This window comes from Cynocephalus volans, chromosome 14, assembly GCF_027409185.1.
Source record: "Cynocephalus volans isolate mCynVol1 chromosome 14, mCynVol1.pri, whole genome shotgun sequence".
NCBI classification, from domain to species: Eukaryota; Metazoa; Chordata; class Mammalia; order Dermoptera; family Cynocephalidae; genus Cynocephalus; species Cynocephalus volans.
The window spans coordinates 26,148,101-26,282,244 of NC_084473.1; the positions used below are offsets into that span (position 1 = coordinate 26,148,101).

General features: G+C 46.2%; 10 protein-coding genes, 1 long non-coding RNA gene and 1 pseudogene across 21 annotated transcripts; 5 read left to right on the forward strand and 7 right to left on the reverse strand.

Moving 5' to 3' along the window:
* Window positions 1-4,159: 4,159 nt before the first annotated feature.
* SLC30A3 (solute carrier family 30 member 3) lies at window positions 4,160-12,045 on the reverse strand. Its single transcript, XM_063078696.1, has 8 exons — window positions 11,935-12,045; window positions 8,318-8,490; window positions 7,668-7,814; window positions 7,418-7,571; window positions 6,641-6,839; window positions 6,277-6,382; window positions 5,881-6,015; window positions 4,160-4,962 (listed from the first exon to the last, which is right to left on the reverse strand). The coding sequence occupies exons 1-8, from the start codon at window positions 12,027-12,029 to the stop codon at window positions 4,814-4,816; spliced, it is 1,158 nt and encodes a 385-aa protein (XP_062934766.1). The 5' UTR covers window positions 12,030-12,045; the 3' UTR covers window positions 4,160-4,813.
* An 11,750-nt stretch (window positions 12,046-23,795) lies between these two features.
* DNAJC5G (DnaJ heat shock protein family (Hsp40) member C5 gamma) lies at window positions 23,796-25,861 on the forward strand. Of its 2 annotated transcripts, XM_063079058.1 has the most exons (4): window positions 23,796-23,907; window positions 24,183-24,445; window positions 25,163-25,307; window positions 25,805-25,854. In XM_063079058.1, the coding sequence occupies exons 1-4, from the start codon at window positions 23,796-23,798 to the stop codon at window positions 25,852-25,854; spliced, it is 570 nt and encodes a 189-aa protein (XP_062935128.1). The 2 variants fall into 2 exon arrangements, with proteins under 2 accessions (XP_062935128.1, XP_062935129.1); XM_063079059.1 differs by lacking the exon at window positions 24,183-24,445 and having other exon boundaries at window positions 23,796-23,908; window positions 25,805-25,861.
* A 2,248-nt stretch (window positions 25,862-28,109) lies between these two features.
* Window positions 28,110-45,182, forward strand: TRIM54 (tripartite motif containing 54). 2 transcript variants are annotated; one of them, XM_063078177.1, is made up of 9 exons: window positions 28,110-28,618; window positions 40,267-40,439; window positions 40,975-41,146; window positions 43,086-43,181; window positions 43,744-43,977; window positions 44,243-44,262; window positions 44,372-44,496; window positions 44,625-44,705; window positions 45,047-45,182. In XM_063078177.1, the coding sequence occupies exons 1-9, from the start codon at window positions 28,451-28,453 to the stop codon at window positions 45,055-45,057; spliced, it is 1,080 nt and encodes a 359-aa protein (XP_062934247.1). In that variant the 5' UTR covers window positions 28,110-28,450; the 3' UTR covers window positions 45,058-45,182. The 2 variants fall into 2 exon arrangements, with proteins under 2 accessions (XP_062934247.1, XP_062934246.1); XM_063078176.1 differs by having other exon boundaries at window positions 28,111-28,618; window positions 44,240-44,262.
* A 404-nt stretch (window positions 45,183-45,586) lies between these two features.
* Window positions 45,587-46,252, reverse strand: UCN (urocortin). Its single transcript, XM_063078182.1, has one exon. The coding sequence runs from the start codon at window positions 46,077-46,079 to the stop codon at window positions 45,687-45,689; it is 393 nt and encodes a 130-aa protein (XP_062934252.1). The 5' UTR covers window positions 46,080-46,252; the 3' UTR covers window positions 45,587-45,686.
* A 1,335-nt stretch (window positions 46,253-47,587) lies between these two features.
* MPV17 (mitochondrial inner membrane protein MPV17) lies at window positions 47,588-57,085 on the reverse strand. 4 transcript variants are annotated; one of them, XM_063078181.1, is made up of 8 exons: window positions 57,029-57,085; window positions 56,464-56,538; window positions 50,260-50,375; window positions 49,936-50,028; window positions 49,749-49,844; window positions 49,483-49,515; window positions 49,171-49,223; window positions 48,008-48,171 (listed from the first exon to the last, which is right to left on the reverse strand). In XM_063078181.1, the coding sequence occupies exons 2-8, from the start codon at window positions 56,531-56,533 to the stop codon at window positions 48,102-48,104; spliced, it is 531 nt and encodes a 176-aa protein (XP_062934251.1). In that variant the 5' UTR covers window positions 56,534-56,538; window positions 57,029-57,085; the 3' UTR covers window positions 48,008-48,101. The 4 variants fall into 4 exon arrangements, with proteins under 4 accessions (XP_062934248.1, XP_062934249.1, XP_062934251.1 ...); XM_063078180.1 differs by lacking the exon at window positions 48,008-48,171 and adding an exon at window positions 48,692-48,950; XM_063078178.1 differs by lacking the exon at window positions 49,171-49,223 and having other exon boundaries at window positions 47,588-48,171.
* Window positions 57,086-57,361: 276 nt separating this feature from the next.
* Window positions 57,362-67,922, forward strand: LOC134362803 (uncharacterized). Its single transcript, XR_010021645.1, has 4 exons — window positions 57,362-57,450; window positions 60,914-61,108; window positions 67,525-67,648; window positions 67,781-67,922. It is a non-coding gene; the product is annotated as an uncharacterized LOC134362803 (long non-coding RNA).
* GTF3C2 (general transcription factor IIIC subunit 2) lies at window positions 59,625-79,958 on the reverse strand. Of its 2 annotated transcripts, none has more exons than XM_063078077.1 (19): window positions 79,924-79,958; window positions 71,724-71,994; window positions 71,244-71,565; window positions 70,375-70,660; window positions 68,244-68,338; window positions 67,807-67,884; window positions 67,566-67,664; window positions 66,822-67,049; window positions 66,537-66,648; window positions 66,240-66,348; window positions 65,114-65,139; window positions 64,794-64,923; window positions 62,768-62,912; window positions 62,509-62,670; window positions 62,240-62,327; window positions 61,858-61,986; window positions 61,411-61,563; window positions 60,969-61,076; window positions 59,625-60,669 (listed from the first exon to the last, which is right to left on the reverse strand). In XM_063078077.1, the coding sequence occupies exons 2-19, from the start codon at window positions 71,968-71,970 to the stop codon at window positions 60,451-60,453; spliced, it is 2,736 nt and encodes a 911-aa protein (XP_062934147.1). In that variant the 5' UTR covers window positions 71,971-71,994; window positions 79,924-79,958; the 3' UTR covers window positions 59,625-60,450. The 2 variants fall into 2 exon arrangements, with proteins under 2 accessions (XP_062934147.1, XP_062934148.1); XM_063078078.1 differs by lacking the exon at window positions 79,924-79,958 and adding an exon at window positions 75,664-75,725.
* Window positions 79,959-84,807: 4,849 nt separating this feature from the next.
* EIF2B4 (eukaryotic translation initiation factor 2B subunit delta) lies at window positions 84,808-89,517 on the reverse strand. 4 transcript variants are annotated; one of them, XM_063077991.1, is made up of 13 exons: window positions 89,406-89,517; window positions 88,978-89,021; window positions 88,519-88,654; window positions 88,117-88,320; window positions 87,759-87,841; window positions 87,489-87,580; window positions 87,138-87,252; window positions 86,855-86,931; window positions 86,459-86,561; window positions 86,081-86,208; window positions 85,766-85,943; window positions 85,169-85,349; window positions 84,808-85,050 (listed from the first exon to the last, which is right to left on the reverse strand). In XM_063077991.1, exons 1-13 carry the CDS (start codon window positions 89,434-89,436, stop codon window positions 84,851-84,853), a joined length of 1,572 nt encoding a protein of 523 aa, XP_062934061.1. In that variant the 5' UTR covers window positions 89,437-89,517; the 3' UTR covers window positions 84,808-84,850. The 4 variants fall into 4 exon arrangements, with proteins under 4 accessions (XP_062934061.1, XP_062934060.1, XP_062934058.1 ...); XM_063077990.1 differs by having other exon boundaries at window positions 88,117-88,323; XM_063077988.1 differs by lacking the exon at window positions 89,406-89,517 and having other exon boundaries at window positions 88,117-88,323; window positions 88,978-89,363.
* Window positions 89,518-89,710: 193 nt separating this feature from the next.
* On the forward strand, window positions 89,711-95,464 carry SNX17 (sorting nexin 17). 2 transcript variants are annotated; one of them, XM_063078523.1, is made up of 15 exons: window positions 89,711-89,882; window positions 90,342-90,416; window positions 91,377-91,494; window positions 92,018-92,082; window positions 92,354-92,464; window positions 92,578-92,668; window positions 92,843-92,930; window positions 93,179-93,248; window positions 93,528-93,620; window positions 93,713-93,916; window positions 94,045-94,170; window positions 94,301-94,378; window positions 94,657-94,731; window positions 94,823-94,864; window positions 94,950-95,464. In XM_063078523.1, the coding sequence occupies exons 1-15, from the start codon at window positions 89,820-89,822 to the stop codon at window positions 95,061-95,063; spliced, it is 1,413 nt and encodes a 470-aa protein (XP_062934593.1). In that variant the 5' UTR covers window positions 89,711-89,819; the 3' UTR covers window positions 95,064-95,464. The 2 variants fall into 2 exon arrangements, with proteins under 2 accessions (XP_062934593.1, XP_062934594.1); XM_063078524.1 differs by lacking the exon at window positions 93,713-93,916.
* Window positions 95,465-95,572: 108 nt separating this feature from the next.
* On the reverse strand, window positions 95,573-98,967 carry ZNF513 (zinc finger protein 513). Its single transcript, XM_063078522.1, has 4 exons — window positions 98,883-98,967; window positions 98,487-98,642; window positions 96,829-97,416; window positions 95,573-96,738 (listed from the first exon to the last, which is right to left on the reverse strand). Exons 1-4 carry the CDS (start codon window positions 98,935-98,937, stop codon window positions 95,912-95,914), a joined length of 1,626 nt encoding a protein of 541 aa, XP_062934592.1. The 5' UTR covers window positions 98,938-98,967; the 3' UTR covers window positions 95,573-95,911.
* Window positions 98,968-99,607: 640 nt separating this feature from the next.
* On the reverse strand, window positions 99,608-120,655 carry PPM1G (protein phosphatase, Mg2+/Mn2+ dependent 1G). The gene is made up of 10 exons (XM_063078366.1): window positions 120,376-120,655; window positions 105,067-105,136; window positions 104,269-104,354; window positions 103,821-103,953; window positions 102,740-103,155; window positions 101,998-102,150; window positions 101,410-101,644; window positions 100,886-101,015; window positions 100,534-100,636; window positions 99,608-100,221 (listed from the first exon to the last, which is right to left on the reverse strand). The coding sequence occupies exons 1-10, from the start codon at window positions 120,493-120,495 to the stop codon at window positions 100,018-100,020; spliced, it is 1,650 nt and encodes a 549-aa protein (XP_062934436.1). The 5' UTR covers window positions 120,496-120,655; the 3' UTR covers window positions 99,608-100,017.
* Window positions 116,808-117,206, forward strand: LOC134363408 (small ribosomal subunit protein uS19-like; annotated as a pseudogene).
* Window positions 120,656-134,144: the final 13,489 nt, after the last annotated feature.

Consider the following 134,144-nt stretch of genomic DNA (forward strand, 5'->3'; position numbering starts at 1 on the left):
CCTTCACCAGCAGTCATCATTGAGCATTTATTTGGTGCCAGGCTGTGGGCTAGGTGCCAGGAGGCAAACGTGAGGAAAGCATGCCTGCTTTCAAGGCATGTGCGATCAGTAGGGTAGTCGCCCCCACCATCTCCAAGCCTCCCAGAAGTCCTGCGTGACCAAGCCCTGGCCCAGCAGGTGGGTGTGGTAGAGGGATGCAGGGAGGTGATAACTGGGCAGACTTCACTGTCAGGGAAAAGCAAGTTTGCTGTTGTACAGTCTGAAAACTGCTTATTTTGGTAAGCTTTATTGTCTTTTTAATTTTCTGGATTTGGTTCCCTTTTGTTCCTCTCCAGGCTTTTGGCCACAGTCCTTTTAAAATTTATAGCCCATCTTTGTTGAGCCAAAGGGAAGAAGAGAATGGAACTGGCTATTAAGGCTGTTTGGGTCATGTCCCCTGAGTGAGCTTCACTCAGGCCCAGGGCTGCTTCTTGTCCTCAGGATACTGTAGCCAGAGAGCAGATAAGGGGGGCTGGAGCACTGCACAGGGGGTGGCAAGAGCAGGGACAAGCTGGGGGGAAAGGGCTGAAGGAGGGAGGCACAGGCTCTGGCAACCCGGGGACCTTCCTTCCAACCAACTCTCCCTACACACTGTCCTCTCCAGTCCTGGCAACAGGGCCCACTTTGTCTGTGGGATCATTTGTGATCACAGCTGCAACTGGGACCTCAGCCTTTGCCCCATTGGGGCCTGGGAACTGCCCAGTACCCTTTAGAAGGTATTGACCAGGTGCTAATGGAATGGCCCTGGGGCTCAGGCCTGGGACAGGGAGGCCTGGGAACTCCCAGAGTTGGGGAAGGGAGATTGGAGAGTTCTCCACAGAGGTGGGAGAATCTGCCAGGGAGAGGGTCAGGGAGTCTTCCCATCATGACTTTAGTCCTAAGATTCCATCCAGAGACTTCTGGCTGCCTCTGCTGCTACCATGGCATGAGCCTCAGGGGGGTGCAGTTCCCCCTCCGACAGTCTGGCTCAAGGCAGCCAGGGTGGGCCACAGCTCCTCTTTTAGACTGGCTACCCTGAAGTCCCAAAGGCGCAGGAGGCAGACACTGCTTTATCGCCCTATGCTTCCTCTTGCCCACAGACACGCCGCTCCTCTGCCCCGCCGGGTCCTCAGCCTTAGCCTCTCAAACACGGTACAGTCCCCAACCCGGGCCACTCCCAGGTGAGCAGCACAGTGAGGACCTGCCCTTCTGCCCAGATGTCCACCCCCGACTCTCCCCCAGTCTCTGTAGCAGGTGGCCTCTCAAATCCACACCCTCCCGTTCTGGCTTTTCTGTAGGGCCCCTTGGCCTCAGGTCTCTCTTAAGAACGTTCCTACAGCTGCAGTCTCAGCATGACAGCCCTGTCTCTCTCCCTCCTCTCCTCATCCTTCCTCTGGCTCTCCCTTCCTCAGGTCCCTCTCTGACTCAGGTCGGCAGCCCTCTCTCCTCCTCTCCATAGTTAATCAGCTGTGTAAAGAGCTGCCAGGGCTGTGCTGATGGATGCCCCCCTGCCTTGCTCTCCCTCTGGCCTCCCCTTTGCCCCTCCTTTGCCCAGCCCTTCCCCTCACCTCTCCCTCCACCTCACATGTTATCCTCAGAGAAGGGCTCTCAGAGGAAAGGGACTCTGGATAAATCAGTGGAAGAGGTATAAGTGGAAGAGGTAGGTGGGAGGGATACTTGTGGGGGGCGGAGTGCGGACAGCTCTGCAGATAAGGATTTCCTGGGCTTCCAGGAGAGGGGGCGACTATGAATGAGGGCAATGGGTTTCCTGATACTCCTGTCCTTCCCTGTCTCTGACAGAGCACTGCCTGAAGGTGGGCAGTGAGGCAGGGTGATATGGAAAAAGGGCTGGGGACTTCCAACATCAGAACCAAGTTTGAATCTCAACTCTTGGCTGCATGACCATAAGCAAGTAAGCCTCAGTTTCTTCATCTGTAAGGTGCAAATAATACCATCTACCTCACAGTGACTTGCACAAAGTGTAAGCTCAATAAATGTTGGTTCCTGTCCCTGCTGACAGGGTGCTGGGCCACCCTGTTCCCTTGAAATCTCTCCCCTACATCCTGGATTCAACCTCAGAGCTAACTCTTGTGCATGCCCTCCATATACCAGGCACGTTGACAGCAATAATGTCATGTATCCTATTTACAATTAAGAAAGCTGAAATGTAGAAAGGTTAACTGTGACCAGAGTATTAGTAGAAGGCAAAGTCAGAACAAAGGAGTCTGACCCAGAGCCCCAGACTTGGGAGTGCCAGCGGCAACAGGATGCTGGGGACAAGCCGAGAAAAGGTTTGCTGAGAAATCAAACCAGGCAAGAGCTTCAAAGGGGCCTGAAGCAAGCCTGGGCTCTGCTCCTGCCCCATCATGTGCTGGGTGACCTTGGGCAAGGCCTTTTCCCTCTCTGAGCCTCAGCTTCCTCTTCCTTGTCTTGCAGTGGTGTGGAGCAGAAGATGGACTGGATGCCTGCTGAGGTCTCCTTCTGCCTGAGCATTCTGTTCCCTCCCTGCAAAGGGACCCGGCATTGTGCACATAGGACAGGGCTGTGACTTAAAGCTGTTCATGGGGTGATAATCTAGTCCTCCTCTTTCCCATCCTTCTTCCTCCCCTCTATTTCCTCACTCTTCCCCACCCCCATCCTGTCACTTGGGACCTGTAATCAATGAGACGTAAAATGAGAAAGTATCAGGAACCAGCAAAGCATGGAGAGCAGCTGGGGCAGCCACCTCCCCCTCAACCCCTGCCTGCTCGAGTGTGAGGATGGCCAGTCCTTCCCGAGACCCATCAGGCTGGCAGCGACTCACCCAGCCTGGGCCGAGGCTCCAGCTAGACTTCCGTGAGGGGGCCTATTTTGAATGAGTCCAAAAACCTCACTTTAAAAAAAGGAAGGAATGAAATCCATGTGTATTGACATGGAAAGATGGGCCCAGGATGTATGGTGAGTCATAAAAGCAGATTCCGTAATCTCACCTATAAAATGATGCCATTGATGTTATTATATAGAAGTATTGGTATGTACATAAAAATATGGGTGGACAGACTCCAAACTGTGATTAGCAGTTATCTCTGGGAGTAAGATATCCCTATAGGGGAAACATTCACTTTCTACTTTATACACTTTTCCTTTGTTGGACTCTTGAAAAAAGTATGTATTGCTTTCATAACAAAAACATAAACATAATTTTATAATAGATATTTCTATTATGGGGGAAAGGGGAAAGCCTCACAGAAATATGCATGGGCTATTGGAAATGCTCAGTGCCTTTGCTTTGGGCTGAAATTATATCATCCTCGGGTGGGAAGGCCAGTTAACTCCTGCTGATCCAAAGCACTAGATCTAAAATCAAAGCACACAGGCTGGTGGGTTAGCTCCCTTAGGAGAATGGTGCTGATAATGCCAAGGTCAAGGGTTCAGATCCCTGTACTGGCCAGCCTTGGGGGGAAAAAAGTAAAATCACCAAGTCTGATTTTTTTAAAACAGAAAATCAACAATCCCTCAATTAAACTGGTTTGTAGAGAGCAAATCTGTCAAAATATGTGATTCTTAACACAGGGAGACTAGCGTAAAAGACGTCCTTGGTGTCCACAGCCCCACCCTGGACATAGGGTGGGCTGCTGTCAGGGGCAGTCAGGTCTGAATTGCCCTCCCCTGAGGCACCTTATGCAGCTTGAGGACCAAGCCCACATCAGCGCTATGCTCCAACCACTCTCCCACAAAGGGACCCAGTGTCTTCCAACCAGCCAAGGGCACCCTGGCCTGCTGGAGCCTTTGGGACTAAATGACTACCCGGGATCCCTCAGCTCCTCGCCTCCCAGCTTTCTCCTGCAGCCAAGCCCAAACTCTCCTTGAGCCAAGGACCCAGGCTCCAGCATGCTGTGATAGAGGAAGGGGAGTAAAGAGACTGCTGGGCTTTAGCCTCCATCTGGATGGATATCTGAGTGGGGAGAGAGTGGAGAGGCAGGGAAGGGACAGGAGGGTTGTGGAAGGTCAGTCCAGCTGAGGGATTCTTTCAGTTCCTAAATGATGGATTCAATTTCCCTCTCCTGAGGAGTCAGCACAGGGGCTGAAAGATGCAGTTAGACACAAGTTTATTGGTGGAGCTGCAGCAGAATCCTCCCTCTCTCTGGGATAGCCAAGGGCACAGCACCAACAGAAGGATGGACACACAGACCCCCAAACGGACACAAGGATGGAGCAGACTCAGAGAGACTGTAGCACAGCCACACGGGCACAGAGATACACAGGCCACAGCACCAAGAAACACACACACGTAGAGACAAAACCACAGGGCTAGGACACACGGACAAAGTGCAGGCTTTGGGGCCCCTGCATAGACAGAGCGAGGGCCACATGGGGAGGGGGCCCCTACTGACCTCCCCCAGGCATAGGCACACCAACAGCACACAGACAGGCAGACGCCCCCAGCCAGCCAGCCAGCCCGCCAGCCTGCCTGCATTGCAGGCAATGGGCTATATGGAAAGGACACTCATGGCTTCCCAGACCAGGGGGAGTGGGGACCACAGGACTTCTACACACCCCCCATTGCACTGAGGCCCAGGAGTCCCCGCTCCTGAACTGGTCACATCTGTGCAGTGTGAACTCCCGCCCCACTCCCCCCACACACTTTGGTCTTGCCCACTGGGGCTGGGGTTCGGGCATTTGGCGGGTGGAGGGAGAGAGAGAGGAAGGGGTATGGGCCCAGCTCAGTCCCTTCTCGGTGATCAGGGAGGCAGATGCTGAAAGTCCAGGGCTGAGCCCGGGCCTGGCAGTGGGGTGGGGGTGAGGGGGTCATGGCTCAGGCTTGGGAGGGCTCCCGGCAGCGCAGGCACTGGGCCATCTCGGGCCGGTACTGCTCGACTTGCAGGGTACAGCTGGAGAACCCAAACCGGGAGTAGAGCCGGGATGAGGCTTCAGCCAGGACAGCTTCAGGGTCAGCCGTGGAGTCTGTAGCAGAGTGATAAGAGGTAGCATCAATCCCTGGGGAGTCAGGAACAGGCAGGGGCTGAGATAAGGATGAGTGAAAGGGGCCCAGGGGCTGCGTGGTGTTCAAGCCAGGCCTCAATGGGGAGCTCGCTTTTCTTTCTGTATTGTATGAACAATGTAAAATCGTCAAAGAAAATGTTGGCAAGATTTACCCTTAATTGACCATGCTAACACACTAAGCTGTTCCTAGTCTTCTGTTCTCTTCTGTCTTTGAGTATCAGTATACAGTCACATGTTTCAGCAGCCATACCACCCAGTTTTTCAGGACAATCCAGCTGTTAAGTATTCTGTTTCATTGTCCCCCTAGAGCTACCATCAAATATCCCACAAGTTATAATATTTTTGGCATCCAAATTGCATGTCTCTGATTGCTTCTTGCATCTGGAAGAAACTCAAAAATCCTTTGTCAGCTCATGAGTCACCATATATATTTTTAATAGCTGAATCATAATGTAGACATAATTTTATATTCAGCTTTTCTCTCTCAGCATTATACCATAAACATTTTTCCTAGTTGCCATACAGTCTTCATAATCATCATTTTTAATAGTTTTGTGGAGGTACCATAATTTACCTAACTGTGGCCCTATCACTAGATATGTAGGTACTAGTGATCTTTTAAACGATTGCTGGTTTCCTGTGCTACTTCAGAGAGGGTGAAACCTCCTCCAGAACACTATGTCCAGGTCTCCTTGTCTCCAACATGCGTGCACGTGTGTGTGTGAGAGACAGAGGCACAGACAGAGACACAGACCGAGATGGACAGACAGGGAGAAATCAAGAAAGACGGAAGCAATCCCCATAATTCAGGCCATTGTCCCATGTTTGGAGGGGGGAATGTTTCCAGGAAGTACAAGGCTGGGGGCAGTGTGGACTCACCGATGGCCAAGTGTGCAGAGGCAACGTGGTAGGTGAGCGTGAGAGCCCACAGGTGCAGCTCATGGGTTGCCCGGACTCCTGGCACCGACAACAGTGTATCTCGCACAGGTTCAAACCCCACACTGCGAGGGGTACCTGCAACCAGCACCCACCATGCCTTACTGTCAAGGCCGTTCCTGCCCAAGGGCAGCCCCCACCAGACTCCACTTCTGCCATCCTGTACTCACTCATCCTGTTGACCCACATGTTCTACCCTATGCCCAAATTCTCCTTCCAGTGGTAGGTCTCACGACCCAGGCCTTCTCCCCACACTCCCTTCAGAGAAAAAGAGGTGCCTGGTGCTGGAGTGAGGTCAGAGAAGGCCCCAGGGGTGGAGAGCAGTGGTGTCTGATTCACCTTCCATGAGGATGCGAAGAACATCTCGGAGGGTGGGAGCCGTGGATCCAAGAGCACAGATGGAGAAGAGAAAGGTGCTGATGGGGTCAGCTGCCTTGTACTGAGGCTGTAGAGAAAGAGTCCTCTAAGCCTGGGAACGAGGGATCTTTCAGAAGACCAAGGGGAGTCTGAACAAACAGGACCTGGGAGGCCCCTGAGAACCCTGTGGAGGGGAAAGGGAATGTAACCCAGGGCTAGGAGAGTCCTGGGGAGTTGGGAGCTGGGAGCAAGAGTAAGGGGGAGGGGGCTGAGGGTCCTGGGAAGGAGCGGGCAGAGGTGTGGAACTGGGGGGAGGAAGGCTGGGGTGGGCCTCCATGGACAGTACCTTGAAGTAGATGAGGATGGAGGCAGCCAGTACCCCAAGGCTCTGCAGAAGGTCCCCCAGCACATGCACAAAGGCCGCCCGGACGCTGGTGTTCCCCAGGGGCAGGGGCTCCCCGGGCCCCTCCTCCAGCGGTGCATACTCTGCCCCCCTAGACCCATGGCTGTGGGGGGGCCCAGCCTGGTGCAGCACAAAGGCCATTCTGAGGGGGAAGTAGAGCAGCTCAGCCAGGCAGCCTGCTCGTGGCCTCCTCTGCCCATTCCATGCCTCCTCCTCTCACCTCCCCAGCAGCCCTTCCTCCACATGTTTTTCCAGCCCCAGCAAGAAAACAGCATTGTCCAAGAGAGACAAATAATGCAGCCTGGGGGAAAGAACACTGGACTTGGTGCCAGAGACATGGATTCAGATCCTGGCCCTGCTACTTAAATAGCTGTGTGACTTGGGTAAGTCACCTGGACTGTTGGGATCTATGTCATTAAAGGAAGACTAGGGGTAATGCTACCTACCTTGTGGGGTGGTTGTGAGGTGTAAATGAGATAATACTAATGAAAGTCCCCATCAGAGTGGCCAGTACACAATAGGCTGTTAGCAAAGATTGTTGACCCTGAATTTTAAGTCTCTCCCATGCCCTACTCAGGCATACCCAGAGCAGACAGCTGAGAACTGTGTGTGTGTGTGTGTCTGTGCATCTGGTGGGAAAGGGAGAGCCAGCTCTCCCGTCCTGGTGGAAGACCCCTTGCCCTGTGCCCCACATGGTGCCTGCTCCACACTGGAACGTACAGCAGATTGGCACAGACTGCGATGCTGGCGGTCAGCAGCATGGCACCCCCCTCGATGTGGTAGTCGCTGTGCAGCAGGCGAATGAAGGCCAGGTACAGGAGGATGCCCGTGACCATCCAGAGGGAGACCACAGAGGCCAAAGCCCCCAGAGTCTCTGCAGGGGGAGACAAGCTGTCAGCGACCTGCTTTGGACCCTGAGTGGTACCCTCTGGCAAGACTGGAGGGTCACTGGGCCATGCAGGGGCCTTACCTGAGCGATGCCAGCCAAAAGTCATGGTGCGGGTGGCTGGACGGGTAGAAAGCCAAAGGGAGAAGAGGCTGCCCATCATGCTGCCCACGTCTGCCAGCAAGTGGGCCGCGTCAGTCATAATGGCCAGGCTGTGTGCCAAATACCCCCCTGCAAGGGTGAAATGATGTTCACTCTGGTTCCAGTTAGAAAATGTGTGTGTGTGTGTGTGTGTGTGTGTGTGTGTGTGTGTGTGTGTGTGTGTGTGTGTAGGCATGAAAAATAAATTGGGGCTATGCAGCAAAATGTGAACTGTGGTTTTCTCGAGTGATGGCATTAAAGGTAGGTTTTTGTTTTCTTCTTATTGGCATCCATATTTCCTAGCTTTTCTACAATGACATATTTTAGTTTAATAACCAGAAAATATTTTTTTAAAAAAACCAGTTAACACCGAGAAGTCAGCGCTGGCTACTGGCTCTGGACCTCTCCCTGAATTCTCCTTGGCTTCTGTCCCTCACCCCCTCCCACTTCCTGAGCCCTGGGCACCCAGCTCCCCCATGCCAGCCACCCCATCTTCTCTGCATTCCCATCCTGGAACATCCCTAAGACTCCAGGTAGAGAGTGGCTGGCAGGTGTTGGGAGGATGGGGTTGGAGGAGCTGCTCTTCAACTTACCGACCACCTCCCCGGCCATGAAGACGAAGCACACAGCACAGGCGGCATACAGCTGCCTCCGTGCATGCAGCCGCTCAGGGGTGAGACCTGGCTGCGGCAGGGGGTCACTGTGGCAGTGATGGAAGGGCATCTCCACAAGTTTGGGCTCCTCGGGGAGGGGCTCTGTGAAGAGACTGAGGCAGCAACATGGTTCAACCTGGGGCCTGGGCACAAGCTGCCCTGCTCACTCCCAGGTCCTCAGTCCTCCATAGTGACTCATCAGACGTGGCCCAGCTCTCGTTCCTTCCCAAGGCCTGGTCAGACCCAGGAGCCTTGTGGAGAGAGGGAGGGTCACATGAGAGAAGGGTGCTAAATGAACTGTTCAGAGACCAGTCTCCCTTCTCCTTCCATACACAGAGCCATAGAAATCCACAGCCAGAAAGCACCTTACAGATGGTCTAGTCTAACATTTTATTAAATAAGTGAGAAGTATGAAGCTCAGAGATGGAGAAGCTTACGGAGGCCACACAGTCAGTGATAGAGCTGAGACTAGACCCCGACCAAATTAATTTATTATGCTGGGAACCACTGGAATACAAAATGAGCAGAAGCCTCTCTGATCCCTGGGAGATTTGGTGAAGAAGACAAATGTGTACCTAAACACTATGGCACAGAGCAGAAGGTGACCATTGCCATTAGAGCAGTTAAAGTGCTATCAGGGCTCCAAGGATAGATTAATTCTAATGAGGAAATCAGGAAAGTAACTGGAAGAGGTAACATAAGAATGGCTTTGAAGATTGGGAAGGATTTTGAGAAAGATGAAGTGAACGTGCCAGAAAAAGGCAACATGAAAGGAAGGTGGTACGAAAATGTGGAACAGGACTCAGCACATGATCCCGGCCTTCATGTGCCTCTCTCCCAGACCCCCACCCCAGAGCCTCCACTCTCAGATCCTCCCCCCACCCCCAGACATGCAGCTGTAGTGTGGCCCTTTAAGAGGAGAGTAGAATGTTGGGACCCAAAAAGTCTGAGATTCTTGGCACGGGGAACTGATTCCAGAGCTGGGGCTGTCATGGGGAGGAAAAGGTGCAGACCTCTTTGGCTGGGGGTGGTAGTGGTAGGAGCACTGGATTTGGAGTCTACCACACATTGACTGGACCTCGGTCTGACCATAAGCACCCAGCAGAGGCCACCTTAACTGCATAGTGCCATAAGCCTCCTTTGACAAATGAATGGGGCAGGGGGGCCTCACCTGGGGATCCAGAGGCTGAGCTCAAGGTGACTAAGTCTTAGGACCATTCTCGTCCAATTCTAACCCCCCCCCCCACAACTATCCAACCTGAACCCCAGCAAGGACAGAACCTTCCACAGAATAAAGGACTTAAACACAAAATACAGTCCTAGAAACACTCATGGAGGTGAGACAAGAATATCCACGAGTATTAATGATGGCTACAGAGAGAAATGTGGTCACAGTGATAAAGTGGGGAGGGGTCCCTGGAGCCCTCCAGCTCAAGAAAGCTCTGCCACATGCGTGAACTGAGGTTTGAAGGAGGTGAGAGAACATTTAGTGCTTGTAGGGAAAATTTAAGTGCTGGTAGGTAGATTAATTTCTTGAATTTCAAAAGCCCCATCCAAGACCTAGAATCTGGGTGAGTATGATTCTGGGTGTGTTTCTAGAGGAGATGGGGACATGAAGATGGCTTTGAAATCCATCCTCGTTCGTTCAGTGAGGTTTGCCAGGCAGCGTACACATAAAGAAGCCCAGTCTAGGGGGAGAGACAGATGTGCAACAAATGACTTACTATGCGAGGAGAGGCTGTTGTGAACAAAGGACTTCGGGGTACAGGGAAAGGAGTGCCAACTCTAATGGAGGTGAGGAGAACTTCACAGAGGAGGACATATTTAAGATGAGGCATAGGTGGAGAAGGATGCTCCAGACACATGGAAGGCTTGCGGCTTGCTCGGAGTTTAAGTGTGAGGCACCAGGGGAAGGAGATATGTTGACTGACTAAACAAATATTTCCTGAGCCCTGAGATAATAATGTAGATGATGGGAGAGAGGAGAGGAAATGGAGGGGTCTAGAACAGGCCAAGCCAGAGGCTCCCTGTGCATGCAGAGTTTTAGAGGAGGGGCAGGTAGGTAGGGAAGAGCCTCTTTCAGAAAATGCTGCAGGATTCGGTGACTAATGGTCATATGAGAATGAAAATGGGCTGGGAGTTGGAGATGCGGGTCTGAAGAACAAGCAGAGCCTGGGTGGCTTTGGGGCAGCGGGCAAGATGCTTTCCCTGGCCTTGTGAGGCACAGCACAACCGGTCATCAAGGCAGACAGCCATCAACAGGCTGCTCCCTTTTGTTCTGCGTAAATTGGGCACTAAAGAAACCTCATTGTTGGTGTGTGCGTGTGTATGTGGGGTGGCTACATTCTGTTAGAGAAAGGGAAAGGCTGTTTCCTCTCCCTGGCCCTCTGAAATCCCCAAGAAACAACAAATAATATTGAAGGGGGAAAGAGGGAGACGCAGGGAGGAGACGAGGGCCGGAAGCAAAGTCAACAGGGTACGGGAAGAGATGCCAGGGCCCCGGCTGGATCCCCCACAGCTGCCCACTCTGCATCCCCTGCAGGAAGGAGTCTTCCCTCCCTCCTGCTCCCCCACTGCCCCACCTACCCAGCCTTAAGACCCCCACCCAAGGAAAGAGCGAGAAACACAGAGCACCATGTCAGAGACAAAGGGAGAGGCTCTGGGAGAGAAACAAAGATTGGGAGAGATGGGGACAGAGAAGAAGCCAGAGACTCTGCCAAATTCCGGAGACAAACGGACAGTCAGCCGACAGACAAAATGGCCAGCGAAGGTGGCCGGGGAGGGCCTGGCGCGACCGCTCCGAGGGGCAGGACGGACGGAGCCGCCGCGCGGGAGACCGGCGGGGCGCGGAGGCGGTTCTCCGGCCGCCCCCGGCCCGCTGTCCCGGCCTCTCCGCGCGCCTCATTTCACACCTCGCCGCCCCCGGCCCCGTCTGTGCGGAGCCGGGAATACCCCCCGCCGCCCAGACCGCACCTGCTCCTTCCTCGCCGCCCCCTCGCTCCCCGGCGGCCGCCGGCGCCCCAGGGGCCCGGGCCCATCCTCCGGCCCTGGTGCCCACAGCTGGCCGCGGCTGGAGGGGGTGCCCCGAGCTGGGGCGCGCGGAGGGAAGGGTCCGGGGCCTGCAGAGCCGGCTCCGAAGCCTGGGCGGCGAGGTGCTCCCGTCGCCAGGGCCCGGGGCAATGCGGACATCGGGGCACCGGGCGCGGGCTCCGGCCCGACGGAGCGGCAGCCGCTCCCAGAGAAGTCAGGCGCGGCGGGGGCGGCGCAGGGGTCCGGAGGCCCGGGACGCCGGCCGGGGGCCGCTTCGCGGGACCGGGAGAAAACGGGGTGGCCGGGAGGAAGCGTACGTAGCAGGCTGTGGAGGGCCGGGCATGGGGCCGGCTGGGGGCCGGGCATCTCTGTGCTGCCAGAGGGGACGGAGCTGGGCGCCGCGAAGCCGAACCCGCCGCGGGACCGTGGGGCGGCCGGCCGGGACCCGAGCCCCGGGAGACAACGAAATGGACCGATGGCAGGAGGCTGGCGCCCCCAGGCCGACGGCCAGCCCAGGTCTGTCCTACCTCTTCAAACGCAGGCTGCCGCTGGGGCCGCCGTGGTCTCGGGGGCTCACCAGGCGAGTGGTCTCCGAGCCCTCCGTGGCGGGGGAGGGCTCCATGTCCCCGCCGCCCCGACCGTCTAGGCCCCACCGAGGGAGGCAGAGGCGGGGCCCGCCCTGCGCCAAGTCCGAGCGGCCCGCCAACCCCCGGACTCTCCTCCGCAGGGCCGCGGGGCCACCAGATTGGAGGGAACTGCGGCGACTGAGGCGCGCGGAGTCCGAACTGCAGATCCCGCGGCCGCCGGAGCCCCGCCTCGCGTGGGGCGAGCTCCCCAAGCTCCGCCTCCGGGCTCCCGGGCCCCGCCCCCGGAGCCCGGCCCCCATAGCTAAAGCCCGTCTCCCAGCGCCGGAGCCCGGTGGGGGCGGCGGGGGCGCCCCTCCCCCCGGCCAACGAGCCCCGCCCGCACCCAGGTCCCGCCTGTCGGTTCCGAGCCCAGCTCCTCGGGCCCGGGGACCTCCCGACCAATCTTCGCCCGATGAACACCGCCCTTTGCATGCCTGTGCGGGGACAGCGCCCCGACACCCTGTCACCTTGTGGCCCTGGTCTCCACGCGAGACAGAAACAGGTGCGCACCTATTATCTACCTCGAGAGAACCAGAAAGAATGTGGGGTGAGCCGTGACACATCCGGGAGAACTCCAGGGACTCCAGCCAGAAACCCCCGCGTGGAGGCTCTGAGGTCGGAATTCCCGAGCAAAATGTGCTGCCGAGCACTGTAGCACTAATGATCATTTATTTTCACACACTGGATGACAAAAGGCTTGCTGCTGCTCTCCAATCCGTTATTACCCCTGTTTTTCAGATGAGCAAACTGAGTCTCAGAGACAGAGTGTCCCACGTCATGCAGCCCGCGAGTCCAGGCCGCGGCTGCAACCCCACCCTCTTTCCTTCCCTGGGTCAGGGCACCGCACTGGCAACTGAAGAGGGTTAGGTCAGGTCCTCTCACAGGCTGGGCAGCCGGTGGAGCCGTGCCACCTCTCTGGGGTCACAAGCCGCTGTTCACGGGGGAAGCTGAGGGTCAGCTTGCCGGCTGGTGATCCCCTGTCTCCATCTGTAGCACTGTACCGGGCATTCGCTCATTTTGTCTCAATCTGGGGAAACGAAAACCCAGGGCAAGGAGTGACTTACAGCGAAGTCGGTGGCAGAGCCTGGAGTCGAAGCTACAAATGCTCAATGCTCTCTGTCCCTCGCACCTGCCGCCACTGTAGAATGACAAGGAGGTGGGAATTGGATTGCGCACCCCGAGCTGTGACAGTCTGTGAAGAGGAGAGTCCGTAGGAGGAGGGGAGAGAGAGCAGGGAAGGGGAAGCGTGGAGGCCGGGGATGGCTAGTGAGCCCGGGCAAGAAACCCATCAAGCGCATCCTTGAGAACACGATGGGCGTCCAGACCTTTGGGTTCTTGGGGTAGACCACTAGCCTCGACAGTTATTCCCAACAATGAGACTGCGTGTGCACTTACCCAAACCCTCCCGTCCCCGCCCCCAAAAAAGCTGGAGCACGTGCCAGACAGAGTGGTTGGAAGTGACGGAGTTAACCCGGGAGAGCTTCGCGGAGGAGGTGAGCCTTAAATGGATTAGGCAAGCTGGGTGGCGGGCTGGCTGTTCCGGCGGGGGAGAGTGCGGCTCTGCTGGTGCCAAGGACTGCGGGCGGGCGGCTTGTGTGCAGAGATGTCACTGCGCGGTGGAGCGGCGCGGAAAGAGAGCGAGGGGTCCGCGCGCCGCACACCCTCGCCTCCGCCCACGCCGCGCTCCGGGCCTCAGCCAGCCTGTCCTCGGCGCCCCCACCCAACTCCCAGCCGAAGGCCCAGCCCGAAGCCCGCGCGGGGCGAAGGAGCGGGCAAGGAGGGGCTTTCTCCTTCCAACCTCCCCTATGGGCCTGGGTCTGGAGGGGCCTTCGCTCCTTCTTGGGTCACGGGGTCAAACTGAGGCGGCGAGAGGGGAAGCCACCTGCCAAGGTCACCTTGTTGGCCCATGTCAGGGCCATCGTGGAATTCGCGTCCCTGCCCGGCTATGCCAGGGCCCCGGGCTCGTCCTGCCCCGCGCCGTCGGTTTTCTAAGGCTGGCATCGGACCTGAGGCGTCCCCAATTCTAAGAGCCGTGGAGCTGGGAAGCGTAGGGGCCACCGCGCACTCCAAGGCTCGGGTGTTGTCGCTCGCCCAAAGCGACCGGGACTGGTGAGCTGGAGATCAGAGAGAAACCTCGGGGCCCTACTCGGGGAATGGGCTTCTTGGCACGCCTCAGCCATGACAACAGGGGACGTAACAACAATGGCTTCCTCCGGGATTTCCCTTGCCGGGCAGCCCGAGGCGCGCCAACAGCAGCCCCGAGTGCCCGGGAGGGGGCGCAGACGCTGGCACATGTCTGCCCCGCCACCCGGCTGGGAGCGAGCAGGTGGGGAAGAGAAAGGGGTGTCAGAGCGGATGGGTGAGAGGCTCCGCGGCTGTCCCGCAGCGGAACGTGCCGCCTCCGGAAGCCGAGGACGCCGGAGTGGGAATACCAACCGTTGCCTTTGCTTGCAAATTTATGTAAGAAAAGCTTGGCAGCAAAACTGGGCACTTGCACCTGTTTCTCAAAGAGCCAGCAAGTGGCCCTATGAAAATCTGCAAAGAGTCCTCTCGAATGCCAGGCCTGAGGAAGTCCTGCTGCACCTGGATGGGAAACAGGAAAATTACCAGGGAGGTGGAGGGTCAGTTTAGGGCTAGGGCCCTGTACAGAGCTGTAATCTTGTAAGAACTATTCATTCAACATTTACTCAACATTCATTCCCTGCCATGCATCCTGCTTGCCTAGCTGAGCACTGGTGAACAAGATGGACGCACTTCCTCCACTCCCGACTCTAACTTGATTGCAAGAGATTTCTACTTTGCTGTCCTTTGTTATTGATCTGTCCACATTGTCTTACCGCCTGTCCTGCCCTGCCTCAAGTATCAATCTTCCCTAAGGTGAGTCATTAGACTGTTGTTAGTCTCAAAGGCAATACAGGCAGGAAGATCTGGGTGTTCTCATCTGGTCACTGCCATCTTCAAGAGGGCCTCCAGCAGAACAGGCCAGAGGAGGGCTGCAGAAGAACCCACACCAGAAGTCCATGCTTGACCAGTTCATAATGGGAGAGGAGGAGAACGAAGCCCAGCGCTGAGGTCAGGATTTAAGCTAGGCTAGAGATCTCAGGAAAAATTTGGGATCTAAGTATGTGGGCAAGAGTTAACACTTGAGAGATCCAAGTGAAGCTGAAGGGTATGGGCAGAGGCATCCTGGAGGTCCAACTTCTCCATTGTCTGCTCAGATGTCACCCCCAGGACACCTTTACTGACTTCCCCCAGGCTATGTGCCCCTCCCTTGTTCTCTCAAGGCTCACAGCGCTTATCTGGTCATAGCACTCACTACGTTATAAGGAAATCACTTGCTCGTCTGTCTCCTCACTAGAGTGCAAGCTCCCTGAAGGCAGGAATTGTGTCTTTCTCATACTGTGTCACCAGCATCCCACTAGTGGCTGGCACATAGTCTTCAATCAGGCCATCCCAGAAAGAAGGAGCTGGTTGTCAGAGTGGAAGCAGGATGGAGGAGATAGGATATTAGTTGGCCATAGAGAAAATGAGGTAGGGCTGCAGCTTAAATGTCACCGTCTCAGGGAGGCCCTTCCTGGCCCACAAACTAGGTTAGTTCTCATGTTACACACTCTCAGTGAATACTACTTTTTCCTTCTTAGCACTTAACTAAGTTATTAAGTTGTTACTTGGGGATTACTTGTTTCTTCATTTGGCTTCCAGGATGCCATAATCTATTACTTCATTGACTGCTTATTTTCAGTCTCCTTTGCTGGTTTCTCCTCATTTCCTCAATCTTTTAATGCTGAATTAGTCCAAGATGTGGTCACCCTCTTCTCTTACCTTTCCATACTCACTCCCATGGAGCTGTCATCCAGTCTCAAGTCTAAATACTACTGAGTAACAGCAGAAAGCAATGGTTGTTAAAGCTGGATGTTGGGTACATGGGGAATCATGATACGATTCTATTTTTGTATGTGCTTGAAATTTTCTATTAAAAAAAGGATTAAAAACGAATGGTATCTATGTTATGATGGTTCCCGGATCTCTAACTTCAACTCCAAATTCATACACCCAAATGTTAGCTTGGTATCTCCTCTTTAAGTCTAATAGACAGGCATCTCAAGCTTCAGAAGTTCAAAAATGAGCTCCTGATCGTAACATCCCAAAGCTCCTCTTTCTGCAGTCCTCCCATGTTAGAACATGCTAATTCCATCTTCCCATTTGCTCAGGCCAGAAACCTTAGGATCATCCTTTACTCCTCTCTTTTCGTCCCACACCCAATCCGTCAGTAAATCCTGCTCCCACCCTTGTCCAAACCATTATCATCTGTCTTCTGGATTATTGCAGTAACCTTCTAGGTGGTTTCCCTGTTTCTACCCTTATTGCCCTATAGCCTATTCTCAATCCAGTACCTAGGCATCATAGGTCAGATTTTGTCACTCCTCTTTTCACTCAGAGTAACAGCCAAATTCCTTCTAATGGCCTGCAAGACCCTACACAATTTGGCTCCCTCTGATCTCATTTCACACTCCTCCCACCTCACTTTCCAGCCACTCTGGCCTTCCTGTGAGTCCTGCAACACACCAGGCATGCTCCTACCCCAGGGCCTTTGCATTTGCTCATCTCTGCACCTACCATGCACTCTGCCAGATGTGCTCACAACCTACCTCCTCAACTGCTTCAGGTCTTGGCTCAGATATCACCTTCTCAGACTCTCTCTGCTTGTCCTTTTAAAAACTGTAACCTCCCTCCAAACATTCTCTATCTCCATTCTCTGCTTTACTTTTCTCCACAGCCATTATTACCATCTAAAACACTACATATTTCACTGATTTTGTTTACTGTCTATCCCCTCCCACCAGAGTAAGCTCCATGATGGCAGAGATTTTTGTCTGTTTTGTATCCGCAGCACCTAGAACAATGTCTGGCATATAATAGCACCCAATAAATATTTGTTGAAGGTTTTAATGAATATCTGTCTCCCACACTAGGCTATAATTCATAAGAGCGAAAGAAGAGTTTGACTGCTTATTGTTGTATACAAGGTCTTTAGCAGTGGTTAATAGATATTTGTTGAGTAAGTGAATTGATTAAGGAAAAAGGCATTTCATGGGGGAAATGGTATGAGAACAATGGTACAGAGGTAAAAAGAAAGGAATATTTGGGGACGGGAGAAAGACCAGTTTGACCGTTGTGGAAGGTTCACTTTGGGTAATAGTGGACAATGAGTTTGGACGGGTAACTCCAAGACAATGAGTTTGGACGGGTATCAAGTTGTAGAGTTCATTGAGAGATTTAAAAGGTTGTTTCGCACCCTGTAGGCTATGAGAAAAGGAGTGGTAGCGATGGGGGCATTGCTTTAAGAACACTGATCTAGTAGCAGTACCCAGGATGAGATTGGCAACAGCGAGGATAGTGAGGCAGCTAGGACACAATCAGTGTGATATGGAAACCCCTTAACTGGGGTGCTTCAAGGCTGGGGGAGCTGAAGAGAAGAGACAAATGAAAGAGCCATTTTGAAAAAAAAAAGTCAGACTTTTTAACCTACGTTTGGGGAAAATAATGAGTCCACAGCCCCAGTAATGCTTGGGTTTTGAGCTTTATCATCTGTCATAACATTAACAGAAATATGGAAACCAAGAGGGACAACTGGTTTGGGGGCAAGATGATGAGTTCAGACGTTAGAGTGTGGCTTTGAGGCAATGGGAGACTGGCATGTGGGTGACACTAAGGTATAGTTGTGACAGCTGACGTCATGGGCATAGACTGGATCTCTGAAGAAGAAAAGAAAGAGCACAAGCAGCAGCTTAAAGACAAAGCCATACAGAATATCCAAAGCCATAAGTTGAGAGAAGGAAGAGGAGCCAGCGAGGGAGACAGGAAACTCATGAGAGATGTCGGAGGAGAGCCAGCAGAATGCAGGGCCCAAGAAACGAGAAGACATGAAATGGGTGGGGTTGAACAGAAAGGAGAGAAGTTATTTTTTTTTTTTTTTTTTTTTTTTTTTCACAGTAAGATTTAATTCAACAGACATTTACGAAGCATTACATATGTGTAAGATACTGTTAAGGAGAGAAGTTATTTTAAAGCCCAAAGTCTCTTCCCAAAACATGGCCTGATGTTTTTCACTTCATTTAGTCATATTGCTTGACATTCTACCAACCATTCCTTTTGCATTAGTAAGAATTAAGGGGGTGAAGTATTCACTGTCTTTCTCACTATAATCTGAATTACAGTCTTTCATTCAGATTGCTTTCCACCTTACCCTTAGGGAAGAGATCATTCTATGGAGGCAATAGTTTTTATTAGAAGTGTTAAAAGGAGAGGAAGTGAGAGAGGTAATTTTGGAGTTCTGGCTGCTTGGGGAGGACTGTGAGGGATGTTTTGGATAGCCAGAGGGCAGCATTAGGGCACTGGGTAGAGGAACAAGAAAATGGGGCTCTAAGAGGCAGGGGAGTACAAGGAGGATGGAAAGACATCAAAGACAATTCACAGATCTTCTTAGAGGAAGGACCTTGATTTTTCCCTTCTTCCCAGAGACAAAATGAAAAGCAACTTCTCTCCTTATAAAATAGGGAGGAGACAGGATAGAAAAAATAACAACAACAACAATAATAATAATAATAAAGCACTCACCATGTTCCAGACACGGTTCAAATTAAATATTTAATCCTCATAACAACCTTAAGAGGTAGACACTATTATCTCCATTTTACTGATGAGGCAGGTGTGCTGTTAGCCTGGCCTTGGGTCTGCAGAGTCTGCGGTTGTGGGTCAGAGGAGACGGGATGGGAAGCAGCCTCTCTTGCCAGAACCCTTCTGCCTCTCACCTGAGATGTCTGCACTGGGAAGAATAGGCAAACCAAAGTGGGCTGGTGGTGTTTTTGATCACATGTAGTCTACACACCTTCTGTTGGGAAGGGGGAAAAGGCACATTACTTGACACCACCCATGAGAGGACATGAATATCACCCACACAGCTTTGGTCTCTCTTTAGACCTAGATTTTAAAATAGGGTGTATAAGGAGCAGTCATGGTGTAGACAGTGAATGTGGAGTCAGAGAGCTTAGGCCTGGATCTCACTGGGTGACCTTGAGCAGGTCAATCCTTCTCTCTGGGCTGCACTTTCCTCGATTATAAAATGAAGGTGTTGGATTAGAGTTAAATCTCTGAGGACCCTTTCAGCTCAGAAACTGTACAATTCTAGAACCTGGTGGTTGGGTGTGACAAATTATGATCTCTCTCTCCCACTGCATATGTTCCAGAGCGTGGTATTTTGGGTATAAATATGCCAATGTCTGCTGTCTGTATGTGTGTGTATTCAAGCTATATGACTAAAACCTTACTTGTTTGTGGGTAAATAAGGGATGCTTCTTGGTTTTCTCTGGGAGAGAACAAATGTCTCTGGGAGGTAGTAAATTCTAAGATCACTGACTCAAGGTATGGTGGGAGGGCAAATGATTCGAGAAAAGATTTTAGCCTGTAATCATTCCATGTCATAGTTATTTGTGAGTTATTTTTGTTTTTTCCATTCCTTTTTTTTTATGGAGGGCGGGGGGGGGGGGGGTGTTGACTGGCCAGTATAGGAATTTGAATTTTCCATTCGTTTTTACAACCAAATCTAATGAAGCAACCTGTGAAATGGTACAGGTTTTTACAGAAGAGAAAAAAGAGACTCAGAAATTAACTGACTTGTCCAAGATCACATAGCTTGTCAGATGCAGAGCCAGATCTAAGGTCAGGGCTTCTGACTCCTGGCTTGTGTGTTCTTAGTACAGGTTGAGCATCCCTAATCCGAAAATCCAAAGTCCCAAAATGCTCCAATATCTAAAACTTTTTGAGGACTGACATGAAATTCAAAGGAAATGGTCACTGGAACATTTTGGATTTTGGATTTTGGATTAAGGTGTTCAACCACTATGTATTCTGTGAATATTCCAATATCTGAAAAAATCTGAAACCCAAAACACGTTGGTCCTAAGCATTTTGGATAAGAAATACTCAACCTGTACTGTGCTGGGTGTTAGAAGAGACCCTATGCGTAGAAAATAGTCAAAGGGACTCTGGTTTCCAGATGAAATCTAAGTGGAGAGCCTCTGGCCAGAGGATGCCAGGATGACTCTCCTGGTCTGTTCTCATCTCTGCAGCTTCCTGGCTACAGGGACATTTCATTCAGGGCAGAGCCTCACAACACTTAAAGATAATGGCTATTTCAAGAGCCATGAACTGTGATTAATTAGAATGTCAGAGGGCAGTGATAAGAAGTAATCACATTCTAGAGCCTCTGGCAAGATGTGAAAGATGTTTGCTAACTCTTCTCAAACCCGAATTTGCCCTGTTTCTCAGGACTCACTTAAAGCAGGGATGTGACCAACCCACCTCCCAGGGTTGTTGTGAGGGCCAAAGGAGATGATTAGGTAAAAGTGCCTCTGAAAAGCCACACATGTGTCTGCTCATACAGTCAACCAACCAGCATTTACTGAGCACCTACAATATCCCAGGAACTGTATTAGGAATGTATTAGGAACTGGAGGAATACTGAGACAAACAAGAAACAAAGCTCTGTGTCACATTATTATCTCCCCTCTCGCCTTCTTTCTCTATCTGTGTCTCTTCTTGCCTAGGACTATACGAGAGAAGTTGGACCTGTAGTCCTGTCCAATTTCCCAGCTAAGTGCTTCTGTCCCAAGGAACCCTTGCTGTGGCCCAAACTCCATGCTTACACTGGATCAGCAGAGGGCTCCCTCAAATGTAGCTCATTCAACAAATTATTAATTCACTAACCGTGTGGCAGGCATGGTTCTAGGTGCTGGGGACACAAATGGTGAACAAACAAACAAGGTCCCTGCCCTCATGCAGCTCACTGTCAACAGGGGAAGGCAGACCTTAAATATGTATTTACAAATCATGGTAAGGGAGTTAGGAGACAGGGAGAGAGAAGTAGAACCCAGTTTTGAAGGCCTCTCCGAGGAGGCACAAGTTGAGATCCCTGAAGGATAAATCAGCATCACAAATAGCCTGGGGAGGGGCCCTCCAGGCAGAGGGAACAACATGGTCAATGGCCCTTCAAGTGGAAGGGAACACAGTGTCTTCAAAGAACTGACAGGAGAGCAGTGGGGCAGAGCCCAGAGCAAGCAGGACAGTGGCTCAAGATGAGATTGGAGTGACAGGCAGGGGCAGGACCATGCTGGGCCTTGGAGATGAGGTAAGGAATTCACTGAGTGCGCTGTGCTTCTAATGCCGTGTGCTCTCTCTTCCCAGTACTAGTGAAGAAATGAGCTGGCTTGTTCTGCCAGTTCTATCATCCCGTGATGGTGATGAAAGATAGGAGGTTAGAGAAATTTGGCATAGTACAAACCACCAATAATAATAATAATAATAACTGTCAGCTTTGGCTCCTCTTTAGGCAAGTAACCTCTAAACTCATCTGACTCAGAGCCTATCGACTGCATGGGTGATGCCAAAGGTTTTTATTCCTCCCTGCACTGATCACAGATCTACAGAAGTAAATTCATTAATGCAGTGGTCATTGTGCCTGATGCATATGTTCTCCTTAGTTAGCCTAGATGGCTTACATCTCTTGGGGTGGAGTATTGATTTACCACTTAAAACCTAGAAGAGAAGGTAAACGTGCACAAGTAACTGTAATAAAGAGAAGACAGTGATAAAAGCCAGAAGAGGGGTAACAGACAGGTATAATCAAAGTAATAAAGCTTTTTCAATTACATGTTATAAGACCTATTGAGTGCTCCTCTGTAAAGAAAACTAACATCACAAAGTGGTAAATTATAAGTGATGCAAACGCTGGCTCAGACAGGAGTTCACAGGAAGTGAGGTCAGGTAGACAGGTGCTCCCATGCCCTGCAGGAAGGGATGCAAATTGGTACTTTTGGTACCTTTCTGGGAATAAAGTTAACAATATGGATCAAGAGCTTCAAAAAAGTTCACTTTATGGGCCGGCCTGTGGCTCACTCAGGAGAGGGTGGTGCTGACAACACCAAGTCAAAGGTTAAGATCCTCTTACCGGTTATCTTTTTTTTAAAAAAAATTCACTTTAACCCAATAATTCAATTTCCAGGAATCTGTCCTTACGAAAAATAATCAGAGATTTCTTCAAGGATTTATGTATAAGAATTTTTGCTATAAGGTTATTATACGATCAACTAGTTAGAAACAACTTAAATATCCAACCTGGATTATATAATTACGTTATGGTACATCCTCATGATAGATAGCATTTAAATGAAGTTTTTAAAGCACAGTATTGACTTTTGGAAAAACTCAAGATCTCATTGAAAAAAGATGTGCAGGGGGAAGGCCGGTTAGCTCAGTTCATCAGAGCATGTAGCTGAAAACACCAAGGTTCAGGGTTCGATCTCTGTACCAGCCAGCTTCCAAACAGAAAAGTGCAAACTAATCGTTACAACATGATAGGATAAATGCTTTGACAGACAAGATGGGAACAACTGGGAGAGTGGAGGAAGGAGTCTCAGGAACACTGACATTTGAGGTGGGCCTTAAAGGTTGTGGAAACTCTTCAAAAAGAAAGGACCAAGTGGAGACCTCTAAGTTCTGAATTAGACTGGGAAGGCAATACACCTCTTGAGAAGGGCTTTCAGCAGCCGCACCTTCCATCCGCCAAGGTCGGCAAGCCCATCGTCCTTAAGTGTGTTGGTGAGCCATGACCGTGATCTGGACACGTGATACCCTCCCACCGAGAAGGGGGCTGCGCCCGCCCGGAAGCAACGCTCAGCCAGCCCAGGCCGAGTCGCAGCCAATGCCTACGTTCAGGCTTCCCGCGAGCGAAATAAGTCCCAGAGCCAACATAACCACTCCACCCAGCCCTTCCGGTAGCGCCAAAAATGACCCGCAGTGACGACACACGCGCGCAAGCGCAGTGGCCGCTGGCCGCTGGGCCCGGCGGTGTGAAGTTTCACGCCCACGAGCATGAGACTGAGTGGAGGTAAAAGGCCAGGCCCAGGCGGGCAGTCCCGCACTGAGCGCACGTCCTCTGCGCTCGTAGCCTAGGTTCTCCCCGGCTGCAGGTCTCCCAAGCCTCTACCCCGCTCTCTGGGGTCGTCCTCCCCGCTCCCTCGCCGGGCCTGCCCCACATCAACCCCTTTCCCTTCCTTCTTCAGCCCTGCGTCATCCTTCTGTTCTTCCCGCCGCCCAGTCCCTGAGGGGCAGAGGTGGGATGGTTTGACAGCCATGGGGCTGTGGGGAAGAAGCTGGCTGCGAGCACCGCCCTCTGGCCTGGCTTTTGGACACCTGACTTCTCTTAGGCAGCGAACGGTTTGATCTGAATTCTTTCTCCCTTGGTAATTGCGGATCTTCCCCATTGATTCCTGACCCACCTGTTCAGGGGCTGGGGCCGGCCTGGTCTTTCAAACCCAGCAGTGAGCTTGGACAGGCCCAGGACTGCTTGCTTAAGGTAACAGGAATTCTGGACCAAGTCAAGCTCTTCCCATGGCCTACACTTGTTGCTTGTGCCTCTCTAGGATGTGGGGTGACTGTAGGTCTGTCTAGCTGGAGAATGCTGGCAAGTGTGAGGAGAAGATGTTTTCTCTTAAAAATTTGAATCCGAATGCCTTTCTGGTCATTTGTACTCTCCTGCTAGTCACAGATCCCACTCTCTGTTGTCTTATTTTTGTCCCTTTGTCCTCATTTACGTGCCTAGCCCCTGGAAGCAATGAGTTTCCTGTCACTCACTGGAAGTTCACTTCTCCCTGCCCTCACCTGTGGGAGTTCTCACAAATGCCTCTTCTCCTCTGGCTTAGATCATGACTAATGTGGAGGAAGCAGCCCGCCGGCTGTCCAAAAGTGGGACAAACCTCTATGCAGTGCTGGAGCTTAAGAAGGGTGCCTCACCTGAAGACATCAAAAAATCCTACAGGTTCAGACCTCAGCCCTTTATTGAACCCTGGAACCCCTACCCCCACCCCTGAACCCTTTTCTTTCTACCTTTCTACCTTGCTTTCTGACCCATTTTAAAATCCCAGCAAGTTTTCATTTGGGGACCAGATGAGGCCATCTCCATCTTCAGTGTGGTGTGGGAAGGAATTTAGACCTCGGGCTGCTTGCCTCCATGCTTTGTACCACATCTCATACATTCTTTCTGCACTCTCTAGAGATTTAACCCTGTGGTTTAGCCTAAACTTCCCTCCCCGGCCATTCCCCATCCCCTCCCCACCCTCCTTTTGGGTATTGTCTGGGTAGGAAACTGGCCTTGAAGTATCATCCAGACAAGAATCCAGGGGACCCTCAAGCAGCAGAAATATTCAAAGAAATCAACACAGCCCATGCTGTACTGACTGATCCTAAGAAGAGGAAAATCTACGACCGGCATGGCTCATTGGGAATATATCTATATGATCATTTTGGTGAAGAAGGCGTCAGATATTATTTTATGCTGAATAGCTGTTGGTTCAAGGTACAGAATTCTTCCTAGTCCCTTATGAATAAGGAAAGATTAACAACAAAGTTGAGGAAAGTATAACTGTTAAACAGTTTTAGTTTTTAAAACTAAAACATTTCAGCTTTTCTTGAGTTAATTATATTGTAGGATGTACTTAGCAGTAAGCATATTTAGGCCAAAGCAGTTGAATTATGTTAAATGTTGCTCTTATACCACATTACATTGAACACCGTTTGGATGAGTGTTGGAAGACATGCTTTTTTGTAAAACTCAATATAGGAACGGTGTGTACAATTAAAAGTGAAACATTTGGCGCATTTGTTAATTCTAGTTTTATTTAGTAATGTATAAGGAATGTAAGTTTAAGCTTTTTTTTTTTTTTTTTTTAAGTTAATGGGGAAAAGTTGAGACACAATACCAATACTTTCGGATTTTATTCTTGGTGTTTGTATGAAATTCTGAGGCCTTGGTTTAAATCTTTCATTGTATTGTGATTTCCTTTTAGGTGTGTTTAGGTGTATTGCACTGAGTGAAACTTGTCAAATAAATCTTCTTTTTAAAAACTGCAAAAAAAAAAAAAAAGAAAAGAAAAGAATAAGGAAGGAGAGGTGTCCCTCCTCTCCTAGGACAAATGTTTCTGTTGTCTCGTTTTCTGGGAGAGTTGAGGCAGGGGAGCTCGGATGGTAATATAGAAAAAGTGCTGGACTGAGGCCATTCTCTCCTGCCTTTTAGACACTCGTCATCCTATGTGCACTGCTCACTTGTTGCTGCTGCTGTTGCTGCTGCTGTTTTTGCTGTGGAGCACTTAAACCACCACCAGAGGACGTTAATAGGAGAAAATATCAAGAGAATGTCCAGACTCAGCCTTCGAGGTCAGGTGAGAGCCATAGGCAGGGACTGAGGTAAGATCTGGATTAGGAATGAAAGAAATGATTGGGGGTGAGAAAGACCTGTGAAAATGATAGGATAAGCCCTATGTATGGCAGTTTAAAGTCTGGCATTGGGACAAAGTAAAGAAAAAAAGGGGATCCATATGTCTCTGAGCACCTTATGCCACAAACAGTTTGAATGTAGTAGTAACCTGTCCTGACTGTTAAACTAGGGAATGGGATGGGAGAATATGTCTAGAAAAGGCGGTAGTTGAAGACAGGTTCAAGGATGCAGTTTATTGCATCTTCTCAAAAGGAAGATGAAGTATCTGAGATTACTCCCACCCCAAAACTGTTAAACTTTAAAATTGTACGTTGGCTAAACTTCACACCAGTGCCATCTAGTGACGCTTTTGAGTAACTGCATGGTATCGGTTTTCTCACCAATGGACTAAAAAAATTGTTACTGTTTATATATGTAAACATATATATAATTCCATCATAGGAGCCAGAAGTGATTTTAGAAGACAGGAAGATAGTGAAGATAGTTATTAAAAGATGAAGAACAGTAAGGTATGTAAACTGAAAGGCTACAGATAAGAAGCTGGCCTGTTAGCTGAGTTTATTAGGGTGTGGTGCTGATAACACCAAGGTCCAGGATTCGATCCCTGTACCGGCCATTGCGAAAAAAATAATAAAGGATAAGAAATTCATATAAGCTAACTTCAGGTGAGTTATCAGTGGAAATTTTGTATTCTTATAGTATGGACAACAGGTATTTGGATCCTTACATATAGGGGGTTTGCTTTAAATTCTAAGTGATCATTCTTTCTGGTTAATAAGGTGCCAACTTTTTCTGCCATTAGGTCCTGACCCAGTGAGGGAGGCTTTTGCTGCCCAGTCCACTGGACACGTTGAAGAGAGGAGCAAGTAGCCCTGTCCTGACATTGATTCTGATTTGATCTCTTTTTTTTTTTTTTTATAAGAACTCCAAATACAGAAGCATTCATGACATCCAACCCAGTAAGGACACCATCTCTGCCCTTGGTACCACTGACCCTGGCCATACAGGTCACTTGGCTACTCTTCTTTTTAGTCCCAGTCCCATTTTTAATCTATCAGATAGCAGCCCTCCCATCCCTACCTTTATGAGATCTCAGGCAGTGGTGGCAGACTTTTCCCAAGGATTCTTCCTCCTGTGCCTGCATTGGTATTTTAGCCAATGTCAGCTGGTAGGGTCCCTGAGCCACTTGCAATGTCTCCACCAAGATCCTGATAACTGAGCAGGTTGGATCCTGTCCCTGGAGCTGCTGCACCAGTTAACCCTCCTTTGCTGCAACTCTGTGTACCAAGAACTCCTAGCATCGGTGTCATTCCTAAGACAGTATACCTTCTGGGGCTGGTCTCACCACCTTCTGGTTCCCATGCCCTTGCATTGCCAGGCTCATTCCATGCCACCACAAGTCAACTCAGGAAAAGTATGAGTGCATTTGAGACTTAGGGGTAGTCATTCTGTCTTCAGATTCTTTCTGGGCTTCAGCTACAAGCACAGCACCCATCAGCCTTGGTCCTGTGGGCTGACTGAAGTTCACACATCAGTGCCTGCTTGCCTTCACCCGCTTTACCACATTTATGCAGGCTGATTGCCATAAATTTTGTTCTTAAAACAAGAGCATGAAATGTGACAAGGAAAAGATACTACTTTGCAGACTCTTTTCCCACTCTTACCTCTACATGCTGCCCATTTGGTATACTCTCCACACCACTTATTGCCCATCTATCCTGGGTCAAAGCCTAGTAACTCCTCACACTTCTCTCCCCTGACTGGGGGAAGAGCTAAAGAATGTCAATAAATAAAAGAGCTTTTGTCCAATCCCAGTGCATATATTGGGCCTAAAAAAGACACATAGTGCCTGGGACAGAGAAAAAGGCCCATAGGAGAACATGATAGAAGACCAACTGGGATGAGCCTGGCTTGGAGAGTAGGAGTCCCAGACAACTGTGGAGTTAGGGCAGAGCTTCCCAGAGCCTTGTGATTATGATTTTGTTAGTGCTCTAAAATTTCCCTGGAGACCGATTCCCTGTGTGCCCAAAATAGGTTGCTGGCATTCAGGTCATATCTGCCCAGCTCAGCTTCTCCCAGTTTCCTAACAAATTTAAAGCCCTTGGAGTGGCTCCAGTGATGTGTTCATGGGCCAGAATCCCACACTTTCTCAGGGGCATGCTCATAAGGTAGCTCCAAGCCCTGGCACAATGGTCACTTCTGGCCTCTTGAGCGTCTTTTCCTAGGGTGATGTAAGAAAGGGCTAGGCAAGAACAAAAATGGACCCAGGAGTGTTGGACAAGAGGCTCTCTCTAGTCTCTGATGCCCTTGTTCTGAATCACACAGCCTTGAGGAGGTGGGTCAGGGTCACTGGCTAAGCCTGTGGAGGAGGAAACTGTCACTGACTGTAGGTCTGGCAAGATCTTTCCTGCCACCTGAGCCATGTATGGGGCCTCTCACATGGGCTGTTTTAGATTCTGTGTCACTGTCCAGGAAGAAGGGCCCAAGCCAGAGGATGGGGGTTCGGGGCTCATAGGAGTCTCCCGAGTGAGAGCAAGCAGAGACCAACACCTTCGCTGGCCCACCTTTCACCATAAACAGTGATGCCCTTCACCCCTGCTCTTGCTCAAGGGAGTCACTCATTCCCGAGTGAGTCAGGGTCACTCACTCGGTGACAGCTGAGGCTCGCCTTACATGAGCTAAATCGGGAGTAGGAATGTCATGCAGATGCCCCTTGTCTCCCCACCCCCATGGTAAAATTAATCTCCTTCCTGGGGAGTAAGGGACAAACAGTGCTGCCCACAGAGTGAACAAGAGAGAGTCATTTGAGGAACAAAAGGAGCATTTTACAGGGAGGGAGGGATAGATAAAGCTACATGTGCCTGGCCAGGGTACAGAGCAAAGAATAGAGACTCAGAAGTGTCTGGAGACAGCTAAGGACGAGACAAGTTGTTGAAGGGACAGGAGAGATAGCAGAGCTATTTCAAGAGTGAGCAACAGAAGGAGACGTAAGAATTCACAGACTAAGGTAAACGAGGAAGGGTCCAGAGGCGGTAAGAGAAGGCCAGGACCAGGGCCAAGGCCAGGGCAGGCACGATCGCTGAGGGGATGAACTTCACAGTGGGTTTCAAGCCGCTGCTAGGGGATGCACACAGCATGGACAACCTGGAGAAGCAGCTCATCTGCCCCATCTGCCTGGAAATGTTCTCCAAACCGGTGGTGATCCTGCCTTGCCAGCACAACCTGTGCCGCAAGTGTGCCAACGACGTCTTCCAGGTGGGCTTCAGGGACGGTGCAGGGCCAGGTAAACTGCCACAGATTTGGGGAAGACTTAGTAGGTCAGAGCTGAGACTCCAGCAGGCAAGGGATGGGGTGCTCTGTGAGGTGGGTGGTGGCTATTGTGGCTGAAGAGCCGAAGAGCTGGGGTCCTAGCAGATTCCAAAGTAAGCATGAGTCAGCAGCCGCTCTGCGGCTGGTGGGTACAGCCTGTACGCAGACAGTAGCTAGAACGTTGGGATCCACAGAGTGGAGAAGATCCCATAGAATCAGAGAAGGAAGGGAGTCTGTGCTAGACTCTGCATTCCAGTTTGGAGTTTCAGACTTTGTGGAAATCTGGTGAAAAGATCAGTGAGATAATCAAACAAACAAAAACAACCCCGTGAGAAAACTACATAATGACAGTAGAACTATTTGTATTTAAGACAAAGCTCACCACATCCATTTTGGGGGACAGAGTTACATAGTAGGCAGGAAACTGGACATTCTCCCCAACTCTAGTTCATAACTGTACCCTCCTCCAGATTCTTCCATAAAGAGTCCTGCTGGTTAAAAGGTATCGAGGTCACTTGACAAGCTGAGAAGGCAGAGAGGAAATTTTACTTCCCAGAAGTGCAGCTAGTTTTGGTTTATTTGTTGTCATGGGGAACAACATAGCTAACCAAATTCACAGGTATCATTTTAGCCTCTGGTTTCAAAAATAAAAGCAGCACGTACCAGAATGGTTTATGAATGGGCTTTCTTTCTTGCCCTGTGCCACTGGTGGAGGTTCTTGTAGGCTACCAACAGAGATCAGGGAGAGTGAGAGGAAAAGGCACACATAAAAGCCCTTGCAAATGAAGTAAAAACTCTCAATAGACCAGAGCTGGCAGGCTTAGTGTGATTGTCAGTGATAAGAAGTATCATGAACAAGTATTCTTCATCTATGTCAGAAATTATAAGGAAATGTGTTGAACACAAGTGATTTTTTTTTTTTTTTTTTTAAAGATGACCAGTAAGGGGATCTCAACCCTTGGCTTGGTGTTGTCAGCACCACGCTCAGCCAGTGAGCTAACCGGCCATCCCTATATAGGATCCAAACCCGTGGCCTTGGTGTTATCAGCACCGCACTCTACTGAGTGAGCCATGGGCCAGCCTGAACACAAGTGATTTTTAACTTAACCAAGAAAATACTTCCCTCTTAAGTTCCGTGGGGCAGCATGTTTGCGGGGAGAGAGTGAGCTGGCTGAGTCAGGCCATCCCATGCTGGGCCCTGTGGCCCACTCCTTGACTGTCTGCTGTCTGCCATCTTCCCTGAGTGCCTAGCACCCTTTGATCTCTCCTGCCATTTCCCCATCAAGGTCCATTCCCATCTCCTATTCTTCTAAGTGTCCAAACCTGCCAGTATGTGGCTGTCTTGAGTCAGTGGATTTTCCCTCTCTGGGGGCCTAGACTGAAGGCTATGCCTGCTCAAGTCCTGTATGAGAAGCTACGCCTTGCCCACCATTTTGGTCTAATTAACTCTCTGAACCTCCTTCAGGCTGAGATGCCCAGGAGGGAAGGGCAGGAAGATTTTGCCATCCTTTCTGGTGAATTTATAGTGAGACAGCCTCTCGTTAGAACCTGAAATATAGGAGAGCAGAGAGAAGTTTTGAAAGCTAATGTAATGTGTCCTGTAGAAAAGTGGTCAGAATGTGAAAGTGCAAGGCACATGCATCATTTGGCAAAGGGGCCCAGGAATATGCCCCATAAAGGGAGGCTAGAAGATGTGTGTTTCCTCCCCTGTTTAAGTCAGTCTTCTGTATCCAGGCACACTGTTCTGGTTCCAAGAAGCTCTAGAATATTGATCTGGTCCCAGAGAGACCTGCGAATGGTTTGGGTCAAATTTTGTGCAGAATATTTGAGAGATAGCATGATTCCCAGGGCTTTAGGGTGGTTCTGTGGATTTGGAGTGATGTGCATCTTTTAAAGTACTGAGCACTCTTAGGACCTGCAAGGAGAGAAGAGTAAACAGTTCCTTTTCTTGCTACTTTATTTGGGAGGGCCTGGTGGGAGGCTGACCTAGTTCTTCAGCTGTACTTATGTATATACATCTCAGTGTATCTCAGTAGCTCTCCCTCCGAAAGATGAGCATATTTAGTTTTTTCACACATTGCCTCCACATTTTGGCAACTCTAGGCATAATCAGATTGTCTGTTTTCTAAGTATGGGGACAAGAATAGGACTTTTGGTTCCTCTGTCTTCAGACCACTTAGGAAGAATACCTTTACAACATTGCCTAGAAAGTTAACAGTTATAAAAGTGACACCAGTATGTCATATTTAAACTTTTTAATATATATATATATATTTTTTTTTTCAAACAGTATAGAAGTTTATATCATGAAAGGTGATTCTGCCACTCACTTTGGACCTTCAATTCCCTAGATAAATGTAACCATTACCGACTTTCTTGGAAGTCCTTCCAGAAATTTTTATGAATAGATACATGTTTGCATGTTTGTACATACTTAAACTGGACTCACTGCCCTACACTGCCTCTGTTCATTTATTCTGTCTCGGTGACCATTCCATATGTACACACTCAGGTCTCTGTCTTCCTTTTTATATACTATATAGTGGTTCTACTGGACCACAGTCTATTTAGTCTGTCCTCTAAAACATTTAGATAGTTTCTAGTGTTTTGAGATCCTAAAAACTGCTGTAATGGACAACAAACAAGAATTTTGGGGTGCTGTGATTTTATAAATCAGGTTAACTAGACAGCCAGTAATCAAAATTTGAAATGCTAAAACATTTCACTAAAAACGTTGAACAGTATTTAGGGTTTGGGAGGTAATCATTAATAATCCCCCCCCCCACACACACAATTATTTTCATTTTTTCTTATTACTTTCAAGACCTTGCCCCCATGCATATTTTTACATAATCGCCATCATAATTTAACTAGTTCTCTTTAGAGCTGTAGCACATCTCTTTTTCTGAAGTGAAACAGAATGAAACACCAAGACACTATATTAACCCTCTCTAATTTTTCCCTGTCTCTTTCCCACACTTGCTCCCACTCAGCTACCAAGAATTTTGACTAGAGGAAAGCTGTTGGTGTGGGAATTTGACACAAACATCTTCGCATGTGTTTCTGTATTTGTAAACTCTGTTCACTCCTAAACTACTTTAAAGCAAGCCTTCCGTTTATTTTTATACCTGCCCCCACGTCTCTGTGGGCACTTGTTTATGAGCTGCAACCTGTTCTAATTTAACAGGCATCCAGAAGTCCTTGTAAGAAGATTGTTCGGGAACAGCTTTTCTGGAGGATTTCTGTCTAGGGAGGGACCTTCAGAGGGGGGATATCAAGAAAGAGGCCTCCTTCTCTAACAAAGGGCAGTTTGGGAAAGAGATGACCTCTGTTCCATTCCTCCCGAATTCCACTTCTTTACTACTTCATTGTTAGGACCCAGTGGCAACAGGTACAGGCCTCAGTGACAATCCAACCCAGCCTACCTCTTCAACCACTGCCACCTGCTGCTGCTTCATGAGAAATTGGTTCACTGAAATTTTGTGAATTGCGTTAACCTCATAGCAGGATTAGGAAGCTTACTTCTGTAAGGAAGAATCTTAAGTTTAGTGGGAACAAAAACCTACACTGAGACTTAGCACTCCTGGGTTCTCCTCCCACAAGTTTCTTAGTTAATTTGCCATGTGATGTGAATCAGCCTATTTCACCTCTTCAAGTCTGTTTACATATCTGTTGATTAAAAGGGAATTTTAAACTGTTCTTTAATATCACTTGTAATTATAACAATATGATTTCACAGATGCGAGCAATACTATTATGGATTTCCATTTTTTAAGGGCTTTCCATTCCGTTAAGAGTGTCCTAACTTGGCCCACTCTTCTGATTATCCATCTTTCAGCAGTAGGGCTTAGTTTACCAACCCCTTGTGCCAGGCTCTTTCCTAGATTCTGTCAGCCATAGCTAGCCCTCCACTCAAAATTCCTCCTACACCCACAGCTCAGCTTTTACTGAAATTTATTCTTTTGAGGCTCTTCAACTTTACTCCAAATGTCTGGTCTTCGCCAATTATTTCACCATGGTCTCTTCAGTGTATTCCAAGGATCTGGCTCACAGAACCTGTGTGATCCACCATTCATTACTGGCAGTCTATCAGGTTGAGGAAGATAGCCTTCAACAACCTCCTTTGCACCCTGGAATTGTGTCCCAAATTAGTGTCTCCCTGGATATCCAGGGAAGAGGGAAACATTCTGAGATAAGTATGAATTTGGTAGAGTCACAGCATTTACAAAGCATCCTTCTAGATGGGCCATTTCCATTCGATGCTATGGAACATTACAAAGGAAATAGAAGGCAGCATGCAGCCTAAAAGAGAGATAGCTCATGGTGTGTATGCCATACAAAAGCCTTGAACATAGCCTAAAATTAAATTCCATTTATTTATTCCATTCCATTTTATCCTTCACAGTGAAGAACAGTTATTTCATGCCTTGTGGTTCTATGTGGTCATTTATTTTCAAGGTCTAGATTAGGATTGTTATCGATCCTTTGTGTTTGTGCAGTGCTTTATGATTTATAGGGTACCTTCACTAACATGATTCCATTTGAATTAGATGGAATGGACGTTGTCTCCATTTTACAGGACAGAACACAGGAAACAAGTTACAATCACACAAACAAAAGGACAGTGTAGGGACATAAATCTAGGTGTTCTGTTTCCTAGAGTGATGGAATTTCCTCTACACATCACATCATTGGAATTTTACTTTATAGGCCTGGCTCCTTTGTGTAAATATAAGATTTAAGTTAAGAACAAGACATTTATGTGTACAATAGAGCCGATCAGTTATTTGTCTTGAAATAGAAAGACAAACAGAAGCAGAAGAAAAGATTTTACTAGCTAGATAGTAGTCAGCTGAGAGATCTTTAGCCCAATGTAGAGACCATCAGCTGTGAAGATATATTAAGGAAATTGCCATCTAATTCCTTAGAATATAAAATTATCATTTGTGATCACAAAATTTAGGGACTTACAGTCAGGGAAGAGAGCAAATTCTTTTTTTGTGCCATGGACTCATTTGTCAGTCTGTGAAATTTGTGGATCCCTTCTAAGAACAATATTTTAAGATGCATAAAGTATAATACATATGATTATAAAAGAAACTATTGCATTAGAAGACAGCATGCATTCTCAAATGGGGTGATATCACCCCCAAGGGAAAAAATGGATTTTTGGAAGGGGGCAAAAAATGTATTCTTTTATGTATAAAGCATAGATATGCATACCTTACATAAACAGATATATAGTATAACTGTGGGGGGTCACTTAGTGGGGGAGAGGGGAGCAATTAGGGGGGAAATATCTAAAAAGGTTCCTGGAGAGGGTAATAATGAAAAACAGCTTGGGAAACACTGGGATATAATTACCAAAAATATTTAATGCACATTTGATTAAGTAATATATGTACTTTTTGATTAACACATTAAATAATGAGATCTAGCAATGGGCCTAATAACTACTATAATTTAGAAGTAGTGATAAGCATAATTGTTTTTTGAGATTTCAGCAACAACTGTAATGTGATTTGAAAACAGCTATGGGCACTGCTAAAACTATTGTGATTTGTGCTATTTCCCCTATATCGTGCTGCATTAAATACCCTCTGTTAAATAAACTACAGAGATTTTACTGAGAAGGAGGTAACCATTTTTTTGGTGGGTGGGGGTCGGCTGGCCAGTACTGGGATCCAAGCCTTTGGCCTTGGTGTTATTAGCACCACTCTCTAACCAGGGGGTAAGAATTTTATCCACATATCTAGTATAGATGACTTTCTCAAAATAGCCACCCAACATTTGCAAAAGGTTTGGGACAAAAGTCAGATAAGTTTTGATAGGGGGAGGGTGTCAGGGAAGGGTTAGTGCAAACTTCCCAAATTTCATTTTCATTTCACCTTCCTGATTTTTGCTATAGCTGTGTACCACCTATACGACAATTTAATAGTTCAATTTTAAAAGACTCACTTTTAGGGCTGGCCGGTTGATCACTTGGGAAGAGTGTGGTGCTGATAACACCAAGGTCAAGGGTTCAGATCCCCTTACCAGCCAGGTACCAAAACAAACAAAAAATAAGATAAAAAGACTCACTTTTAGAGCTTAAATATTTACTTTATCCTCAGCCTAAACAGCTGTTTTTTCCTAATATGCATTAGAAGAAACATGTACAAATCTTAATTGTTCATCCTCATAGGACCTAAACTCTTCATGCTTCTCATCAGTATATACACCATTTTGGGGGAAACACAGTGAGGGGCCTCTGAGCAACACAAGTATTCTGCCATGAGCCAGAGGGACCTGGAAATTCCAAAAGATAAACTTTGCTATTTTGTTACTAGTCAAATTTGATCCTAGTACCAAAGGACACATGTGTATAGTATATTGACCAGAGACTAGGAAAGAAGTGGGGTTGGGAGTTGGGTGGGGGAAAGCATTGCTGAAGTAATCACAGAAAGGAAGGAGGTTAAGAGGAAAGCCAGAGTCAGGCCAGATATCGGTTGGATATGGCAGAGGAATTAGGCTCTAGAAGCAGGAGGGGACTATGGGAGCAGGGAATGAAAGGCTACATGCAAAATACTGGACTGTGGTGTCTGCTCCAGGGAGAGCACCAGTCCTGAGCCAGATTGTGAAGAAGGCAAAGATACAGTCCCTCCCTCTGTGCCAAGAAAGGCACTCTTCAAACAAAGGATTTAGCTGCCTGAGTATTGATGCCTCAGCCCTCTGAGTTCCAGGAGAAAGGCAGTAATTAACCAATGGGATCAGCTGCTAAAGAAATTTCATTGGCAGGTGGGGGAGTGGTAGAGAAGCAGTGTGCCCTCAGCCCGCCTCAGGTCAAGCTGCGAAGGCAGTCCTGACTGTGGGGAGTTTGAAGTAAGGCTGTTTGCCAAGATATTCCAAGTCCTGATTCCTTTTCCTTTTTTTTTTTTTTTTTTTTTTTTTTGCGGCTGGACGGCATGGAGATCCAAACCCGTGACCTTGGTGTTATAAGGCACTCTAACCAACTGAGCTAAGTGTACAACCCCCCTCCCCCCACTTTTCTCCTTTTAAGAAAATTGTGATAAATACACATAACAAGAATTTACCATCGTAACCATTTTTTAATGTAGAGTTCAGTGGCATTAATTATGTTCACATTGTTGGCAACCATCACTACCAACTCCAGAACTTTTTGATCATCCAAAACTGAAACTCTGTACCCATTAAACAATAACTCCGCATTCTCCCTCCCACCAGTCCTTGGCAACCAGCATTCTACTTTCTGTGTCTATGGATTTGACTATTCTGAGTACCTCATATAAGGGGAATTATGCAATATTTGTCCTTTCGTGTCTGGCTTATTTCGCTTAGCATAATGTCTTCAAGGTCGATCCATATTGTAGTCTGTAGTCCTGATAACTTTTATCTGTTATTTTCTACTACAATCTACGTGACTTTTGTTAGCGTCATCCATTCCACTATCAAATGTGGGTATGTTTACAATATATTTTACATGATTTCTTTCCTTTTTCTGCCAGCTCTCTTCTCCACCTTTTTTGAGGGGGGAGCAGGGGTGCAGCTGGCTGGTACAGTCTTCTCCAGCTTTGATCATTTATATCTCTTCCTTAATCAAGAAATTGTTTTATTTCTTTTTAAAAAATGTTAGATTGAAATTGTATTGGTTCTTGGAACATTTCTTCTTCCAAAGGGTATTCTTCATGTGTCTTTTGCTTGTCATGCTTTCTTTTTCTTTCTTTTTTTTTCTTGGCGGCTGGCCTGTACATGTCATGCTTTCTTTTTCTTTTCATGTTATCTTGGCTTGCATCTTCTGTCGGATCCCTTCTGCTTATCACTTCTCTTCGAATGCAGTAGTTTTATCTGGGACTGTGTTTACCTTGGCTTGCTTTCACTGTTCTCTTAATTGTAAGCTGGCTGGCTGGATTTTGTCGTTTGTTTGGAATCTCTGTTTAGTCCTTTGGCTTTTTTGGTGAATAGAGGGGTATGACCTGAATTAAGAGGTAGTTGAGTGTCTCGATTTGCTTATGTTGTCTCAAGAGTATTTTTCACACAGAGTCCAATGAATTACCTACCCTGGAGGCATGTGCAGATCCAAGGGAGGAGTCTCCCCTAAGATTTGAGCTATTTCCACTCCGTTTCACAGACAAGCAGGTCATTCTGGTTGAAAGTGGGGCCTTTATAGCACTCCACGGCACACAGGGTTTTGATTTGATGGGTCATCTTTTGTTTGTCTTTGCTTAAATAACTTTAGTCCATAATTGCATAGTTGATTTTCAGGCTATAGTTTCTTTCTTCTGTGAAGAGTTGCTGTTTGGTTCTCCATGACCTCTTTACTTAAAAAAAAAAAAAAAATTCTATCTCTGCCTGAGACTCAGAGAGATGAGTGTCAGCTCTGGGCATCATCCTTCAGTTGGCTTAATTTTATTGTATCTGACAATGTAGTATAATGCTTATTAGGACAGACTCTGGAATCAGAGTGCCTGAGTTCAAATTTGGCCTCTGCCACCTATTAGCTGATGACCATGAGCAATTTATTTAACTTCTCTGGACCACAATTTCCTCATCTTTGAAATGGGGCTATTAATAGTAACACCTCAGAGGGCTGATATGAGGATTAAGTGAGTTCATACAAATAAAAGACTTAGAACAAATGCAGGAATACAGTATGTGCCTAATAGATGTTAGCCACTGTCACTGTATTTCTTGTAGTCTAAATTAGGGGTGAATGTCCAGTTCTTCCACCATCTTTATCAGAAGCTCTTGAGGATTAAATTCAGCAACATCAGGAAAACCCATGGCACAATAATTGACACGTAATAGGCCTTCAAAACATTTGTTGAATGCAAAATAATGAATATATCTGCATTTGTTCCTCAGGAAGAGGAAGGATGCAGTGAGTGGTGGAGGCAGGGAGAGAGGCTACCCAAGAGTTTGTCTTTGCTCTGGGCTATTGGTTCCCTTTCCTCCCATGTAAACATTTACTGAACACTTCTACATGCTTGCCACCAGCAAGTCAAAGATAATCAAGATCCCTCCAGGAGCTTGCAGGCTTAGAGTTCTCTCAACACCTGCTTACTCACTTGGATTCTAAATATTAAAAGGTAGTTGTAGAGTTAGCTCAGTTGGTTAGAGAATGGTGCTGATAACATCAAGGTCCAGGGGTTGATCCCTCTACCAGCTAGCAGCCAAAAAACAAACAAACCTTAATTTTCTTTCTTTTCTTTTTCTTTTCTTTTTTTTTCTTTTTGTGGCTGGCCGGTACAGGGATAGAACCCTGGACCTTGGTGTTGTCAGAACCATTCTCTAACCAACTGAGCTAACAGGCCAGCCTAAAAAGTAATTGTATTAACACATTCCGTAAATTAAACTCAACAATATTCATGCAATTCTAGCTATTGAGGACAGATGCACAAACACAGCCTCGGATAATCTCAAACTAATCTGTTCCAGGTTTATGATGGGCTAAAGTGTTAACTTCTTATGATTTTTAAGAAATCCCAAGAAAAATGTGGTATTGGTGGCACATGCCAGTTACTCTCCCCAAGATGAGCTGTCCGCTTCACACAGGGGCCACGTTTCCTGCCTTGCCTACATCTCTTGCTACCAAAGGATCAAACCAGACTCTTGACTTTAATGCCCTCTGTGCATGATGGGGTGCTGCTGCGCACACATAAGTGTCCTTCCAAACTGGTCTTCCAGTTGGTGTATAATATAGGGATTTGAAGAATTTCATGGAACCCAATTGTTGGAAATACATCTAAATATGCAAAGTCATAGGGACTACTGTCTCCATTACTCCCTAGGAGTGCATGGTTTTCCAGCTGGTTAAGATTAGGTTCTGCTGTAAGTAAACCCAAAATAACAGCGGCTTGAAGGAGGTAAAAATTTCCTTTTCTTGAAGTGAAAATATGGATAGGCAGTCCAGGACTGCCTCAGCAGAGACCCATCCTTCAATCTTGTTGCCATTCTCAACATGTGGCTTTCACCTCATGGTTCAAGATGGCTCTTTCTTTCTTTCTTTCTTTTTTTTTTTTTTTTTTCCCAAAAGATGACTGGTAAAAGGATCTTAACCCTTGGCTTGGTATTGTCAGCAGCACGCTCAGCCAGTGAGCTAACCGGCCATCCCTATATAGGATCCGAACCCATGGCCCTGGTGTTATCAGCACTGCACTCTCCCAAGTGAGCCATGTGCTAGCCCTCAAGATGGCTCTTTCAACTTGAGATGTCTCATTTTCATTCCAGCCAGCAGGAAGGAGAAAAGGGAAAGAGTAGGACATGCCCCTCCCATTAAAGATTACTTCCTAGAAATTGCACAAAAATTAAAGATACTTCCGAGAAATTGCATTTCTATTCCCTTCCCAGAACTGTCACCTGGCCACATCCAGCTGGAGGGAGGCTGGGATAAATGGTCCTTATATGACGCCTTGCTAAAACTCAGGGGCTCTATTACTGGAGAAGAGGGGTGAGCATGAGGGAACAACAGCAGTTTCTGCAGGTCTTACTTCTCTGCTTCTCTCCACAAACTGATTCTTTTCTGCAGACCAGCCATCTCTGTTCATAGTTTATGACCCCTCACACTTTCCAGGATGGCCATAATGTCAGCTCTTACCCCAGCTCCACAGGTCTTTCCAGTTCCAAAGCAGCACCTGACATAGCCAGCTCAGCTTCTGTTTCTCAATTCCAAATTCCTGGGAGAGAACACTTGATTCATCCTGTTTGGGTCAGGTGATCACCTCCTCAGCTCTGAAGCAATCATCTGTGGCAAGGGGCATGCTGGGGTTCTCCCTTTTAGGACGATTCTTTAAGGAAGGGATGTAGTGGAAGGAAGTGCTGAGCATCTCTGGTAAGTCCTCCTGAGCTTACCCCTATCACCACAGCCGTCCCGTTGGATGCAGTTGTCTGCTCGTCCTTAGGGCAGGGATGCATCTTGGTCCCATCTTTAACTCGGAGCCTAGCAATTATCTGGCACACTCAATATCTGATGTAAAACAAATAATCCAGTTCAGTCCTCAGTTTCACAGAGGTTGAATGCTTGCCCAAATTTATATAGTAAAAAAAAGCGACAGGGGCAGCACAAGAACTCAGGACTCAAGACTCCTAGTCCCTGGAACGATTTCTCAGAATTAGCCAGCTAGCTATGGTTTGTCTTCCCCCTTGTTCATCACTTGTCTCTGCTTGCACCCCTGCCCAGGACTGCAAAGAATTCCCCCCAGATGTGGCCCATGCGGGCCCCAGCCTGGAGGACATTGGCTGCCCCACTCAGAGTCTATTTCTTATGCCAGCTTTCCTGCCAAGGCCAGTGTCTCCCTATAGGTCCAAGCTCGATCCCTTTGGAGAAATCCCATCCTGACTAGGCCTTGGCCAAAGCTAGGCTCTGGATGCAGGGACACTCAAGGAGGTGGGCTGAGCAAAGACAGAAGTGGGAAGCAAGACCTATCTCCATGGCCACCTACCCCAAGCTGCTCTCAGAGGAGGGTCTAGCCTTAGAAAAGAGCTAATGCCTCTTCTTCCACCATTCTCCTCTTGAGCCCCCACAACCTTTTCCCTGCCTCCTCCCAGTTTCCCCATGCCTCACTGTGTCTGTTCTCTCACACCAACTGTCCCCACAGGCCTCAAACCCTCTGTGGCAATCTCGGGGCTCTACCACTGTGTCTTCGGGAGGCCGTTTCCGCTGCCCATCTTGCAGACATGAGGTTGTCCTGGACCGACATGGTGTCTATGGCCTGCAGCGAAACCTGCTAGTGGAGAACATTATTGACATTTACAAGCAGGAGTCATCCCGGTGAGCTGGTCAGCGCCTCTTACCTCTTTAAAGGGCAGAGCCTGGGACAAAGCCAAAAAACCCATCAGGGCCACAGGGAGGGACTGAAACAATCAAACTGCCTCTTCAGTTTAGAGATGAGAGAACTAGACCCTGAAAGGGGGAGGGACTTGCCCCAGGTCACCCAGAGAGGAAGAGTCTCTAATTCCCTAGCCAATAATTCACCTTTACCCTCTCCTCCTGAGGAGGGTCTGGCAGCCCACCAACAAAGTCCTTGTCAACCGCCCATGACTTCCTGTCCTATGGGGTTTCCCTGCTTCCTGGAATACACACTATTCTTGAATCCAGTCCTCCTCTACCTCTTAGCTCCTTCTATACCCCAAGTAAGAGCACTGCGGAAGTCACTCACCTGCTGAGCCACAGCACCACCTGCAGGGGCAGAGAAGGTGGTGGCGGAGGCTGAAGAGAAGGTGCTCATGGGGCCCCACCCGCTCGGGGCCACCTCCTCTGGGTCTGGCCTCTGACCCACCTTGCCACTCTGCCCACTCCCCTCCAGGCCACTGCACTCCAAGGCTGAGCAGCACCTCATGTGCGAGGAGCATGAAGATGAGAAGATCAATATCTACTGCCTGAGCTGTGAAGTGCCCACCTGCTCTCTCTGCAAGGTCTTCGGTGCCCACAAGGACTGTGAGGTGGCCCCGCTGCCCACCATTTACAAGCGCCAGAAGGTATCAAGCAGGGGAGGAAGCAGGCATGTGGGGAGTGGGGGCTTAGGACAGGGTCTCAAATTTCAGCTTCTTACTCCATCTTGCTTTAAAGTCCATGGGCCGGCCAGTTAGCTCAGTTGGTTAGAGCACAGCTTTATAACACCAAGATCGTGGGTTTGGATCCCTGTACCGGCCAGCTGCCAAAAACAAAATAAATAAATAAAATTCAGCAGATCAGGGCTAAAGTTCCAGCTCTTTGCTGGACTCAGTATGTGACCTTGGCTAAGTTACTTGACTTCTCTGGCCTTCTCTATCCTCACTTGTAAAATGGGAATGAAAATACCTACATCGGAGAGCTGTTGTAAGGATAAAATTAAATAATGGATAAAAGGAGAGACTTCAGTATGATGGGCTAGATAGATACTTTCAAGGTCCTCTCATTAGCAAGCAACTAGATTTTGCGTAAAACATAATTTTGAAAATTATGTTGGTTGGCAAATAGGAAGTAAAGGGAATCTCCAGGTGGGGGTGGGGTGGGGCAAGGAGGGGAGAGTGAGGTGAAAACAGAACCCTAACTGGCAAGCACAGAAAAGGCAGCATTTCCCAGAGGCCCAGTGCTGGCAATATTACTGGGCTAGAGGGAAGAGACTCTTGCCTCCAAACCCCTCAAAGATGGGGGACCTGCATCTAAGACTTCGAAGACGTCAGGTTAAACGGGAATCCGAAGCTCTAAAGTGGTCAATTGTGCCACCTAGCTTTTGACAGAAGCATATGCAAATTCTGCCTGGAGGAAAATATCCTCAATTTAGGCCCTTAGGTGTTCCTTAGATTAAGCTCAATAGTGGGGCTGGCCGGTTAGCTCAGTTGGTTAGAGTGCAGACTTATAACACCAAGGTCATGGGTTCAGATCCCCATACCAGCCAACCACCAAAAAAAAAAAAAAAAATCAATAAAATATTAGGTGACAATTGAAAATACACAAAGAAATGTACTCCATGAATGAAGTCAAAAGAAACAAAAACTGTAGGTTTAGATCCCCAAGGAATTGAGGCGTTAGAATTACTAAAGAATAGAAAGTCATTATGAATAAAATGCTCTTTAAAAGATGGACTTTTAAAACCAACCAATAATAGAATATAAAAAGTGATCAAGGCTGGCCAGTTAGCTCAATTGGATAGAGCACAACCTTGTAACACTAAGGTCAAGGGTTCAGATCCCTGTACCAGCCAGCCTCAAAAAAAGTAAGAAATGGCTATGCAGATTTAACAAAGAACCAAATAGAGCTTTTAGATGTGAAAATACAGTTGGGCAAGCCAATTAGCTCAGCTGTTTAGAGCACAGTGTTATAACACCAAGGTCAAGGATTTGGATGTCCATACTGGCCTGCTGCCAAAAAAAGAAAAAGAAAAAAGAAATGAAAGTATAATTGTTAAAATAAAACATTCAATGGATAAATTAAATGACTGATTTCTCTGAAGAGAGAATTAGTGAATGAGACAAGAGGACTGAAACAGAATGCAGCACTCAGAGATGAAAAGGTTGAGAATGAGAAGGTCTAACAAGTCTAATCAAAATCCCAGAATGAGAAAATAAGGAGAATGGAGAAGAGGCAATATTATCCAAACAGATAATCATGAAGAATTTTTCAGAACTGATGGAAGACATGAATCTACAGATAAAGCATCTAGTCTAGTACCTGGCATTTGGTGGATGATTTGAGAATGTCTATTCCTTTCCCATTTGGTGGTGGAGGGCTTCTTCTCTCCACCTCCTTCCAGAATCCACAGAACATGTTTTCATACTTCTTGGGTGGTTCTGTGCCTTCTAGATCTCTGTAGAAGCCCTGATTTGGGGAGGAAGGGAGGAGCAGCCCTCTCCTAGGCAGCCTTGGCTGGGGTGAGACTGGTGCAGCTCTAAGCCAGGTCCTCCACCTCTAAGTTCTGACCTGTGTATGTGGCAGAGTGAGCTCAGCGATGGTATCGCGATGCTGGTGGCAGGCAATGACCGTGTGCAAGCAGTGATCACACAGATGGAGGAGGTGTGCCAGACCATCGAGGTGAGCCTGGACTGAGAGGGAGTGGGGAACAGAGACTGGCTGGCCTGGAGACCTCTAGATCCCAAGAGAACTGCTCCTCTCTGACCTCTGGCCAAAGTGGCCAAAAAGTTTCTGAGCTCCTGGAAGTGGTGGGATACACTTAGCCAGGCTGCTGGGTCTGAATACCAACTTTGCAGCCCACTAGCTCTGTAACTTTGGTCCAGTTATTTAACTTCTCTGTGCTTTGGTTTTGGTAGTTTTCAACTACATAAAATAGTGATGATTAGAATGATATAGTCTTTTTGAGAATTAAGTGGAATAATGCAAGTAAAAACTAGGACCAGGGATATAGATGGCACTCAGTGAAGCTACTTTAAAATATCAGGTTGTTGTTATTATTGCCAAAGAGACCTGGACTGGATTCTGGCTCTGCCTCTAACGCACAGTGTAACCAGGACAGATCATTTTCCTTCTTGGCTCTAAGTCCCATTAAGTGGGGAGGGGGTCAAGTAATTATCCGGTGCTCTCCCAGCTATGGGGGCCTCAGACCTGCCCTCGCTCATCTGTGCTCCTGGTCTTTCAGGATAACAGCCGGAGGCAGAAGCAGTTGTTAAACCAGAAATTCGAGACCCTGTGTGCAGTGCTGGAGGAGCGCAAGGGTGAGCTGCTGCAAGCGCTGGCCCGGGAGCAGGAGGAGAAGCTGCAGCGCATCCGCGGCCTCATCCGTCAGTACGGAGACCACCTGGAGGCCTCCTCTAAACTGGTGGAGTCTGCCATCCAGTCTATGGAGGAGCCACAGATGGCGCTCTACCTCCAGGTGGGTCCTGGGGGAGGCCGGCAGAGCCACACAGTGGCTGATGTCCAGGCCTTGGCACCTGGAGACCCAGGTTCAAGTCTTGCCTCTTGCACCTACTTTTCCCCATGACCTCAGGCAAGTCACCCTCTCTGAGTTCGTTTTCTACTTAGTGAATTGGGATATGCATCCCCACCTATCCCACAGGTCTGTGGTGAGAATCAGAACTGGGACTTTGCCAGGGCTGGCCCAGTGCTGATTCTCATCCTCTTTTTCTTCCCTGCAGCAGGCCAAGGAGCTGATCAATAAGTGAGTAGGCAGAGTGGAAAGGGAGAGGAAGGGTCCACACATGCTCCACTGGCTGGGGAGGGGCGAGGGTGCCAGGGCATTGCCAACTGAGTCTCTGTGGCCACCGCAGGGTCGGGATGATGTCGAAGGTGGAGCTGTCAGGACGGCCGGAGCCAGGCTATGAAAGCATGGAGAAGTTCACCCTGAGCGTGGAGCATGTGGCTGAAATGCTGAGGACCATTGACTTCCAGCCAGGTGAGGGAGCAAGGGAGCAAGAGGCCGGCCCCTGGGGTTGGGCGTTCAGACCCTTCGTGTGGGGGTGAGGTGGGTCTGATGGCCAGAAAAGCAGGGATGTCACCTCATGGGACCTTCCTTTGGTTCAGGTGCTTCCGGGGAAGAAGAGGATGAGGAGCTGGAAGAGGGCAGTGCAGGGCCCGAGGAAGAGCGGCTAGCTGGGCCGGAAGGTGAGATGGCCCGCGGGGCTTTGGGGCGGGATCTGGCTGGCACACTCCTGTCCCCACCTCTGTGATTGCCCTCCCTGTGGCACAAGGAGTTGCTTGCAGCACCCAATCCTAAGTGGCACCCAAACCTGCTGCCACAAGGGAGCATCCCCTAGCCCGTGGAAAAGTACATTTTCTTTGCCCCCAGCCATTCCTCTGGGGCTTTTGGGAGACAGGATTGGTCTGCAAGTAGAGGAGAAACCCATGTGGGGTTCTGCGTGGCTGGGCAAAGGGAGTGAGCTGGAGTTCGGGCTGCCTTGTTCCTTTGGACCTCCCACCCACTGAGCTTTCTTTCCTGGGCACAGGCCTGCACTGACCCTGAGCCCTGCACACCCTGGGCCTGGCACTAGGTTGGTGGAAGATCTGCACTGGGACCCCGCACCACTCAGCTCACGCCCCAACCCGGGGAAGGGGCTCAATAAAGGACTCAGGCGTCCCAGACCAATATCTCCTTTCGCTGCCCACTCCCTCAGCCTCGGCTTGGGAGGCAATCTGCCACCATCCCGCCCTTCCCCGAACCTGAGGCCATTTGGAGGGGGCAAAAGTTAAGTGGACCGCCATTGGGCACCTCGTTGAAGTCAGGGGTGGACTCACGAGCCCAGTGCCCTGGGAAGAGGGTCGAGGGTGGTGCAATGGTGCGTGAACCTCTGAATTCCTGGGGATTTGGGTAGCGGTGGGGCCCACAGGAGACCCCCAACCCTGGCAGCATCTCGTTCCCTCCCGCTGGCCTGGGAGCCCCCACTTCCCCACGGTTCCCACCTTGCTGTGGTTGCCCACGCCCCCACGACAGAAGCCAGAAGCTCTTCAGCACGTTTATTACAAAATAGCTACTCAGAGAGTGCTTGAGGTGTCCCTGGGCCACTCTGCCCCAGGAGACTGGGTCAGTTCCGGTTGCTCCCGTCCCAGGCCCGGGCTGGGGGAAGGGGTCAAAGTTTTCGTGGCCGATCACTTGCCCACCGAGTCGAATATGATGCGGTTCTGCTCGGCGCGCTCCCGCTGGCTCTGCGTCCGCGCCAGCTCCAGCAGGGTCCGCAGCAGGTGGAAGGTGAGGTCAATGGACAGTGGAGGGTTGTCCCGTCGCGGCCGCTTGCCTGCCGTCCCGGATCCCCATCGGCCCGGCCCCGCGCTGCGCGGGAAGCGCTCCGACAGCAGCAAGAGGAGCGCGCGGGCCCCGCCGCCCTGGTTCCGCTCCCCTGGGCTCCATCGCAGACTCGGGTCCTGGACCTCGGCCGCCGCCGCCGCCGTCGCCGCCTCTGCGCTCCACTGGCTGTTCCCGGGGCGCAGCTGTGCCAGGAGCAGGAGCGCCGCCAGCAGCGCCGCGCCTCCCGACTGCCTCATGGTGCCGCCGGCCCTGAGCACAGGGGCAGCGCAGGGTGAGGTGCGCCCGGGGCAGCCGCAGGTGGCAGTCCCCTCCGGCGGCCGCCCGGCGCCCACAGCCTGCCCTCCCGCCCCAGGCGCCGCGCCGTCCTCTTCCACCCCTTCCTCGCTCCCTCCCTCCCGGCGGCCGCGGTGGGTGGGCTGAGCGGAGTCCTGGGGCTGATAGTCTGGGCGGACGCTCCGAGCCACTCACAGGTTGTCCGAGAGCGTTTGCACGGTGCGAGACGGAGCTCCAGTCTCTGTCCCTCGGGGCGGGCCGAATGCTCCTTGGGGAACACGGGGTCTGTCCCGGGACCGCCGCCAGCCTTATATAGCGCCAAGACAGCTCCGACTGACGTCAGCGAAGAACATGCACTGGTCGTGGATGCAGTGACAGCCGCAACTTCGAGGCTGGCGGGTTGCGAGCCCCCAGAGGGACGCACCTCCAGACAGCAGACTTCGCGTCCCTGGGGCTAGCGCTGGAAGTAGAACTGGACTCAGGAGAGCCAGAAGCCGGTGGGGCGTAAAGAATGCTCTGGGACCCACAAGAGTCGTTCGCCCCGCTTAGAATAGCCAGCAGTGACTAGGGGCCGGTCGCCAGACCAGACTAGTCCGGGGTCTCATCTCCTCTGGCACACGAAAGGGAGGCGGAGTCGCGGAGCTGTCCGTGGTGCTAGCCCTGTCCCCAGCCGTTAGAAGTGGCCAGAGGCACTGGGAGAACCCTCTGCTGCTCCGACCCACTCCCTAGCCCCGGCTATCAATTCCACAAACTGAGGCAATCAGGAGCGCACTGCTGGCACTCGGCTAACACTATGGGACCCGCCGAGAGGCAGTCTGCCACTAAAGTCTCCCAGGATTCTTGACTTTACTCCAGCCCCAGTACCTAAATTCTAGGGCTGTCTCTAACTGAGGGTCATATAAAACATATAAAAGAGAGTCTCTTGACACAGGGTGCTTTCGGACCACAAAAGGCTGGTCCATCTGTTTCCAAGTTTGCCCAAAGTAGTAGTTGAGCAAAGTTCAATTTTTCTCCTGGGAGTCACAGCAGGAGTATTACTATGCCTCTGACCTTTAGGTTAAGATCACTGGGTAGGAAGTAAGGAAATTTGGGCTTAAGTTTCTACTCTGCCACTAAATCCTGCTGTGGACAGGTCACCTCACCTCACTTCCATGGACCTCAGTGTCCTCATTTGTAAAAGAAGTTTGAGTTTGGTGGTCCTAGCTTTCTTTCCAGCTGTTGAAATTTTGACTTCCCAATAGTTTTCTGCTGGGTTTTACTCATTAACTCTGCAAGTTCCAGATTACAAATTTAATAACATACAAGGGTATTCAGAAAGTTCATGGAAACATTTATATATATTTTAATTCTATTTTCCACGAACTTTTTGAAATACCCTTGTATTTACTGAGGCACCATATAGAGTTTGAGGGGTCCCCAAAGAGCTGCAGCTACACAAGCCTGGGAAGGGTCAGAGTAACAGATATGTCTGTAAAGAGTGGGGAAGTGGCATTTATTTGCTGGGGTGTGGGTGTAAAGTTGACAAGGTCATATGGTTCAACAAATATTTATGGAATGCCTAGTATGTGATGGGAATAATACCATTATAAAGGCTTTAGTAGGGGGCCGGCCCGTGCCTCACTCGGGAGAGTGCGGTGCTGATAACACCAAGGCCCCGGGTTCGGATCCCATATACGGATGGCCGGTTCGCTCACTGGCTGAGCGTGACATAGGAATCCCTGACAACACCAAGTCAAGGGTTAAGATCCCCTTACCAGTCATCTTTAAAAAAAAAAAATAATAAAATAAAGGCTTTAGTAGTTTCAAAAGTGGTCATTTCACATTTCAGAGTAGTGAAATGGCGCATTTCAAAGCGAGAATCCCATTAAGTTCTGATCGACAATGCAGCCCCATGGAAGCTGATGTGTCCACTCTGAGTAGGTTGTCTGACCATTCCAAGGTCACGCTGCACCACTGCAAGGTGGAAACAGTGGAGTGAGGCAGGTTTACAGATGATGTGCCTTCCAGGACAGGTAGGCGTTCCAGATAACAGCAACACACTGGACAACAGCCAACCTAAGGAACAGCAATAGCATTGTGAAGAAGAGGAAGAATGAGCAGTAAGCGAGGCGGGAGGGATGGGAACGTGCAATGGGAAGGAGGGATTATCTCTGAGAGCTTTCAGAGATAATCCTTCAGCCCCTTGTGAAGAGACTGTGTTTCTCAGACCAGAGGACAACCAGCTCAAGTTCTGGTGCTATCCCAGAGCTCTGTCTCCTGGATGAGAACTCCCTCAGCAGCTCTCTTGCCATGCACAGCTCTGTTATTCACACCCTGTCCAGGCCCCTTCTAAATACATGTATCTGTGTTGTACCAGGGGAGGAGATTTCATCTTCCAAAAATGTACTGCCTGCTGTGTAAAGTAGCACCTCCTTTTCTTTATTTTAAATTAACTTGCTCTAGTTTCAAAGAGTGTTACAAAGAATCCTAATGTTTAGGGTTTGGTTCATAAATCTGTATTCCTTTTATATATATTATTCATGTAAATCTTGACCACGTCCCTTCTGAAGAATTTCATATTTTTCCCTGTTCCCAAGACCCCTCACCTCCAGGCATTTTAACTATTCACCTTGAGTTCCATTATTTTTTTTATTGTGGTTCAGCAACTACCATTACTGTTAGGGTAAGATAGTACTTTGCAGTGAACTAACCTGACCAGCTTCCTACTTGGATTTTTGGTCTACCTTTCTGTCTAACCTAGGCTGCAGCACCCCAGGCACTGTCCTGCAGATATGCCATCAGAGGTGGAGAGCTCAGGTGGGGTGGAGACAAGGGTTGTGGAAGCAGGATCCTCCCTAGGGAGATGCAAGAAGGTCAGTAGGTGGACACTCGGGGACAATTTCATAAAGAGTAAGAGGTTCTGGATAAAATGCTTGGGCGTCTAGGGAGCTCTGATCAGGGAAGAGTGTTCAGTTGGGGGTGTAAAGTAGCTCAAGGCTGAAATGAGAATCATTTTGTCTACAACTGTTGGTAACCTGGATCTTCCTTGAAGGGTGGAGTAGGGATCTGCCATACCTGTAATGAAGGGGGACCAGGTAGAAGTTGGCTAACTGCACAGGAGGCCAGAGCTACGAGAGAGAGAAGGTGAAAGTTGGTGGTTGCCTCCATCACCCGTCCCCCAGACTCACTACCTTGCCTGGCCCTATCCCAACTTCTGCACCCAAGAAAAAAATGAACAACTGGGTGAGTGCTTCCCTGAGTATGGTGCCCACACTGGGAATGAGAGAGTAATCCCAACAGAGGGATTCCTATGTCAGGAGGACCCCAATCCCAGGGTATTTCTGGACTCAGGAAAGCAGAACAGGCAGTTGACGTGTCAGTTCTTACATAGTAGTTGGTGATGAGGGCATCAGGATAATCCTGAGGAGACAGAGAAGGAACAAATTAACATTTGCATCTGCAAGCCACCCACCTCCCAGTGTGAATATCACACAGACTTCTGCACACTCCTGCACCACACTCTCCTGAGCTCCTCTCCATGGCCTGGGACTCTGCCTGCACTTCCACCTTTCTCATCCCCATGAAGCCTGCTTCCATCCCCTGGAACTGCCAACCTGCCAGCCAGAGACGCTGCCCACATTTGCCCAGCTCACCTGCTGTAGTTTGGCCCAATTGTCCTCGGCTGAAAGTCCATTGAGTGTCCCTACCAGTGGGAGGAAGCAGCCTAGAAAACATGGTGCGAAGCCCCCCTAGGGAAGAAAAATTAAAGCTCTGTGAATGCCTAAATCCCCATCTTCCCCCAACACAGCTCACCCTTCCCATCTTTTTCCTTCTGCTCACCTGATCCAACAACATCTTTTTCAGTGCATCCATCTTGGTGGTGCCAGGAATGAACCGGTCCAAAACTCTATACCAGCCTCCTAGTACAGGGCCCTGAAAGTAAACCCCACATAGGGGAGCAGGATGTGGTGAGCAGAACACTTGGCTTTTATATCACAAAGCTCCTCCCCCAAGTATCAGAAAACAAATCCCAGGGGAAGCAGACCCTAAACACAACGAGGGTGGCAGGTTGGCTTAGGTGTGAGAATCCATGGGAACTAAAGGACTGCAGAGAACTAAGACCACTATCCAATCCACTGAAGCTCTGCTGTGGACAGAACTTACCACAAAGCCACAGCCCAGGGATACCATGGTCAGGGTCCGGCCCATTCGGTGTTCCTGCAGACCCCTCCTCTCCACCAGCTGCTGTGAGATAATGTCACCCAGGCCCATCAGGGACCCTGTGCAAGGGACACAGGTGCTGTCAGATGTCTCCTGGGGGTGAGCTGCCATTCCAAGGAGGGAGGTAAGTCTACTGACCAAATGAGGCTCTGGCACTCTGAGCACCAGGGCTTCACTCTGGGGGCAAATGATTAGCTCCTTCCTGCTGCCTTAAAGTCCTCCTTTCCCTAAGGATGTCAGAAACTGGGATGAGCAGGCCAGGGCCCAAGAACTCTACATTGAGCAGTAAAGGGAACTCAGAGTCAGAAGATGCAGACAAAAGAAGGAAAATCATATATCCTGGGGCTGAGAGCCATAGACTGTCAGAATTGAAAGGGCCTTCCTTTTGGTAATGGGCCACAAAAATCAACCACATTGTATATTGATAAAATAAAATTTAATTAAAAAAAAAAAAGAAAGGGCTTTCCAGACAATTTCATCCAAACCCCCTTTTTCAGAGTTCTGGAAATAAAGATCCAGAATCTCACACAACCAGTAAGTCCAGCACCAAGGCAAGAACCAGGTAGCTTGATTCCTAGACTCTCTTCTTTCCAGGACACCGTGCTCTGAGTAGAGCATATGTGGAACGATAAGGAACCCTGTTTCTTTTCCCTCCAGTCCAATGCAAGGCCTTAGCCAATGTCCTTTATCATGGTCTTGGGGTCTCTATTTGTGGAGAACAGCAAGAATAACTTTTTCTAAAACATGAATGCTCAAATGGTCCAAGGCAGGAAGATGACTGCTTGAGCTGGTAAGAGTCCCCACAAGGAAGAGTCCTGGCCACCCTGTAGAACACTAAGCTAAACCCAGGCTGCCCATTCACAAGCTCAGATTGCGTTGGCAATAGGTATTATAGTCATTTACCCCCAGGCCTCTGCACCTACTTCTCCTCCCCCAATTGCACAGACACCCAGCTCTAAGCAGCTCCAGTCGGACACCCACACCCAGAAACCAAGACAGAAATCATCACTATTTTCACAGCCCCCAGTCAGTCATGGTGGCATAATGGTTTCTAGCAAACACACACTTATAGGGCCACTTGGGAGTGACCATATGATCTCCAGCTCGCCTGTCTATCTCACTGAGTAAAGATAGCCCCCTCCAGCCCTGGAGCCACCACCGTCCTTATGCCCTCAATTAGCACTGGGCAAACACATCTTTCACCCCATTCCTTGGCCTGGAGCTGGCTCTGACGTCCGTTCCGGCTGCACACTCACTGCTCTGCTCTTCCTCCATGCCCTAGTCAGAGGCAGTGGGGGAAGGCAGGGAGCTAGGGCAGTGGCTGAGCACCCATAGGTCACCTGGGCTACTCACCATGGAGCAGATCTGGACACCACCAGCACACCCATCAAGGGAACCCTGCCTTGCCTCTCCCTCAAACTCCCAAAGTGGTGGGGCTCTTCCCAGAGAACTGCTAGACATGATGTCCCAAAGGCAAGGATAGAATACTTTGTTATTCTATGCCCCACCAGACCTAATCAAGCCCCTGGCAGGTGCTCAGAAATAAAGGAAAAAGGTCAAATGTACCATCCCAAGCAATAGGCCTGTTCTGGAAAAGGGCATGAAAATTCTAAGTCTAGCCCAGAGGACCAAGCATCAGGCTCAAGGTGTTAGGACCTGGGGAACTGAAGGCTTGCTCCCCTAGCCTGAAGCAGTTAGCAGTTACTTTCCTATCCCCTTCCTTCACAATGTGGGGTTACCAGCTGCACCTCCATGGAGGACAGGGAGGAGCTGCAGCCATGCATAAAGGGAAGAGTGACCCTGAGAAGGCCAGGGGATGGTGGAACAGAAAAGGCAGTCACTTAAATGAGGGATTAACAGTCTGACAGTCTACTTTAGTAAGATCTTTCCAGTTTACAAAGGGCTCTCCCACATTTAATCCTCACAAAAGGTCTAGGTCTGGGTGGTTGCATGTCCATCTAATGATAAGGAAGGAGGCTTTGAGAGATGAGGTGACTTGGTAAGGAGTGGAGTTGGGACAGAAACTCTTCTCCTTAAGAGGAAGAACAAAGAGGCCAAGGTATTTCTGGCATAGGCTGAGACTTGGGCTCACAGGTCAGTGGGCACCAAGGGGCTGCTGTGGCTGCCCCTCTGCAGGGGTTCCTGCCCAAGCAAGGCCCCAAAGGGCCCACATATCAAAGACACTTCCTGGACTAACGCACTTCCTATGTTTGACCCAAACATAGAGCAAGGACTGCATTTCTGGCCCAAGTGATCTTTGAGCAGGAAGGGTTTAGACATTCAGATTCCTCATCCCACCTTCACCAACCCATAGCCCGAACAGAACCAAACCACCTCAGCCTGGGAGATCTCCTAGACATATCTGGTTGGTCTGGATCTTCCAGTGCTCTGGCTCCCCTCTCCTTGGACTTGTTTCCAGGGAGTTGGGTCTGGAGGCCTGTGGACAGATAATACCCAGAGCCCTGATGGGGCAGGGCAAGGGGCTGCTGGGTAATGATGCCCCAATGCCAGGCTGGGCGCAGAGCCCAGCAAGCAGATGCTGGCGCAGGTATGACATCATGCCCCTGGGTAGGTGCCAGTTCTTATGCCGTCACTCCCCACCAGATCCAGGGCTTAGGGGTAAGGGAGACTGCCTCTGAGCACAGATCTATTTGGGGCCACCCCTTGCCAACTAGTGGAAAAGCCCCAACTTCCACAACCTCTTCCCAGGCATGGGTGGGGGTAAATTCCCTACTTCCCCTATTTTGTTTCTCTACTGGCTTTTGTGTGGAATCTTATGTGCAAGAAAATAAAGTGTTAATGGAAGATGAGGAGGGAGATGGGCAGGAATTGGCTTCTTGGAATGAGGAATAGGAAGCATATCCTTGAGTACAGGAGGCCTGGGTCAGCAGGTATAGCTACTGGCATGGGGCCAGCAGTGCTGTTGACGCGTTCCTCCCCCAGAAGTCTCCAACTAGCCATCTGGGCTAAAGGGGCTTGGTCTAACACGGAGCCCAGAAGGAGCTGAAGCCCAGCAGTGAGAGGGGAGAATGCATCCTCTGGGACTGGCTTGAATACTCTCCCCATTCCTGGCCTGAACCCATCCTACTGCTAGGCAATGAGACAAAAGGATGGGCTCTCCAAGCCCAGGTCAGCTGGGGCTGTGCTCAGCATTCTGAAGCCCCAATAGTTTCTAGTATAGGGCATGCAGTGGGCAGTGTCCTAGGTTTTAACACCAGTTCTACCATTGACTATGTGAGACCTCAGTATATGTCACTCTCCCCTCTTGCCTCAGTTTCCTCCTCTGTAGTATCAGGGGCTAGACTTGATGGTCACTACAGCCTGTTGAGCTCTCATATCCTGGTTTAATTCTGACTTCAGGGAAACCAGTGTCTGTAAGAGCTCAGTTGCTCCCACACCAGGACCAGGGTGGCCTAAGATAGAGCTGGGCCCTGGACCCACTGGAGACTGGAAGGGGCCTCCAGAAAGGAAGGGACAAGGCTGACTCACACTCTGTGCAGAACACACAGCAAATCTTTCCCCAGGCTGCCCTGTTCCCAACTCTGGCTTGGCCAAAACTGGTGTATTAGATACTTCTTTTGAACCATTTCAGATTATCTTGATTCACTCATCTCTCTCTCCAGCCATTACTGCAGTTCAACCTGATAGATTCTAGCTTCAGGCCTATGCCATACCTGGGGTTTCACTGTCAATGCCTTCAGTGACTCTGCATGTGCAACCTGATGGCGGAGGGGAGTTAACTTCCCACAGGGTGAACTTCTGACCAATATGGGATGGGAGCTAGTAGATAAAGGTCTCTTCTTTTCTCCAGAAATGACTATTCATCCAGACAGTCTTAAGAAGCATTTCAAAGAGCTTCTCAAGTCAGTTCCAAGGGATTGAGCAACCAATTTCCCTTAGCAGTGGCCAACTTGATAATGCACCCTTATGCTGGCTCTCCCTCTTTCACTCCATTGGATCACCTCCCACTCCCTAACAAAGTACCTGCACATAAGCTTCCAGCTCTGCTTTTCAGAGAACCAAGGCTAAGATAGTTATCCATGTTCAGATTTAAGTGAAACAAACCCAACCCAAACACCACTATAAAAAGAATAGCTTGTTATGCCTGAGATGCCAACAATCACAGAAAAGGCTGGCCCCTTGAGCCTTTAAGCTTATTGAACATTTCTGATTTCCAAAGCCTTTTCACAGAGATAATCCCTATACTGACCCTGTGAGGTCATATAACTAAACTCAATTTCTAAATGAGGAAACTGAGGCCCAAAGAGGTTTACTGACTTGTCCTGATTGATGCAGCTACTAAGTGCTATGGCTCTGAGATTCAAATCTTGGTCTTCTAACTCCAAGTCTGAAATCTCTGTTCTGTCTTCCAGTGTGATGAGCTATCCCATGGGACCTTAGGAACTACTGTATTGGGGTCCAGAAATGGCTCAGTGAGCTAAATCCATTTCCTCCCTTCCTCCCTTTACTTGGAATTTGATCCAAATACACTGAGCAGCAGGGAACGAAAAGTCTGAAAGAATTCAAAAAATCTGAGAAAAGTGCTATGGGTATACAGGTTGCTTCAGGGCTAAGCTGCAATGTCAGCACAGCCTCAGGATGACTGAGGGTGTGCAGCCAAAGGGCTCTAGCACTGACAGACCAGAACCCCCAGTTCAGCCATGTATCTGCACTTGGATCTCCTTGGAACTCTAGCTTCTGTCTTTGTCAGCTGCAGATCCCTTGGGTAGGGAAACTTGAGGACTATCCTTCCTTCCCTATTCTTGATGGCCATGAGGGGGAACCTTCCATCTGGCAATTATGGCCCCATGGGAATCTGAGACTGGGCAAAGGGCCCAGCGTGTCAGTTCCCATCACAGCCACACAGTCCAGCATGAGTCACCACACACGCAGTCAGGTGAGTCATGCAGGCTGACGGACACTTTGAGGACAGGACAAGAGGTGGTTGGGCAAAGGAGGCTGAAGAGGGGCTCAGGGAGGGGCAAAAGAATCCATCTCCTGGCCGGTCATGCAGTGCAGTTCTAGTCCTGATGTAGGGTTATTCCAATAACAGGAATATTCCATTCTGGCTTTCAGTAGCCTTCCACCCCTCCAACAGTCTTCTCGGAAGGCCACAGTCTTTATTAGAATCCTGTTCCCTTCCTCTAAACGTAAAGACCCCATCTTACCCTGATCACCCTTTGTACTGCCCGAATGATCAGAGGCTTTCTGATCCTTCCTCCTATAAAACATACTCATCTCCGTGCTATCACCTTACATTAGCTAACCTGAAAAATGAAGATGGTAACAAATGCAGGTAAGTCACTCAATTACCTTTGCAAGGTTGCTACTCAATTACTGGATTTGGAATAAAAAAAAAACCTTGGTCAACATGTTGTTTGGGGATACATACGTAGGTAGTAAACTATAAGAAAAGCAAAAGAATAATAAACAAAATCAGGAAAGCTGTAATCTCTTGGGGCTTGTGAATTAGGGAGGGTGCTCAAGGTGTCTCAAAGTTAGGTACTGATACAACAGTGTTTGGTTTTAATACTATTTAAACTGTACATACGTGTCAATCATTTTTTTGTATATTTTACAATAAAAATACTACAAAAAATAAACTGGGGTAAGAGTCTTGATTTCAGTATTTAGATGTGTGATCTAATGTGGACTCAAGTAATCCTTGCTCGCAGACCTTTGTGGAGCCCCTACAACATAATGCATATGAAAGTGCTTTGCATACTGTAAAACGTTAGAGTAGTGTTTGTTATTCGTTAATTTTCCAAGTTGGGGACTTCTTTATCCTTAAGGGATGACTGCTCAGCATTTTTTTTTGTTTTGGCAGCTGGCACGTACAGGGATCAAACCCTGTACCTTGGGATTATCACCACCACGCTCTAACAAACTGAGATAACTGGCCAGCCCAGCTCAGCTTTTTGAGGACTTTCAAATCCTACTTCACAGCTAGTCTAACTATGCGCACCCCTTAAGAACAGCCTTGGGGACCCACCCTCCAAAACAGACTGGGGACAGCTTTGGATGAGAGACAGCCAACCCTTCAAGGGGGCTGAATAGAAGTAGGAAATGAGGAAGGTGCAGTGGGTGAGCCTCTGCCTTCCAAATCAGCCTGCTCTAGTCCTACTCAGGTCCCGGAGGGACACTCACCAGCCGTCAGGACCTGTACTTTCCACGGGTGAGCAGCCAGGGCCCGTTGGTATGCCCGCCAGAGTGCCATACTTCCTGTCAAGCCAAGAGGAGAGGGTGGTCACCCCGTTGCCCATCCCACAATTAAAGAGACAGACCCCTGACATGCCCTTGTGTCCACTCCCTCATCCCTCTTCCAATATGTCGTAAAGGGGCAGAGGCCCCAGGAGGGATGCTTCCTGTCACGGGGGTCGCCTTAGACAACTAGGGAAGAAAGAAAGGCTGTAAGTAGCTACGGACTCCCCGTGGCAGCCACCCGCCACCCCACCCAAGTCCTTGAAGCAGGGCCACCTGGGGGGCCTCCTGTCCCAACCAGACAACACTCATGAGGACAGGCTTGTTCTGGCCTCCACCCACAGCCTGGTCCCCGGAGAGTGAGCCTGGTCTTTCTCCAAATTCAGACTATGTGAAACAGTCTGCATCCTTCCTGAGTCCAACCCCACACCGGAAACGGCCCAACACGCCCTGAGGGCGTTCGCCGCGCGCGGCGTCTTCAGCCAGTGACCGCCGATCACCTGGCGCTCACCTGAGCTCGAGCTCCGAGCGGTGCAGCCGCTCCCACGTGACCCGAGCTGGCCCAGGAACTTCCGCCGCAAGTCCCGCCCCGTCCGCCCGGCTGCCCGCGGTCCTTGGAAACGTTGCGGCGAGGGCAGGAGTGGTAGGCGACAGTCCCTTATTCCCGTGGAGAGCGGCTCAGCCCAGTCACCCACTGTGAGCAGCCCCTTTTCCAAGTGGACTGCGCCGGGCCTGGGCGTGGGACCTGCCAGCCGTTTCCACCTGAGCCCGACCTCTGCCTCCGTCCGCTTCTTCTCTCCCCGAGGCCCAGGCCTCTCAAGCCGGACAGACCTGCACTGTTCCCGCCCACCCAGCCCTCTTCAGAACCGTCAAGGTCCTGTCGTCCTTCTCGGGCTCGAGAATCATAGTTGGGAAACTAAAAGAGATAGTTAAGTGCGTGCGTGCTGGGAGCTTCTGAGTGGGTGGGACTGGATCTTGTTCTTCTCTGTCTCCTCATAACTAGTGCGGTGCTTTGCCCACAAAGCCCCTGCACAAACGCTGCATAAAGACTCCTCCACAGAAAGCAGTCGAATTACAGAAGCTCAGAAGAGTTTAGGTACTGACTCCGTCACTAAAGGGCTGTGCAGCTCTGGTCAAACTAGACTTGAACTTAAGTTTTCTCGTCTGTAAAACGAGGGGTTTACAGTTTTTGAAACTGGGCTCCTCGGTTTTAGAGGTTTATGAGGTGTTTGTGTGGGAAGCAGAGTTATCACTACAGGTTCTTCTCTCTTCAACTGTTTTTTAAAAAATATATACTTCTAGAAAGAATTATTTTTTAACAAAGGAGCCCGCAACTAAGTGTTTGAAACCAAGTAAAGTAGGTGATTTCTTAATCTCCTTCCAGCTCTAACATTCTAAGATTCTGAGAACATAGTTCAATATCTTTTCTAGGGTGGTGGACATATCTACAATATCCCTGGTGGTGCATCTGTCGGGCTGGCAGCCTTTGCGTATCTCCAGGGAGCACAAACTTCAGGAGACAGACTTTTTCTGGCTCTCCACCTACCTAGCTCCAGCCCGTTTATTCAGTTCCTCTATGATTAAGGCAGGGAGAATCCTGTCACAAATACTGGAGAAACAGAGTAAGGATGCAAGAGAATTCAGTATCACACATTTAACTAAAAAGCTTCTATACGCAAAACATTATACTAGAGGAGTGAATTCACACTACTAAATGTAATGGACTGAATGTGGTAGGTTGGAAAGTTGTATTCTAAAGTCAGACTGCATAAGTTCAAATCCCAGCACCGCCACTTAGTAGTTTATGTGACCTTGTTCAGACTGCTTAACCTCTCAAAATCCTTATCTTTATCAATAAGTAAAACAGAAATACCTACCTCATAGGATTAAGTAATATACGCAAAGTACCTGAAATAGATCAAGTGTTTTAATACTTGTTATCTTCTTTTTCCTCCTTGGGAACACATGGGAGGGAGAATATTTTTCATTGGACAAACCTGGAAAGCTCCTTGGTGAGGGTGGAATTTGTGCCGGGATCTTGAAGGATGAATAGGATTTAGGTGGAGATGGTGGAAAAAGATATTCCTGGAGAAGGGAACAGTGTGAGAAAGGCACAAAAGTAGAAAAGTGCAAGAACTAATGGAAAGTATAAAGTGGAGGGTTGGAAGGGGAGTGACAGGAGAAAAAGTTTTCTGGTGGAGAAAAAGATTTCTGGTAGAGAAAAAGAGCAAGAGCTGATGAAAGCATCATCCTGATTTTGTTTTGGAAGTTGAGACTAGGGATGAGTCTAGGGATGGCAGCAAGAGCAGGGCTGCTAGCACCAACCTACAGCTTCAGCAGTTAAAGAGTCCCCAGGTCCCTTCTTTTCTACGACTGAAAGTAGAAAGGGGGCTCCTGTGCAGTATCAAGGGGCTGCTGTGTAGAATGAGCAAAGCTTTTCTGCAATGGAAGGCACAGTTAGTTTAAAAACTGGCATAACCTGAGCTGGATCACAATAGGGTGGCACAACATTTGGCTCCTTTGTATCGATGTACGTCATGGTCCCTCTGTCACTAATGAACTTGGGTTTTCTCCAGGTTTCTTTCCTCTTCTGTATGGGAAGGGGATTGAACTACTTGTTTCCCTTCTTCTTAAAGGAGATTTTCTGATATATGATAAATTCCCTATACTAGAAAGACAGAAAGCTGTTCCCAGATATTTGGCCCATCAGCCTAGGGTGCCAGACGGTTTTGTTGCAGGTAGACACTAAATCTCCACTTCTTCCAATAGGAGATGGCTGCCTATTTTTTTTTTTTCTTCTTCCTGGGGTCATCTGACTACTTCCCTCCAAACCCCAGCCTGTACTGCTATGCGTTCCAAGACTACGGTTTGCCTGTTTCTCATTGCTGGGGTCTGTCCTTGCTTAGGAGGCAGAGTTGTAGCCATTGTGAAGTCTGCAGCATCCCACAAGAGGACTCTAAGAAGATGAGATATAACAATATATTTACAGTATTTGGGTTCTAAACACCTCCTATACATAGTTTAAATAGAGTAGCTAAACATGTTTTATAAGTCAACAATGTGACAGTATCATGAAGGATCAAAAATCATAACATGTAAAAGAATGGTTGAAGTAACTGAAGATATTTAATCTAGAGAACAAAAGACTAGGGAAATACATGATAGCTATTGTTAAATACTTAAAAGGGCAATCATAGGGAAGAATGAGTAGATTTCCTATCACCCATGAGTAAAATTTATGGAGATACACTCTTTGACTTGATATAAAGGAAGAATTTTTAAAACAGCTGTCTAGGAGGGTTCAAGTAGGGTCAAATGACCAATGATTGGGAATATTTCATAAGCAGGAGCAAGTAAGATCTGAGTCACTGTTCTATTGGTAGGGTGTTTGTGGTGTTCCTCAGCTAAAGAAGTACTATAAGCAGCTTCAGTCCAACAAATTACTATCACTCCTCTTGGGCCTGTGTGTTGGTTACTCTAAAGAGGAAGTTTGGGAAGGCAGTAACATTGGATCCTGGAATATAGTCAGAGAGGAGCGTTCATGCAGATACCCTTCCCAGTTCTCCAAACACCCACTCACAAGTGGTCTCAAAAACACCCAGTACCTTTACTTAGCTTTACCCACTTCACAATATGCTCAATATGAGCAAATTGACTCCCAAGCCTAGGTCAGGCCTGAGTGTTTCTTGTGAGCCATAGTTTTAGGCTGAGGAGCCTTGAGAGTTTGTGGAGGGAGAGCCCCCCCGCCCGCAGGGGGCTATGATCAAAAAAGTCTGTGGAAGGAGAGGGATCTAAGGAGTCCTGGGGAGGCAGGCCTAAAGGTCAATGCCTGGCAGCATCACTGTCCAGAAAGCCCCAGTTCCTATGGCTCTGTGCATTGACGGCCATGTGTTCTTGGCAGACTTCATTCCAAGGGTCCTGTGTGGACAAAGGCTAGGGACTGGGCAGAAGGCGATGGCTGGTGGGAGGGAAACCAGGCCCTCTAGAGGGGGAGGATGATTGGAACATAGCACTGAAGTGGGCTCGGCTTTCAAGCTGCATACGGTGGCCCAGTGGGGAGGTGAGTCCACGAACAAAATGGATCCGAACGAGCCCTGACTGCCCCCCAGATACCAGCCATCCATAGGAGTCCAGGTTTGGGCTGAAACGTACCTATGAAGAGAACAGAAAACAAAAGAGAGATGCTCATGGGTGGTGCTTTAGGGCAACTCCTAGCTGTATGAGCAAAAACATGGGTCACAATCTGAAAGGATAGGACCATGATGGGGTGAAAGAAATAGGAATGAGAAGCCAGTGAATGAGGCATGTCTGTCATGCTCTGGAGGAGCATACCAGAGCTGCTTTCCCTTCTTAGCCATCTGTGTTACCTTTTCATCTTCTAATTCATTGGTCACAGGCCCAGAGTTGGAAGAAAATGAGAATGGAAGGTGAAGAAGAGAGAAGATTCTTGCCTTATGAATAGCCTCGAGCTGCAGCCTGTCCAGACAGAGCTGGGAGTGCCCCTCTCCCTCCTGCATGCGTAGCATTGGTTCTCTATGGAGCAGATCGTGGAATGAACCCTGGGGAAAGGAAGTGGAATAGGAGAGAGAAAGTGAGTGGTCCCTTAGTTTTGCATCTTTGTTCTGGAACTCCTCAGAATGCCTTACTAGGGGCCGGCCCGTGGCTCACTCGGTAGAGTGCGGTGCTGATAACACCAAGGCCACGGGTTCAGATCCTATATAGGGATGGCCGGTTTGCTCACTGGCTGAGCGTGGTGCTGACAACACCAAGCCAAGGGTTGAGATCCCCTTACCGGTCATCTTTTTTTTAAAAAAAAAAAAAAAAAAGAATGCCTTACTAAGCAAGGACTCAAATTTTCTACCTTTTCTAACACCATGCCTGGCTTCAACTTACCAAATCTGTGTCTTGAAAGAGCAAGTAGTGATGGCTGACAGTTTCAGCATAAGTTCGAGCCTTGGGAGGGTTGGGGGCCCCAGATGAAGCAGAAGAGTGGTCTTGACCTTCAGGACTATCCTGATATGGCATCAGATCTGCTTTATATATAGGCTACAAAGGAGACCATGAAATTAAGCTCTATACTACTGAAGACAGAATAAAAGCAAAGAGAGAGGAAACTGATTTGGGACAGGAAACACTTAAAGATGGAAGAAAGTACTATGTTTAAATATATGCTCAGATGCAATAGGGAAAGGAAGATTAAATACAACTCTGTGCTAAGATTTTCAGGGATAATATCAGGGGTGGGAGACCTAGCACTAATTTGTACTCTACCAGGAGCTGGAAGGGCATGTGGATTAGGATCCAACAGATGGTGCTGCTGTTAGACGTTCATATACGTACGAATCTTCGCTCTACAGGTCGCTTGACGTTTATTGGGTTCAGTGCCATATCAGGCAATATAGCTGCAATGAGCTCCCCAGATATATCTCCTGCGGCTATTGTCCCAAGCCAGTCAGATCCTGAAAGACTCTAATAGGAAGAGACAGATTTCATTCATTCACTCTTATATTCATTCAGTTCTGTGAACTGGTAAGGACTGCACAGTCTGAGGGGGGAAAGAGACACAAACAAAAATGAGTTTATCATCTTCCATTTCCCTGATACAGCTACCACATACTTATCTTCTCCTTCCACCCAAAACTACTACCTCTCCCTGAGCACCTCTAGTGAAAAATGAACCATCTTCCTGTGTAATGAAGACTGCAGAAGAGAGGGAGCTCACCCAGACAGTGCCTTTTCGAGGAGCAGTGAAGTAGGCCTTAAAACCAAGGTAACCAGCATCAATATAATGAATTCCACAGAGTCCATAACTGTAAGAGAAAGAGAAATAAAACTTTCCTTTTTCTAGGATTAGATTCATTTCTTCTCCCCAGTTCAAGCTATCTCAGTAAACCAACTCAGCCCTCCTCTCCCCATAACAATCTGGTACTCTTTGCACCCCAACCCTTAGGGACCACCCCCAGAGTTTCTCCTATCTCCATCTTGCCGTACGAGGCATAGCAGTTGTCCTGAGCCACAGTGACACCATTGTAGGGGAGCAGCCAGGCCAGTTCTGTACTCAAGAAGCGCTTGATAGAATTTATTGGTTCGTAAGGCCGTCGAAGGTCCCAGAATTTGATTTTGCGGTCGCTACCCGCAGAGACTAGAAAATGACTGTGAAAAGATGGGAGAAGATCAAATCTGAACAAATCTGGAAGAGTCAGTCTGTCCCAGTCTTCACCTTCCCCCTCCACACATCTCTATACTATACCTGTTAGCTTTGCACCATTGAAGGGTACGCACAGCCTGGTCATGGGCTAGGAAACACTGGAAGGGGTAGAGCTTTAAAGAGCCATCAGAGAGCCGTATTCGCTGCAGGGGTGAGTTAGTGGGAAGATTCCAGAAAACCACCATGCCTGAAGTAGTAGGGACAGAATGTGTAGGCATTAAAGGCAGATTATCTCTTCTTGCTCTAATTTCTTTCTCTGAGCTCCTAGGACCTTTGTCTTCTAACCTTAGGTCTGAACCACTGTAAATATGTGGGGATCATGACTATCTACCTAAGACTCCCTCCATGGTTTAAAGACTCAACCTAATATTTTAGCCCCAGTTCTCATCAGCAAAAATGTAAAAGCTTAGTCTTAGATCTAAAGTTGAAAGACAACAGGTTGAATGCATCTCATAGCCTCTATTCCCTACTAAATAAAACTAAAGGGATTTTTTCAAAGCATAAATCCTCTAGGACAAGGGTTGGCAAACTACGGCCTATGGGCCAAATACAGCCTACCACCCGTTTTGGTAAATAAAATTTTATTGGAACATAGCCACACCCATTTGTTTACCTAATGTCTAAGGCTACTTCTACATTATAATGGCAGGATTAAGTAGTTCCAACAATGGCCAAACAGCCCACAAAGCCTAAAATTACTTACTATCTGGACCTTTACATAAAACACTGGCTAACTCTCCTCTAAGACAAAGAGAATAGGCAAGAAGCCAAATGCAACAAAATGCAGAGGAACAGAAAACAAATGGACAAATAGAAACTAACTAAGCCTGACCCCAGACAAGGCTTGCAAAGAAAGTACTCAAAAGTATAACTGTGATAAAAATAAAAGACAAATTAAAGAATAATAAAAAATTTAAAAAACAATAGTTGAGAAAAATCTTTGTAGCTAAAACCCCTTTTATACATAAACTCAGGAAATGTAGCACCTATGAACCTTTCTTGAAAAAACTTATTGACAGTGAATTATAGCTAAGCAATATAAATAATTCAGCAATGGAGAGGGTGACTGAGATCTGAAGACTCATAGAGATACTCAATCATCAAAAAAATTTAGGAATTAAGGAAGCAGAACAGCATCAAGTATCATGAACCTTTACAATGTAAGAAAAATATCACCAAAAGAAAAACAGAAGATGGAGAGAAGTATAATATGGGAAGAAGTATAAGAGTGCTAATTTCCTCATCTTCCTTGCAAAAAGGCTACTGATGATGTCTAAAATGAAACAATCATTTAAAAACAACAACAGGGCCAGCCCCTGGCTCACTTGGGAGAGTGTGGTGCTGATAACACCAAGGCCATGGGTTTGGATCCTATATAGGGATGGCCGGTTCGCTCACTGGCTGAACGTGGTGCTGACAACACCAAGCCAAGGGTTAAGATCCTCTTACCGGTCATCTTTTAAAAAATAAATAAATAAATAAATAAATAAATAAATAAAAACAACAACCTAATAACTCTAGCTCCTTCATGTTTTTTATAATCTTTTTTTTCTTTTTAATATTAAACTATCTTTGAGGAGCTAATGCCTCTTGGGGTGAAAGAACATTTATTGGGAGCTTAGCTGATCTTTCGGTTTGACTTCATTGTCTTTTTCTTCCATAAAAATAAAGTATAATTGGAACTGGCCTATGGCTCACTTGGGAGGGTGTGGTGCTGATAACACCAAGGCCACGGATGCGGATCCCTATATAGGGATGGCTGGTTAGCTCACTTGGGAGAGTGCGGTGCTGACAACACCAAGTCAAGGGTTAAGAACCCCTTACCACTTAATCTTTTTATCTTTATATATGCATGCAAAACTGCATGAAATGATGTTCATCCACTCTTTTTTCTTAGCAGAAAAATTCTAGTGATTTCTTTCTTTCTTTGTATTTTTTTTTTACATTGCTTGAATAGTTATAGCTATAATACCCAGCACTGAACCAAACTAGAAATAACCATCAAAAAACAAGCACATATAAAAAGTTTACAGAACAATAGCTCCTTATGTTTTATTTGTTTTTTTACCATTATAGTATCCAGCAGCCAGGTGGTGGTGGGGCCTGGTAGGCATCCAGGCCAGGCTAAGGCACTGACCACACTCAGAGGGGTCTGTAGCTTGCATAGACCCCACCTGCAGGGTTCCCACACATTGTACCTGCAGAGATAGAAGAGATGGGACTGGGGTTAGGGATACCTACTGTTTGGGAACAAAGGCTCAAATCAGTGTTTAATCCAGCAGGATGGGGCACTTTTCAGAAGTAGAAGGAGACTCACAACTGTGGAATCCATAAGAGGAGGCTCAAAGAAGACGGAACCTCAGCTAAGGTAGCAGGTTCCTCACTCACCTTATAGATGGCGGGCTTCACTGCATCTGTAAGGGAAGAAGAGCAGTAACTGATACTGTGGATCCAGGGGACTGAGCTCCTAATCAGGCCTTGCTTTTAGATCAGCACCTGCCCTTTGGATAATGACCTTCCCTTATCTTTTCACCATCAAATTTATGAACCTACCTCTATCTGCCCCCATCTTCTTTCCTTCTGTTATACCTAATGGTATCTTTCTTCCTGTCAGAATGGCCAATCCCTCCACTCTGCTCTCTTCTCATCCTCCTCACCTTTTCCAGAATTTTGCTCATTTGTTATCCTTCCTTTCTCCTGCATTATCCACTTGCTCTCTCCCTACTGGGTCATTCCCATATTCCCATGTAAACATGCCCTGCTGTCTCCTATCTGAATAAACATACAAAAACCTTCCTTTACTCCTTATTTACCCCAGCCATCACCCTCATTTATTTGTTCTCCTTCACAGCCAAACTTCTTGAAAGACTCATCTATACTTACTGTCTTCACTTCCTTACTTCCTATTCCCTCCTCAACCCACTCCTCCACAGACCACCAAATACAGGACTTCCCAGGGCCTGAACTTGGGTGCCCTCTTCTTCAGATACTCAGTACTGTTGAAAAGCAAACAAATTCAACATTTATCTGCCTTCCCCTGTCCCCTTTCTCTTGCTCATCTTCAGCTCTATATTCTCTCCCTCTCTTCACAATAAAGAGATTGTGTGTGTCTGTGTAGTGGTGAGGAGAGGAGAAGCTGAGAACAGGCTTGGGGGAACAAGAGAGTATGGCAGGAGAGGTGAGCCCCTTCTGTCAGCCTCAGCCTTTAGTAGTAGCTCTTTACACAGCCATTAACTGTGGCAGCAAGAGGGGGAAGGCCTGAGAGCACAGAAAGAGAACAGAGAAGAGGGTGGAGATAAAAGGTAATATGCTGAAAGAGTGCAGTTATAAGACTGAAGAAGAGAGAGAGTTCAAGAACAAACGTGTAAAGTCACAATGTGGGTGCTGGGGGGTGATTGAGTAAGGCTTTGAACTAGACAGATTGAGCCCAGAGGAGTCTCAGGGGAGATGGACAAGCCCTGCTAAGCTCTGGCTACTGCTACAGCAAATCTATTCTCCCCGCTGTGCTACTCACCTGGGGGCTGCTGAGCCAGCAGGGCCTCCGGATGGGGTAGACTGAACAGCAGCACCTTCCCATCTGAGCAGGCAAGAGCCAGGAGACCCAACCGGGGCAGGAGAGGAGCCTAGAGAGTGAGATCAGATCTGTGCTGAGGCTTGCTGCCTTCAGTCACCTCTAAGAAAACCTTTGATGTTATGGTCCCTAAAAATACGATATGGAGTTGCTGGGAAAAGGCCATCCACTACAAGCTAAACCTTCTTTCCTCTGACTCTGAGAATTCCCAGGGCCACCCCACAGTCAACTGGGAAGTACCTTTCGAGGGGTGCCTGGAAGTTCCCATGCTCCACTGGGGCAGAACTTGAGGTCCCAGATGCAGCCATGGTCACAAGCAATCCCGTAGACAAAGTGAGCCCTGTTGCCAGGACTGGGGAGAGAAAGCATGCGGGGACAGTGGGTAGGAAGGAGGGACCAAGGGCTTCCAAAGCTATGTTCCCCTTGTCTCAGCCCAATCCAAGCCCTTCCTCCTATCCTGCCCAGCCCCCATGCCTCTCTCTCCCTCAGCCACCCTCCCATGGCAGTGTCCCAGCCCCACCTCACCAGCTTTCATGCTGCAAGGTCCCAAGGCCCCAAAGCTGGAGCAGCCCAGGGCCCGAATGAAGCTGGCTCAGTGAGTGGGTCTCATTCATGTCAGGGCTGGAGAAAAGGGCCACATACTGTGAGGCTCCTGCCCCCTCTGGCACTGGGCACCAGTCCAGAGCCCAGACTGGTCCCCCAGTGAAGAAGGACACATCCCAGCGCTCTGGATGTGCTGTGATTGAGCTAAATCTAGAGAGAAGTCAAAGATGAGAAGAAAGGAGTTAATAAAAGGTTACAAGAACAGAATGGGAGCTCCACCTGGAGCTAGTAGGAACTGGCTTAAGCAAGGGCCTGAATGTTAAGAACAGTTTACAGGTAAGAATAGTCCTTGGCCACTACTTGTATCTTTCTCCTTTACTTCCCAATGTCTGTCTAGCTCCAGTTCATCTTCAAAGATGATAAGCTGTTCATTCTGGTTTACTATAGTGATCTTTCTAGGGCTAGTTTGTACAGGTCTACCCAAGTATATGTGACCTTTTAAACTGGTTTGACCCTAAACCCCCCTAGCTTCCTGTAGTCCGGCTGGCAGTGATTAGCACTGCAAATTAGAGAATGGTGACCAGCTCTGGCCAGGATTCCTATCCTTGGAACCAACTGGACCAGCATCAGGGGAAGGACAGAGCTAATCTGTCTTCCTTTTCAACATTCATTTTTCCTGTTTTAGTCTCCCAGAATCAGAAAAAAGGGCAGAGATGCAATCTTCACCTGTTTATTCGGTAGAGTGTGCCATCTTCAGGAAGCCCTTCACGCTGTACAGAAAACAGTGGAGACTTCTCTTCTTGGGGCAGGTAGGGAGCTGCCTCACTGCGGGAAGGAAGAGGGGGCAGCCTGAATTTTGAAAAGTTTCATCCATCTCAGGATTCCCACATACATCTAGAGGCTTCTGTCACCCTTTTATCTCCATTGTCACCCCCTCCTAGGTTTCAGAAATGTTGCTTCAACTTACAGTTCGGATAACAAGTGCCACTTCCAGGCTAAAGGAATCCATTCAGCAAACTCCCAGTATGAATGTTTCTGTTCTCGGCTGGAGAAACAAAGGAAGCATCAATGAAGGAGAGAGATTCTAGAGCAGCACTGTCCAATAAAACTTTCTACAAGAATGGAAACGATCTCTTATCAATGCTGTCCAATATGCTAGTCACCAGCTACAAGTAGTAACTGGGCACTTGAAACACGGCTAGTGCAGCTGAGAAACTGAACTCTTCATTTTATTTAATTTTGGAGAGCTCTAGAGCTCATGCCTTTGGAACAGTCCTGTTAGTAATAAATGTCATCATGGTGTTGTCTGTGAGCACTTCTCTCTTTCCCATGGCCCCACTTCTAGATCATCCTTGCACTCCTCCACTGCCCCTTCATCCCCTGCCCCCAGTCCCCAAGTCTCACAGGTCCTTGGTGAGATGGAGGCACTTCCAAACAGGAGTCATGATGTGATTTGATAAGCCATTGGGAGCCACTCCCCGGCAGTGTGGCTTCTGCTTCTGAGGATCAAATTGAAGAAAATATAAGGGAGAGAACTTTATAGGCTGGAGAAACTTCCAGGAGATGGCTTTCCTTCCCAGCTTTTACTTTCCTTGGGATTACTTCCCCTCCAATTATTGCCCTATCATCATCTTAAAAGACTTGTGTTTCAAACACAATGACTTCTCCTCCTGCTCCTACTCCTGCATCAAAAGTGTAAAATCCGTATCTATTTTCTGTTCATCTTCCTCAACAGCTCCATAGCATTTGATTCAGAGGACTCCTGTAAGTATCTTGAAACTCTTGCCCTCTGGGATAGTCTCTCCATATTCCTCCCACCTCCATAAAACTCTACCGCAGGCTCTCTCTTCTCTGATAGGTCTGGTTGATGATGGTATTTCCCCAGAGTCCCTCTGTTGTCATCTTGTCCCTGAATACACATACTCCTGGTAATTTCATCCCAGGTCCCAGGGCTTGGACTACCATCTTTATGACTGATTATCAAGTTCACATCTGAGTACACACAAAATTGACTCAGACTCAACTTTTCTACAAGTTGTAGATACATACAGTATCATGTCAAGCCATACTAGAGCCTGAAGCAAAAGGAAACATCAGTAATCAGTTTTTTTAAAAAATCCATAAAGTTTGTCTTTATTTAAAATTTTGATATTTTGTTCATTATGAATGTGTTGCTTTAATTTTGATTTTTTAAAATGTTGCATCAAAATATCATTTATCTTGATTACTGAGGGTTTCAGCCCTCCTTTAAATGTTACAGCCAAGGCAAAAAAGGCACTAGTTCCATATATGCAACTGGCAACTAGATGTCTCCAGCAGGATGGCATGTGCCCCACAGGCACCTCCAACTCAACATGTCAGAAAGTAAACTCATCCTCTCCCCTGCCTACCTTCACCCCCTCCCACATCCCCTGCTCTTCCCATGTTCTCCAGTTCAATGCATGATGCCACCATCTAAGTTGGAAACTTCCATTCAACTTCTTCCTTTCCTTCAACTCTCACATCCTGGTTTTTTGTTTTGTTATTTGTTTTTTGGCAGCTGGCCAGTACCATGTCCTGTTAATTCTCTCATATATCTCTTGACCCTGTCCCCCCACCTTCTTTTCCTTTATTTCTTGATTTCAGGGCCTCATTATCTCTCACCTGGACAACTGAAGCTGTCTTATAACTGTCAATTGCAGGTAACCTATTTTCTTAACTTATCATGTTTATTTTTCTACTTAAAAATCTTTGTTATGCAGAGTTTTGTTTGGAATGATGAAAAAAGTTCTGGAAATGGATAATGGTGATGGTTGCACTGTGGATGCACTTAATGCCACTGAATTGTACATTTTTAAATGGTTAAAATGGAAATTTTATGTTATGTATATTTTACCACAACTAAAATACAAACAAATAAAAACAACCTTTGTTAGCTCCTACCAATTTTATTCCTATCAGCCTCTCTAGTCTAATCTCCCCTACAATTTTACCCCAGGCCCTTTGCTCCAGCCATAATCAATTTCTGGGGGGCTGGCCAGTTAGCTCACTTGGGAGAGTGTGGTGCTGGTAACACCAAGGTCATGGGTTCAGATTCCTGTACCAGCCAGCTGCAAAAAAAGAAAAAAAAAATTCTGGGAAAACCTTCCTCTCTGGCAAACTTCTATTCACCCTTCAAGACCCAACTCATCTATCACTTCTCTGTGAAGCCTAAACAGTTAATCACCCTTCCTCTATATGCCTAAAGCATTTTTTTCAGTCCTGGTGTAGCACTTATTACACTGTGAACTTTGTGAGGCAGGACTCTCTCTTATTCACATTTGTATTTCCTAGAAGAGAATAGATGGTCGATATATGAATGAATAATCTTGTTTACTACACCACCACCCCCACCTGCAACCTGCCTACTATCTCAACTGTTTTTGAAGATGTTCCTTTCTTCTTCTACCTGTCTTGGCCATCACAGTTACCAGGCCAAAGCTATCCTTCTGGTATCTTGCTGACGCCCTAAAAATCCCACTATTTCCCCATTCACTTTCTTATCCATTCAGGTTACCCCTGAAGTAGATCCTCGTGGGGTGCTTCGGGGCACTGCAGGCTCGGGGTCAGACGAACTCTCACTTGGGGCCTCGCTTTCTTCCCCATCTTCAGCTTCAACTTGGAGAACAAAGTCTTCATCCTGTGCAGTATCATTCTTTTCTTCTCCACCTTGACAGGCTGCCTGCTGCCGGCTCTTCTTCGGTTTGGTGGGGCTGCTCACCTTGGGGCTCTCAGGACAGGACACTGGAGCAGGCAGGGCTGTTGAGAGCTCTTCAGCCAGTTCCTGAAGATACAGAAGTGCCCTGTGGGATAGGGCAGAGTCAGAGCCATACTCACAAATACTGAACTGAGAGCTCTTTTTTCCAGACTTGGTTGAGTCTTATTAGATTCTCCCAGCAACCCTGTGAAGTAGCTATTAATTTCCCCTTCCCCTTTGATAGATGAAGAAACAGAAATCCAGAAAAGTTAAGTGATTTGGCCAAGATGATTCAGATAACAAATGTGGAATGTGAACCCAGGTCTTCCAACTCCAAGTCCAATGCACTTTTTATTCTACCACAGTCAAAGAACACAGAGGGCAAGGTGGAAAGAATGGAAGAGCACATATATACTGCACAGCAAAACAGCAATGAAGACCTGGGAGAAGCTTGTGGAAAATGTGATAGGGCACAAAGTACAGAAAGAAACTTAGATAAACAAAGTTAGCAATACATACCATAAAAGTTGGTGTGGTAAAAGCTAAAGGATCACTCAAGTCCCCAGAATCCAGACACCACCCCTGCTTACCTGATACCTCATCAGAATCTTCTCATCTCTCCAACATCTGCCCCACCTCAATCCCTTCACCCCAACCCCCTCCACCAAGCTGTGCCCCAAAATCCTTACACTTGGGCAGCCCTTCGGCGAGGTCGTTCCCCAGGAGGGGTCTCAAAGTCCTCAGAGGGCCTCTTTGGAAGTGGAGACTCTGGCTGATCTAGGTCTTTTGACAACTTCAGCAGTAGCAGGTCTGTCTTGGACTTTCGACCTCGTTTCTTAGGCAGGGGGGTGGACAGAGGGTTGGATTGATCTAAGAGACCAGGAACCAGAGGGGCTGATGCAGGATTAGGCTGTTGGGGCCTTTTAGGGCCTGTTCGTGTCCTACCACCTCTCTTCCGGCCAGGCTTTGAGGCCCTAGTCTTTGAGATCTTTGACATCTCTGAAGAAAGATCTGTAGAGAAGAATATGGGTCTGTGAGATGGGACCAGAGCACAAACCTCTTTGGAGTTACACTGTACCCAGGTATGTAAGATCCTATTAGCTCAACCTGCTCTCTTTCATCTTAAGCTATGCATGGGAGATAAAAACATAAAAGGACAAGGTACATACCCTGCTGTTCCAGTCTGGAGAAGCTTTCTTGCTCTGGATGGAGCTTCCTCTTATCAGGAGAATTCTCATATCCAGGCAAAGGGGTAGGTAATGATGTTTCTATGGAAGCTTCTGCACTGGTTGTTTCTGAAGATGCCTCGATATCGAGCTGGTTTAGCACCTCTTGTCCGGGAGAGTCTACCACAGTCATGTTCCCCACGGGGCCGGCCTCCCCCAGGGCAACATAGCCGACCCCGCAGGTATCCATCAGCACCCCCCAAAATGGCTGCCCCTGCATACAGAGACATACAAATGAGGAGAAGGCAGAAGCTATTCATACCGGCTCAGATTTTTCTACTTTCCTGTCTTTTCTCTCCTCATTTCCACAACCAGAAACCCACGCTCCCTGATCATTCATTCATTCAACAGTAATTACTAAGTATCTTCTATATATCAGGCACTGTTCTAGAAACTGTTAATATGACAAAAAGTAAGACAGACAAGGTCTCTACCTCATGGGACTACATTCTGGTGGAGCAGACAAGAACAAGTAAATAAATAATAAAGCTACCATTTATTAAATGCTTACTATGTGCCAAGTACTATACTAAGTGCTTTATACACATTATTTATCTTTTTTTTTTAAAGATTACCTGTACAGGGATCTTAACCCTTGACTTGGTGTTGTCAGCACCACGCTCTCCCAAGTGAGCTAACCGGCCATCCCTATATAGGGATCCGAACCCGTGGCCTTGGTGTTATCAGCACCACACTCTCCCAAGTGAGCCACGGGCCGGCCCCACATTATTTAATTTAAAGCTCATATGTTTTCTTGTAAGGATATTACAGTAAATGCATAATTATTAAACTCCTCTCCCTAAAACCCAATGAAACACACACACACACAAAGGAGAGAAAGAAAAAATTGCCTATTATGAATCTAGGGAAGGGCCACAGCTTCCTAAAAGTCTATAAAGAACAGCTGCCAGATACCATAAAATTTAGACCAAACTGAAGGGGATGCATAGAGCTAACATCATATCTATGAATATTAATCAAGGAACAGATTTACTTAAGAATAAGTAAAAGAGTTGTTCTCTGGTACCCTGCCATCAGTGCTTCACCTGAAGGGGGGAAGAAGGTAGACTATGAGACAATTAAGAAACATCCTATTACATTAAGAGACCTTTTCCACATTGAAGAATGGACTAAATTGCCATGAATCTTCATTTTTTTCAAACCCAGGAAACCAGCTGTGCAACCGTGGACCAAAGGAAACAGATAAAACACTGACCACCAAACCAGAAAACTAAGCAACACAGAGCTCGGCAATAGTCCAGTTTTTGGCCAGAATAACCTGCTCATATGTGAACAAAGGGAGAAATAGTTCAAATCCCAGGAAGGAACTCCCCATAGGTCTGTATATGCCTTAAGGATAAAGAATTCATCAGCCTCAGTGGAAAAGTGTTCTAATACAAATATCATAAGAAATATACAAATAAAAGCTCCCAACTGTCTCCCTTGAAGAAACTACAGTCTAAACAGACTATAGGGCTGGACAGTTAGCTCAGTTGGTTAGAATGCGCTGTGATAACGCCAAGGCCAAGGGTTCAGATCCCTGTACCAGCTGCAAACAAAACAAAACAAAACAAAAAAAACATTATCAACTAACAATAGCTAACTCCCTAACTCAGGTTCTGAGGATACAATATAACATCATGTCCTCAAGCTGCAATATATCAGTGCCAATGTAAACAGAGGGGAGTCAGCAAATGAACAGTTGATATTCCTAAAGAGAGGAGAAAAATGGGAACAAGGAAAAAAAAAAACTTCAAAAATTTAACAGAATGGGCTGCATGATTAGCTCAGTTGGTTAGAGTGTGGTGTCATAACACCAAGGTCAAGGGTTCAAATCTCTGTACTGGCCAGCCACCAAAAAGAGAAAAATTAATAGAAGAAAATCTACTGAAATAAAAAAATATATAAAATCTTTCCTGAAATAAAGGAAGCCCTCAGTCCATAGATCAAAAAGGCTTACTGTGTAAAAGGGAAACAAAATCAATAGAATTATCAAGACCAAAAAATATCTCAGTGAAGATACTGAATTTCAAAAGATAATAACATCCTCAAGCATCTCAGCAGAAGAAACATGTCTCTTACAAAGGGGAAAAAATCAGGCTATCGTGAATTCTCAGCAACACTTGATGCCAGAAGACAAAGGAACATTTAGAGAGAGAATGAAGAGAATTCTTTACTTTTAGGCCGGCCCTAGAGTTTTTCTTCTAAAGGCCACACTATATAAGATTGAAAATAAACAGAAGAAAAAAAAAAAAAAGACAGAAGCAAGATAAAGAAAACCACACACGTATCCAAACAGTAAACATACCAGATAAATTCATCCATTAAAAATAAAGAATGAGGGGGGCCGGCCCGTGGCTCACTTGGTAGAGTGCGGTGCTGATAACACCAAGGCCACGGGTTCGGATCCCATATAGGGATGGCTGGTTGGCTCACTGGGTGAGCGTGGTGCTGATAACACCAACTCAAGGGTTAAGATCCCCTTACCAGTCATCTTTAAAAAATAAAATAAAATAAAATAAAAAAATAAAGAATGAGGGCTGGCCCGAGGCTCACTTGGGAGAGTGCGGTGCTGATAACACCAAGGCCATGGGTTCGGATCCTATATAGGGATGGCCAGTTAGCTCACTTGGGAGAGCGTGGTGCTGACAACACCAAGTCAAGGATTAAGATCTCCTTACTGGTCATCTTTAAAAAAAAAGAATGAATGAAAATTCAGATTGATTTAAAAAGCCAAATAACTATATGCTTTTTAAGAGACAACTAAAACAAAGGAACTCAAAAAGCTGAAAGTAAAAAGATGAGTTAAAATAATACAAGGCAGTACTGGCCAGTTATTTGGTTAGTGGGTGGTATTAAAAAACCAAGGTCAAGGGTTCAGATACCCACACTGGCCAGCCACCAAAAAAATACATATATACAGAGCAAATGGTAATAGCATTTGTTGGTAATAGCAAAGCTAAATTTAGGGGAAAAACATTAAATGGGACAAAAAAGGAGTACTTTATAATGAATAAAACTTCAAATCATATAAAAATATAAATGTCATGAACCTTTAGCATCAAATAACATAGTATCAAAATATATAAGCAAAATCTTCAAGAAATACAAGAACAACAACTTCTTTAAATCATTGACAAATCAAGTAGACAAGAACAGAAAAGATGTGACTAAAATAATGATTGACTTCTATGTTGGCCAAGATTCAGTTGCATAGAACAGGATCCTCTCTATTCATTACAGGGTATTAAATGGTTCACATCAGTGGTTCTCAAAGTATTATCCCAGAAACAGCAATATCAGGATCACCTGCAAATTTTTTAAAATGGAAATTTCCAGTCATACTCCAGACCTACTGAATCAGAAACTCTGGATGGGGCCGGCACTATGTTTTAAGAAGCCTTCAAGGGATTCTGAAGCACACTCAAGTTTGAAAACCACTTGCATACAGGATTATTGGGAGGGTTGGGGGGAAAAAACAGTTTAGGAACAAGTGCTTGTCAAATTAGGAAGTTGCTGGTTCAAGAACCACATGGCCTCTTCTAGGCCATGATAGGAACCCACTTGCTGAATCAAGAAGCCCCTACTACAGCTGATAGCTCCATAAACAAGTTGCCTCTGTAATGGTCAGAAAGTGACCTAACTAAACGGCCAGGCCTTGAACCATACTGCTGCCATAATCTGCACCAACAAAATGCAGGCCTTCTGGCATGACTCTCTCCTCTCTAAACTCAGGTCCAAATTTGAATTCTCTGATGGCACATTTGATTTGCAAAACCTAAACCATATTCAGAATCTTGGATGCAAAAAATTCCAGGATATTAAATTTCTAACTTTTTAGGCTCTCAAGTGGAGGTTGCTCATTCTCTCACATCTCACTTACCTCAGTGTAGAAAGTGGGATCAGTCTCTTCTCAATTCCTCTCCAATGCCACTTCTAGACCGCTATTGATCATAATCTCCCATTATTACAGTGAGATTGCTCAACTACTACAATTACTATATCTACTCTTCAACCATATCCATTATCCCTTGATCTCTCCACTTTCTCCCTATGTGAGCCACATCCTATCTAGTGGTTTTTGTTTTTTAACTTTTCATATCTAGTTTAGATTTCTTCCTGTCAATCAGATTCTTGTTGATATTCTGACTTCCTGTTTTTTCCTCCCATAGGCCTGGCAAAATTCCAACCCTGGATAAGTACAACCATCCATCTTCTCCATATGTGCACCTAAACTGCCAAGCACTGGCAATCCCAATTTCTCTCTAGTCAACTCCCACACGCTCTCTCCTTCAATCACTGATCCCCTCATTCCCTGTAAATGACTTTGCTTCTGATTTCCAAAACAAACTCCAAAGTCATTAGATGGGAAATACTTCAATTTCTTGTCAAGTAAGCTAACACTCACTGTGTCTGAACCCTTCAACCCCTTCTAAGACCAAACCTTCTACTTGTGTTCCAGACCCATTCCCCCACCTCCTAAGGAAACTTGAGTTATTGATTATCCTTTTCCTTTCCACTGGCTCCTTCCAAAGAGCATTTAAATATGTTTATGATTCTCATCTTAACACATGCAACTATCCTTCAACCATATACCTCCTCCAACTAATATCCTCCTCCTCCCTCTCATAGTCAAACTTTTGAAAGAGTTGTCTGCCCTTGATATTTTAATTTTCCTCCTTCATCCTAACTAGTATATTGTCCGCCAACTCACTACAGGGCTAAAATAATCCATGATCACTGATTTCATTAATCCAGTGGGCACTTCTCTACTTCATTTAACTTGACTGCTCAGTGGCACTGATACTACTTACCACGCCTTTCCTGAAACACTCTTTTAAGAAGCAACTCAAATGCATTAACGTTCCAGAGTTTTACACATTTTTCTTAATCTTTTACAGTTTTCTCACTCAGACATACTTGGCAGTTTTGTGTGCAAACTCACCTCTTTTGTCTTTCCAAAGCATTCAATTAGTTTGCTTTCTTTTTTAGAGATGTTTTTACAAAACTTTTAGTTGATACAAAATACATACAAATGTGTAGAATATAAAGAATAGCGACCAAATACCTATGTATCCATCATGTTTCAACCTAGTTTTAATAGAAACAATACCTCTTTCATACTAAAATTTCTTTAAAATTTAAATATATAACATTTATATAAAGAAATTGACATTAAAAGAAAGTGGGAACATATAAATGACTCTTGGTAAGCACTCAACTCAACTGGATGACCACTCTGCTCAGACTGTCAGGACTATAGGAGAAAAGTCTACAGGCTTCAAGCATTTATAGAGGAAACAGGGAATGTCAGTTAGCATAGGGAGCTAGTTAAATGGAGATCTGTTAAAAGAACTTCTATATGTCTTTTTTTTTTTTTTTTTTGGTGGCTGGCCGGTATGGAGATCTGAACCCTTGACCTTGGTGTCACCAGTACCACGCTCTCCCATGTGAGCTAACCAGCCAGCCCCTCTCTATATGTCTTAAAGATTTTCTATATCAGTACACATACATTTATCTCGTTCTTTTTTTTTTTTCTTTTTGGTGGCTGGCTGGTTAGAATCAAACCCTGGCCCTTGGTGTTATCAACACCATGCTCTAATCAACTGAGCTAACTGGCCAACCCAATCTCATGCTTCTTAATTGCTGTATGGTGTTCCATAGAATTACAGTTTATTTAGATATTCCCCATTTAGTGGACAATTGGGTTACAATACTATTGCAAACAATACTGCAATAAATACTCTGGGACAGATCTCTTCATTAACAAGAAACTATTTTTCTAGAAAAATGACCTGGAAGTTGTATTATTTACAGGGTTGAAGAGTATGCACATTTCAAAATTGATTTATTTTTATTTAATTTCATTTTACAGCTGGCCAGCATGGGAGTCAGAACCCTTGACCTAGATGTTGTCAGTCAAAATTTGATAGATACTGCCAAATACCTCACCAAAAATCCAAACCTATTTATACTCCCACTACCTGTACCCATTTTACCACACCCTTGCCAATGTTTTTAATTTTTACCAAGCTGATGGGTGAAGGAATTCTGAGCCAGTTAGCTCAAGTTGGTTAGAGTGTGGTGCTGATAACACCAAGGTTCTGGGTTCAATCCCTGTACCAGCCAGCAGAAAAAAAAATTCTTCCCTATCGTATGTATTTGCATTGTCTTGATAACTGAGGCTAGCAACTTCTTTCTATATGTTGGACATCAATATGTCTTTTATGGATTGCCTGTATATATAGTTTGCCTGTATTTCTATAGGGTTGTCTTTTCCTTATTGATTTGTGGGAGTTGTGTTATTTACAGGAATACTTCAAAAAGTTCATGGAAAAATAGAATTGAAAGATAACATGAATCTTTCCATGAACTTTTTGAAGACCCCTCATATGTTGCAAATATTTTCTTTCTGCATCTACTTTAACTTTGTTTATAATGTTTCTCACTAAAGTTTCATGTTTTCTGTCTTTAAAAAAAGTCATTCCTATCCCACTGATATAAACATAGTCTCTCTTACTTTCTCCTAATCATTTTTCTAGTTTTAGATATTACATACATGTAGCCCTCTAGTTCATCTGGAATTTTCACGTATAGGAGATTTGGATATTTACTTGTTTAGTATTTCTCTTCCCTGAAAGTTTCATAAGATAGGGATCTTGCCTGATTCACTATTGTATCCAGACCTGGTACATGGTAAATGCAATAATTAACCTTTAAGCTCTGTTAAACTAACCTTTAACCTCTGTTTAACCTCAAGGGACAAAAATCCCTTTAAGGATTCACTTTTCATGGAAGGCAGCAGCAGAGTGTGGTGGTTAATTTCCATTTATGACTTTATAATACAAAGTTTGGACACACAGTAAAGGAAGGAACGTTTAGTAAAGTCAAACTAGTGTTTATAAAATTTTAAATTTGCACCCCAACCTTTCTGGTTCCCTTGCTGCTCCAGGCTGCCAGCCTGACCTTCCAGCCAAGGGGAAAAAATGAGACAACTGCACCTCATATATGGAATTAAAAACACTACTTGGTTTAATACATTGTTTCCTCAAGTGTTTCTGTGGTAAAACTGGTGGTCTGGAAGATGATTTTGTTGGTACAAAAGTTAACATTTTTATTTGACTGTGTTTTTATTTCAACTTGCATAAAAACTATAGCCCATAAAACCCATGGTTTTATCCATATTGCTTAAATCGAGACTAACGCATTTAAACTTTGGACATAATCAATAAAGAAAACTATTGAGAAAATAACAATACAGTTGATAAAAAGAGATAGGAGGGCTGGCCGGTTAGCTCAGCTGATTAGAGCACCGTGTTGGTAACACCAAGGTCAAGGGTTCGGATCCCCGAACCTGCCAGCCGCGGAGGGAGGAAAAAAAAAGAATAAGGCTGGCCGGTTGACTCAGTTGATTAGAGCATGGTGCTGATAACACCAAGGTCAAGGGTTCGGCCAGTCACCTATAAAAAAAAACAGTGTGTTTGACGATATACAGGGCGAAGAGGTTTGGCCATACCCTACATCTCTCCAACAAAGTGAGTTACCTCCACCTCCCGTGGGGCTGAAGTCGCCACCTCTGTCTTACCCAACTTGCCGCGGAATAAAAGGACGAGACAGGAAAAAATAACTGGCCCTGGGCTGCGCCAATGGGGTTGCAGCGCGCGCGGGGCACAACCTCTAGGGTTAGAAGAGCCATCTCGGGGAAGAGGTCGGGACACAGCTGAAAGAGATTGACCTGCAGCCACTGTAGGGGCCACCGCCTGCCCTTCCTCAGCCCTGGCCGTGGGGGCTGCCCTCGCCACTAGTCCGTGCGGGGGGCGAGCCTAACAGTGAAGACGAGCCCGAGGAGCCCAACGTAAGCAGCACCGAGGCCAGGACACAGGCTGCCGCGTTACGGACACCGCGTGAGGGAAGAGGGCAAGGCCGGCGGCTCGCAGAGTTGGGGGATGCACGGTGGCCGCAGTGGGAAGGAGGTGGAGAGCATAACGGTTCTGTGTCGGAGCGCAGAGGCTGGAGGGCGCGCTGCTGTGCGCGCGGGGAAGAGCGGAGCCGGGAGCTGGTTCCCGAGATCTTAGTGCTACGGCAAAAGAAGGGGGAGGAGTGACCGTGGGGCCCCCCGCACTCCCCGCTACGGTACACTCACCCTCGCCAAAGTCCTTCCGGAAGTCCAAGTTCGAAGATGGCGCGGCCCGTCTGGTCGCGGTTTTATGACGAAATCTTGTAGCCGCTCTTCGGGGACAGCCCCCACCCCACCCCCACTGTTCCCCAGTGCACAAAGTGAACACGTGAGCTTGGTCGGGAGTTAGTGCCCGACTAGGTTTTCAATGAGACTCTGCGTTCCACAATGCAGCGCGGCCAGTGCCGCAGCGCTTAGGGCCCGGCGCAGCGCTAGGGCGTCTTCCGCGGCGCAAGGGACGCTGCGGGGCCTTATGGGAATCGCAGTGTGGAGAAGGGAGATTGACGCCCACGCGGCCTCCACCGGATCCGCGGGTGTGCGGGTGCCCCGGCCTGGCTCTCGCTCCCGAGCGCTGGATCCTGCCTTTTCGGCCAGACTGCCGGGTCTTGCGGCGCGCAGGGCCAGGCTGGACCTGAGAGTCTGTAATTGCAACCCCGGCACCCACCGAGCCCAGGACAGACTAAGAGACAAAGAAATCCTCGCCGCCGTCCGCTTGAGGACGACTGCAGCCTCTGCCACTAGTGAAGTCGGGGGTGGACCCGAGACAGGAAGAAAATGTATGGGGGGTTGGAAAAAGAAGAAGGAAGGGAAGGAGCAGGAGTAGAAAAGCCTGACCTGGGGTGGGAACGCTGCACTCCTAGAGTGACCCTTGACCTTGGTCCCTGGCCTTGGTCGGAGGCCTTGCTGCATTCCCTCAGTGGAAGGTGGGAAGAGGTGGAGAAGGATCGAATGCAACAAGTCCTGTCCTAAGGCATTTAGAGCCATATAAATTTCTCCGGTTTTCACATACTCGGTAGGAGTGCGGGATGTGTAAATATGGACAAGAAAGGGTGAAGTAACCAACCTTTCTCTTCCAGATAATCTTACCCATTAAATTCCCCTGGGTTGCACAAACAATTTAAGAAAAGTATGGGAGGAGCTAGTTAAGGCCTGAAATAGGAAGGGTTGATAACCAATTCGACTCCCATCCCACCCCCTTAACTTGTCTTTTGGCTACTAAGCGGGTGGGATGGGAATGGAATTGGGTGTCCCCTTGCTCCTTTTAGGTCTTAGCTAGCTCCTGCATGCTTATGTGATGGACAGCTCTCAGTCTCAAACATTTACGCTTTCATAATGAACAGATCTGTCTCATTCCTGCTGCCTCACATTAGGCTTTGACTTAAATTATTGCAAAATCTCTTTTTAAATGAGTAATTTATTTATTTTTGAAATAAAACATTCAAGTAGCTCTAAAAGGGTATAAAGTGAAGACTCCTTTCCACCTCTATCTCCAGCCAACCAGTTTCTTGTTATCAGCCCAAGACATTGTATGTATTTATACACATCTGCAAATACATGTATATCTTTTCCCCTTTTTAATTCAGATTTTTTTTTTCTTCTGTCTGCTGGCCAGTAGGGGGATCTGTACCCTTAACCTTGGCGTTATAACACCGTCTGTAACCAACTAACCAGCTAACCTGCCAACCTTCCCCTTTTTAATTCAAACAGCAACTTACTTACAGTCCTATACCTTACTTCTTCTGAGTGTACCTTGCAGATTGTTCCATTTCTGTCCATAAAAACCTTCCTCGTTGTTTGTTATGACTATTTAATTGTATGGGTGTAGTAAAATTTAATTAGTCTTATTATTAGTGAGTATTTAGTTGGTTTCCAGTCTTTTGCTGTTATAAATAGTGCTGCTATAAATAACTTTGTATCTAAGTTACTTTAAACATGTGCAACTATATGGGTAGGATAATTTCCTAGAAGTGGAATTGCTGAACCAAAGTTTAGGTGCATTTGTAATTTTGATTGACAAGCAATGTTGTAACTGATTTCTCTACCTCCATTCTCTACCACTTATCTTTCTAAAATATAAAGCTGACCCTTGTTTATCCTCTGCTTAATTTTGATGATTGAGTGGTATGCTCAATATATAAAATTCCATGAGCGCATAATCTAAGAAAAAAAGAAAGCCAAAAAATCAACTACTTATTGTACACCACGGGAAGTAATAGTGACTGATTACTGAAAAGTGGCAAATAAAAGGAAAGAATTAAGCATTTATCCTGCCTTTCCAGTATGAATTGTAGTTCAGAATACCTAACTGGTGAAGAGTTATTTATGGAAGGTTATTGGCTAGTAAATGTGGAAAGAACGATAGAATTAGAAAAATCATCATTTTGCTTCTCCCAGTGAAATAATATTGGCAACAATCACCAGTGGATGAAACCACTAAATGAAAGGTTTGGGGGAAGCTTTAAAACGCCTGGACTCACTCATCACTGAAAATGAAACAACCAGTCCTTGTTTGCCTCCTGATGTAAGGCAACATGAAGCACCTAGAACCACTTATTAAGTGCAGTCATCTGTCACTTAATGATGGGAATATGTTCTGAGAAATGCATTGTTAGGCGATTTCATCGTTGTACGAACATCATAGAATGTACTTACACAAACCGAGATTGTATAGCATTTGCCCACCTAGGCTATATGGTATAACCTCTATTGCTCCAATCACCATCATGTATGGGGCACATGACTGTATGAGAGTACTTCAAAAAGTTAGTTGAAAATAGAATTAAAATATGAATATGCGAGAGTACTTTTTGAAGTACTCTCCTATTCTTGCCCAAAAAGTTAAGTAGAAATACAGGGCTTAGAGGAATGAGTTAAATGACACCACAACAAAGCAAAAGGTTTCTATAAGTTGATGTCATGAGAAAAGAAGGGGGGAGGGAAGACTGCTTGTTAAGAGAAAGCAACCGAATGCAGTGTGTGGATCTGTTTAGATCCTGACTCAAACCAATTATAAAAAAAGCTATTTTTGAGACAATCAAAGAAATTTGATATGGATTGGATAATTATAAGAAAGTATTATTTAATAAGTGTCATAATGACATTATGGTATATTTCCATATTCTTAAAGAGATACATATTGAAGTTTATACGACTGAAATTATATAATGTCTGGGATTGGTCTAAAGTAACTTAAGCAAGGAAAACAAAAGGAACAAAAAGAGAAAGCAAATGTAGTAAATCTTGGTAATTGTTGCATCTGGTGATGGGGATTCTTTGTATAGTTCACTCTCCTTTTGTGCTCCTTGAAAATTTTCAGTAAAACGCACAAACACGTTGGTTAGAGTGTGGTGCTGATAACACAAAGGTCAAGGGTTCAGATCCCCTTACTGGTCAGCTGCCAAATAAAAACAAAATACATACACACACAAAATGGATGACTCTCCCTTTTTAAACTAACTGGTGTTAAGACTCTCACAATCTGGCCCCAACCTATCTCTGTTGCTTTATCACTCTCAACATTAAGCCTCAGTTCTAGCCTCCCCACATTTTATGGTTTGAAAGTACCCCAGAACTCACTGGAGTTTGATCCCCTTTGTAACAGGATTAAGAGGATGGGAAATCAGACTATTTGAAAGGAGGAGCCTAGGCTGGCCAGTTAGTTGGTTAGAGTGCAGCCTTATAACACCAAGGTCATAGGTTTGGATTCCCATACCGCCCAGCCACCCCAAAGAGAAATAAATAAAAACAAAATGAAAGGGAGGGCCCTTGGGAGGTGATTTGATTAATCTGTTCATGGGTTAATGGGTTATCAGGGAGTAGACTGTGGGCTTTAAAAGGAGAGGAAGAAAGCATGTGGGTGCACTCTTGCTCAGTCCTCTCTCCCTGTGATATCCTCCACTGCCTCCTGCCTCAGGACTCTGCTGATGGGCCCCACCACGAAGGCCCTCACCAGATGCACCCTCTGGACTTTGGACTTCCCAGCCTCCAAAACTGTAAAGATAAGTTTTGTTTCTTTATAAGTTACTCAGTTTTAGGTATTCTGTTATAAGTGATTAAATAATAATAGACCACACTACTTGACACTTTCAAATTGGCCTCTCATCTTAAGCTTATTCTTTCTGTGTTCCAGCTATTTCCTCTGCTGATCTGCCTTCCCATTCTTTTACAACTGGGAAATTATTTATCTTTCAAGGACTAGGTCAGATGCTGCTTGTGAAGTCTTCACCAACCTTACTAGACCCAGTGGCATCATCCTTGGTCCTTCCAAGGAATTTTATTCATACTAGTAGAGTTTATCTCGTAGTGCACATATTATCTGTCTTCCTACACCGTAAGTGCTCCTTAAAGGCATATACTATAAAAGTTAAGGGCACAGTCTCTGGATCCAGACTGCCTGAGATTATGTCCTGAGATCTTGAGTCAAGTTTAGTTACTGAGTAGTTGTGTTACTTTGGGCAAGTAACTTAACCTCTCTGTGCCTTAGCTGTGTTAACCTTTCTGTGCCTCCATTTTCTCATCTGTAAAAGCTAATTGACTTCATAGGGTTATATTAATCGTCCTAAATGGGTAAAAAATGGCTCAGAACAGTTTCTGATACACAGTAAGTACTCAATAAATACTAACTTTTTACTAAGGTAAGAACTTATTTGTCCTTATTCCTCTTCATACCAAGCTCAGTGTCTGGCATGTAGATGCTCGATAAATGATTGATAACTTGTATACTTTTTGGTCTCCATAGTTTTTTTTTTTTTTTTTTTTTTTTGTCTTTTTCGTGACCGGCACTCAGCCAGTGAGTGCACCGGCCATCCCTATATAGGATCCGAACCCACGGCGGGAGCGTCGCCGCACTCCCAGCGCCGCACTCTCCCGAGTGCGCCACGGGCTCGGCCCTTGGCTCCATAGTTTTTGACCTTCACCTTGGTCCCATAGCACTGGCATGGATTCAGTTTACCTGAGAGGTCCCACAAAGGTCTGAGGTTAGTTAGCAGGTGATAAAGAGGGGTTGGGGACTCTGGACTCCTAACTAAAGTGGCAGAGGTGCTAAAAGAGATGCAAAGGCAGCAGAGTTGCTGACGGTAGGGAGTATATCATTTATTGACCCTCTGCTTTCCCATCACTGGTCAGTGCTCTTGACTCGTAGGACAACTGGTACAGAACTGCAAGGGATCATTCCCAGCTCCGTGATCACCAGATCTACGAGCTCTGGGGGAGTTACATCATAGACCAAATTCAACAACCGTAAGGATGGGTGGTTCTGCCAGTTAGCCAGGGCCACATGTTCTCCCCGCTCACACTGCAGATCATCAGGGTCATCTGCAATAAGAGGTATACCCATTATATCCTTTTAGAAAAAAAGTTGTACTTTAACCTCCCCCTCTCCCTCTCAGATCTTCTCAGGTCCCTCTGGAAGCTTGTCTCCTATCCCCCTTACCTAGCTCATTAGAGACGAAGGCATCAGTCTGCACGCGCTCACAAAACTTGTATGTTTCACAGCAGACTAGCACTGGTACATTATGGGCTCTAGCAACCAGGGCCAGCTGTGCTGTCCCTACCCGTGACATCACAGACCCATTGGCCAGGAGTGCATGAGCTCCCAATAGTACCTTAGAAACCTGTTTGTTTTGAAGAGTGAGGAAGGGGAAGAAAAAAAAAAAAGCCATATGTTGGACAGATGCAGAATAAGGTCCCCCACTTCTGTCCAGGACAGCATTAAGACAAGTAACAAATCTTAATGATGGCTCCTCTTCTTAGAAAATGCCAGACCACTGACCCACCAAACCTCCCACAGGAAAACTAAACTTTGAAATTACTTTTGTCCTGATCCCTTTTGGTGGATGCTGGTTTAACATAATGTTCTTGTAATAGCTAGACTGTGCTATAGGAGGCTATAGGTGTTTTTCCTATTAAATGTAAACAGGGCTATATAATTCCAGTGTTTCTAAATAATTATAACTTTGGGAAGATGGGATTATGTCTCTTACTACGCCCTTCTACATCCAATTTTGGAGTCCGTTTCCTCTACCCTCACCTCTGGGAGCACATAAGAGGCTGCAGGAATCAGCACGTAGGAGGCAGGGACCCCAGCACGGACCAGGGAACGTAGCATGTGCTTTCCCTCCAGCCGTGGCCGGCTGTCCACCACTACCACCCGAAACCGCCGACCCTCAGTCCAAGCCTCCTGAAGAATTCGTGATACCAAAGATGAGCTAGAGTGAATGGAGAGGAGGACTCAGTTATAGATATCACTACATGATGACCAGCTCATTCATAAAGGTAAGGGTGTAGTTCATTTTTCAGATCACTCCATTCCCCAATTGTTTCAGTCACAGGATCTGGACCATACCATCCATATACCAGGATCACATCTCCATTACTGATCTTCTTGTAAGCAAAGCGTGATATTGCCTGAGCTGCAAGTACAATCTTCTCTTGTACATATCGATCAATGGCTGCTCCAAGTTCTGACTTGGCCTAAATAGAGTGAGATGCTTAGGGAACAAGAAATGGACACATTTCTTTCTCTGATTATCATGCCAAATTTTTGAATATATGTATTACAATGGGCCCAAAGGGAGCCCAAGCATAGCACAAGTCAGACTACCCCAATCACTTCCTTAACCCTTGACTAGGAAAGAATGGCTGTGTTGGCCTTCCTGGGCTTTCTGAACATGTTTCTTGACTCTACCCACAGACGCACGCTTTTCCCATTCCTCATACTCACCTCCTCTTCCCGCTTGGAGCTGCTCACAGCGGTGATTTCCTTGTTAAGGAACTTGATGGCATTGCACATGCTCGCTGACAGGGGACGGCACTGAGTCAGGAAGCTACAACGACAACACCTTACATTCATGCAACTTATTACAACTTCAAAGCTTTCATTTTAAAAAATATCTTTAAAAAGAAAACAGGGAACCGGGGCTGGACAGTTAGCTCAGTTGGGTAGAGCATGACCTTATATAACACCAAGGTCACGAGTTTGGATCCCCATACAGGCCAGCTGCCAAAATAAAAAAGAAAATAGGAAAATACAAAAATATAGTGAAAGAGGAAGAGAAAGAGTACAAGAAAGGAAAAGGACTAGATAAGGTGGCAGTGGACTTGCAGTTGTTGTCCTTACCTAATGTAGGGTTTCAATTTATTTACTAGATCCCTTGAGAGTTCCTCATTGGGAGGCGTTGTATAATCCTGAATCACCTATAGAGTACACAAGTTGATCAGCAAAATGTCCTTTAATAAAGGTTTCTGAAAGGGAGATATGGATGGGTAGGCTTCACTGAGGAAAGGGTTCTGTGGGTGGGGGTCATTCCCTCTTTCCCTCAGAAATTGCTTTGGGTGGGAGAAGCTGGGGTAGTGTTGGGGAATGTGGGGTTGGGTCATAAACAAAACAGGACAGGGCATACCTGCTGTAAGGCATGAAGTAGGGCAATACACCGGGCATTGGAGCCGCTGACCAGGCCCTGGGAGTATTGCAGGCCAAGTCGCACCATGGCTGGGTGGATCACAGAGGATGGGATGCTGATGGGATGGCAGTATCACATACTTTGCAACGGAGCTTGAGCAGCTACTGCCCACCTGCCCCTGATGAAAAGGACCTTCCTTCACTAGCACAGACTCCCCCATTTCCTCTAGAGTTTTGCCTTGAGTTCATACTTCTTCCCACAGATCCCATCTCAAACATCCACCTACTTTCATTACCAATTTACTTAAACTCCTCAGAGTTAAAAAGCTATGACAATGTCATAGGATCCTACCTCATATACTGGGTCAGAGAATTTTGTCTGCTGTATTGGGGTAGATGGGAGAAGAGACTGACTTTGGATCCATAATCCTTTCGGGTAGGAACCTTGACAAAACAAGGGAATAGGACCAATGGCCCCAAGTTAAAACTTATTGGATGAAGCTGGAAAGCAAGTGAACAGTGAGACTACTCTGATCCAAATACTCATTCTTCCCCGGGGTCTCATTTCACCCCAAGTACCTTTCCTCCCTCTCTCTAGCCATGCACCAAAACCACTTCCTACCTGTTGTCGCTCTGGTTTTTTAACAAGCTTTCTCAGAAGTGCGGGGTCATCAGCCTGAGTGTACTCAGGGAGGCGCTTCACTCCTAAAAGATAATGGTCATGTTTTCAAGATGCTGTAGGTCCCCACATGGGTAATTTGTTCTTAAGGGCATAAGAGACATGAAGAAAAATAGGATGGGGGAAAAAAACAAGGGAGAATAGAGTAGAACAAGAAATAGAGGTAGGAGGGGATTGAGAAAAGAATTTTGAACTATAGGCACCAAGGTAAGAGGGGGAGGACAGAGCTGTTTTACTATGGGAAGCTTGAGCTGGCACAAGAATTAGGAGTAACAGAGATCTTGAAATGAAAAGAAGATACCTGAGGGGGTCTCTCCAGCTGTGCTGGGGCAGGCCTGAGGAGGTGGCCCCCCTCGCTCTCCTTTGTTTGCCTGTTTCAGGGCCCGCTCAGCCTCCTGCTTGGCTCGCCGCTCAGCACGAAGTTCTGCCTTACTCCGACCAGCTGGAACTTTCTCCCCAGGAGTGCCCAACTGACTGCCAGGTCCTGGTCGTTCTCTGGTTGGGTCTACTAAGAGTATATGGAAGAGATGTCCAAGCCCCAGACAGGTGATATCTAGTGCCCCAGCAAAGTTTCTCTCCCTGTTTATCTAAACTTCTTCACTTTTCACTTGCTCAAACCAACTTTGTCCTGACTCCCCCTCCTCTCTCCTAGCACATCCCTCTACCAGCTCCACACCCCAGCCCTTCAAAAAGCACCCCGCACCTTGACATTGGGCTGCAGATACAGCAGAGCCAGTTTCTGGTTCTGTCCCCTTTTCTTCCTTCCGTTTCTTCTTCTGTTGTTTCTTTTCCTTGCGAAGCTGAAGCTTCTCTTCTTGGGTCATATCCCTTCCCCCTGCCTGAGACACAGACATAAGATACGTCTCTCCCACAACAACCCAAAGGTTAGTAAACACCACTGGATGCTTACAAGACCCCCACAAGGTTAAGACCTTAATGCTCCTCACTTTCACGAGCTACCTGTTACAAGCTTACATCCCACAGGGGTCGAAGCTTTTCCTCCAGGGTCACAGTGACATGCCCTTAGGGTTGAAAAAACCCTGTAAAATCTCCTGGCTTTACTAAGAAATAAACTGAAAGGATGGGAGTTGGGGCGGAATGCAGCTGACACAGCCTCCTGCCTAGCTCTCGGCAGGCGGCTTGGGAGGTCACCCTCACTTACCCCAGGACGAGGAGATAGCTCCGGCTTCATCCCGGATCCCGAGTCTATATCAGAAAACAGGGCACAAAGTGAGCCAGAGAGGCTCCGGGAGGGCTTGGGAGGACTCGTCCTCGGCGCAGCTGGCTGCTGGGTTGGCATGAACACGGCTCCACCGCCAGGCGCGAGGCGAGCCAAGCAGGGATCCGCGTGGGGACGCGCTGCGCTGCACGATCAAAGGGAAGGCGGGGAAGGGAGAAAGGAGGGGCCGCCCAGCCTTCTCACGGGAACCAGCCGGTACGCGGCACGGGGCTGCGTCCAAACTATGTGTACCAGAGGCCGGAGTGGCGCCGGAACGGAACGACAGGGCCCAAAGCAGCTCAGGACCCAGCACTAGCCGTCCGGAGCTCGTCGGCTCGCGTACCTGTTGGAGCGCCCGGCCCGTCACTCACCCTTGCGAAGAGCCACAGCCACAGCAGCCATCACCCTCCGCCCTAAGCTGTGCCCGCCGCAGTCACTGGGCCGTCCCAGGGCTCTAATCCGCCAGCCGCCTCACGCAGCCGCAAGCGGACTACAATCTCCGGCGTGCACTGGGGCCCCGCCCCGGGCTACGGATCGCGATGAGGACCATTTCAACTTTGCGCTCCTAGTCCCGACAGTCTCCTCTTGCCCTCTAGACTACGATTCCCAGCATGCTGGGAGAGCTGCGCTCCAGAGCCGACGTCCTACCCCCTTCCCTCCTCCCATCTCAGGCCCCCCAAAATGGCGAGTGAGGCTGCGGGGACGCGCTGAGCAGTGGAGGCGAGCGTGCAGAGGTGCTGCGGCCTTCACAGTCTGGATCCTGGCCTGGCCCTGTCGTAGGGAACATGCACTTTTCCATTCCTGAAACCGAGTCCCGCAGCGGGGACAGCGGCGGCTCCGCCTACGTGGTGAGGAGCGGCCGGAGCCGGGCCGGCCAGGGGCGGGGATAACGGGCCAGCGCCCTCTCGGAGCGGCCTCCGAGGCCTGGCTGCCACCCTTGCGGCCTGGGCTTGGGCCGCCGACTCCCGTTGCCCTTACTGGGAGCGCATCTCATGTCTCAGATCGTCCAGAGGACGTCCCAGCTCTTCTAGGTCCTTTGTTCGGCTGGGTCGCCTACCCCGGCTAGGCCGCGGCTGCTCTGGTGGGCGTCACTAGCCTTTTAGGGAGAGAGACTGCAGCACAAGCTCCCGAGTTGCCCACGGACTGGCTCTTTGGCTTTGGGACCTGGTCCTGGGGAAAACAGACTAACCCTCGGGAGGTCTCGGCGCGTTACTCAGATTGAGTTGACAGACGATTTCCGGCCAGGGTTCTCAAAGGGGTAGCCCAGACCGCGACCCTAAAATGTTTGCCTGCTTTTGTGTCCTCAGGCCTATAACATTCACGTGAATGGAGTCCTCCACTGTCGGGTGCGCTACAGCCAACTCTTGGGGCTGCACGAACAGGTGGGACTGACACCCGTCCCTTGAGGCAGCTTGAAGCCCTTTTCTACACGTGGGCATCAATATCTCCATTTTCCTTCTGTTTGGGTTCTCGAAAGCTGTAGTTACCTTTTGATCACTGCCACAGGGAAGGGGTCTCAGGGGAGGGTCCGGTGTTTGACTTTATCTGACATTTCGGGGGAACTCCCTGAAATGCTTAATGTCTGTAATAACTGCTCCTCCCTATACTCTCACACCTCCTTCCTGATTCTTTGTCCCGTCTTACTGCTCTTCAGCCTTTGTCCCCGCATGGAAAAACCGAACCCCAAAGTACATTCCTTCTGTCATCTGAGCTGCAACTTGAAATTTTTTTCCTTGTTTAGACAAACCGCCGATTTCCTTGTGTGCTCTTTGGCTCATTTCACTGTGTGTAACCGTCCCAGTTATCGTTACATATGTGTGATGCAGTGTTTCTTTGCCTTCCTCACCAGATTGTGAACTCTAAACTCAGTAGAGGGTCCTGGTTCTACTGATAATTAGTCGTACAACCCTTAGCAAGTTACCTAATTCTGTGGGCCTCAGTTTCTACAGCTGAAAAATGCATTCCTTGATCTTCAGCTTCCTGTTAAGCTCTAAGATGCTTGTGAAATACTTAGCTTTTTTACCTATTTATGCACATGAATTTTCCTTATAAAGCCCTTTCCTTCCTGTGAGAGTTCAATGAACAGTCTTGCCACATAATCAAAGGTCTCCCTATGGGTCCTGTCCCCATACAACCCCTCCCCACACTGGGAAGAGGCTGACTTGTACACAGTAAGATAGAACTTATATCTGGAAAAGCTCACTTGAGATGCTATCTCTACCAAAGGAATTGTTTCCCAGATGACCAGGGTAGATAGGGGAGCCCAAGAGAACATTATGAGTCTAAATTGCTTCGTCTCATTTTCTGTTTACATGAAAGGTTGTATTTCTTTCTCTAAATAGCTTCGGAAGGAGTATGGGGCCAATGTGCTTCCTGCATTCCCCCCAAAGAAGCTGTTCTCTCTGACACCTGCTGAGGTAGAACAGAGGAGAGAGCAGTTAGAGAAGTACATGCAAGCTGGTGAGTGGTTGGAGGGAGCTTTAGGCTGATTGTGTTGAGGACTGTGGGTAGAGACTAAAAACAACTGGTTCTGTAGAAGGTCCTCAAAATAAATTTCTAGATCTGGGAAGGCTCTTGTTTGACCTGTTAATTAATTAGCTGAGTAAATAGGCTGCAAGGATGTGTAACTCTATATACTAGCAAAGCAATTTGGACACTAACATCTATGAAAAATACTAGTAGAACACTAAATAGTCTTAAAGCAATTTAGATTGGTGGGGAGAACTTAATTTGTATCTGATGTGCTTTAGATTAACATCCTTGTTATTTCCCTAGTTCTATAGACTGGACTCAACTAGATGGCAGCCAAGGGTGGGGCAGGTGAAGAATATATGCAAACAGTGAGTGAGGTGAGGCCAGCTGGGGGACGTGGCAGGCCACCATCAGCCCAGGAAATGGGGTCGGGGGGACCTACTAAGAGGAGGACTGGGGGAGCCAAGAGTAAGTCCTAAGTTACTAGAACATTGTTCTCTTCTCCCCACAGTTCGGCAAGACCCATTGCTTGGGAGCAGTGAGACCTTCAATAGTTTCCTGCGTCGGGCACAACAGGTAAGGCTTTGGGTAGGACTAAGGGAAGGACCTTGCTGGAGGGCCGCGTCATTTTAATGACATGGCTACAGAGGAGTCATTCTGGCACCTTTTTTCATGGAATGGAGCTTCTGCTGTACCAATGAAATTAAGGAAACCCATGCCTGTATTTAGCAGCTGAGAATAGACACTAGAGAGACCTAGAAACAGAAAGTTGGGGATGGGTCAGAGGTGGGCCCTGGGCAGGGGTTAACAAGGCAGTGCCTCCCATCCCCATGTATGCTCACAACAGGAGACACAACAGGTCCCCACAGAGGAGGTCTCCTTGGAAGTGCTGCTCAGCAACGGGCAGAAAGTTCTGGTCAATGTGCTAACTTCAGATCAGACTGAGGATGTCCTGGAGGTGAGGTGCTTGTTCAGCATTGCCCCTCCTCCCTCTGCACCCCTGGGTCCCTGGCTTGGGGGTGACTGGAACCAGCCAGTATGAAGAGTTGTACTTCTTATCCCTATCCCCAGGCTGTGGCCACAAAGCTGGATCTTCCAGATGACTTGATCGGATACTTTAGTCTCTTCCTAGTTCGAGAAAAAGAGGATGGAGCCTTTTCTTGTGAGTTTCTCTGGACTTTACCACTTCATTGTGCTTCCAGTAGTGAGTTTGCCACCCCTTCCTCCTCCCCAGCATCCCCCCCAGAATGGAGCATTTCCTCAGGACACTCCTTTCTTGATTTTCCTTTGAGTCTCATGACATTTTCCTTTTTTTTTTTTTTTTTTAAACCCATAGTTGTACGGAAGTTGCAAGAGTTTGAGCTGCCTTATGTGTCTGTTACCAGCCTTCGGAGTCAAGAGTATAAGATTGTTCTAAGGAAGAGGTCAGAGCTGGGCCTAGAGGAGGGGGAGGGTGCTAGATTGGGTTATTGGTCCACATATTGAGACAGAATAATCTGGACAATGGGGTAGCACTGGATATTTCTACCAGGCCTCCCAAGCTTCCTCCCACTATATCACCTTTAGCCCCTGATAGTTCCAGATTGCTCCTGTTTTGTCCCTATTTTCCATTCTACCTCTTGCCTTACCCTGGCTTAGCCCCATTACCCCTTTCCACCCCTTGGCCTCACAGTTATTGGGACTCTGCCTATGATGACGATGTCATGGAGAACCGGGTTGGCCTGAACCTGCTTTATGCTCAGGTGAGCTTGGAGCTGCCTCAGAACCCTTCCCCTGAAAATGCTTTCCCAAGCACACTTTCATGTCTTTGTTCCCAGTTCATGGGGAAGTTCCTAGAATACTGTCAGGGCTCCTGGCACAACATGTACTGTCCCTACTTTATAAGCTGCTGTCAAGGACTCACTGTAAAGAGGTCACTCAGTTGTGGGGCTAGGGGTCAGGATGGACAGAGGTAACTGTGGACACTTTTCTGGGATTGCTGACTGGGAGCCCCCAACCCGCATTCCTTGTCTCCACTGTAGACGGTGTCAGATATTGAGCATGGGTGGATCTTGGTCACCAAGGAGCAGCACCGGCAGCTCAAATCTCTGCAAGAGAAGGTCTCCAAAAAGGAGGTGAGTCCTGCCTCTCTGCCTCCTACCAAGGGGTTGCATTGTCTGATCTGTTCTGCTTCCCCTCCTAACCCCACATGGTAACCATTTTTCAGTTCTTGCGGTTGGCCCAGACACTGCGGCACTACGGCTACTTGCGCTTCGATGCTTGTGTGGCTGACTTCCCAGAGAAGGACTGTCCTGTGGTGGTGAGCGCAGGGAACAGTGAGCTCAGCCTGCAGCTCCGCCTGCCTGGCCAGCAACTCCGTGAAGGCTCTTTCCGGGTCACCCGCATGCGATGCTGGCGGGTCACCTCCTCTGTGAGTTGGGGTAGGAGGGGGATGCCTTTTGGGTTGGGGGCCTGGCAAGCCTTGAGCTTTAGGAATGGGCTGCAATGCGAGGCAGGCTGGAGAGGATGAACTCAGCCTAATTCCCCTTCTTCTCCCAGGTGCCGTTGCCCAGTGGAGGCACGAGCAGCCCGGGCCGGGGCCGGGGTGAGGTGCGCCTAGAACTGGCTTTTGAATACCTCATGAGCAAGGACCGGCTACAGTGGGTCACCATCACCAGTCCCCAGGTGTGAGTCCACCCTCAGGCTTCCTCTGGGCCATTTACATACCCAAGTCTAGGGCTTGCAGGATTCCACATGAGGGGAGGCCTTGTCTTAGGGGTGCTCTAGTGAGCCTGAGCTCTCTTCTTGCCCTCAGGCTATCATGATGAGCATCTGCTTGCAGTCCATGGTAGATGAACTGATGGTGAAGAAATCTGGTGGCAGTATGAGGAAGGTAAGCAGCAAGTGTGAACTAAGCAGCTGAATGGTTGTGCTCTCTGCCTTTTCTCCTAGATGCAAGACTTCTCTTGAGGAGGAGAAGTAATTGAGATTCTAAAAGGGGAATGAGTAGCAAGTCTCTTTCTTCTTTTTTTTGGTGGCTGGCCAGTACAGGGATATGAACCTATGACCTTGGTATTATAAGGCTGTGCTCTAACCAACTGAGCTAACCAGCCAGCCCTCTAAAGGGGGAATGATTCCCACCATCATCAGTGCTTGTGTCTCTGTCCCCAGATGCTGCGCCGGCGGGTGGGGGGCACCCTGAGACGCTCAGACAGCCAGCAAGCAGTGAAGTCCCCACCGCTGCTTGTAAGTATCACCCCCTGGTCCACACCCTGGCTCCCAGCCTTCCCTCACCTCCCCCAGTGAGTCTCTAACACCTCTGCCTCCTCTTCCCCAGGAGTCACCTGATACCAGCCGGGAGTCCATGGTCAAACTCTCAGTGAGTTACAGGGTTGGTGAGGTTGGTGTTTGTAGGGGATCTTGTAGACTCAAGCCCTCTGATCCCTACCCTGCCTTTGTTACAGAGTAAACTGAGTGCTGTGAGCTTGCGGGGGATTGGCAGTCCCAGCACAGATGCCAGTGCCAGTGATGTCCATGGCAATTTCGCCTTCGAGGGCATTGGAGATGAGGATCTATAATCTCCATTGCTTGGATGTCTGCCCTCTCTATCCCTGAGGAATTTACAGAAATTTGCCCTGTGCCTGTGTCCCCCAAGCTGGGGGGGTCTTTTCCTTTCCCCATCCTCCTTTCCCCTTTTCTCCTCTTGGCCAGGGGCCTCCTAACCCACCTTCCCTTCCCCACTGGGCTGGCTGCACAAAGGATTGCCCCCTGTCTTTTCAGAGCTGGCCCTTGATGCCAAATTAGCATTTAGTATTTTGCACAAAGTCCAAGGGACCATGGCTACCTGCCTTGGGGAGGAACCACAGCTCCCCATGGGCTGCTTCTGGCCTCTCAGGGCCGTGGGCCAAGGGGATGGGCAGAGGTCTGTGTATGGTCTGGCCCAGCTCCCCATCATTAAACTCAGCCTGATTGCTGCTTACCTCTGGTTCCCTCAGTGCCCCTGCTTCCCCCATCACAGCATGGACTACTATGCGAAGGCTGAGGCCAAACTGTGCTTGCCACTGCCAATTCAGCATAGACATGGCTTTGTTAGTGTTTCCTTTATTATAAAGCACTGAAATAAGTTAAATAAACAGGTGGGAGGCTGGGCAGTCCCCCAGCCAGTTTGTCCACAGCCCCTGGAAGCAGTGGAGGTGAATACAGAGCCCTTCTCACTGTGCTCATGAAGTGCATCAGTCAAGGCAAGGCCCCTGGTCCATATGGGCCCCTGCCCATGAGGTTTGGGCTGATCCATATGGTACCTAGATTAGTCTGTGTGGAGCCCCTGGCCAGCGGGGGAGGAAGAAGGTGGCTTCTAGTCCGTCTGTATAAAATATACAGGAGGGTTGGGGCTAATCCATAGGGCCCTGGGGAAGAAGAACCTAGTTCAGGGTGAGTCTGTATGGAGAGCCCGACTACCAGCAGCACCCAAGGCTGTCGGACCCCGAGAGCTCAAAACAGAGGGTGGACTATGAGGTGGGGCCCAGCCCTCAGAGGCAGAGAGGCCAGTCCCTCCTGCCCCACCGTGGCCATGCACCTTCTGGTGGCGCTTGTAGTTGTCCCAGTGGCCTGTGGTGTAGGCGCAGGTAGCACAACGGAAAGGCTTCTCGCCTGTGTGCCGCAGCATGTGGCGTTTGAGGTTCATGCTCTGGTTGCAGCTGTAGTTGCAAAGGCTGCACCGAAAAGGTTTGTCACCAGAATGGATGCGACCGTGACGCTTGAGGTTAGCCAAGTTGCCACAGGCATAGGGGCAGAGGGGGCACTTGTAGGGCTTCTCTCCTGTGTGGACGCGCTGGTGCCGTTTCAGGTTATCCAGATGAGCAGAGGCATAAGGACAGCGGGCACAGCGGAAGGGCTTCTCACCACTGTGTGTCTTCATGTGCCGGGCCAGGTGGTTGGGATAGTGAGTGGCAAAAGGGCAGAGGCTACAGGCAAAGCCTTTGTCACTGGGACCCTGGGGCCCCCCACTGGCACCCCCTCCAGCCTCTCCTTGCATGCAGCGCCCACACATGGCAGGTCCCAGCCGGCTGCCCTCACCCTCCTCCAGCTCTTGTCCACAGCCCCGGCAAGTCCAAGGGAACAGCAGCTCTGGCAGTGGTTCTGATCCAGTCCCACACAGGCCCTCCCCTTCACCCCGCAGCTGCCCACAGTCTGGCAGGAAACTGGCACCACCTGGTGGCACATGGAGGCTCAAATCTGGAAGGAGCAGAGCATCTGTGGGGACAAGAAGACCTGGGCTGTGAATCTAAGTATCCCCAGAGCCAACCACCCATGTCCCAGGATCTTTGGTCCCTGGCTTTTTACCTTCAGATCGCTGAGGCACTGCCCCCTCCTGCTCTGTGGGACTGGGAGGCCGGGTTGGTCGTGGAGCACAGCAGCGGAAGCCACAGGTCGGGCATGGAGGAGTGGGGGGCCCCGTGTGGGTACGCTGATGCCGCCTCAGGTTGCCCAGGCTGCTGCAGGCAAAGGGGCAGTGGGGACAGCGGTAGGGCTTCTCGCCAGTGTGGGTGCGAGTATGTCGTGTCAGGTTGACGAGCTGGGCTGAGGCGTAGGGGCAGCGGCCACAGCGGAACGGCTTCTCCCCGCTGTGTGTCTGCATGTGCCGCTTCAGGTGGCTCGAGTAGTGGGACACGAAGGCGCAGAGGCGGCATGAGTACAGTAGCCGTGGGGGCAGCGGGGGCCCCCCACCCGGCCCTCCTGCCCCACAGCATGGCCCCTCACCTGTCAGCCCCCCACACAGCTGGCAGGCTGGGCCTGGCCTCTCACCCCTGGCCTCCCCTGGCCCCCTTGCTGGCTCTTCAACTTCACTCTCAGCACTTAGTGCCCGGCCGCCCCCAGACTCATCGTCGCTCAGTCCGTAGGGAAGCCCAGGCCTGGCCCCTAGAGAGTCTCCTGGTGAGGCAGACATGAGAAGAGACATCAGCATGAGGTAGGACCAGGCTCCAAACTATCCCTTTTTCACTTAACGGTCTCCCTACTTGCTTGGCCATGCCTTTCTCTTAGCTTTGGTGATCCCTGTAATTCCCTCCTAGGGATCGAGGCCTCCCCTCCAGTGACTCCAGAAAACTCAACATGAATTGTCTACCTCAAAGCCTGGACTAATCCAGTGATGGTAGAGTTGAGCTGTACCTAGTTCCACTGAATGGAAAAGGATCAAAGGCTCACAATGGACCACAGATTGAAATGAATCAATAATGTTATTAATTCTTGGGATAAGAAAGTAAAAATACAAAAGGCAGAGAGGCCTGAGACTTTTTTCTCTGGTTTGTATTAGTAAGACCCCTTTTAGTATGGAGCTGATTATAAAATAAAACCTATCTCAAGAGTGAGACAGAATTTGGAGAGAAGTGGAAACAATGAGAGTAATACGTGTAGTACCATTTGGATGCCTAAAGGATGGATCCTTTTACATGGATTCCCTCAATGACTTTCAAAAACATCCTTCATAAGTGCCATAAGTGGGCAAGTAGTGCAGCAAATTAGTGCAGGGTGATGTTAAGAGCACAAGGAAGAGGAATGTGGAAGGATACTTAAGGGCAAAGACTAAAACCTCTCAATACAAAAGGAGCTTGTGCTGCAGGTGAAAGGGAGTTAGATTAGACATAAGTACTAGCTTGAATGATTTACAGAGATGTTGCTTCCCTGAACATCTTAAACACACATAAGGAATAGGCTAGGGAAGGGGGGCATGGGCACCTACTTTTAACCAGTTGCTCCATGTGATTCACTCACCCTCCCATTCATACCACCTTTGGACCAGGCCCCAAAACTTCACCTAAAAGGGATGAAGCTAACTAGACCATTAAGCAAATGAAGTAATCTAGCTCAAATTTAAACTAAACCAGCCCCTACGTTGTGACAGGAAACGGTGCTTTGCTCACTGACACTAAACCTTAAGCTGCTTCCTGAAGGACTGGGGTCCCCATTGGTCACTAATCCTTAACCAAGTCCCCAAGACCCACCTTCAGAGTCTCTCTCGAAGCCCATGAGCTGATCACTGTTGCCGTCACCTTCCTCCTCTTCCTCTTCCTCCTCAAACTCCAGATCTTGGCCTAGTAGCAAATCACTCTCCAATACCAGGGCTCCCGGTCCTTCGTCGAGAGAGTCCTCAGTATCCACTGAAGAGGGGAGGAGGCTTGTGGATTCTCCCTCCGGAGCTGTGCCCATCATCCGCACCCAGCCCTCGTGGACCGCACTTCCCGTACTCATTGACCCTCTCGGGTTTCCTTAGTACCTCGGTGGGAAGCTGAGTCCAAATCGTCCAGCCCATCCCTCAGGAGTCCCCCTCCACCCTGACCTGAACCCACTCCACTGACCCCACCCTCTCTCCTCTCCCCTCAAGGCCCCTGACCCCTGACCTTTGACCCCCTCGCATTTCACGGGCTGCGGGTGGCTTTGCTTCCTTCGGGGCATCGTGACCGGCTCCAGCCCGACGCGCCTCCGGCCTCTGGCCGCCCGGCCCCGCCCCTCCCGACTCGGCCCACCCGCCCGTCCTTCCTCTCAGGGCCCGCGGGCCGCCCCCATGCAGCGGCGCGGGCCCTGGGCTGCCCCCGGCCCTGGCCCTGGCGCCCAGCTCAGGTCGCTCCCGCCGCCGCCGCCGCTTCCATTCATGGAGCCCCCTACCCCCCTGCGGAGACCAGCTGGTACCTCCGTACTCGCTTCCGCTTCCGCCGCCGCGGAGCCGCACGGGACGCGTAGTCCGGAGCAGCAGCAGCGGCGTGAGCGCCAGCAGCGTGACCAGGAAGTGATTGTGACGGAGGCCGCGGGCAAGCAAATCAGCGGCCAGACCGAGACCGGGCCGGCGAGCCGGCGAAGAGAAGCCCTGCCCGGGGCCCGCCCGCCCGGTTCTGGCCCCTCCCTGGAGGAACTAGGAACTCGTTCGACTCCAGGTGGGGCGAGGATGGGCCGCGACATCAGACTGGCCTGCCAGCAGCAGGATACAATGAGCTGGTCGCTGTTATCGTCACACACGCACAGGACACACGGACGGACACACACACACGTGGAGGGGCTGGCTAGATGCTACCGCTGGGATTAAGTCGGGGGCCACAGCAGCAGAGAAAAAAGGACACCATGGGCACGATCAGGTTTTGGCCTTTAGTCTGAAAAAGTGTTGATTGAAAGTGTACAACAGAGAGCGGGTGCAAGCGGCTGGGGGCCATGGAGCCGCCAATAAAAAAGAATGTCCTTAAATAAAGTGTTCACAGAGTAAAAACCAGAACCGCCAGTCCTTCCCTCCAACAGAACAGAGCACAGGCACAGAACCGGTGATGAGCCCAAAGGAGCAAGGAGGAGGCTAGGGAGGACAGCAGAGGCTCCCAGGCTGCTGTATGTAGGGAGAGCCCTCTTTGGAATGGGCTGAGTAAAGACACCCAGTTCCCCCTGCACACCTCATACCCACTGCTAAGGCTAAAGAAAAAAAAAAAAAAAAACTCAATCTCAGGTCCGGAGGGCTCAGAAAACAGTCTAGGTGGGCAGGGGTGTGGATGACTGCTAGTCCCGCTTGGGCTTCTTCTTGTCACTGTTGCCATTTTCTTCAGCCCCCTCAGTAGAAAGCACCTCCTCCAGTTTCCGCTTGCCACTCTCTGGCTGGGGTTCTCCTGTGTTTCGGGGCTTGAAGCAAATGATGATGCAGGTCATGTTGTCACACCCTGTACCATCCCCAGAAGTGTCTGGTGCCAGGCACTGATCCAGCAACTACAAAAGGGATGGGGTAGCTCAGCAACACCTTCCTGGGAACCTAGAGTCCCGCAAGAGGGTTGGCCCTTCCAAGAGGTCAAAGAAGTGGAATGGGCAACATGTATCACAAAACAGCCCACTTGCTAGACCATGAGGCATAAGGTTAAGTCAGGGAAATGAGGGAAGATGGACGCTTTTAGTCATGGTTTGGCCTCTGTCAGTAATTAACAGTATTCTCAGGCTCTGGTCTTAGCTCGGGTGAAAAGTGAAAAGAGAAATCCTTGGCTGTGCACACACCAGACACCCTCTCTTCTCCACCCTGGGACTCACCTCTTCCACGATGGATGATAATAACCGAAGCTCCCCATTTTCATCACGCTGGCTGATCTTTGATTGAATAAAGTCTACAACTTCCTGACTGCTCATCACATTCCTGGGGTCAGAAACAACAGTCAGAATCTTTAGTCTCACACAAAGGCAGAGTAGAGGAGCGTGAATAGAGGTGGTGGGCTAGGCCAATGTAAGCACCTACAGAAATTCTCCTCAGTTCTGCCTTAGGCTTAGTGGTCTTGACTCATCAAGAAGCCTGCTTAGGCTCTAATCCTAGAGCAGCTCTAAGCCCTACAAGAGAAGTAATGCTGCAGAAAGAGGACTTTAGGGTGTTCTGCCAGTGCTTGCTTACCAAATGCCATCACAGGCAATGACCATGAATTCGTGGTCATCAGTGAGAGTCAGCACCTTGATGTCAGGAAGGGCTGAAATCATCTGTTCCTCAGGTGGCAGGTTCCTGTTTCTCTTGTAGAAGTGGTCTCCTAAAGTAAAGGAATAGTTGGTTGACAAGTGGTTTGAAACTTCCCACAGATTAATGTTTGAGGCAATTCAAACCTTGCCATTCATTCCCCTTCTCTACAAAGTTCCATAATCTAGTGGAATGGAGAACTGAGTTCTAGTTTTTCTAGTTTCAGCGCTGTCAACAGGTTGCTGAACCTTACGAAAGTCACTCACCTGTCTTTTTCATCATCGAAAAGGTACTGAAGATAATGATAACTATCTTAGCTATTTTACAGAGATGTTAAGGACTTAGATAGTAGATATAAAAGTACATTGAATGGTACAAGGGCTATGAAGATTCAAGTTTGCTATCAGGTAGTCTGGGACAGAGAGCAAGACCCCAGAAGTCCTTCCCTTAAATTTCTTGGCCCTTACCAATGGCTCTGGAAAGGTTGAGGCCCCCGTTGACTCGCCCATCCATGGTGACCTTGCCACCAGCATTCTTGATGCGTGTTAGCTCCACTTCATCCTCTGGTTTGTGGTCATAGGACATGTCTAAAGCTTTGCCAGCCTCAGACACCACACAACGAGAGTCTCCTGCATTGGCTACAATCAACTGCTTTCCTCGTATCAGAGCCACCACTGCTGTTGTACCACTGTCAGAGCCAGGCTTAAAAAGAAGAAAGGTAGCATTCATGGGAGCTTCTGAACATGAGTTCCCTGTTGGTGCACCCCTCACCATTCACTTATGCTTTCCCTTCTCATTGGGACCCCCAAGAGAGCTTTAACAAACAGGAGGAGCACAAATGTTATCTTTCCAGACAAAAGCATGCTCCCTCCCTTTTCTTTTTTAGATAATTCTAATCAAAAGACTTACCACCTAGTTCCCCTCACAAAATAAATCCCCCATGACCACAGCTTTAGTACTAAAATATTAAGAGGATCCCGTCTCAGAATCAAAATCAGGGGATCCACACCTGCCTCCTGGCTTTTCCAGATTCACTGCTTCCCTTCCCCACACACCTCTTCTTTTCCTTCCATCCCAGGCACCATCATCTCTTCTTCTTCTTCTTCTTCATCATCATCATCATCCTCTTCAGCCTCCTCAGTGTCATCCTCATCTTCCTCATTCTCTGCCTCCTCACTGCTGTAGCCATCCTCTTCCTCACTGCATTCCTGCCAGAGGGAGGATCCCAGGCTGCTGAGACTAGGATGCCCCCTTCCCCGCCTCCCCCCAACTCATACTCAGAACCCAGAGGCCCTGACTGAACATAGGTCCTTATAACACTGAAAGATAACAACTATATGATCATGAAAATCTCGGGGAGAGGAGAGGGCCAGGATGAGTATAACTGACATCCTAAACTGGATTCAGCAGTCACTAGCCAGAAGCCCTGGGGAAGGCCAGGGCTGCCAGCCAAAAGTTCTTTCCAGGAAATGTGGCCAGAAAATAGTGTCCAGAGAACGAAACACCCACATATCTAAGGTAACATCAACTCCCTTCTTGTTCTCCCTCTAGGAGACAGACTCTGAAAGGCCAGAACTAGACCTATTTGTTATAGTACTGACAAAGGAAGAGGTAAGAGGGCTAATGGTACCTGTGATGATGGAGATAAAGAATTCAAGAAGGCTAAGGCATAGAATACAGTGGGTCTTGGGGGATGATGTCAAAATTGGAGAAGGAAAAGAAAGCTGAAAGCTATTGATGGCAACCACACAGCCCTTCTCTGCAACTTCAGCATCTGCCTGCCTCACAGGCCCTTACCTCACTGTCTTCCTCTTCCTCCTCCGCCTCATCTGACTCATCCTCACTGTCCTCAAAGAACTTGGACTTAGCAACTCGAGGCAGCTTGTCGGAGGCTGAAGAGCAGGAAGGCCCAGCCTCACCTGTGGGAGTGCCAGGCTCACCAACTTGGCCTGCCTCAGTCCCACATTCTGAGTTGGAGGAAAGGCCTGTGTGGGCCTTGGCTGTAGGGCCATTTTCCTGTGAAGGAGTTTCCCTAGATGGGTCCTCAGGTCCTGCCTCCCCATTGAGGCCCTGGGACCCTGGTTCCTCGCCTGTCCCAGCTCCGGATTTGCTGTGGGGAGGGCCCTTGTGACAGTTCTGCCCATAGCGTGTCAGCAGCTCTTCAATAGTCATGGTAGCCTCTTCATGCAGCAGTGCAGCCTCCTCATTGTCCACTGCAGGGAAAGGACTAAATCAGAGCCCCCAGCCAGACTCCTCATGGGATCAGTCCCACTCACTACCTCTATAGCCCTTGCAGCCTGAGTTCCAATTCCCCCACAGCCTCCCACTCCTAAGGCTCGTCTCACTTGTCAAGTCTCAGAAGAACATCCCTTAGCTTCTTTCTCCTCCACAGACTTCTGATCTTTGTCTTTCAGCCCTTTTTAGTCAAAGGAACACTAGTCATTGTATTTCCCCTCTCACCTCTTATTTGTTATTGTTAAGTTGGAAACCCTATTCTGGCTGAGGAACCAGAAAGCCCACAATGCTAGTCTAGGCCTAGAGTTCAGGCCTAATGACTGGCTGATGGGACTAATGACTGCTCCAGTCTTGGGGAAAAAAAAAAGTCACATAAATGCCAACAGAAATCAGAAAGACCCCATCACAATGCCAAAGATAATGTATATAAAAATGCTTACAACTACAACACTAGGCACTCAACAAAGATTGATTCTCTCCCTCTTTTTCATAACCTCGTGTAGTAGAACACCATAAAGTTCCTTAATGTGAGGACTTTCCAGGTCTCTGGGAAGCCATCCTCTCATATAATTGATAAATAAATTATATTAAAGAATAGTTCTTAAAAATTGATTTCCTCTTGAACAGGGGATGCTGCACGCACCATCATCTTCATCAGCTACTTTTTCTTTTTCATCCTCATCCTCAGTGGGTCGCCCTGCAATCTGTGCCAGCTCCTTAATGACTTCCTCAGTGGTCAGTTTGGCATCAATAGCCAAGAAGGCATCTTCTAAAGCCTGAATATAAGCAAAGAGTATAAGGCAAGTACAGGAAAAAGTACCACAGGTACAAAATGAATTCCCTATATACAATTCTGGACACAAGGATGGGACACATCAGAGTGTGATCTGCCACACTAGGAGGAACTCATAGATTAATAAGGCAGATCTAAAAAACCAAGTGGGAATAAGCTAGTTCTAGGTACAGGATTCTTTATGAAGAAATGCAGTTAATAAACAACAGCTAGGGGGCAAAGAGAAGGGAAAAGCCAAGAGTTAGAAAACAAAGGAACGCCTACACAAGTGGACAATGAATAGTGTGAGAAGACAGACCTTCTGTAGCTTGCCTTCCTTGTAGGCCTTCTGATCTTTGATGATATCAGGAAGATATTTGGCACAGTACAAGGCAACTTCCTCCCCTAGAAGAAAGGTAGGGTTACGTGGAACACTGCTTCCCACACACAGAAAGTGATATAATATTTACATGCCATACTGGAGTTAACCCCAAGGGTTGAGGGAATAAGTACCTTAGTACACCTGAAACCTATCTGAAGGACAATGTTTCGGAGGTTCTGACCCAAAAAATGAATTTCACCATCACCTCTCCCAAGTGTATATTAATATATCCCTTGTCGGGCCGGCCTGTGGCTCACTTGGGAGAGTGTGGTGCTGATAACACCAAGGCCACGGGTTTGGATCCCTATATGGGGATGGCCGGATGGCTCACTTGGGAGAGCGTGGTGCTGACAACACCAAGTCAAGGGTTAAGATCCCCTTACCGGTCATCTTTAAAAAAACAAAAAACAAACAAACAAAAAATATATCCCTTGTCTTTTCTCACCTGCATACTCAGTTCTTACATACCTGCATACTTAGTACTTACAGTGAGAAAAAGATAAATGCTGATGTAGGATGAGAATTTTTGGATTAAAACAAGGCCTGGTGAGATTATAATCCAATACAATACCCTAATGGGAAAAAGGAATCACATAATAGAGAAAAATGGCGCCAGGCATGAAATGATATCTGAGGACCAGAACCCGGTAAAGTAAAAGAACAAAGGACCTATTCTTGCCCTGTAAAGTCTGGAATTTGGGTCCTAAAATGTTACATATGATATGCTAAAATTACCTCCATGTCCATCGTAGACAGAAAACATGGCTGTCTCACTGTCCAGCTCAGGAATACAGTTGTGAGCATCCTAAAAAAAGAAGAGTATAATCAGTATGTCTCAAGGTCAAAGAGTATTCCTCCTTGTGCAACTCAGGTCATAAGAATTGCCTGCACACCTTAAGCTCCCTGACTGGCCTATATGGCCTAGAAATAAGGAAGATGGGATGAGATGAAAAGAAGTACAGGGGAGGCAGAAAGAGTGGGAAGCAAAGGAGAAAAGGGAAAGGGAAATGAAAGGAAGGAGAGAAGAAGAAAGAATCAGGTCACTACCTCTGTAATCCAGCAGCTTTAGCCTAGGAGATCTGTCTAGATGGCACAATATTTAGCTGTTGGAACTCTAGACCTAACCCTTTCGGATTTGTGGGAACTATGGGGAGAACCAGAATAAAGGACCTTTACAGTCACTTTCAGACCTATTCTTTGAATCAGTGAAATTCAAGGAATAAAATGTTAGGGAAGACAGCAAAAAGAGACCTGAGGGGCTTACAAACGTGAAAAGTTTCTAAGAGAATCCTAAAACAGACTAAGGGAAAGCACTCAAAAGTTGTAAAGTTGTATATACTTATACCAAAAAAAAAAAAAAGGCATTATCTAAACAAATTCTTCCCCTCTTCTCTCAAAGCTTAACTCACTCAAGAAGTTACTCTCAGAGTGGGCAGAGGATATATTTACAAAATATCTTTCCAACAAATAATCCTATTAAACTACACTGTTTAGTACCTTTTTTTTTTTTTTTTAAGCTGTGCCCCATTTAGTACTTTTTAACTGGAATTTCCAACACACTGTATAGTCAGCCTTTCCACCTCCTACCCCCAGGTGGAAGTGAAATATCTTTCTGTTCTAATGACAGCACATCAAAGAGAAGTTTGCAATGGACCCACCACATCAACATTTTGGTTTGAAGGCCAACCTTGATCAAATTCTTCTAATAACAAAATTCCACAACCCCAAACTAATGTTCCAGGCTAAGTCAAAGTTCAACAAAGACCGTCAGACCTAGGTAAAAGTGTGCTTGCTGCAGCTTAATCTGCTCTACTTGGGAAAACAATCCAACCTTCTTTCAGGTACTCTCTACAAGCAAAAAGGACATATATAATCAGCTATTTACTTAGGCTAATTATCCTTCTATAAGTTAACATCAATCATAATTCTCCTTCCTCTTTTTGGCAATAGCATTTTAAAATTTCTAATTATCTTAACAGTGAAAAAAATCTAAGTGCAGTGGTTTTTCTGTTGTCCCTAAATAAGACTATGCCTTAGTTATACAAGTCTAAAATATAAAAGTTATTTTAAAGTAAGGAAGGAAAGCAATCAAAAGAGGTCTAGTTTTGTATTTCTCTCTGTCTCCAGGAAGAAGTGCCCCGAAAGCTAAGGGGCTGCCACGGATGGCCCTTGATGGCACTGTTAAGGTCATCATCAACTACACTGCCTCTTAGCCACATTTCCAGGACCTAGAGAGCACCACAGACCACCTTCTCCCTCTTCCAACCACTTTACTGCAAGCCAAGCTAGCTCCCTTCTATCTAAGCCAGGGCTTATCCTTTCTTCTTACTATCATGTCAGCACCTTCTTTCTTGCACTTAAAATTGCCTATTGCCCCAGCATCCTCTACCAGTGGTTCTCAAACTTGAATGTGAGTTCAAACTTAAATTCATTTGTTCATTCATTCACTCATCAAATATATGAGTACCCATTATGTGTCAGGATGTGTTCTGGGTGCTTGGGATATGTCAGTGAACAAAATAAAGACTCTTACTTCACCAAAAAAAGCTTATGCTCTTTAATTTTCAAAAGTAAATGTTTTTGAAAAGACTAAATGTAGGGCTGGCTGGTTAGCTTAGTTAGTTAGAGCATGGTGCTGATAACACCAAGGTCCAGGGTTCAATCACTGTACCAGCCAGCCGCCGAAAACAAAACCCAAAATGTATTACTAAAATGTGAGAAGCTGGTCCAACTAATTTCAATTTTTTGGTAGGAGTAAGAGAAGCAGTCTTCCTGTCTACTCCTTCCCAGCAGAACAAGAGGATCAACTGGTCTTTCTCTTCCTGTGATGCCACTCTAGATCATAGTTGTACCATCTCTTTTGAACCTGCACCTTCTACTTGAACCATCTTTTTGACTTCCTCATCTGTTCCTCACAAGAGCATGTGAGCATATGAAAAAATACTTAACTTCATTAGTAATCAAAGAAATATACATTAAAACAGAGAAATATCCTTTTGTGCAAAATCAGAATGATGAAAGAGATTAATAATATCCAGTGATAATAAGAGTGAAGGTAAAAACACATCCTCATATCCTGATTGACAAGAATATAAAGTAGTATAGCTTTTCTGGAGGACAATTTGGTAATATGTATCAAAATTTCTAATGTACCTGCTCTTTGATCTAGTAATTCCACTCTAAAAGGTTTTTGTGCTGGCTAATTAACTCAGTTGCTTATAGTATGGTGTTATAACACCACGGTCAAGGGGTCAGATCCCATACTGGCCAGCTGCCCCAGAATAAATTAATTAAATAAAAGCTTTTTTACAGAAACAATTAGACAAGGGTACAAGGACATGTACAAGAATGCTTATTATAGCATTATTTATAATAAAAAAACAATTGTAACCATCTAAATTTCCAGGAATAGATTACAAATAATACATCCCTCCCTCCAATGGAGTAAATGCAACTGTTAGAAACAATGAATATGTTAATTTGGAAATGTGTTCACAATATATTAAGTGATAAAAAAGAAAAAAATTTTTTTTAAGTATCGTATGTCTATGTCAGTCTGGAAGATCATATATCAAACTTAACAGTGGAGGGTGAAATTTGAGTAATAATTATATTCTACTTTTCAACATTCATTTTTAAATTTTTGTAAAGTCATATTGTTCCGTTTTGAATAACAACAAAAGAAACCTATTAATTGGCCTTGAATTGCCATTCTACCATACACCGCATGATCTTTGGCCAGCTACCTCGTGGTATGCCTCAATTTTATCCTCTGCAATATGGAGTAACTACATCTACCTTACCCACATCATCACAGGATTGTTGTGAGGATGATGCAAAACACGTAAAAGCCCTTCGGTAAACCGGAATTTGCTATATAAATATATATTCTGCTCTGAAATTTAGCATCTGGTTCACATTTTTCTTCTTCATCCTTTTTCTGAAAGAGGAATGCCCACAATAAAGATTCATCTCATACTTTAAGGTCTCCGGTCCTAGAAGTATTCCACATTACCTTCTCCACTTCTCGTTGAGGCTTTGGATCTGTATTATTACTTGGAACTGCTACACCTTCTCTAAGCACTTCAATTTCCCCTTTGCATCTTTGCTCATAACCTTTACCCTTGCCTTTCTTTCTCTCTATCCCTTTCTGAGCCACAGCTAAGTATTTCAACACTGTCTCTTAGCAATCTAGAAAAAGTCATCCAACCTTGTATAACCCCACCAACTGCTTTCTTTACCCCTGCATCAGAACCACTAAGTACTGCTGGTCATAAAATATTATGCTGTCACATGGATTGTGGTCACTACTTCCATTCAGCATTTTTTTTCTGTATTCTGAATTGACTCCTAAATACACCCAGCCAGTTGCACACCTTCTGTTTGAGTTCTCAATGCTATTTTCCTTTCACTCTTAGCAGATGAACTCACCTCTTACTTACATCAAGATCTCATCTCAAGAACTACTTCATCTTCCCTGTTCTACCTCAAAATGTCTCTGTAGCTTTATCTATCCTCTCCTTTACTTCTGCCTGAAACACAGTATTTCTCCTCTCTTTCTAGGTTAACATTTCCTCTTAAACTCTTGACCTCAAACCCTTCTCCTTTGAGATCTTACTTCACAAAGAAGGTAATAACGTTAACAGCAATCCAAATAAGCTTTGCCGCTTCATTCTCCCCAACCATTGTGTAGGATTAAACAGTACAAACCATGTCACCTTTCTTAAAAGTTCTCTTGGATTCTGTAAACAACTATAGTTCTATGCCTCCAACTGCCTATTTCTACAGGATGTCCCTTCTATACCTCAAATTGAATGTATATAAACAGGAACTCAGCAGTCTCCAAAAAATCAGAGCTTTCCCTACAGGTCTTATTTCTGTTAATGGAATCTTTTTATTTTGGAGGTGGAAGTGGGCAAGTGGCTGGTACAGGTTCCTGAACCCTTGACCGTGGTGTTATAATACCACACAGTACCCAAATGAGCTAACTGGCCAGCCCTGTCAATGGAATCTAACTCTACCAAGCAACATCTAATACCAGGAATCATCCTTAACTTTCTAGGTGTCTTCCACCATCCATTACTGAGTCCTGCTGAGTTTCCCTTGGAAGCATTCATCAGGTTGTTCCTGGATTACCTCGCTTTAGGTCACTCAATCATCATTCCTACCCATCTTTATAATCTAGTCTCTTAACTCTCATACCATTCCCTGAGAAACTGCTCCATTCTTGACACTGATACCCCTCTTCTCCCCAAGCAAAGCAGTAAGCATGTCTGCCTTGGAGTCTTTCCTCCTATCCCTCCTTCTAATACTTTTTCTTTCCCCACTTTCCTCCTCCCCATTTGTCTGTTATACTTTCCTTAAGATCCAGTTAAAGTCTCACCACCTCCAAGAGACCTTACCCAACCACACCAGTACTCTAAACTCTTTTAGTATATCTTGCCTCTACCCATAATTTGGCACTCAGCATATGCTACCTTGTATTGTTACTCAACATTCCATAAGGAGAGAGGGAGTCCTAGGTCCAAAATTGGATTTTAAAGCAACGTGAAAGCAAAGACTGTCTTAAATCTCTTTACAGCTCTAGGGTCTAACACTATGTTCTGCAATACTAGTATAGCAGGCACTCCATATTTGCTTATGATGGTTAGTTCCCAGCTGCCTCAGAACAACTATCTTAAGAATACCTTCTCCTTCATTTCCTACTCTAAACCCAGAGATACATCGTAACACAATAACTACTGAGGGAATCTGGAGGAGATGACTCAGAATACACACAGGTCACCTGAATCAAGGCTATTAGGCCTTGCCTTACTGAATCACATATCACACAGCCCTTTTGACCTTTTAGACAACCAATGCATCCATGTTAATAAAGGGTTGTTCATCCTTCCTGATGTCAATCTCCCAAAGTTATAAATACATCCACAAATGTTCCTGTGTCCCAAGACCAACCATTAGATTTAGGATATATATAAATTTATCTAAATCCTTACAAATCAAGATAAAAGATTTAAAGGTGGTTGAGAAGGGAACTACATTTTTGGTTTTAAAAAGTCATGTAACCCAGGGCATGGAGAAGGGGACCGGACTCCCCTCCCACAACCAGGCACACCGTGACAGCGCCTCAGGACCCACTCGGGGACCTGGGGTATGGAGCTGGGGGTCAGATATTCTCGACAACCAGGCACACCACCAGCACCAAGGAGCATGTCAAAAACGTCTTCTCCCTGTGGTTGGCCCACCACAGCCACCACAATAACCATGGCTGCCGTGAAGGCAGCTAGATGCCACAACCACCACACAGATCATCCACCAGCCATTGGAATGCCTTAACACAAGGAGAGTCACCAGCAGAGATAAAGAAAGAAGGAGGATCTCTTTCTCCACAGAGCCCATTTCAGAGTGATGGAAGAAGCATCTGCTCTATGATAGTACTGGGGGACCTGATCACACCTCTCAGCATTGGACAGACTTTTGGGCAGCAAATGAACAGAATAACCATTATTCTTTCAGAGGGTGAGAAGAAATCCAGGGTGATTAGAGGGGGGAGAGGGGAGAGAAAGGGAGATGGGGAGGGATTGGACAAGGGGCATAAATAATAATTACGATTTGTAACAATATATATGCTAGTAATATTGATCTGATCAACATACCTTAATGTTGAACCCCCAAAATTTGTATAATCAATTTTGATTCAATAAAAAAATTTTTTAAAAAATTGAATTAAATTTTAAAAAGAAAATAAAAAATAAAAAAATAAAAAGTCATGTAATACTATCTGACTTTTAAAATTATATGCATGTGTTATTTTGATAAAAAATAAAACTAATACTAATAACCAGTTAGTATCGTGGGAATGGAGAGGAATCTTTTCCTTAGTTTATCCACCTAAGGAATTCTTAATTTAAGTATGCAAAAAATAACAATGGTAAACCTTAATAATAAAAATAAACAATCTTTTCCTTTCTGCAGTAATAATTTTTTAAAAAATGATTACTACGATATCATTTTACTAGTGCTTGCATCTTCAGGAAACATACTACAATGGCTTTAAGCCCCTCTCAGAAAGCTCAGAAGCATTTAAATTATTTTCCCTGAATTTTACTGCCAGGCCTAAGGTCCACACAAGCTAAATCATTTCTGATCACTCACATGCTCAAGGATCTTCTTGCAATTGGACTGACACTTCGTTTTCCAGGAGTTAGACATCATTTGGGAGATTTTTCCTGCACCGTGACCACCCTGCCTCCAATTAATAATTCATAGAAATGTAAACTACCACCTCATACCCGTTAGGATGGCTACTATCAAAAAATACAGATAAGGGCTGGCTGGTTAGCTCAGTTAGTTAGAGCACAGCCTTGTAATACCAAGGTCACAGGTTCAGATCTCCGAAACTGGCCAACCAACAAAAAAAAAAAAAAAAAAAGATAATACAGTTAATAATCACTGTTGGTGAGAATGTACAGAAATTGGAAACTTTGTTCACTGTTGGTGGAAATATAAAATGGTACAGCCACTATGGAAAACAGTATAGCAGCTCCTCAAAAAATTTAAGATAGAAATTACCATTTGATGCAGCAATTCCACTTCTGGATATATACCCAAAAGAACTGAAAGCAGGGTCTCAAAGAGATATTTGTACACCCATGTTCAAAGCAGCACTATTCACAATAGCTAAAACATGAAAGCATGGAAGCAACCTAAATGTCCATTGACAGATGAAAGGATAGCAAAATGAGGTACATACATACAATGGAATATCATTCAGCCATTAAAAAAAAAAGGAAATTCTGACACATGCTACTACATGGATGAACCTTGAAGACATTGTGTTACATGAAATAAGCCATGTAGCAAAACCCAAAAAACTTTCCAAAAATTAACTCAAATTAGATCACAGCCTGTAAGAGCTAAAACAATAAAATCCTTAGTCACGAAAAGATAATCACTGTACGATTCCACTTACATGAGGTAGTTAGAATAGTCAAAATCATACAGACAGAAAGTAGAATAGTGGCTGCCAGGGGCTGAAGGAAGGAGGATATGTGGAGTTGTTGTATAGGTATAGAGTTTTAGTTTTGCAAGATGAAGAGTTCTGAAGACTGGTTGCACAAGACTGTGAATGTATTTAACATTACTGAACTGTATACATTTAAAAATGGTTAAGATGGTAAATTTTATGTTATATGTATGTAACCACAATTAAAAATTTTTTGAAAACAAAAAAAAACTTTCCACAAAAAGAAGCCCAAGCTCAGATGGCTTCACTCAGATGGTAGAATTAAATAAATTCAAATATTTAAAGAAAAATTAATATGACTTTCTTATAAATTCTTCCAAAATATAGTGGTAACACTTCCCAACTCATTTTATAAGGCCAGTACTACCCTGATACCAAGACCAGACAAAGATATCACAAGAAAACTACAGACATATGAATATCTCTTGTTAATACAGACACAAAAATCTTCAACAAAATAGTAGCAAACCAAATCCAGCAACATATAAAAAGGATTATACACAATGAACAAGTGGGATTTATACACCAAAAGAACGCAAGTTTGGTTTAACATTCAAAAATCCATTAATGTAATATACCATACCATATCAATAGAATAAAGAACAAAAATCACGTGATCATCTCAATAGATAAAAAGCATTTGACAAAATCCAATGCCCATGATAAAGACTCAACAACCTAGGAATAAAAGGGAAACTCCTCAACTTAATAGAGTACTTTTATGAAATACCCACAGTTAACATCATAGTTAATGTTGAAAGACTGAAAGCTTTTCCCCTAAGATCAAGAACAAGATAGGATATCTGCTTTCACTACTACTGTTCAACATTGTGCTGAAGGTTCTAGCCAGGGCAATTAAGAAAGAAAAAGAAATAAATGTCATCTGGGCCGGCCTGTGGCTCACTCGGGAGAGTGCGGTGCTGATAACACCAAGGCCCCGGGTTCGGATCCCATATACGGATGGCCGGTTTGCTCACTGGCTGAGCGTGGTGCTGACAACACCAAGCCAAGGGTTAAGATCCCCTTACCGGTCATCTTTTAAAATTAAAAAAAAAAAAAAGAAAAGAAATAAATGTCATTTAGATTGGAAAGGAGGAAATAAAACTATCTCTATCTACAGATGAAATTATCTTATATACAGAAAATCCCAAGGAATCTACTAAAATCACTATTGGAACTAATAAACAAGTTCAGCAAGGCTGCAGGACACAAGATCAATACACAAAACTCAATTTATATCTACTCAGTAACAATGAACAATCCAAAAATGAAGTTAATACAAATCCATTTATAATAGCATCAAAAAAATAAAATATTTTAGAGTAAATTTAACAAAAGAAGCTCAAAGCACACTCTGAAAACTACAAAATATTGCTGAAAGAAACTAGAGACCTAAATAAATGTAAAAACAGTCCACGCTCACGAATTGGAAGACTTAATATTGTTAAGATAGTAATACTCCTCCAATTGACCTACAGATCAGCACAATTGCTATCAAAATCTCAAGTGCCTTTTGTGCAGAAAGTGACAACTAATCCTAAAATTCATGTGGAAATGCAAGAAATCCAGAAAAGCAGAAACGAGAAAAAGAACACACTTCCCAACTTTGAAATGTACTACAAAGCTACAGTAACCAAGATAGTGTGGTACTGGCATCAGGACATTTAGATCAATGGAATGGAATTAAGAGTCCAGAAATAAACCCTCATATTTATGGTCAACTGATCTTTGACAACGATGCTAAAATAATTCAATGAGGGAAAAAAACAATCTTTTTAACAAATGGTACAATGCTGGGACAACTAGATATTCATATGCAAAAGAATGATCACTTCCTTACACCATACAAAAAAATGAACTCAAAATAGATCACAGACTGTAAGAGCTGAAACTATAAAACTCTTAGAAGAAAATCTAAGAGTAAATTGTTGTGCCTTTCCATTGGGCAAAGCTTTGTAGGTACAACACCAAAGGACAAGAAAAAAATAAATTAGATTTCATCAAAATTAAAAACTTTTATGCTTCAAAGGATACCATCAAAAAAGCAAAAAGGCAGCCTACAAAATGGAAGAAAATATTTATAAATCATATGTCTGATAACAGACTTGTATCCAGAATATATAAAGAACTCTTACACCTCAACAAAAAGACAAGTCAATTAAAAATGGACAAAGGGGTGGGTCCAAGTACAGTGGTGTTTACAATTAATTGATCACACCAATCACAGATTTCTTTGTTCCTTTTCCACACTTACTGCTTCACTTGACCTGCCTAAAAATAAATAGGGCTGGCTGGTTAGTTCAGTTGGTTAGAGTGCAGCCTTCTAACAACAATGTTACAGGCTCAGATCCCCATACCAGCCAGCTGCTCAAAAAAACAAAAAAAATCTTAGTTAAAAAGAAAGAAAGAAAGATTGACAGAGGATCTAAACATTTTCCAAAAGAAAATATACAAATGGCCAATAAACCCATGAAAAGATGTTCAAACATCATTAGCCCTCAGAAAAATACAAATCCAAACTGCAATGAAATACCACTTCACATCCACTAGAAAGGCTATTATAAAAAAGACAGATAAGTGTAGGGAGGAGGTGGAGAAACTGGCACCCTCATAAATTGCTGTTGGGAATGCAAAATGCTGTAGCCACCTTGGAAAAGTTTAGCAGTTTCTCAAAATGTTAAACGTGTAAATACCATATGACCCAGCAATTCCACTCTTAGGTATACACTCAAGAGAAATGAAGAAGTATTTCTACACAAAAACTTGTACATGAATGTTTACAGCATCATTATTCATAACAAAAATGTAGAAATCCAAATATCTATCATTTGATGAATGGATAAACAAAGTATACCCATACAGTAGAGTATTACTCAGCTATAAAAAAGAGTGATATATAGGGCCGGCCCTGGCTCACTCGGGACAGTGTGGTGCTGATAACACTAAGGCCACAGGTTCGGATCCTATATAGGGATGGCTGGTTAGCTCACTGGCTGAGTGTGGTGCTGACAACACCAAGCCAAGGGTTAAGATCCCCTCACTGGTCATCTTAAAAAAAAAAAAGAATGATATGGCCATACAATAGATTATCCAGCCATAAAAAAGAATGAAGTACTGATTAATTCATAATACAACACTGATGAGCCTTAAAAATATACTTAGTAAAAGCATCCAGATATAAAAAGTAACATATTTATAACTCCATTTTTATGAAATGTTCAGAATAGGTAAATCCACAAAGACAGAATGTAAGTTGGTGGCTGCCACAAGTTAGTGGAAAAAAGACAGAATGTAAGTTGGTGGCTGCCATAAGTTAGTGGAAAAGAGATACGGAGTGACTGGTAAGGGGTACAGGGTTTCATTTTGGGGTGATGAAAAATGTTCTAAAATTGATTGTGGTGATGGCTGTACAATTCTGTGTGAATATACTAAACACCACTGAATTGTACCCTTTAAATGGGTGAATTGCATGGTATGTAAATCATATCTCAATAAAGTTCCTTAAAAGGGGACCTGCATATACATTTTAAATACTATATATGATTAAGAGTTGATACACTCCATCTTTGAACAAGATCTAGATGGAAACAGAAAACAGCTCCACTGGAATTAGTACTCTGTCTATAGAATGCCATAAAACATCAGTGATTTTAAGTTCAGTTCTAAAGATTTGTGCTTCCAGATAGCATAATAGTTTTGTTTTTTCTTCTTTTTGGCAGTTGGCTGGTAAAGGGATCCAAACCCTTGACCTTATATATAGCATAATAGTTAAGAGCAGTTTACAATGGCAAGAACTACTGATCAGAGGTGTCAATGTCTTCACTCAAATTCAAGCTCTTACCTCTCAAAGTACAATTCCAAGATGATATCCGAATAGAGGATGAGGGGTGGGGAAGTAACAGTAACAATTGCTAGGGGGTCGAGCAATAGAAATTTAGGTTAGACATTCTTGAAATCCTGAGGAATAAGTTCTGATTGTATCTTCCAGCTGCTTGAGAACTTATAAAGGAATGGTATAGCAGAAAATAACTTCTCCATATTCATGGGCATACACTTGAATAATTTCATATGTACCAGCTTTGAATTGTAAATAGGTACTGCATACTAATCAAATGAAAAGAATGTCCTTTTATAAAAGTTGCTTTACTGCATCCTAGACAAAGGAATTCTGATCTGGTTCAGTAAGTAAACAGTGTTTTAAGACAGTGATGAGATGCTAATCTGAGGACCAGATAATAAATACTCTTTGACCTGTGACGCCCTCTCTGAAGTGGAACCCCATAACATGCTTGGGATATCCCATTATATATTTTTATCCATTAATATAATAATTGAAACTGTCATTTAGGTATCTTAAGAATTTTCTGCTCAACATTATCTCTACAGTCCATTCTTTATGGCATTAAAAAGCTAACCTACTCAAAATTATATGGTAAGACTTTTCCAAGGAACCGACAAGATGGCGGAAGCGGAGCAGAAGCAGCAGAGGACCTTCTGCAAGTTCACCTACCGCAGTGTGGACCTCGATCAGGGGCTTGACACGTCCTACCAGCAGCTGATAGGGCCTAGCAGCACTTGCTGCTGAAACGCCTGCGCAAGGCCAAGAAGGAGACACTGCCCATGGAGACGCCAGAGGTGGTCAAGGCTCACCGGCTAGACATCATCATCCTGCCCAAGATGGTGGGCAGCACGTGGGTGTCTACAACGGCAAAACCTTCAGCCAGGTGGAGATCAAGCCCGAGATGATCAGCCACTATCTGGGTGAGTTCTCCATCACCTACAAGCGGTGAAGAATGGCCAGCCAGGCATCAGGGCCACCCACTCCTCTCACTTCATCCCCCTCAAGTAGCCTGCTTGGCCAATAAAGGCACACGTGACTCCCAAAAATAATAAAATAAAATATATTGTAGGTATTGATACTGCCTTTAATGAAAGGAAAATATAATTTATAGAATAAAAATATCCTGTCTCCATAGAAGGCAGTTTTGTCACTTTCTTCGAAAGTGACAACCAAAAATTAAAAGTATCCTTGTCCCTCTAAGACTACATCAACTAAATTTGTTTTCAGATTGGACTTCTCGTTGCCACCAAAAACTCTGAGCCTTTTCTTATATATTTCTCAGGCACCCCTCTACAACCTTTCTTTTAACTCCAAAGCACATACCTCAACCAGCTTGAGGGTCCCTCCAAACCATGGAGAAGAAAAAAGAGAAGAGAACAACTGTGGTATTTTGATTACCCCTCCTCAAAACACACTGGTTCCACAGCAAGAGGCACTAGGAGAGGTAGAAAATATAAAATGCCAGCTATTGATGGTTGCCATCCTTGCCTCAAGAAAAGGGGTAAAATGGTCCTCTCTAAGGCATGTGGGCATCTCAGTCAGGATCTTAGCAACCTTTGTAAGGCATACTGATATGATAACTTTACTTCAACTGAATCATTAGGACCAAGCAGTTAAGATAAATAAACTTTATTTAGTGGAATTAAGACTTAAAGGTTAAGAGGAACAGGAGTACAGTACATTTTCTTAAAAGATAAGATTCACTCAAGAGGCTGGAAGTCATAGTTATTTTCTTGCAACAGCAAAGAAACTATGTTATACTTTAGGGAAAGGAAACAAAGCCAGAAGAAAAAGTATGAATGAAGTAGAACAGGATCCCTAACAGTACTTTAAGAGGATTTGATTAGGTATATTTAACTATTCAAACGATGGTAAATTCTAAAACAGCATATTAGAAATATTTTAATACCCTAAGTAGTTATCTCTCAGGAGGAAGATTAGGATCTAAGCATAGTCCAGCAAGATCTCCACACACCAAACAGCCCCTGATGAAAAAAAAAAAAAAATCATTTTCTAGCTACCAGAGAAGAAACCAAAAATAAAGGGAAATACCACGCAGAGAAGCAGCAAATAGCACATAATTACTGGGCAAATGACCTTGAAAACTGAATATCCAAGCAACTCAATTCATAAAGAAAACTAGAAGGAAGAGTTCTTTTTTTTTTTTTTTTTTTTTTTTAAAAAGATGACCGGTAAGGGGATCTTAACCCTTGACTTGGTGTTGTCAGCACCACGCTCAGCCAGTGAGCGAACCGGCCATCCGTATATGGGATCCGAACCCGGGGCCTTGGCGCTATCAGCACCGCACTCTACCGAGTGAGCCACGGGCCGGCCCAGGAAGAGTTCTAAAGAAATGAAAAAACCACAGCAGAGAAGGAAGTGGAAAATAAGGAATGAAAAACCTGAAAGAAATGCCTTACTGTGAGGTTGGATGAAATATTCACCTCTAATCTCACAACATTAACAAAAAATGCCATAGAAATGGAAACTCCAGACTACAAAAGTAACCCAAATCCCAACCTTACTTTAAAGCTTTCCTTTTGAAGCTATATCCAGATATTTCTAATAGTCAATTACATTTACCGCGCACCCAGTTCTACTGTGCACCAAAATGAAATATGAATGCTATACTTTAGTTTGACACAAATGATAACATTGTCTAGTGTCTCCAACGATTTGAAACTACAGGTTCTTTCCACCAAGGCACAAGTGCTAACCTTTTTGGGTCTCAATTTCCTAGTTGTAAAATGAGAGAGCCAAACCAGATGAAAGGAACTATAGGATCCCATCCATTCTTGAAATTTTATACCTAATGATATAACCGTTACTAAAGTCTGCTGTGGATATAAAATTTGAGTCTGGGAACAAACCATTGAAGTTCATACTGTCATTCCAGAGCTAACCACAGGGAGGAGCGAGGGATTTGAAAAAAAAAAAAAATCCCAAGAGACAGTATTTGGCTGTTACCTAAAGCCCACCTAGTAAGTGGATGAAACCCTCAATCCCAGATATTATTAGAGCAATTCCCTGGCCTTCTGCCAAGACCTCACAATACTCTTCACAAAGACAAGTTTTACCCGTCTTTTCCCCTTTCCTTCCTACCATAGTTTTCCTTATACTCCTTTGTGGTTTCACATCCATTCTGCCCCATACTCCTCCTTTTAATCCAGATTTCTCACTTTTTCCCTTTTTACCCAGAGTGAAATTTTCTTTCTTTCTTTTCTTTTCTTTTCTTTTTTTTAAAACATGACCGGTAAGGGGATCCTAACCCTTAACTTGGTGTTGTCAGCACCACGCTCTCCCAAGTGAGCTAACCGGCCATCCCCCTATAGGGATCTGAACCCATGGCCTTGGCATTATCAGCACCACACTCTCCCAAGTGAGCTACGCGGCCCTCAGAGTGAACTTTTCTGAAAAAGAAAGTTCTCTATACGTTGTGATGAAAATCAAGGAAACTATAAAGTACAACAAGCACAGGCAAAGAACAGTTACTGAATGTTAGAGAAATAGCGCGGGAGAAAAAATATCAGGCATGATAAATAAGAAATTCTAGTGATTGACACAATTCAATTTTTTCAAAGTTCGTAAAAGGCCCTGAAAAGAGAGTACAAACGAGTGACAGCTCTTGGAGGTCAGGTCGAGCCTCTGAAATTAACATGCAGTGGCCAAGACCAGGCAACTGGGTGTTAAGAATGTGAAACTGACTATTTCACTGTCAACCTCCTCGCCCAAAGAAGCCTCCCATATCACATATTTTAAAAATACGAATTAAAAAAGTGTTACATCTATTCGCCTCTTCCTCGAAAAATAAATGAACAAATAGTCCCTCCTTTCGTCTTTACTCCCACACTACACCTCACACCGTTTATGAACCTGGAGGGCTGGGTTGGCACGAGAGGATGGCGCGAACGGACGGGGAGAGGGCGGTCGGTGGGCGGAAGATGCCTCTCCCCACACGGCCGAGCACTCGCCACCACTGGCCACCGGCACACGGTCCCCAAGCACCGGTAGCTCCCTCTCGGCTCCGACCCGGCGGTTGCTGCCGTCCCCCAAACTGACGCTGCGGCAGCAGGATCTCCGCTGGGACCCTTCCCGGGTGAGGACCCCATCCCCCTGCTCCCTTTCTCCGCCGGGTTCCCGCCCTGTCGCGGCCAGCCTGTCGGCCCTGTGGTCTCACCTCCATGGAGACGCGCCAGCCTTGCATGGCGGAGAAGCCGTAGGGCAGCGGCAGGCGCGGGGCGCCAACCCCGTCCCCAGAGCACTTCACCGTATTGGGCTGGGAGAGGTAGGCACCCATGGCGGCGGCTGGCCGGCGGCCTTGGGGGCAGGCGAGCGGGGTGTGACCCGTGCCGGCGCCGGCGCCGGAGCCCCGCGGGCGCGCGTGGCAAAAGCAGGCCCGGCAGGGCGGACGACGCAAAGTGCCGGTGAAAGGCGCGAGGCTGGCCAGGAGGCGGTAACGGGACGGGAGCAGAGACGGAGCGGAAGCGGAAACGGCGGCGCTTCAGACCCCGCCCGGCCGGCGCGGGGCGGCGCGGCTCGGCGCTGCAAGCAGTCATTTCCTTAGCAACTCGCCCCGCCCGCGGGGACCACGGCCCGCCCAACCGCCGCTCCCGCGAGACAGGCGCGGCCACGCCCACCAACGGCCGCAGTCAGCCGGCCGCGGCCCGCGAGGGCGGTAGTCGCTTCTCAGTTCCCTCAATGTTCGCTCTCCGTCACCCGTCTCTTGATGTTTTTGTCAGAAGCCTCTTTTGTGTCGGACCTGGCGCTTCCCGTCTGTCCTCTAATGTTGCCAGTTCCCTGTCTGTCCACCGCGCCCTCAGACTCTGCAAACCCCACCGATTCGGTTCCATTAAAGTGGCCTAGTGTTTGTTCTGAGCTTAGGAAGTATTTGGTCAGGCCTTGGGAGGCCTATTCGAGAATATGAGAGAGCCCTTACTAACAAAGGAAAAGGAAGACCTAGATCTGTGACTTAATTCGAGTTCATACGATGTAGAAATCTTTGGTACAGTCTATGCTGGGTGAGAAGAGTTCAAAGGAGGGAAGGGCTTGGATTGAAAGACCCTCAGAGGGGACGCCTCGGGATTGCATTATGCCAATGGAAGAGGGAATAGTGTTGTAAAGTTGGAAGAGTGAGGAAAGAAAGCAAACTGAGTTTGGGAGGATTTTTGAGAAAGCTGGTTGGCCTCGTTGAAGGATTGTGAGCAATATTAGATAGGATAGAAATGGTCGTAAGCGCCAAGATGACATTGTCATCCTGGTGTAGCGTTTTAGGATCGTTGGTCTAGTCTTTGTGTGCAGTGTACATTGCAGGGAGTCTGGGGACTTAAATGATTATAGGGCTCTTAATCTAAGCATGAGATGAGAAGGGCTGAGACTAAGGTGGTCAATGTGGCAGTGGGAATAGAGATGAAAGGACAAATTAGACAATAACAAACACAACAGATCTGGTAATAGATTGGACTCAAAGGATGGAATGGAAAGGAGAATTCGCCAAACTGATAGTTCTAAAACACAGAAGTGGGGACTGGCCCGCTAGCTCAGTTGGTTAGAGCGCTGTGTTTGTTACAGTCAAGGGTTCAGATCCCCTTTCCGACCAGCTGCCCCCCCCCAAAAAAAAGTGGTAAAACACAAAACTTATCATGGTTTCCTCTTGCTCTTCAGATAGTCTAAATTCCCTAACATAGTTTACAAGACCTATCATATTCGAACGGATTTTAGTACGTTTCTCCACCTCCCCTACAACTCATTGCTTCAACAATACTTATTTGGGCATCTTCAAAGCGGTGCTTTCTTTTCGATGCTTTCACCCAGAGAACACACCTCTCCATCCACTCCATTTGACCACCACTTCCTCCAGGAAGTCTCTAATACACCCACACTAGTTTGGGTCCCCACTTGCTTGTCTGTCTTTCCTGATAGACTATAAGCCTTTATGAAGGCAGAAACTCCATTAAACTTATCATTATGTCCCCCAGCATCCCTAGCACAGTTCTTGTACATGCTTAATAATATTTAAATATTTGTTGGATGAGTAACACCAAAATTTTGACCCTGAATGACAAAATTTGATGGAGACATTAACAGAAAACAGTACAGTTTGGGGGCCGGCTCGTGGCTCCCTCGGGAGAGTGTAGTGCTGATAATACCAAGGCCAGGGGTTCGGATCCCATATAAGGATTGTCTGTTAGCTCACTTTGGAGAGTGTGGTACTGACAACACCAAGTCAATGGTTAAGACCCCCTTACAGGTCATCTTTAAAAAAAAAGAAAGAAAATAGTACAGTTTGGGGATGGTGGTGCTAGTTTGGGGAGATAATGATGAGTTTAATTCAAGGTGACAACTAGATATACAAACATTGAAAATATTGAATTGGAGTTAGGCCATGAGGATGGAAGAAGATGTTAATTAGGCTTGCAGGTTGTCATGAGCCTGGATGAGATCTCTAACCAAGGCAGTGTGGAGGGAGCATGAAATTGTCCAGCTGCTGCTTGTTCTTTTTCTTCTTGGTTTTGGTTTTGGTTTTTTCCTAAGCTGAAATGTGACATTGTGAAAAGAGCATGAGTTTTGCCATGTATTACCTATGAAGTCTTTTACAAGTTATTCTCTCACAAGCTGAGTTTCTCATCTGTAAAACAGACATGTAACATCTACTCTTCCAGATTGCTTTAATGATAGGAAGAGCTGAATGTGAAGTGCTAAGTTCTCCATAAATGTTGTATTATTATTCCATAAAAGACTGCTGTTTATTAAGTATCCACGTACACATGCTAAAATGGAATGGAAATCACATCAAATTATGTTCACAAAAAATGGTCGATGGCCTGAAACCGAGTGGGAGAAAACCTGACAAGAAAAAAGTGAAAAAAAAATAATAATAATAACAAAAGGAAAAAGTGAGGCACTGGGAAGGCAGTGGTGTCAGAGGGGAAATGGTGATACTAAAGGGGCTCATGGAAAGAAGTGGAAAAAGAATATGATGATTATCCTGTTCCTATCCCCATCCCCATTCCCCTCAAAATCATAGAGTACACTTCCAACAATGCACAGGTTTCATGCTTTGAATAGAGGACTAAAAGAAAAATAATTAACTAAAAAAACCCTCCAAAATATTATATTCACAGATTGATAGTCCTGAGTCTGTCTTTAAAGTATGAGCTGCAAAAATCTGGCTAATCAAACATGGTAACAGAATCAGCTCCTGAACATGTACTTAGAGTCTTGTCCGAATGAAAAAAGAGCCTTTAAAATATATACCATATTTGTTCAACAACAAGGGATAAACGCATGGGATTGGTTTGTTGTGGATAGAAAATAAACAATTCTAAGCATTTGGCAATTCCTACACATATTCACAATTATATATACTAATGTCACTTCTGCTTTATTAAAAAAAAAAAAAACACTAGAATGCTTGTATTTTCTTGTGGCCATTTCTCTCAAATTGGTCAAACATTGAGGGTAACTAACACATACCAGTCTATTTATTTATTTGTTTGTTTGTTTTAAAAACTTTTTTGGCTGGTTTCCATTAGCCTTTCATGAGCCTCTTTCCATTTGCCTTTCATGAGAGGAAGGAGAAAAGAAGACAAGGTGCAGTGTTTTTCAAACATAAGAAATTGTGAACCCTGAGACATACACTTGCAGATCACTTTGAATTCAAGGGACCTCAGTCTAGGCAACATTGCTTAAAAGTTAAATCCTTAGCTGGCCGCTTAGCTTAAAAAGTTAAATGCTCTAACCATAGAGTATAATGTGACTCCAGCTCAATTGTAAACTTAAAAGTAAACTCAAGAGGCTGGCTGATTAGCTCGTTGGGTTAGAGCGCAAGCTTATAATACCAAGGTCAATGGGGTTCAGATTCCTGTATTAGCCAGCCCCCCCGCAAAGAAATCACTCAAAAATAGAAAGTGTTAATCCAGATGAACACTAATATGATTATATTTATATTTTGTATTACATATTTATATTATACTAATATTTATATTATAAAAATTAAAATGTAAATTTTTGGGTTTCTTTTTTTTTTTTTTTTTTTCTTTTTGGTGGCTGGCCAGTACAAAGTTTTAAAATTCTCATAGAGGATTCAAAGTGCCTTGGAACTACAAAACCCCCAGAGGGCAACAGACCACAGATTGAGAAATATGACCTGCATATGGAAGATGTTACCTGAGGAGAGAATGAGAAAAGAGTAATAAGAAATTGGGAAGTAGGTCCTCCCAGGTCTTCCCCCTCCAGAGTTTCTAGGGGTTCCTAATTCTGTTTTTGACCCTTCCTTCATATACTTCCTTCACTTCTGATGACATTACACTGTTCACAAAATATTGTATTACCTTTAGATTCTCAGCAGTTTTGATACTATATTCTTTACTGGGTGTGATTAAATATGAAAGATTGATCCAGGGAGAGAAAAAAAATCCTGGGGACAAGAGTTAGGGCTACGAAAGAAGAAATATCTCAAAGTTACTAGAAAAGAGGAGGAGTCTATTTCTGAGGTTCTGGGCCAGTCTATATTCTCCTTTGTACTCATAAATTTTAAAAGCGTGCTGTATTGTATACGTGTTTTTATTTTCTGTATATTGTGATATTTTGCCATCTTACAAAACCCTTTCTGGCTAGGAAAGGCTGCCCTCTCATAGGGCTAGCCATTCCTTAGAGATAGGTAAAGACTCAGCAAGGGCCGGTCCGTGGCTCACTTGGGAGAGTGTGGTGCTGACCACACCAAGTCAAGAGTTAAGATCTCCTTACCCATCATCTTTAAAAAAAAAAAAAAAAAAAAAAAAAGACTCGGCAAAGAAGGAGCATGCCTTTGATATGCAAACTGACCAATGGAGAACACACCTCACCTATCATGCCTTAGTTATCCTGGGCAACTAAGGACCACCCTCAAGAGTTTGGAGCCTATGGGAATTATTCAAACTAGCCATTCCTAAACTCTTTGCCCTGCCTTGTCTTTCCTTCGGAAACTTCAATAAAGGCTCTGGCCTATACTTTCCCCTATGCTACTGTCTTCTGCCACCTGACTAAAACTTGGCAATTCCCCTGCGACCCTGCGTCGTATGCAGCGACTCCCTCTCTAGGACCTGTGAGTCTAATAAACTTTGTTTTCTTGTGCCTCTCCTTTGTCTCTTCTTGTGGCAACACCTGACTATCACCTAAAAGAACACAGAACAGGGTTGGCCAGTGAGTTCATTTTGTTAGAGCATGGTGTTGTAACACTGAGGTCAAGGGTTCAGATCCCCTCTCTTGCTAGCCACAAAAAAAAAAAAGAAAAAGAAATAGGATCGGCTCGTGGCTCACTCGGGAGAGTGTGGTGCTGATAAGACCAAGGCCACGGGTTCGGATCCTATATAGGGATGGCCAGTTAGCTCACTGGCTGAGCATGGTGCTGACAACACCAAGCCAAGGGTTAAGATCCCCTTACCTGTCATCTTTTATCCAGGGACCCAGGGTACAGAACCGAGGTCCAGACCTCCCTCCCACAACCAGGCACCCGGTGCCAGCACCTCAGGGCCCACCCAGGGACCTGGGGTATGGAGCCTGGGACCAGAGCCCCCATCCCACAACTAGGTACACCATACCAGTGCCTTGGGACCCACTCGGCAACCCAGGGCATGGAACTGAGGATCAGACACTCTCCACAACCAGGCTCACTGCCAGCACCACAGAGCAGGCCAAAAACATCTCCTCCATGTGGGTGGCCCACCACAACTACCACGATAACCATGGCTGCCATGAAGGCGGTTAGATGCCACAACCACCATGCAGATGGTCCGCCAGCCACTGGAGTGAGTTGACACAAGGAGTCACCAGCAGAGATAAAGAAAGGAGGAGGATGTCTGTCTCCACAGAGCCCATTTCATAGTGACGGAAGAGACATCTGCTCTATGATAGTATTGGGGGACCTCATCATGCCTCTCAGCATTGGACAGATCATATGGGCAGCAAATCAACAGAGTAACCATTATTCTTTCAGAGGGAGAGAAGAAATCTAGGGTGATTAGAGGGGGAAGGGGGGAGATAAAGGGGGATGGGGTGGGATTGGACAAGGGGCATAAAGAATAATTACAATTTGTAACAATATATATGCTAGTAATATTGCTTTGATCAACATATCTCAATGTTGAAACCCCAAAATATGTATAATCAATTTTGATTCAATAAAAATTAAAATTAAAAAAAGAAAGAAAGAAAGAAACATAGAGAAGGTGCCTAATAGATGAAAATTTTTTTTTCAAGTCAGAGAAGTGTTTTTTTTTTTTTAAAAGATGACTGGTAAGGGGATCTTAACCCTTGGCTTGGTGTTGTGAGCACCATGCTCTCCCAAGTGAGCCAACCAGCCATCCCCATATAGGGATCCAAACCCGTGGCCTTGGTGTTATCAGCACCGCACTCTCCTGAGTGAGCCATGGGCCAGCCCAGAAGTGTTATATTTTACAGTTGCATTTTTATATTTCTAGAAGGCAAGACATTAATTAATCTTGAAGCAGTCTGCTTGTACTCAGGGAAATCACTCGAATAGGCCCTCTACATATACCCACCTTTATCCTAAAGCAAATTATGAAATAACCACTAACCAAAATTCAGATTTTTCATACTGATATGCTAGGGTTTATCTTTTTATTAGTAATATAAATTGTGTTTTTAGCAGGATTGTACCATCGTAGGGAGAGAGAAAGATCACTTTTTTCTCCTAAATAAGAATATAGACTGAAATGTCTCATAAAATCCTTATTTGTTCTTAAGAGGCCTATGTATGTTTTTATCCAAGTGTTTGCTCACAGGAGACCACAAAACTGGAGGTACTCCAAGGAATATGCCAATCTGATCTCCACACTTCATGTCAAAAGACAGACTGGCCTGGACCACTGGTATCTCACTAGCGGTGTTATATAAAGCCAGATTATCCAAACTCCTGAAAGTGTCAGTGACTCCTGGTATTGCATTAACCAGGCCAAGGTGGGGGTGAGTGTTTCCCCTAAAGGAAAAGGATAGTCCCTCTGTCAGACATTCTAGAGTGGAAATAAGCATAAATATTGATTGAATCGATATTTATACTTGGACTGAAAAAGAAAGGATCTTTTTGGACTCCCGCATGTCACTGGCATTAGGATTCCTTGGTGTGGCACAGTCTGGAGATTCCTGATGGGGGAAGGAGGCAGGGTGAGCCAGCTCTGCATTATCAGAAATCTGAAGAATAACCACTTCTAGTGGCAGTTGTGAGCTACTCATTGTTTTTCATGTCTGTGGCCTTTGCATGTTTTTAAAATGAACAGCTTGGGGTGCTGGCTGGTTAGCTCAGTTGATAACACCAAGATCCAGGGTTCAATTTCCTGTAGCGGACTGAGCTGAGCTTTGGGGAATAAAGTGGGAGGATCTATATGCATTGGGGTGAAGCCATATGGAGAGCCAGGAAGAAGTGGTGGCAAAGCTCAGGGGTAACAGTGGTTTGGAGTAAGGACAGCTGACAAAAATAAGAGTAATTTCTAGGGAAGATCTGTGGTGCACTTACCTATTCCATAGGGATTTCCTAAAATCCTTGAGTAAGAGAACTCCTTTGCTATATAGGCTGCTGAGAAGTGAGGGCATATAGGTTGAGTCTGACAGATTGGCCCAAGAGAACCATAGTGTTTTATTTAGAACTGTCCTACTGCTTCTTGTAGTTGTCACTAGGGCAGGAGTTCTCAAAACTGAGGATCACACTCAGAGAAACGAATGACCTCATAAGCCAATAACTTGGCTCTACAATTTGCTAGGAACTAAATAACAGCAGTAACAGGATACCTGAAAGCTGGACTCCTGCTACCCTGCCCACCAAAATGTCTTCCTCTCCACTGTTGCGGATATCTGTCTGTCTCCTGGCTTCTGTCAATTACGTCTGACTGGCTACTACTCTCTGTATTGTTAATCTTTCTGGGTTAATACAATGTATAGTTGGACTTTTAGAAAATTCAGCCTGAAAGTTTCTGTCTTTTAATAAGTAAGATTAATGTCTGTATTAGTCTGTTTCTGTTGCTTAAACAAATATCTGAAACTGGGTAACTTATAAAGAAACAATATTTAGTGCTTACAGTTTTGGAGGCTGGGAAGTTCAAAGTCCAGGGAACACATATGGTAAGGGCCTTCTTTGGTGGTGACTTCAGCAACACAAGGTATCACATGGCAAGAAAGGCAGATGCAAGAGAGAGAGACTAACCTCACACATTCTCCCTATCAAGCCCTCAGAACCATGCCCATGACCAGCATTAAACCATCAGCTTATTAATGCCCTTACTAGGGCATGGTCCTCACAATCTAATCACCTCTTCAAGGCCCCACCTTTCAATTACCATAATAGGATTTCCCACCCTTCTAACACTGCCACAGTGGGGGTTAGGTTTCTAATACAGGAACTTCAGGGGACACAATTCAATCTAAGCCAATGTCTTAATTTTTTTTTTTTTTTTTTTTTTTGATTACTGGTACATTTGGATTTATTGCTGCAATCTTATTTGCATTTTTTCTTGCCATTCTTATCCTTTGCCTCTTTTTTTTTCACCCTTTCATTTACTGCCTTATATCGGATTGATAAAGTTTCCTATATTCCTACCTCTTTCTCTGCTGGTTTGAAGCTTTAAGAGTATTTTTATATTTTAGTGATTTTCTTTACAATTTTAACATTCACACTTAATGTAAATATTTATTATAAAATCTAGAGTTATTCAGTATTTCTATCCTCATCTTAAAAAGATCTCAGCAAGTTTTAACTGCCTAGTAAACTTCCCCAATCTTGTTATGATTATCTAAAGTTACAGTTTTAACTTTTTTTTTCAACATTTTTTTATTGTGGTAAAATATAATAAAATTTACCATTGTAACCATTTATAAGTGTACAGTTCACTGACATTAAGTACACTCACATTGTTGTGCAACCATCACCACATGGCATCCATCTCCAGAACTTTTTCATTATCCTAAATTGGAATTCTGTCTCCTTTAAACAATAACTTTTTATTCCTCACTCCCCCACCCTTACAGGCAACCACCATTATATAGCCTGTATGAATCTGACTATTGTATATTCCCTCACATAAATGGAATCATACAGTATTTATTTTGTGTCTGGCCAATTTCACTTAGAGTATGTCTTCAACATTCATTCATGTTGTAGCATGTATCAAAATTTCATTCCTTTTTAAGTCTGAATAATATTCTATTGTGTGAGTACAGAGGTATATGTATTTGTATGCACACACATATTTTGCTTATCCATTTTACATATGCCACATTTTATTTATATATTTATTTGTTGATGAACATTTAGATTGTTTCCACCTTTTGGCTATTGTGAATAATGCTGCTATGAACATTGGTGTGCAAACATGTTTGAATTCCTGCTTTCAACTCTTTTGGATATATACCCAAGAGTAGAATGCTAGATCATATGGCCCTATATGTTTAATTTTTTTAGAAACTCACTTATTTTTAACACAAAAGAAGTTACTTCTCAGATTTACAATTGATACTTATACGTGCTAACTTATTTTATCAATCTCTATACTGTATTTACAGTTGTTTTCTTTTATCTTGCATCATCCCTCACACCTCCTAATAATAGTTTTTCTTCCACTCTGGCTGCTTTTAAGATTTTTCTCTTTTTCTCTTATTGTTTTAAGCAATTTTATTATGATGTGCCTTGGTGTGGTTTTCTTCTTGTTTCTTCTGCTTGGGGTTCATTGAGATTCCTGGAACTGGATTTTTCCCAAATTTGAAAGATTTTGACCACTGTTTCTTCAAATTTATTTATGACCCTCCCAATCCCCTTTTCTGGGACTCTAATCATATGTATGAGGGTACTTCAAAAAGTTCATGGAAAAATAGAATTAAAAGATAAGATAAATATTTCCATGAAATTTTTGAAGACCCCTTGTATGTTAGGCATGTGGATATTGTCCCATTGCTTGTTGATGCTCTGTTGATTTTTTTTCCAGTCTTTTTTTCCTCTGTGTGTTTCACTTTGGATAGTTTTTATTGCAGTGTCTTCAAGTTTACTACTCTTTTCTTCTCTGGTATCGGATCTGCTGTTAATTTCGTCCAGTGTATTTTTATTTTTGATACTGTGTTTTCATCTCTGAAAGTGTGATTTGTGCCTTTTTTTATATCTTCCTCTTCTCTCCTTATCATGCTCATGCTTTCCCCTACCTTCTTAATGTGTGGGATGTATAATAGCCATTCTAACATCCTTATCTACCTATTCTCTCATCTGTGTAATTTCTGGGTCAGTTCTATTGACTGATTTTTCTCCATTTTAAGCATATTTTCCTGTTCTTTGCATGCCTGGTAATTTTTGATTGAATAACAGACATTGTGAATTTTACATTGTTGGGTGCTGGATTTTTTTGGTATTCATTTAAATATTGTTGATCTCTCTCTTTTTTTTTTTCCCCTGAAATGCAGCTATGTTACTTGGAAACAGTTTAACACTTTTGAGGCTTAGTTTTAAGTTTTGTTAGGGTTGATCCAGAACAGACTTTAGTTTGGGGAAAATTTGACTCCACTACATAGGCAAGACCCTTTTGAGGACTCTATTTGAAGCCATGTGCGTTGGGAAGCCTTTCCTTTCTGATTGCTGGGAGGATAAATTTATGTATTCTGGAAGATTATTCCACCTACTGCTTTCAAATGGTTCCTTCCCCAGCCTTGGTAGTTTCCATGTGTATTTAGCTTTTACACAGCCAAAAACTTGAGGGTATCCTTCTGCAGATCTCCACAGTTCTTTCTATGTGTAGCTCCATCCTTTCTGGTACTCTGCTCTGAACATTTTAGCATCTTGGCCTCCCTGAACTCCATACTCTGTCTTCTCAACATGGTGAGACTGTCAGGCTCTGCTGTAGTTCCCTCTCTATACAGTGGCCTGAAAACTCTCTACAGCAGTAAGCTGAGGTACTCACAGAGTTTGCTTGGTTTCCCTTATCTCAAGGATTGCTATCCTACACTGCCTGTTATTCAATGTCTGAAAAACATTGCTTTATATGTTTTGTTCAGTTTTCTAGATGTTTAAGGCAGAAGGGTAAATCTGATCTCTATTGTACCATCATGGCTAGAAGTGGAAGCTTCCCAAGCAGTTTTATAAATTGTTATTTATAAATGTCTTTCAGTGAGATAGCGTAGGTGTTTTCTTCTGTGTGTGTGTGTGTGTGTGTGTGTGTGTGTGTGTGTGTGTGTGTGTGTGTGTGTGTGTGTGTGTGTGTGTGTGTGTGTGTGTGTGTGTGTTTAAAGATGACCGGTGAGGGGATCTTAACCCTTGGCTTGGTGTTATCAGCACCACACTCTCCCGAGTGAGCCACAGGCCGGCTCTTTTTGTGTGGATTTTTTTTTTTTTAATCCTTTAGTTGTAGTTATTTCTGTTATCGTATTAGTCTGTTTCTGTTGCTTATAACAAAATATTTGAAACTGGGTGATTTATAAAGAAAACAAAATTTATTGCTTACAAGGGCTGGCCATGGCTCACTTGGGAGAGTGTGGTGCTGATAACACCAAGGCCACGGGTTCGGATCCCTATATAGGGATGGCCAGTTAGCTCACTTGGGAGAGCGTGGTGCTAACAACACCAGCTTAAGGGTTAAGATCCCCTTACCGGTTGATGGAGTTTGGGTGTGTTGTCTCCTCCAAAATTCATGTGGAAATTTGATCTCCAATGTGGCCGTGTTGGAAACTGATTGAGTCATGGGGGCGGATCCCTCATGAATTGATTAGTGCTCTCCCTGGGGGAGAGGGGATTAATGAGTGAGTTCTTGCTCTATTAGTTCCCGCGAGAGCGCATTGCTTAAAAAGATCCTGGCACCTTCTCTCTCTCTCTTGCTTCCTCTCTCTTGCTTCCTTTTGTCATGTGATCTGCTTGTACCCGCTGGATGCCTGCCACTTTTCCGCCATGAGTAGAAGCAGTCTGAGGCCCGTGCCAGATGCAGCTGTCCCAGAATCGTAAGCCAAATAAACCACTCTTCTTTATAAAGTACCCAGTCTCGGGTATTCTATTACAGCAACACAAAACGGACTAAAACACCAGTCATCTTTAAAAAAAAATTTAAAAATTTGTTGCTTACAGTTTCTGAGGCTGGGAATTCCAAAGTCCATTTGGTGGTGGTGACAGTGACCCAGGGGTCTCACATTGCAAGGTGGTGGAAGCAGAGAGAGCAGAGAGAGAGACAGACTCTCTTCTTTCTTCTTTTAAAGTCCTCAGAACCATGCCCCTGACCACCATTTTTAATCCATTCACTGTGGCATGGCCCTACAATCTAATCACCTCTTCAAGGCTCCACCTTTCCAAATTACCATACTCAGATTTCCCACTGTCTTAACAGTCACAGGGTGACCAAGTTGCTTTTTTTTTTTTAAAAGATAACCAGTAAGGGGACCTTAATCCTTGACTTGGTGTTGTCAGCACCATGCTCTCCCAACTGAGTCCGGGGCCGGCCCTGTGACCAAGTTTCTAATGCATAAAAATTGGGGGACACAATTCAACCTTCAGGGTTTTGGGGGGACATAATTCAATCCAATACAGGTATACGAAAATATATTTTCCCTTCACTATTTTATTTTATTTCTTTATTTTGGCAGCTGGCCAGTACAGGAATCTTAACCCTTGACCTTGGTGTTATAACATACTCTTGAATGATAACTTGGCTGGGGATAAAACTATAGGTTGACAGAGAAGTCTTTTACCAGTCTTACTGTTGTTTTGTAGGTAATCTCCCCCCACCCCCATCTCTGGTAACTTTTTACAATTTTCTTTTTGTCTTTGATATTGTGCAAATACTCCTATGATGTGCTTCAGTGTGTGTTTATTTTATTAGTACTAAAAGCTTACTTTGAACATTTGAGGACTAATATCTTTTATCAATACTTAAAAATTCTTATCTGATATGTTTCCAAACTCTGCTTTGCCATTATTCTCTTTATTTTCTTCTAGAACTGTCTTTATACACGTCGGGGCTCTCAATCTAGCCTCCCTCTCCCTTAACTACATATATCCTTGTATCTTTGCGTTGCATTCTAGGTGAATTAATTTATTCTCTCTTTAATTATACCCAGATCAGAGCTCTTACTAACTTTTTATCTTTACTATTTTGTTTTTCTTAGCTCCAAACAAATCAGGCAAGGAGATCCTTTGCTTTCCTTTGGAGAGGTCTTTGTCACTGTCTTTCCAGAGTTGCTCTAACAATAAACAAGCATCAGAGATCAGATTCTCTCTCTTGTTTTCTCATACACTTTCTTAAGAATGTTCTCCCTGGAGGGGCCGGCCTGTGGCTCACTTGGTAGAGCGTGGTGCTGATAACACCAAGGCCACAGGTTCAGATCCTATATAGGGATGGCCGGTTGGCTCACTGGCTGAGCGTGGTGCTGTCAACACCAAGCCAAGGGTTGAGATCCCCTTACCGGTCATCTTTATATAGGGAGAAAAAAAAAAAGAATGTTCTCCCTGGAGAGTCTCCTCTCTTCTCTCCCAGATGTAAGAAACTTTGTAAAAACAAAGATTAAATTTCAAGCTGCAAAGCCAGAGGTGAGGCAAAGGGAAGAACACTAACACCCATGTTAGAAATCTTCAACTCTTACTGCTAAAAAGTGAGGCATCTTCATACAACTTGGAGTGGAAAACCATAGATTTTATGGTCCAAGTTCCTGTCTTCTGATACTGAAGAGTCAGAGAAATTCATTCTTCCCTGGACTGTACTTCCCTTCCTCATCTGTTCATTAAATTCCTATTCAGCCTTTAAAACCTAGTTCAGAATAAGTCGACATTGTTCTCTGGGAAACCTTATGTATTAGTAGCTGCTGTAATAAATTACCAAAAACTTAGTGGCTTAAAACACTGCAAATTTATTCTTTTACACTTCAGGAGGCCAAATATCTGAAGCTAGTCTCAGTATTCTAAAGTTAAGGTATCAGCAGTGCTGGTTTGTTTTGGACGCT

Coding starts and splice junctions, on each gene's coding strand:
- SLC30A3 (XM_063078696.1), bottom strand. CDS start 12,029: ATGGAGCCCTCCCCCGCCACGGAGGGCTCGGAGACCACTCGCCTGGTG. Junction 6,840..7,417: donor GCAGTCTGTGCCAATCTGCT/GTACGTTCCAGT, acceptor CTTCCCCCTCAG/AATGGCCTTTGTGCTGCACC. Junction 6,383..6,640: donor CCATCCTCATCTACTTCAAG/GTACTGTCCATG, acceptor CTTTCTCTACAG/CCTCAGTACAAGGCAGCTGA.
- DNAJC5G (XM_063079058.1), top strand. CDS start 23,796: ATGACTAATGTGGAGGAAGCAGCCCGCCGGCTGTCCAAAAGTGGGACA. Junction 23,908..24,182: donor AGACATCAAAAAATCCTACA/GGTTCAGACCTC, acceptor CTTCCCTCCCCG/GCCATTCCCCATCCCCTCCC. Junction 24,446..25,162: donor TGAATAGCTGTTGGTTCAAG/GTACAGAATTCT, acceptor CCTGCCTTTTAG/ACACTCGTCATCCTATGTGC.
- TRIM54 (XM_063078176.1), top strand. CDS start 28,451: ATGAACTTCACAGTGGGTTTCAAGCCGCTGCTAGGGGATGCACACAGC. Junction 43,978..44,239: donor AGATGGCGCTCTACCTCCAG/GTGGGTCCTGGG, acceptor TCTTCCCTGCAG/CAGGCCAAGGAGCTGATCAA. Junction 44,497..44,624: donor GACCATTGACTTCCAGCCAG/GTGAGGGAGCAA, acceptor CCTTTGGTTCAG/GTGCTTCCGGGGAAGAAGAG.
- UCN (XM_063078182.1), bottom strand. CDS start 46,079: ATGAGGCAGTCGGGAGGCGCGGCGCTGCTGGCGGCGCTCCTGCTCCTG.
- MPV17 (XM_063078178.1), bottom strand. CDS start 56,533: ATGGCACTCTGGCGGGCATACCAACGGGCCCTGGCTGCTCACCCGTGG. Junction 49,516..49,748: donor ATTGGGCCAAACTACAGCAG/GTGAGCTGGGCA, acceptor CTGTCTCCTCAG/GATTATCCTGATGCCCTCAT. Junction 48,172..49,482: donor CCCTCATCACCAACTACTAT/GTAAGAACTGAC, acceptor GCTGTTCCTTAG/GTTGGCTGTTGTCCAGTGTG.
- GTF3C2 (XM_063078077.1), bottom strand. CDS start 71,970: ATGGATACCTGCGGGGTCGGCTATGTTGCCCTGGGGGAGGCCGGCCCC. Junction 70,661..71,243: donor CGCCGAAGGGCTGCCCAAGT/GTAAGGATTTTG, acceptor CCTATCCCACAG/GGCACTTCTGTATCTTCAGG. Junction 65,140..66,239: donor GCTGGCTCAGCAGCCCCCAG/GTGAGTAGCACA, acceptor CTTCCCTTACAG/ATGCAGTGAAGCCCGCCATC.
- EIF2B4 (XM_063077988.1), bottom strand. CDS start 89,115: ATGCCAACCCAGCAGCCAGCTGCGCCGAGGACGAGTCCTCCCAAGCCC. Junction 87,842..88,116: donor AGCTGGAGAGACCCCCTCAG/GTATCTTCTTTT, acceptor ATTATCTTTTAG/GAGTGAAGCGCCTCCCTGAG. Junction 85,051..85,168: donor CTTCGTCTCTAATGAGCTAG/GTAAGGGGGATA, acceptor CTCTTATTGCAG/ATGACCCTGATGATCTGCAG.
- SNX17 (XM_063078523.1), top strand. CDS start 89,820: ATGCACTTTTCCATTCCTGAAACCGAGTCCCGCAGCGGGGACAGCGGC. Junction 92,669..92,842: donor AGAGGATGGAGCCTTTTCTT/GTGAGTTTCTCT, acceptor TTAAACCCATAG/TTGTACGGAAGTTGCAAGAG. Junction 94,379..94,656: donor CTGGTGGCAGTATGAGGAAG/GTAAGCAGCAAG, acceptor CTCTGTCCCCAG/ATGCTGCGCCGGCGGGTGGG.
- ZNF513 (XM_063078522.1), bottom strand. CDS start 98,937: ATGCCCCGAAGGAAGCAAAGCCACCCGCAGCCCGTGAAATGCGAGGGG. Junction 97,417..98,486: donor CTTCGAGAGAGACTCTGAAG/GTGGGTCTTGGG, acceptor CTGCCTCACCAG/GAGACTCTCTAGGGGCCAGG. Junction 96,739..96,828: donor AGTGCCTCAGCGATCTGAAG/GTAAAAAGCCAG, acceptor TTGTCCCCACAG/ATGCTCTGCTCCTTCCAGAT.
- PPM1G (XM_063078366.1), bottom strand. CDS start 120,495: ATGGGTGCCTACCTCTCCCAGCCCAATACGGTGAAGTGCTCTGGGGAC. Junction 101,645..101,997: donor GGATGGAAGGAAAAGAAGAG/GTGTGTGGGGAA, acceptor CTTCTTTTTAAG/CCTGGCTCTGACAGTGGTAC. Junction 101,016..101,409: donor CAACCTTTCCAGAGCCATTG/GTAAGGGCCAAG, acceptor CCTTTACTTTAG/GAGACCACTTCTACAAGAGA.